Raw genomic sequence first — 144,179 nt, 5'->3', positions numbered from 1 at the left:
GTACAGTACTATCTACCTCAACTCATTTTACACCATTGTTTGAATGCATACAGCTTGCCTCCATAGTCTTTCTTTTCACAGTAACTTTCTGTGAGTCATCTCTCCCAGGGCTGAGGCATCCAGTAGGCTTTGTGCAGACAGGTCAAGTGGATCTCTGTGTTCTTGGAAAGTCATAAACAACAGAAAAACTGAATGCATATAATTAAGTTGAAAGATAAAGACTCATTATATCATTTCTGCAAAATAGTGAGAAGTTGCCAGCAATCAGATTGCTCAGGAGGCTGCAAAAGGAATTGCTCTGGACCTAAATTTGACTTAAGGATCTTTCTAAAAAATCTTTCCATGGAAGAATAAGAATAAAACAGTGTGCTGGGGTTTTCAGTCAGAGTCTCAATTACTGCAGTTGTAGTAGAATAATCATATAAAAAAGTCAGAAAAAAGCATCCTGCACATGCAGATATGAATGTGGCTACATCTTATTGTATACAAAAAAAGGAGTGTGCTTGTGCACATTTAGCATTCAAAATACAAAAGAAACAAAATGATTTATTTCAGCCAAAAAACAGCTGTAAAATTTAAAGGCATCAGGAATGAATGAGAGAGGAAGCCACCGGGAGGCACTATTGCCACTTAGCAAGTGCACGATCAAAGCCTCTCCTGCTGCAGCAGGTCTTTGACCATCAGCAAAACAGCCTTGTGTGCAGGTCAACTTATGAGCAAGGTACAGAAAATACAGGTATTTAGAGGTTGGTGCGTTTTTACCTACCTTGAATAGTGCTGAAAGTGTTTGCAGTAAGAGTGATGTGCGAGTTTTCCTAGTTACCAGAGACTGAGGTGGTTGTGGTTTGACTTTTTTATTTTGCTTTGTTTTATTATAAGGCATCATCTAACTTTATCCTGAGCAATCGTGGTGTAATAAACAAGAGGGCTATAATAAACAAACCAAAATTTTAATGGATTATGAAAGACCTTCGTAAATTAAAAATTAAGGAATGTCTACATAATGAATGCTTACATTTCAAAACTGCAAATTGTTATGAAAAAGAGAAAAGTGAAAGTGGTGATAATATGAATTTCATTGCAGTTGAAAAAACCCTTAATATTTTGTTTTATTAATCATCTACTCTATCAAGCCTTTTGATTATAATCTCACAAGAAAAAAACAAAGCTATGTGCAGCAGAGATGAAAAATGAGAAACCACAGAAGCCTGAGGCATCCTGTTCTTATACTGCCTCTCATCAGAATAAAAGTTCACAAAATGCAACTTCTTTTTTCTTCCAGGTGTAACTAAGTAAAACCTTATTTTCATGTAATTAATAATTCTTTGGCATTTAAAGAATATGGTATGTCTTTTTCAATTCTGCATTCCAGGATTCTGAAGGAACTTCATAAAAAGCTTTGACTTTCACTTATATGTATCACAGTCAGTGAAGGGTTTACTTAGTATTCTGGTCTTATGCATTTACCATATTTTTAAAAGTTGCCATAATCTGGAAAAATAAAACATTATTTAGGACTTTTCTTATTTTATAATGAAAATAGCATAGGGAAAATGCCTTTTAAAATGCTTTATGATCTCTCTTGATCCATATGGACAAGAGTTTAATTCCTGAAGCTGATTCCTTTTCTGCTGTTACACATAATATTTCATATGCAAGATATTTGCCCTTTTTCACTTGAAGATAGAAACACACACACCTTTAATTATTGACAAATGTGATATCATCTGCTTTGACTGCCCAACACTTAACCCAGAAAGATCTGCTTATAGCATAAAGTATAGAAATACTCACATGCAAAAACCCAAAGTGAACAATTTTAAGGCACAGTATATCTTGAATTATTGATTTCACCACACACAATACATTGACATGAACACAGTAGAGATCTCGTTTGAAACTCCTCCTTAGTGTAGAGGTTTAATGTTAAAGTGAGTCTAGCAGGTTAATCCATGGGAATATCAGATGTCAACTGGCATATCCGCCTGTGCCAAGAGCACATGCTCAGGCAGGTGGAAACATCTGGCTTAAGTTTGCTTCTACTCAAAGCTACGGAAAAGCAAATCAGTTCTAGGCTTGATAGCTGTGCTCCTGTGAGAGTGTGTCATCTGAGATGATGGTTGTGAGCAGAAACCAGGGTCAATGACACAAAATAGTTTTGGTTTCATACCTGGCTTGCCCTCTGCTGTGCACCAACGTTGCAGAGTTAGCCCAGGTCAGATCATGAAGGACACCAGAAGAAGGTGGTTTGCTGTGTGGGGTGCTGGCTGAAATCTAATTGCTGCTCTGCCATAGCTTATCTCTGGACAATTTTCTGTGCTTTGGATCTTCATCTCCGAAAGATTAATTCTCTAATTATCACCGTATTGTACAGATAATTCAATTTATGACTGCCATGGACTTCAATACTGTTGTAATGAGGCTCATATAAAACACTTTAGAGAGGTCCTTAGAGCTATCCTCTACAAAAATGCAGCAAGCTGGACAAGCAGAGATTACATGCCTCAGGCAAAAGACACCCAGAAGCTTCAGGAAGTATTTATTTACTTCTTATTGCTGGACAAAGGAAACAAACAGCAAACATTTAGTTCTCCTCTCTTCCTAGAGAGAGAGTTAAAAATGAAACGTGCAAAAATTTATTCACTGAAAGAGTGATCAGGCATGGGAACAGGCTTCCCAAGGAAATGGTGGAATAATCATCCCAGGAGGTGTTCAAAAAAACATGTAGACATGGCACCTGGGGACATGGTTTAGTAGCGGACCTGGCAGTGCTGGGTTAATGGTTGGACTCAATGATCTCAGAGGTCTTTTCCAACCTTCATAATTCTCTGATTCTATTATAAAAAGCACTTGTGAAATTATAAAATCAAGTTATTCAGACCCACTTGTCTTTATGGGAGATTTCAACTTCCCAGACATAACCAGGAATATCACAGTGCTGTGAAAAACAGGTCTTGAAAATTCTTGAAGTTTGTAGGAGATAACTTCTTGTCACAGGTACTCAGTGAGGCAATTAGGAAAGATGCCTCCTAGACTTGCTGTTTGTAAATAGAGGAGGATTCATGGGGGATGTGATGGGAGGTAGCTGTCTTGGCCACAGAGATCATAACATGGTTGTGTTTAAAATTTTCAGTGCAATGAGGAAAAAAGACAGCAAGCAGAGTTGCTACCCTGGGCTACAGGAGAGCAAACTTTAAGCTATTTAGGGAGCTATTTAGCAGACTACACTGGGAATCTGCTTTTGAGGCTTAGGAGTCCTCTAGTGCTAATTGTTATTCCAATCTACAAAAACAGTGTGAGGGAAGATCCAGGAAACTACAGACCTGTTTGTCTAACCTTAGTTCCTAGAAAAAATGTGGAGAAGATTATACTGGGTTCTGCTGAAAGGCATTTAACAGATAACTCAGTCCTCAGGCACTGTCAATGTGGGTTCACAGAAGGAAAGCTGTGTTTAACTAATTTGATACTCTTCTATTTTAGTGTCACCCTTCAAGTGGGTGAGGTGAAGGTGGTGGATGCAGTTTTTCTGGGTGTTAGTAAGGCTTTGGATACTGTTCCTCACAGCATCTTCTGGACAAGTGGTCCAACTGTGGGATGTGTGGGTACAGGGTGCACTGGGTGAAGAACTGGCTGAAGGGCAGAGCTCAAAGGGTTGTACTGAATCTGGCTGGTGATCGGTCACCAGCTGTGTTCTTCTGGGTTCAATCCTAGGGCCAGTCCTGCTCAATATATTTATCAACAATCTGGATGAAGGAGTTGGGTGCACCATTAGCCAGTTTGTTTATTGTACCAAAATGGGAAGTGTGGGTTTTTTGAGAGACAGGAGGCCTTTTTAGAGGGATCTAGACAGATTGGAGAATTGGGCTATGATTAATGGGATGAAATTTAAAAAAGCTCAAATGATGGATTCTGCACCGAGGACAGAGTAATGCCTGGTACAAGTCTAAACTGTGAAAGGAGGGGCTAGAGATCTGTCCTGCAGATGGGGAATTGGGGGTGCTCGTTGGGCAGCAGCTCACCAGGAGCCAGCACTGAGTGTGCTCTGGCAGCCCTGAGGATGAACACCATCCTGGGGTGCATCAAACACAGCACCATCATCCAGGAAAAAGAGGTGATTATCCCACTGTGTTCACTGTTGTTGTGGCCTCACAACAACAGTGATCCATCTGTGCAGTGCTGGGACCCACCAGCTAAGAGGGATGTGAAGGCCCTTGAATGCATCCCAAGGAGGAAAACAAAGCTGGTGGCAGGGCTGGAAGGCATGTTTTGGGAAGAACAGCTGAGGGATCTGGGTTTGTCTAATTTGAGGACATGTGGGAATGGTTCAAAACTATGCCTGGGAGGTTTAGGCCGGACATTAGGAAGCATTTCTTGTCACTGGGTATCTGTCGAAAGGTCTTGGTCCGAAGGGGGGAAGAAAGACACACAAGACACACTAGGACAGTGAGACAAAGAGATGTCTGCCTGCTCAGCGCAGCAGGCAGCTTTTTATTCAGTTCTCCCACTTCTACTTTCCCACACACACAACACAAACATATTCAATGCCACACCTGCACTTCAGGCACACAGCTCAAGGCTCTGTCCATGGGAACTCTCTAATTAGCTCCACTGCTCCCATGGAAAATGGCCCAACACTTTGTAACATTCCAAACCCCTCAAACTTCAGTTGTGGCGCTGTGACTTCACCCCACAATTTCTTTACCAAAAGGATGGTCAAACACTGAAACAGGCTTCCTAGTTGATGCCCCGAGCCTGTCAGTGTTTAAGAGGCATTTGGAAAATGCATTTAACAACACACTTTAACTCCTGGGCAGCCCTGAATTGGTCAGGCAGTTGGACTGGATGGTTGTTGTAGGTCCCTCCCAGCTGAAATATCAATTCAGTTTAGTTCTATTCCTGTGACTCACAGACGGTGATTACAAAGCAGCTCTGGCCCCACACTGCTGACTGTGCTGAGAGTCCCCAAGAGTCCACTTAGGAATCTGTGTGTGTTTTTTCATCACTGTGTTAATGAGAGTTAACAATATTATAGACAAAGTTCATTTTAAAAGTTGCCATTTCCAGCCTTGATGTCAGAAGTCACCTGTAGGTAGGAAATAGTTTCACTGGTTTTATTAAGCAACTTAGTTGTTCATTTAGCCTCAGCCTTCTGGGGTTACAGGCAACCAGAACAGGTTTCTTGAACCACTTGCACCCAGTACCTCATCAGAGAGCATTTAGTAGATTATATTTCCAATGTTGTTACTACAAATTAAGACATGCAGGGCAGACAGTTCCAGAAAATCTGAAATTCGACCAAATGAAACTCACTACCTTAATCATTTGGAAGATTAATTTGTACAGGACTGAAGTTTCTTTGTTCTGTGTTCTTTTTCTTTTTCCCTAAAGGGTAGTATTGTTTCTACAAGTTGATAGGAGTGGAAACCTATAAGTGACTCTTGATGGGTTGCAAACTGCAATCCTCTTGCAGATGAACAGAACAGTCATCCTAATTAAAAACTTAGTAACATTCTGTACAATGTCATGACCTGGCAGAATCTTTCATCTATAATTAATTCTACTCCTCATTTTTTATAGGCTTTTATTTTATTTTATTTTATTTAGAAAAAGGAATGACAGTATTTGCCCTGATCTATTTAACTGTCAGAGAGTGAAATTTTGAATTTTTGGATTTGATTCACAACAATGCAAACTAAATCAGATGCATAAGTCCTGAAAATTACCTTAAAACTAACTCAAGCTTTGTTTGCTTTTACCAAGGTAGAGAAATAGATTTTTTTTTTTAATATAAAAATAAGTTAAGAAAATATGCACTTACTTACCTTTATTATCTGGAAATTGCTGTCCCTTTTTTCTACTTTGATAATGTAGGAGCTGTAGAGCTAAAAGATAGGTTTGGAAGGCATTTGTTTTAAAATTTAGTCTTTGGAGAGTTACTGGATTTATACACTTTTTTATGGAAAAGGGCAAAACAAAAACCAAAAGCTACAATATATAAATAGACCATGCACCTAGTTATGTACTATAAATCATGCAGATGAGTATTTTTAACTGAGGAAGGAAGACACAATATAGCTGTTTCTAAGCCCTAAGGTGATGATATTCTGTTGTTCTGGAGACACTAGAAATGCACATAGACGTTGAGCTTACTTCTCAAAGGGAACTGATAAATGAGAGAAGGCATCCCAAGGGCTTCCCTTAGTTTAACAAAACCAAAAGTACTCTTCAATACATTGCTTTTTCCTCACGTCTTTCCTCAAATAAAATGAATTATGCACACAGATTGTTTCTTGTCAGTTTGGATGCTGTGGAATTTCTGTTGTAACAAACAGGGCTCTGAGGACTTCTCTGTAAATGCTTTTCCTGTTTATTTATGTGGGTTTTATCAATACACACGCTTATCTCAACACCAACATCTTATCTCCCCCTAAAAAGAACCCGAAACCCAAACATTATTAAGTTGGAGATGCTGAGATATGTTGTAAGTTGCTGCCTCTCTGCATCTTTCCATCTGCAGAGCAAATGGAATAGGAAAGTTTACATTCCTGCAGGATTGATTGTGAGATTTTTTTACATCCCTTATATACTTTGAAAATGGATTATCTGGCTATTCAAATTAATTTTATAACTAAATTAGCTGTAGGATTTAGGAATAGTCATGCACAATTAAAATGAAAACTGCATACAAAAAAACAACCTGAGGATGTTTTTTGTGGTAACTCCATTCTATACACGGATATGGCAATTTTTTTTTTTCAAACAGACATAATTCTGCCTTTTTCCCCTGATAACCCAAAAAATGAGCTGTGTCAGGATCCAGAAAATATGTAGAGCAATGGCTGACACACAGACACCCAGTCTGGAAGATGTTTTCTGAGAACAGTTGGGACATATATTCAAAAGGAGATATGATGCTAAAATACACTTGCAGCTTTTTTCTTTGTAAAAACCAAGCTGCAGCAGTATCTGGCATTCTATTATGCCAGTAGCTGCAATATTTACGCAGAAAATGTTGAGAACTAACTTGTATGCTTTGAGAAGATTTTCCTCTGTAGTCAGCAATCTGCTCTTTCACGTCCATTCTCTTCTTACCATATGAATCTTTCCTCCTTTTTTAACATAGGCAAATGCTTTGAATGTATCTACATGTTTTGCATTCAAGAGAGAATGGATTTAAACAAGAAATAATCTTGAGGGCAAGTCAAGACTTCAGGACTCTACGCTCCTAAGTCAAGCCATTAGGCACCAGTGACAAAGCATTTCTGATTAAGACTTAAACTCAGCAGGTTATTTTGCACAAAGAGGGCATCACAATGCTTTTAGCATAAGATTTTTTTCCATTTTTCAGGTTAGCCATCTTCCCTCATAAGTGGTTTTGACTCTCAACTCTGAGGAGTCCATGTAGCATCTCCTTTGCAGAACTGACTGTGGAGACTAAATTGCAGAGAGTGCACAAAAAATGGACTTCTCCCACTCTCAGAGTTTTCCACTGGAAACTGCTGAGGCACTAGCAGTGCCCTAGTGAATCTGAGGGTCTTTGGATTGTCTACCCAGGGGAACTTGTTCTCTCCACAGCATTGCAGAGAAAGCATATGGTAGGCTTTGGCTTCCGTTTCTTGGGACCAAACACTTAAAAAACAACCATTGTTAAAAATTCACTGCAGTCCTTTATCCATCTGTCTTCAGTGCTGGTGAGAGACAATTTTACTCCAAGTTGTTTGTACTGAAGGAGTCCTACTTAACTGAAGTACTGCCATAGAAAATAGCTGAGCAGATAAGCTCTTCTTGGAGCTCTTCTTGGAGGATACCTTTGCTCACTGAAGCAGATGATAGTACTCCACAGACTTACACAATCCTGAAAAAGCAGGAAGATGCAGAAGGTTCACTTCAGCTAAGGGTTCTGTGGCCCTCTGTTCCCATTATAATGTGCTCATTTAAGTCCATCATAAGAGGTCTCCACATATGTTTGAAGTTAAACACCTGCACAACCTTTGGCTCAATGAAGTCATAGCTATTACCAGTTATGTTGGTACTCATTTTCATCTGCTCTCACCCTAGTTTGTATTAAAGAGGTTACTTAAGCACTATAAAGTTATTAAATATTGTCAAGACATGAAAAGCTTGGTGAGGAGCTTCAATTCCTACTGAAAAAAAATATAGTTAAGCCACAGAGGAGCACGTATTTACGTTTTTACAATGTGTTTATAATCACTATCCTTACAAAGTAAATTTAGTCTGTGAAAACAAATCAGCTTATGATAGATTTCTTTGGGGTTAACATGAAGGAAACAGCATGTTGCCATTGGATACACCTCAATTATTTACAGAAGAATAAATTTGGTCTGAAGTCAATATATTTGAATCCTTAACCAGGATGAGAAATACCAGTCATTCCAAGCATTTTTGTCTGTAAAAAGTAGATGGTATCTTTCAGGAACTTTCCACAAGCTAGAAAGAAATCCTCCATGGATGGGGAAGGGTATAATTCAGTTGCCTAAGCACAAGTATCTAGTGCTACTAAGTTCTAAGGTGTATATACGTATATCTTAGGGAATACATATATATGAAATATATTGTACAGGAAGAGCTGTTACAGCACAAGATCTGTAGGTGGCCCACATCCATCTGCAGCAGTAGCTGGAGGCCAGGTGTGCTGTTCCAGGTTTGTCACGTCACATTAGACATGTTTGGTACCTGCCTCCCTCCCAGGTGAATACTGTATCACCTTTATAATGAATGAGAGCTCAGTCCTGAATCACTGCCCACCATTTCTGACAGACAACAATTTAAAAATTTAAATAAAGAAGCCAGAACCTCAGTTATTATTTTCAGCAACTCTAACTGAGAATTTCTAAAAAAAGTGTCACACAGTTCTGGTGACCCCATTTAAAACTACATCCTGCAGACAACAGAAAACAAAAGTTGTGTCATCCCACTGAATATTGAAATAATGTAATAAAAGTACTACTACTAAAAAAAAAAAAGGAAAAAGAAAAAACAAGAAAACACAAACAAACAAAAAAAAGCAAAAAACCAAAACCCACTGTCTTAACAGTGGGTTCAACAGATGATTTATTGCATGTTGCTTTCAGACCCATGATAGGAAATAATGAAACCCAAACCAAACTGTCCTACATTATGTTCATAAAAAGCATGTCTTCTTTGCAGAAAGAAACCAAAACACAGCCTCTAAACCCACCAGATAACTCAGACCAAATGTAGCCCAAACAAGGTTATGGACCCTTGTTCCACTCTAACTCTCTCTTGCTAGTGCCATGGTCTCTTTAACTATAAGATGCAGTTTTATCAAACACTACTAGCTCTTCATCCCCTTTTACTCAGTGTGTTAATAAAGTTTAGTCAGCAAAATAACAATTTGCAGTAGAACTACATTTCCCAGAGTGTTTTGCAAAGCAGTTATTTTTCAATATCTCTCAAGATCCATATAAGAGGGAAAACTTTCTCCCTGAACATTTGTCAGAGAATGGATTTCAAGACCCAATTGAATCAGCCACTACAGCTGGTATTGTAGCGTTGTTCTCAGTTCAGGATTTGGAGGTATTTGTAAACAAAGACAAAAGATTAGGTTTTTAAAGGGACCTTATCTTGTCTCAACTTACTCTACTGTTGTATCTGTATAATGTTTTATAGTATAACTAATTTCTTCATAACAAAATTCAAAAAATGAAAACAAAATTCCTAAGAATTTTCTTAGCCCAGGAAGTGTTAAATGACATGTGGCACAGGAAACATCTAGGGCCATATAGTGAGCTTCCATTCTGGGGGCCTTAAAAATGTTTAAAACCCACAAAGGATTTGTTTATATGAGATAATATGGTTTTTCATACTTTTAATGCATGTTAACTTCTATTTGTTTCAAAATTTCTAATATTGGAGCCAATCCCCTTTTTGGTGGGTTGGTTCTAAGACTCTGGAGGATCAGAAATGGATTCAGAATTCCAGGGCTGCTTTTTTCTCAACTTGGATAAAGAAACATGTTACAAATAGCACTAGCTGTGTGTGAGGCTTCAGGGTTTTGTGGTTTTTAAAGGTGGATGTTGATGGCTCTTTTTTAAATCAGGTTGGAAATTATTCTAGTAAAGACTCCCATTGTGTCAGCAGATTTGGATAAAAATTATCATTACAAAATGATGTGTGGGTTTCTTTTCTTTAATAAAAACCCCAAAACAAACCAAACAAAACCTCAAAAGAAAATGGAAGTTAAGAGCTCAATGTAAACAAGGAAAAGCATTCATGCTGCTGCCACGAATGAGTGGTCGAGGTTGCTTAAGGAATCACCAGCAAAAGCAGGTTTAATATAAATTTGCTACAGCACAACAAAGCTTGATGGCAAGGTTCACTCTACTACTTACTATATAGATAAAGCACGCAAAGGAAGAATGGTTAAAAAGTAACCTACAATGATTTTTGCTGAGACCAGGAACACAAAAGGGTGAGTAGGGAAAAAAGTAAGGGATGCAAAGGGACAACAGAGACACTCCCATTGATTCACAAAGTTCAGAGTGGACCCCCTTGCCAAACTTAGCCTCAGACTGGATCAGTGGTTTAGGTCTAAAGGATTTAGCAGACTTTAATCATAATACTACTACAGAAAATATTTCCCATATATAGTGAGAAGTAATATGGGGAGGGGGGTAAAATTAGGCTTTTATCATTTGTTTAATATAAGAAAGGGCTACCAGGCACTTCTATAGAGACTTAGATTTGAAAAACATCACATAGTTATTCACGTCCTATAGGCGTGGTGAGTATTAACAAATAAGATGCAGGATGCTTAAATTCAACCTCTATAACCTGAACAAGAGGGATAAACTTTATATAATGTTGTCTTCAGGCTTCAGGGAAAAAGCTCAAGTCCTACAGCGAGCTCTCTCCTGGTGCACTTGCATCCCATAATGCTTTACATCAAAGGAGATGTCTAAAGGTATAAGAAAAGGCCATTACTGGGGGCATTGTATCCAATTTTTGGCAAGACAGTTCAGCAGATATAAGTGTTCCTTGGATTCTTTCCTTAGGCAAACTGTTGGATTAGATGATCTTGTGGGGTCTGTTCCACTCTCCTTTTCTTTGGTTATGTATCACGCAGCTCACTGTAAGACTGTGCCATCCAGAAAAGAAAATCATGTTGATATTTTCCCTGCATGTAGAGGACAGCAGCATCTGCCAAAGCAATCTTTTATCAAGCTGCAGTTGACCACTGGCCTGTTGTGTTAAGGAAATTTGAATATTTGTATTTTCTTCCATATGAAAAACCAGCAAGACTTTAACGCTGCTGTAGCTAAATACCATAAATCTTGAAATGAAAGCAAATGTTTCTTTCACACATTCCCACTTTTATACTTTAATTTGTCCCAGCCTACCTGAAGTGTTTTTACTCAAATTAGATCTGTTTCTAGTAAAAAATTATAGCTGTTCTATTTATGTGCTATAAAAAAAAGAAACAGAAATGTATCTGGTTATACTTAGGATTGGATATTTTTAGGATTGCTTCCTAATCTTGCTATGGAAATCTAATGCAATATAGAATAGGAGATCATGTTATTATCCTTATAGCTATAATATAGGCAATCAGGAATTAAAAAAAAACCCAACACAATAATGGATATTAAAAATCTAATTATTTGTGTCATTTAGAACGTTGCATTTGTTTTATAATACAACCAAGAATATGGCACATTTGTGTAACACATTCTGTTTATTGAAAAACAAATCCGAAATGAGATAATTTTGACTGCATATTGTATCATGGGAACAAAAGATCTGTGGTAAAACACCAACAAGAAAAAATCATGGTAATGAATGAAAAAATCAGTAGCTGAGAAACTTGCAGTGCAGGATCCATTTGTTCTTTAGGATTGTTATGCTAATTTTCGGGACTTGCTGCAGCAGCAAAGGTGAGATTTTAGGATGAAGGCATCAATTACTAACTACTAATGCTATAAAGATATCATTAGCTTCTCAAGGTAATTTAAAACACCCATTCATATCCTACTTTTCAAGCACTGCACTTTTACTTGAACTCTATAAGAGGTAAAACTCTTCAAAAGTCAATAAAACTTAACAGTTTCCTTAACAAAACAAAAGTGGTTTCCTTGGGAAGTATTATGTTCTAATCCTCCACTAATTTAAAAAAAGATAATAAACTATCTAGAGGCCTTTAAATAAGTCCCAGAATTGAGATATTAGACTATTGATGTATTATTTTTAAGGAAGTATGTGCTTGGATACATTTTAAGCCTTACTAAGCACTTCTTACTTGAACTTCCATTCGTGGCTGTTCACTGCCAAAGTAAGGCTCTGCATGAATAAAATTCAAACTATTGATTTTTAGTAACTTATTTTTGACAAAAATATATCTCTCAATTTAAGTCACAGAACTATATTAAGTCAGTATCTCAAGTTATTAAGCAAAATGATTGGGTGAAGGAGGGACATTATATTTAATGAAAATCTTCTAGCAGTAAAGAAATATTTTTGCCATAACATTTCACTTTATACACTGATCTAAAATGAAACAGTCTTGCTATAATGACACAATCCTGTTTCTTACTTTCCCTCATTTTGCTAAAACTTAATACATGGACCAAAGTGCTGCAATACTTGTGAATGTATGGTCAGGAGTATTGTTCCCCCATTGAGTTCTAAATTAAAAATCTGAAATCAGACCAGTATCACTGCCTGAATTCTCAGGCATACCTTATAGAAATAGGTGGTTTTTTGATTTAGTTTTGTTTTGGTTTTTTTCCCAGTGACTCGTCTTTCTCTTCTCAGAATCACATTTCCTTTAACATCCCCTAAAGCAACAGTTCTCCCAACTCTTCTTACAGTGCTCTATTCTGCTGATCTCACATTTAGATTCTCATAAATCTGAGACAACCTCCAGAATTGCTCTTTAAGCCTCAAAAGCCAACCTCCTAATATAAGATGTCCATAACGTATTTCACTTTCCCTTGGGATTTATTAGTGCTCCATATGTAATATTTTTGTAGATTTTTTTCTTGTTACGCATACTCTTTGCAATTATAACCTGTCCTTCTGGGTTTGTTTGTTTGCTTGCTTTTTTAACAAGGTAGGTGAAAACTGATTTTCATCTCTTAAGGTGAAATTTTGAAATTATCTAACTTCTTTAAACCCTCTTAACACTGCAAGTAGTGGAGGATGCTGCAAGACAACCACCTTATAACTGCAAAACTAACATGAGGGGTTGTGACAACTGTTGTGATAACTCTTTCTCCCCTTATCTCCACATAATGCTCCCTAATGCTGTGAGCACTCAGCAAATAAACAATGCATGACAGGGAAGCAATTAATGGTAGCATGAATCCTGAGCAATAATTTTAATTGATACTTCCATCCAGACTTGTTTATCAGAATAAAGAAATAAATACATGGCTATGTATTTCATATAAGTTTTATAAAATATATAATTATTATGATTAACTCCAGATTACTGTTCTAATGCAATGCCATATTGTAGAGCAGGCACTTTAAATATCAGCTCATGTCTGATATAAAAGAAAACCTAAAAATAATATCAAGTGTTACTGACACGAAATTACCTCATCAGGTAATTTCTCATTGTGTTCATCAGGCACAACGATGACCACAAGGAGGTGATTGTCCTGCTCTGCTCTGCGCCAGTGCAGCCTCACCTCGAGTCCTGTGGGCAGTTTTCGAAGCCACAACATAAGAAAAATATTCCTGGAAGAGTTGGGAGCATGTATAAAATCCATATTCCATATACTCATTTGCCTTTGTGCTTTGAGCAGGAGTTGAGTCTTGCTGTCTTATATGGCAAGTTCCTCTTTCACAGAAGGAGGATGGTCCCATTCCTAAACAGAAGACTAATTCTTGAAAGTCATTTAAGATCATCATTACTTTTGTGTGCACTTTGGTGTCACCACAGTCTGCAAAGTTCTCATAAAGTATGTTCTGGCTTATCCTCCAGCATTTTAAACACAATATTTTTTTCCGAAAGAAAAATGGACATTTCACTGTTATCCTTCCTTCCTTTTAAGAGAAGTTTAAAAAATGCTTTTTATAAGACTGCTTCATTATTACTGTGTCTGAGTTAGCTCTGTTTAAAAGCAAATGCAATAAACCACCATCACCAAATGGCCTCTATTATATAATAACTTTAGTTTACTCTGACTCTCTGAGGACCTGAGCAGTCTGAACAATATTATTTTCTGATGTATTATCAAAGAAAAGAAACTAGAGTTTTCATGCAGAATAATGAAAGAAATGGGCCATGGGTAGATCAGAAAAGAAATACTGCAGAAAATAGTGGTATACAGAAGATATTAATGTAGCACATTTCTTTCAGGGTTGGAATAGATAATATTCTTCACCCTACACAGCCACTGGTTCCACTAGGTAACAAAGAAAAAGGTACATGTATTTTCAAAGCTCAGGTATCCAGTAAATTCATACAAGCAGTCAGGAAGACACAGATTATCATTTTGAATTGAGTTCTGTTTCTTTTTAAAGAAAACATCACCATACAAAGATAAATGTTGTGAGACATATCAAGGTCTTACTAAGACAACAGATAAGTTATGTCTGATGAAGCCTTGGTAGTTAGGAAAGAGAGTCTGTGAAAGATAAGCTTTTAATGGATTGAATATAAGAGAAAAAAATTAGTAACAAACAATTTCACACTGTAAAAAGCTGTCCTAAGAACAAAAGAGAACATTCATTAGCACACAACACAATGTGCTAAAAGAGGTGAAAGCAGGAAGAAGACAGGTATAACAAAGATAAGGACAAACTGGATTGGGCATCACCCACGTTCAGAGCAATAAAAGAAGTATGTGGGAGGACCAGATGCATCAAGGTTTGTAATACACGTTGATTGTCCCAGCACTATGGAAGACAGTCACAAAGTGCACAAAGCAAACCACTTTTATAAGCATACTACACAGGAAAATAGGAAATTAAAGAGCATACCATTTTGCAAAAGCTCCTAGCAGAGGAATTTAGCAATAGTACAACAATCTTTTATAGCTACAGTATAAGATCAATAAAGGAGTAGTAAAGAAGTATTTATATTCAAATATGACACAAGAGAAAAAGAATATCCAGAAAAAGCCTTTTTGTCATGATAATGTCAGTAACTTTTGCATCATTACAACCATAGGAAGTGAGCATTAGTAAGTATATAAGAGAAAATGACAAAATCTAGATTTTTAACAAATACTTGTACAAAGCCAATACTGGGACAGGAGGCTGTAAAATCATTGAACCTTATTTAAAACAAAATTAGAAAATACCCTTTTAATCTCATTAAATACTTCAGAGCAGAGAATATAAAGTTCATCGAGATGCCTACAGGCGCATCATATACCAAGGCATATATGTGTGCAGCCCCAGTAGTACATGCAGTCCTACAACTGACATTAGCAAAATGCCTAGAAAAAAAGAAAAAAGCCCTTTAGATCATGGCATACATGAATATAATGATAAAGATGGTGAGCTCACTGCAATGTATTGCCTCAATCACTACACTAGAAACTGGAGAGACTGATCTGATACAGTGTGTTTGCTTTTAAGACCTAAAAAGAACAATAAGGTGGAAAGATAAAATTTACCTGCTGCAGATGACGTAATGGTTTTGCTCTACAGGTCTCATACATTCTATGTACTGTGTTCTACCTGGATACCAGGAGCTCAGGCCAGGCACAGTGTTTCAGCTCTCTGAGAGATGGCAGTTCAAGAAGCTGTTTTTTATCACGACTACTGAGATTTTGAAGGAAAGTACAATGATACACTAGAAACTTTTTAGAATTAGCCAATATTGATACTATACTGAAACAACAACAACGGATTATGGCAAAATCCTAATGTCAGGATCAAAAGGTATAAGAAGGTGCAATCTAAATTCCACGTGATGGAAAACTGCTGTTAATCATTTTTGGTTCTGTCTAGGAATAGAGATGTTTCTAACTCTCCAGAGTTAGAGCTTAAAGTAAGTAAAAGTATTTTTTTGTTATGAGAGCTGAAGAACATAACTAAGATGATGACTATGACTGGCAGAAATTTAGAGCAACTGGGGAGGGAAGGATGAAAATGGTATTGGGATCACAGTCTGAATGATTTCACAGACATGTTTTCCATAACACAAAAGATTTAGTCATGTACTCGTTCTACTTTAGTATTTTAGCTCATTCAAGGAAACACACTGTAGACCCATACATAAAAAGGAGAAGTGAAGAGTAGCCCATCATTAATGTGAAATTATGGTTATCAGAATAGTAGGTGCTTGTGGATATCATACATCTTTTTTTTTTTTCCATCACAGATATGGGATCATCACAGGAACAACTGAAACTAAACTTAATCAGTTCAAATTCAACAAAAATCTTGATAAAATTTTGGCTCTTTCAGTATAGACTCTATATTACAATATAAAAAATGCAAATGTACAACTTGAATTAGGCACATAATCCTTAAATCACATTTTTCTTCACATGTTTTATACCATACCAAATCTTTGAGGTTGGACAGAAAGTCTGAAGGTCATCTGGTCCAACCCCCCTGCTCCAGCAGGACCACCTGTTATGGAGGATCATGTCCAGATGGTTTTTGAATATCTCCAGGGATTAGAGGCTACACAAACTCCCTGAGCAACCTGTGCCAGTGCTTAGTCATCCTTACAGCAAAAAAGTGTTTCCTGATGTTCAGAGGGAGCCCTCTGTATTTCAGTGTGTGCCCCATTGACTCTTGTTCTGTCACTGGGCACCATTATAAAGAGCCTGGCTCCATCTTCCTTGCACCCTCCTTTTAGATATTTATAGACATTAATAAGAGCTCTCTGAGCCTTCTCTTCTGGTTGAAAAGTCCCCTCTCTTTCTGCTTTCCTCTTCCTAACACAATATATTTGTGTCCTGCAATTTTTTTTTCTCTTAGAAAAAAGTGTAGAGAAAGAATGAACAAAATATTAAAACAATAAAACAAGTCTTTTAAAAGAAGCAACCTTAACTTAGCTGATAACAAGTTTGGTTACTTATGAAAAGAGCCTAAACTTTGAACTATAGGGCAAAAGGTATAAAAAGGAAAGCTGTAAATTTTTAGAAAACAGGTTCTGAAAACAGTTCATGATGGATGCCTTGATACGACAGTCTACTCTATCTATTTTTTCACACTTTAACACACATGCAAGTTAAAAAAAAAAAAGAAAAGGCCACAGGAATATTGCAGAAGGGAGTGCAACGGTAATTTCATTGTGCCTAATAGAAATTGGCAAGTGACACACTGGAATATTAAGGAAGCCAGCACCTACTTAGCAACATGCTAATCAGAACTGTGGTGAGTCACATCAAGGACATATTCACTAGATGTGGTATTTGTGACAAACTATTTCCCAAAATAGTCCCCGCTTCTATAGGTCTTCAGTTGGCTGCATTTTAATGAGTTGAAGTCTCAAACAAATAATGATTCTGTAACAGTCTGTTGTGGTCTAAGATTTAAATCAGGAACCCGGGGTTAATCAGAGGCAAGAACTACATTAGAGCCATGCAAAATCTACCACAGAATCATATAAGAAAGGTGGGAACAAACTTTCTAGCAGGACCTGTTGTAATAGGACAAGGAGTAATGGTTTTTAAGTAAAGGAGAGTAGACTCAGACTAGATATAAAGAACACATTCTTAATAATAGGGATAGTGAAACACTGGCATGGGTTGCCCGGAGAGGTTGTAGACGCCCCATCCCTGAAAACACTCAAGGTCAGGTTTGAAGGGGCTCTGAACGACCTGATCTGGTTGAAGATGTCCCTGCCCATTGCATGGAGAGAGTTGGACTAGACCTTTAAAGGTCCCTTGCAACCTAAGCCTTTAATTGATTCCATGGAAATGACAAATATTTAGCAAATACTAGGAACTAAGACTTAATGGTGAAATTACTTCTTGTTATGTTGGTCCAGCAAATAAAGAAAATGTAACTTCAGTAACTTGTGCAGAACACACACACCCGAGAGAGGGGATGCAGCTCAGTTTCAGCCTCTTTGCACACAGTCCCCTGATGTCCTGTTGGTACAAGAAGTAAGAAAGTGAATCTCACTCCTGAGAGTGAAGGTACCAACACATCCTAATGCTTCTATTACCTAGGAGTATTAATTTTGGCATCTACAATTTTTGCTCATAGACAGGCAGGCACACTGTCAGGTCAGACAACTGCTTCTTTATGAGAAGCAATGGATATTAGTCTCACATAGCTCCTGACTGATGTACACCTACCAAACTAACTTCCTGAGATTACCACATGCATTAAACAGCACAGGGGACGTGTAAGAATCCCTGTTTACTTTACTGTTGCAGAGTAAACACATTTACATCACGAGTTTTAGAAGTTTGGACTCATGGCTTTTCAATATTCATGAATACTAAAGCTAACATGTACGGGGCAGCTCCTTGAGTAAATTGCTTTTCCAGCTTTGTATAGATTTCAGTAGCAAGAAAGCAATCAATCCTTAAGAAGATGGTGTTTCCTGCCTTTCCTGTACAGTAAGAGCCATGCTCAGTAAGCTTTTCCCGGCCAACCACATCCTGGGCTTCTTTCTATGGCCCAAGGTTCATAACTTCCCATCCTTTCTGCCCTCCTCTTGTTTTATTGCATCCTACTGAATTTCACTGGAGGAAACAATATCCTACACTTGTTATGTGCAGGTTGGAGTTTGAACAATAGGGTACAATGTGGATAATTTTATAATTCCTATATTATTATAGACCCGGAGAGAAACAAGTCTTCAGACTTCCAGTAAGTCTTTCTCTATTGAAAGCCAGAGGGAACTGGTATAATTTGGGAAGAAATACTGTTGTTTCTTGAAACACCAAATGTTATTTAATCAGTTACCAGGGAGAACATGACTCTTTCCAAGAAAAGTACATTGTGTTTTACACAATTTCTAATAATATAGCTACCTTTCTATCTGAGGTCCTGCATGCTTTAGTGGGACTTTAAATACATTTAGGTTTTACTGGTAAAGATAGGGATTATTTTGCTCCAGGTCATTCAATAAAGACTACACTCCTACATATTGTTCTGTGTCAGAGTTGCATGTGCCTGCCTGTTTCACAACAGATGGCTGTACTTCAGTACTTTTATATAGAGGATGTATACGGAAGGTTGAAAAAAAAATCACATTCATTTTAATTCAGTTTCTTCCAGCTGCTTGTATGCTTTAGTTGTATCCGTCAAGCTTGATGTCATCCAACAGGATTTTTTTAAATAGAACTTTGCAAATTTGTTTCTGCTCATCCTGGGTCAAGATTTATTTGGAATGGTGGTAGAGAGAATGTAAATCAAAGTATATTTCATGCTGTAACATATCAGACATTGTTTTATGAGGTATTCCAGTCTGTGAAATACAACAAGGAATAAGACACCTTAAAATATGGTCCTTTTTTTTTGTTTGTTTTCAGGGTGAAAGAACACATGTAATCCTGAGCAGGGAGTCTTACTCTGCTTCAAAGCTTTGAGTGAGCATTTCTCATGATTTCTTACTTTTTCAGAGCTTTTTTTCCTCCCCATCTTGCAAGGATATCACTAAGATACACTGCAGATCTCTTTCTTGCATGAAACACAAAACTAAACGTGTGGTTATTCGATTCACAGATATAAGAGCATTTTCAGTGGTCTTTTAACTCTAGCTCATCACTTCAAGTTTCTTATCAGCTTTTCCAGCAAACGTTGATTTAAAATGCTACTTTCACATTATGGGTTTGGCTCCAGTGATTTAGTAATTTTCCTCTGCTCTGCCCTTGTGCTCTGTGACAAGAGAGGAGCTGGTCTGGCTTCCTTCGGGCTTTTGTCACCCGAAATTCATTGATGAAACACCTAAGGATTAATAAGGAAGCCAAGTAAAGCCTCAAAGCTAAAGATCAAAGTGAATAATGATCTAATACACCAAGTGTATCCACTGAAAAGAACCCAGGAAAATAGGCTTTAGCAAGTTCTTTTAAACTTTGCTTCTCTTTCCTGCTTTAAAACAGGCTGAATCACAAACCCCGTTCCAGAGGCACGTCGGTGAAATTCATCGGGAATGAGATTTTCTGGCTGGTGTTTGTGAAGTGTTTTGCGTTACTACAGGCATAAATACAACACGCCGCATAAAGAGAGAAAACCGCTATTTAAGAGAGGAAAAAAAAAAACAAAACAAGTTAAAATCGCCTTTTCGCTCCGCCTTTCAAGACAAATTTGTCTTTCTCGGTGACATCTGACATGGACCGGGGGGGACGCTGTCCCGACGCTCCGACCGCTCTCAGAGACCCTGCGGCCCCCGGGGAGCGGCCGGACGGGCGGGGGGTGTTCGGTGGCGGGTCGTTTGAGCGCATGGCGTGTGCTGGGTCCCTCAGGGAGAGGCCGCTGATGTGGGGCCTACGGCCTCTGTAAGAGTCATGTGCGCCCCGGGCGCTCTAAGTCTGCTCAGGATCGCAGTGCCCCATAAGCGCACACTCGTGTGAGTTACAGCCCGGAGCCTGCTCTGGGAGCGCTCTCCTCAGCCGCCGGCCCCAATTCACCGACGGGGTCTCGGGAGTGCGGGTGGAACAGCGCTACCGACCAATTTAAGCCGAGGCCGTTCTTGTGAACTGACGAGTCAAACATTATCAATAGAAGGTCGCCACATTTGAGCAAGAGGGTCGGTGGGGTGTTGGTGCTCAGTTGTAACCGCCCATTGGCGGCAGCCGGAAGGCGGGGCGTGCTGGGGCAGGCTTCGGACGGTAACGCGGGCCGTTGGCCTCATCGGGTATAATAAGCCTGAGGCGCAACGTTTCGCCCGTTCAGTTCGGCGCAGCGCCCGCCCGGAGTTTTGGTGTGTTGCTGCCGGTCTGTGCAACCGCGCCCGCCGCTTTTTGTGTTATTGTGTGCGGATGGGGGGGGGCCGATCCCGCCGGGGAGGTCAACCGCGCTCCCGGGTGCGTCTCTTCCCCCGTCACTCCCTGGTGCGCCTCCGCAAAGGGATTTGTCACTTGCCCGCGAGAGCAGGGCGTCCCCCGGCCCGCCGCCCGTTCCCTCCCCGCTTCCCGGCCGGCCGGCTCGCGGCGCTTCCTTCTGGATGCGTCCCCGCAGCCCCGGGCGGGAGGCGGCCAGGGGGAAGCGCTGCCTCCGAGGATTTACCGCCACCTGGGACTCAGACCTGCGCCTTCCCCGCGGCAGCTCCCGGCGCCCCGGCTCCGCTGCCGCTCCGGGCCGCCGCTACCATGGACGACAAGTACCTGGCCCTTAGCTGATGCGGATCGAAGGCTCGCTGTTACCCCGTCCTTCAGCCCACGCCACTGTCGGGGCTCAGTCAACCAACCGGTGAGGGCGGCGGGGCACGATCGTGGTTTTTTGGGGTCCCGCAGTGGGCACGGGCCGGGACCGAGCGGCGCCGCCGGGGCTGCTCAGCCGGGAGTTCGCCCTTCCCTCTGCCCCGCCTGGGGCGGTTTGTTGTGCTCGAGCTCCCGGTGAGATGCTCAGCGAAGGGCTCACCCTTCCCTTGCACCGCTTGGTGGGGTTTGTTTGTGTTCAGGCTGTCGGTGTTCCCCGCCCTCCGTCGGGCAGCGCATCCCTCCGAAGGCAGCGCACGCTGGATCCCTTCCCGCATTTCCCCTCTTCCACGCGGTTTTTATTCTGCGATCGCTCGCTTCTCGAGTTATAGGTTTTATTCCGAGTTGAGTGGTCGTGTTAGAACAGCTGGGTCTGCTGTGCTCTGCTCGGGCTGCGCGTCAGTTTAAAATCCCAAAAGGTTTTCTTCTTTTACCCTGTTTCTGAACAATAAATAGATTATTGCTTATATATACGTGAGCCTTCTCAAAAACGAGCCTACAACCGATGTGCTTTCCTAGGAACTTTTGGCTGCGTAGCTAAAATATTAAGCAACCAACAGTACATTTTAGTAAATGTTAAAAAAAAAAAACAAAGCATATTTTCTTGTGCAATTATATAACTCCAGATAATAAATGATCCCCACCTCTTTTGCATCTGACATGTCAGATGTGCTTTAAAGTGCTAGCTCTTTGTTTCAGTGATGCTACTCTGACTAGAAAAGTCGTTCTTTGTGAATTAGAATATGATTTAATGTATATTTGGAGATACTCTGTAATTGGCGGGTGACTTTCAAGTACAACTCTGGGGAGACAAGCGCTTGATACAGCGCTTTGGGATGTTTGTCTGAGATAAGTTGTGAACTGATCTTCTCATATACCTTAGTGACAGCCAAAATGATTCTGGCTTCAATTACAGTGATTGCAAAGCTGTGCTGGTGTACTTTACATCCTTTAATATGAAGAAGTTTAAATCAGTGGGGCTACTTTCAATGCCTTATTGGTTTTAATGGGCAACAGATGCAAATGCCAATCTCTGAATCAGAAGGAGAATCAACTACTGCCTGAAATACTCTGGAGTTAGGGGTAGCTGTCAGCAGTTTCAGCCGTGGAATGTATATACCCTGTGAGTTGTATCTGCATGTCCTTGAGTGGTTGGTATTTTGCATATTTTTCCTAACTTTGAATTTGTAAAAATGCCGCTGTTGATAGTGGGAAAAGGAGAATTATGTTAATAAACCAATATCTGTTGTGCTTGGTGTAAATAAAAAACTTGTTAAAATTTAGTTTGATGGCTGTGAATTAGTGAAGTTCCTCTCCAGATAGGGAAGAAAGAATCCTTTTCGCATATGTAAATTATTCTGAGGAGGTACAAAAGTTTGTGATTTACTACTTTGCAAATGATGTTTAAGAAAGTATATCTGACTTCATGGCTACTATCAAAATAGTGACTTTTTGGGTTTATGATACTTTTTGAGGTTCTCACTGAAATGAGAAATTAGAGGACTGAAACTTTTGCCTTTCATTATGGTATCTACATGTGAACATTCAGCTTCAAAAATAAATATTATAAGTGGAAAAAATGAACATAGACAGAAATCTGACCTCTTGTAATCTAGTGTGTCTCTTGATTTTTTGCTTACTTTTAAAGTAAAGTCTTGGATTAAATATGAAGTGTTTCATATTTTAAAGATAGATAAAAAAAGATAAGGAGGATGACTGTTAACTGGTTAACTGCACTTTGAAATGGAAATCTGTATGAATTCAATGTAAAATACATAGTTGTAGAATTGCCAAAGAACTAAATAAAATGAAATGACTATATAATACAGGTGAGAAATATGACTGCGGGAGAGGATGTTTTACAAACCCATCCTGCCATAACACTATCAGGGACTATTTTTTCTCAGTTGTTATAACTATGCACTTAAATTAATGAGAAGTATTAGTGGAAATGTACGTGTAATAGTTCTGGCATGGACTTTGCATGTCAGGTCCACTGAATATTTTCTGTGATAGTTCAGTGTGCAGGCAAATGAAATGGCTGATCTAATTTTTTAAACTAGGCTTGTTTAGGTTTTACATTTCAAATGAAACAGGTTTCCAAGTTTGACTTCTTTTGGGTATATGGGAGAATGTCTTAGCAAAGGTTTTAAGTGCTTTAAATAACCAGCTTAATTATGTAATAGCATTTTGATGTCTTAATGCTATTAAATTTACTATCTGTATTTACTTAAACCGAAATATTGTACATCAGCCAGCTTTCTTCAGAAAGTTGAGATTGATTTGTGAGAATTGTATGGCTGGATTAGTAAATCTGTCCGGGATGCTGAAGGAACTGAGGTGTATGTACTGCTTAGACAAAAGAGCCAAATTGCTAACAAATTTCTAATCATGTTGAAATTTGTTTCTAGGGAAAAGTCCTGTGTCTGGACTTCTGAAATTTGATAACTATAGTTTTCAGATGGAAGTCGAAATATTTGTATATTATGCTTATAATTCCGAATTATAATTGAGTACACACAAATTACATAATTCTATATGATATAGGAAAAAATTGGAGCTAGAGTTGCTTCAAGCTCCAGGGTAGCATTTCAGTTGAAAGAGAACAAAGTGGAGGTTAATAATACTGTCCACAAAAGCATTCTTGCAGTATCTTAGTTATCTGTCTTTCCGAATTAGCACAACAGCAATTTCTCTGCCTTAAAACCTGGTTTTAAGTGTTGTGAAAGCACTAAAATAAAATATCAGTATCCCTCAATGTTCCCGCATGGTACATGGAAGTGCTGATTTTTCTTGTTGAAAACTCTTGCTCGAGGATTTGATGCCTTGTCTCCTTGGGAGACCTATTGCTTAAATTTTGCTTTAAACAGTCATTGAAACATTCACCTACTGCTTAAATTTTAGAACAGTAGGAATCTTTTGCAGGAGACTAGACTTTATCCCTTGCTCTAATTAAGAAGATTTATTTGTATACTTGAACATTAAGCCATCCTAAAAAGGGGATTTTTTTGCCTGTAAGCCATTAAACATGTTACAGATTGGAAGTAGACTTACTTTGCATGTGTAGCAAAGTGACCATGCTAATAGGATTAATTTGCAGCTGTCCCAGACAATGGGAATTGGAACATTATGTCCAGTTATTAGCTTATAATAAGTTCTGTAATTGAAGGACCTTGGGAAAGATGAGGTTCTATGAAGAAGCAAGAGCTTAGTGCACTTGTATTTGTATTTTTCCTATTTGCAACTCTCAGGTGCTCATCTTTATGCAAAATCTGAAAAATATTTCTCTGTGTGGAAGTGATGCTAGTTATACAATCAGACCTTATTTTGAAGGCTGACTTTGCACTTGGGGTTGTATGTAAACATTGCTAAACGTGCAAGTGTAATGTTGATTGTCATAACTTGGATCAAGACTAACGCTCTAAAAATATTGAAAGATCTGTAAGAGAAAAGTTTCTTTATCATCTTTCACATCTACGTATACTATTGATTCATGACAAATATTTTGTGAATGTTGGATGGAATTTCTGAAACTGCAGATGGAAGAAGCTAAGTGTAAATAAAACATGTTGATACCAGACACATTTTGTAACAGGGGAGACATTAAGATGAGTACCTGGCAGTTGTTTGTAAAGTTAAATGGGTAGGTGAGGAGAATCCTGTCATCAAAGTTAGGGCTGCTGAAATCCTTATGTCAGAAGATTATGAGTCCTGGTGCCATTGCTGAAAGACAACTCTTCTGTGTAGACTGGACCTGTGGAATTCTTCCTTACAAGCTCATTTTAGCTGCTTTGAGACTTGAGATAATATCTGAAGTTGGCAAGGCTTCCTTCAAACTGTCAGTGAGATGATGCACAGGAATACCAAGCCTTCCTATCAGTAGATGGCTGTATGTGCCAGCTGTGTGCTGAATGGCTTCCCTGAGCCACATGTCTGGTAGTGATCTGCAGAGGCTTGCTGTGTCTTGTGTCAAATTTTGAGCAGGAACTCAAATAGAGCAGTACCTCCCTAAATATCAGGGAGAGTAGAGTGTGAGGAAGTGTACTCACCTTCTGCTTTCTGGGGGATATTAATGGTCTGATTTTTTTTTTTTTTTTTTTTTTTTTTAGCAGATAAGGGAGGGCTTTGTAAAAATGAGTGAAGTACGAGCTTAATAAATTAAGGTTCTGTGTATGTTACTGATTTTTGTTGTGGTTTAGCCCCATCTGGTAACTAGCTACTGTGCAGCCACTTGTTCCCTGTCCCCTCGTGGGATGTGGGCAGAATTGAAAAAGGGTAAAACTTGTGGGTTTAGTAATTGAAATACAGTAAAATATAATAATTGCAATGAAAAGGAAGAAAGAGAAATAAAACCCAAGAGAAGCAAGGGATAGACAATACGGTTGCTCCGCACCTGTGGAATGATGCTCAACCTGTCCCTGAGCAGTGATTGGTGGCTCACAGCCAAATCCCCCCGGTTTATGTACTGGGCATAATGTTCTGTGCTGTGGAATATCCCTTTGACCAGTTCAGGTCAGCTGTCCTGGCTGTGCTCCCTCTGGGCTTCTTGAGCACCTGCTCCCTGGCAGAGTGTGAGACACTGCGAAGTCCTTGATTTAGAGTAAGCACTACTTAGCAACAGCAAAAACATCAGTGTGTTATCAACATTGTCATACTGAATCCAAAGTACAGCTCTATACCAGCTACTAGGAAGAAAATTATCCTAGCTGAAACCAGGACAACTTTGAATAAATCAAAGTATGCAAGGGTGTCTAGCTTTTTCTTATAAAAAATAGTTGATTATGAGTAGTGACATACATATATTGTGATAAAAGTAATCAGTTTGCTACTGAAGCATCCACTTTTCTGTGTGGACGGGTGTTTCGTGGCATGTCACAGACACACATGGTGCTGCTCGTTCCCTGTCCCTAATGGTGTTACATGTACTCGATTGGTGTAACCTCAAACTCTCCTTTATTTCTCATTTCAGTATCAATCACAGGAACAATGCTTGTTTCAAGTGTCCTACTCTTTGAGGATTTCAGAACACTTCATAAAGGTCATAGTAGTTTCAAAAATGAGATATAGCTGTAGAAGGCTGAGGGGGTTTCAAAATTATTTGGAGCATCCTATTAGTTTCAATGATATAGTAAATTTTGTGCCCTTCAGATTTTTTTTCAGACAATGGGTCACTTTAAGTTGTCTTTCTCAGAGGTTAACTAGAAATAAACTCTTCTGGTCTGGTTACTAGAAGACAATCTAAAAAAATGTTGGTGGAATTGGGTATTTGCCAGGCAAAGCGTGATGAGAAATTTGAGTGACAGAAATGGGAATGGATGTGGTGTGATGTTGGCACCGTCAAACCAGGGAAGACTGACTTGGGTTCTATTTCTGTTTTCTTAAAGCAGCATCAAAAGTAGTAAGTCTTGGAGGGGAGAACGGATATTTCAGAGACTGTCCCCCATCTCAGCCATCCATATTTGGTAACACTTCAGAAGTTCACATTTTTGTCATGGTTGCTCTTTGCTTTTAATGTGGTGAAACTGTACTGGGACAGTCCTAGGGCCTATTAAAAATTAGATTTCAATCTTGGTCTCCAACAAGGCTGAGGAAGTGATTTATCAGATATTCCAGACATGTTAACAGGGCTTCTGTGAAATGCAGCTGAAGATAATCATACTTTCTTCAGCCCTGGGCTCATCTGCTCTGGAGCATGACTGAGCCTGCAGCCGCTCACCAGCGATCATAGTTAGTCCAAAGCCGACTTCTAATTCACTTGCACACTCACTTTGGCAGTCAATGAGAGAGATCGAATTTAAAGGTTTCAAATGCAGACTGACATGGTTTGTCACTTTCAATCCTTTTCGACACCAGCCATGCAAATTAAAACTGTAACCTTCTGAGTGCTTATTTACTGGAGGAATCAGAAAGAAGGTCACAGCACTGAGTGGCTGCTCTTCTGGCCTGTGGCTTGTTTCACTTTACTTGCAAGTACTTAAAAAATTTATCTATGTGACCTTTCTAGCCCCTGAGTTTTTTCCCCCTCTCTGACTTAAAGTATAATTAAGAAAGAAAAGAATTTAGGATGTGCTTTGATTTGATAGAATAAGGTATCAGAGTTCAGAGTTGAGTAGCCTCTGTAAAGTATTCAGTGTGATACTGCATGACTTTTTAATTAGTATTTAGCAGGTTCAGTAAAAAGCATGTTTAAATGGATTGACTGGTAACTGATGCACCTAATATTTTATGGTGAATTAACTGACTGTTCTTAGCTGAACTGTGCAGGAATCTTGCAAGCTTAATGTTTACATTATTAATACTGTTTTTCAAATAGAATTATGAAGGACAGGACTCTTTTACTGGGCAAGTGGAATATCTTGATAAAGTGGGGTTGTCTACCCCTGAGTCCTGGGAAGGCAAGTCTCACCCATGCAATGGGAGCTGTTGGCAGGGGTTGTAGTACTGGGAATTACTCGAGTCATGTGCTTCTAGCTGAGAGTGATTTTTCAAGTATAACACTAGCTAGAAAATTAATGTCTTTATGGCCCTAAGCTAAGGCCATAAGGGCACATGGACTCGGGAATTTCATTTTCCTGTGACATTCTAGGTACTGAAGTCCATATGTCTTAATCTTTGAGGAAATCATGGTTAAAATACAATGCTCTGCAAGCTTGAGAACGTCTGCAGGCCTCTTGCTGCTCTGATTCGTGTGTGAGAGTGGTCTTTGGCTTGTGGTTTGTGTGCCTGGCTGCCTTCAGAAGTAAATAAAGATGCTAAGAGGCCCTTTAAAATGATGGTGAAATGTCTGGCCAAAAAAGTACAGATGAAAACACACAGTGCTTTAGTAATGGATGATTAGTTCTTGAGCCAGATACAAGGGCTGGTGGATTTTGCGTGTCTTGACATCTTTGATTCTGAGTGAGGTGCATTTGTGGACATTTGATCTCAGCTAGATTGTGAAGTTCTTTGAACTGTCAGTGTTGGGTTGTACGGTACATATAGGCTGGTTGTTCGTGACAAGGAGCAAATTAAAGAGCAGCAACTGGAGAGATGGCATGAAGAAGCATTGTTAGGCTGAGTGATGTATTTTTGCGTCTCAATAGCTGAGCAGTGCATGTTTTATTCTTTGCATGCTTATCTTAAAATATTCCTTTGCTTGAACTCAATTTTGTCATATTTATCACTTATTGTTCTTTTATGTTGTCTTGTTGTTTTTCATTGTTTTACCTTATTGTCAAGGTAAAATTAATAAGAAACTAGGAAGTTAAATGGATTTCCTTCCTATTCTCCATCTCCAGTTGCTGTTTGCTGGCTGCCTTTCATTTCTTATTGTGATATGTTTATCAGACTTTTGGCTTCAGGTAGCAGCTCAACATCAACAAAGTTGCAAGGCAGAAAACAAATGTCAGTTTAATTCTTGTAGATGGTAAATCTTTTGCTTTTTTGGCTTATATAGGTGTTCTTTTATAGGACTTTATTTTCTAGGAAGAATTTCTTGACAAAGTAATTGGAAACCTAAAAGATTAGAAATCATTTCAGTAAACCTATTGTACTTGATCCAAAAGAAAATGTTATAACAACTGCTGCTGTGCTGATCTTAGTATAATATAGTGACAGTGAAAACCTGAAGTTGCAAATCCTCTGAGGATTTACTGATTTTCTTCAACTTTAATAATCCCTCTGGATTGTTCAAAGGAAATAGTCAGAGGAAGATGCCTTTTTATACACAAGACAAAGAATATTGGAAGAAGTCTGGAGTACTGTGTGTAGTTTTGAACACCATAATATAAGAAAGATATAAAGCTATTAGAGAATGCCCAAAGGGGGACAGCAAAGATAGTGATGGGTCTAGTGGGGAAGCTGTATGAGGAGCCCCTGAGGTCACTTGGTCTGTGAGACCAAGCCTGGAGGAGACTGAGGGGAGACCTCACTGCAGTTACAACTTCCTCGTGAGGGGAAGAGGAGGGGCAGGCACTGATCTCTTCTCTGTGGTGACCAGTGACAGAACTCAAGGGAATGGCCTGAAGTTGTGTCAGGGGAGGTTTAGATTGGATATTAGAAAAAGGTTCTTCACCCAGAGGGTGATTGGGCTCTGAAACAGGCTCCCCAGGGCAGTGGTCACAGCACCAAGCCTGACAGAGTTCTGAAGGGTTTGGATGATACTCTCAGGTTCATGGTGTGACTCATGGGCTAGTCTTGTGCAGGATCAGGAGTTGGCTTCTATGATCCTTGTGGGTCCCATCCTTGTGGGTAATATTCTCTGATTCTGTAAGTCAGAGCAGAAGCAATTTTGACATTGCAACTGCATTTGCTGAATGCTTGGATCGTAAATGTGTCTGTAACCTTTTACTGTCTCAGATCATTTGGTAGCAGTACTTTGAGAAGCAGATGTGTTTGAAAGCAAAAAGTTTTAGATTTTTTTCAGCCAATTTTCCTGCTGCTTTGTGGTAATGTTTTTAAAAGATGTAGAAATGGAAGGACTGCTTTTAATGTGGTCATTTTTCCTTTCATATTTCTCCTTTTCTGGTTGCTGATAATGGACAAAGGTTACTGGTTCCTTTTGATCTGTGTCCTAATTAACTAGAGGTGGTCAAGTACCAATCCTGATGTGTTTCTGGTCAGCAGCCCTGTTTCTGCTCCCTGAGATCAGATTCACAGTTTAAGAGGGCTGAGGAGCTTTTCGTTGTCTTTTTTCCGCTACGAAGCAGAAATGATGTGCTGCTCTCGATGCAGACTTCAGTGATACGGCTCCGTGGGGTAAACTAGTGAAGTAAAAAAATCCAAATCACCCTTTTCTCCTCCATCCACCTTCAGACTAATGCAAAATGATAAATTTCACTTTTGTGAAAGTTAAAGGCACTAAGATCCATTGTGTCAGTTTGGTTCTTTGGCTTTGTTATGCTTAACTATACTGCATATCCATTCCTGAGTTTTAAGGAAAACAGATTTTTCTCTGCTAGGATTGCCTTCACAAAGTTGGACTATGATGTTCTTGATCCATTCATTGAGTCATGGAAGTTCAGATACATTTTTTTACTTTACTAAATATCTGACTGCTTCATGACTACTTCAAACCTGCTTTTTTAGGATCAAGAAGTCCTAATTTTGAGGAAGCGTGGTCACAGATGACTCTTCTTCTGCCTCCCTTTAAGGGGTTCCCCAAAACTTCTGCAATAGTTGGAGGTGTTTCTCAGAGCAAAACAGTTTAATCCTAATGATTTGACTCAATTTCTCCATTTAAAGCCTAATGTCTGGAGAAGCTAAGCTGCTTCACTTTGTGCTTCACAGCAGATAGGCTGCAGTGATACCTTTAGCTCTAGTTAACACTTGCTGCTTGTCTAGAGTTATCCTAGTAATATCCTAGTCTGGTTTGCAAGGTGAAATGCAACACCTTAGTATTAGATCTCAAAGACTGGAAAGGACTACTGTGGTCCAATTTGTCTTGTGTAACACAAATTGGTCTTAAAGATTCTTTTCACTTATCATATACCCTTGACCTTTTTATTACACTATGCATCCATGGTCTGGAAAAATGATTAGGTTTTTATTGGCCTCCTGTATGAAAGCATACACCAGAAGATTTATCATGTTGTTAAGATTTACTCTATCTGTTCTTTAGACTTTTTTTTTTTCCTGCAGGCACCTGGATCTTCACAGAAACCTGTTTCTACCATGTGAAACAAATGTGTGGAATAAGTGTAGTCCTTTAAAGTGCTTGTGAGGGATGTGCTTGTTTTGGCTGGAGTGGAGTTAATTTTCTTTCCAGTAGCTGATTTGTGACTGTTTTGGATTTGTGATGAAAACAGGGTTGATAACACAGGGTTATTTTCATTACTACGGGGCAGTGCTTATGCAGTGTAAAGGTCTTTTCTGCTCCTCACCCCATCCTGCCAGTGAGGGGGCTGGGGATGCACAAGGAGTTTAGGAGGGGACACAGCTGTGACAGCTGATGATGACTGACCCAGAGAATATTCCAGACCACATGGTGTCACTCAGTATGTAAAGCTGGGGGGAAAAAAGAAGAGAGGAAGTTCAGAGTGATGCTGTTTGTCTTCCCATGTCACGGTTACATGTGATGTAGCCTGGCTTTCCTGGGAATGGCTGAACACCTGCTTGCCCATGGGAAGTGGTGAATGAATTCTTTGTGTTGCTTTGCTTGCCTGCATGGCTTTTGCTTTACCTATTAAACTGTCCTTATCTCCATGCACGAGTTTTCTCACTTTTCCCCCTCAAATTCTCCCCACCTTCCTGGGGGGAAGTCAGCACCTTGTGTAGGGCTCAGCTGCCAGCTGGGGTTAATCCATGACAGGGAGTTAATGACCTCTGAGGATTTTTTCAGCCTTGTTTCTTCTGTGAATTTGGGGATCTCGGGCAATCATGAACTATGATTCTGGGTGCACTTTGGAAAGGCAGAAGCCTTCCACAGTGGGTTTTCCAGTAGGATACTGATAGAACATTTTATACATAGTGATGCAGAAATCCTGACGATGTAGGTTGCGCAGGAAGGTTTTAGGATGCATCTGTGTCAGAGAACTCTGTATTATCAGTAGGGCCCTAGATATTAGAAAAGTCATTATGCATGTTCCATTTTGCGTGGAGTTGTTTCTGGAGGACTTTGGAAAGGCTTTGGCGTCACTTCGGGAGCGGTGCCGGGAGGGGGCGGCAGCGGCCCGGCCCTGCGGGGCTCCGGTAATCGGTGTGAGCCCTCTGGAGAGCCGGGATCGGGGCTCCCAGGAGCAGATGTGAGCCCCTCTGGAGAGCCAGGATCGGGGCGGTGGGATCGAGTGTGAGCCCCTCTGGAGAGCGGAGATCGGAGCGGTGGGGGATGCATGCGGATGCTGGGTGCCATCGGTGTTTGGGTGTCACATCAGCTCTCGCAGCCAGATGTGTTCTGTCTGTTCCACATCCTGAAGCGCAGGTGTGTCCCTGTCCTGACTTAACCCCAGCCGGCAGCTCAGCCAGCTCAGCCGCTCGCTTGTTCCACCGCAGTGGGATGGGGGAGAGAATCGGGAGGGTAAAAGGTGGAAGACCCCGGGTTAAGAGTTAGCTCTGTGTTAAGATAGGGCAGTTTGATAAGCAAGGCAAAAGCTTCACGCAGAAGCAGAGGGAAACACGGGATCCATTCACCCCTTCCCATGAGCAGGCAGATGTTCAGCCATCTCCAGGAAAGCTGGACTCCACCATGCTCAGGAAGACAAATGCCACCACTTTGAACATGCTCCCCTTCCTTCTTGTCCATACGTTAGATGTAAAAGATGACACCGTATCGTACAGGGGGGATGGTTTTGAGCTAAAAGAAGAGTGATTTAGATTAGATGTTAGGAAGAAATTCTTCACTGTGAGGGTGGTGAGGCACTGACACAGGTTGCCCAGAAAAGTTGTGGATGCTCTATCCCTGGGAATGCTCAAGGCCAGGTTGGATGATACTTCAAGAATAACCTGGTCTAGTGGAAGATGTCTCTGCCTATGGCAGGGGTGTTGGAACTAGATGACCCTCAAGGTCCCTTCCAACCCAAACCCTTCTATGATTCTGTGGATGGCAACTGAAATAACCTGGGCCTGTGGTGTTTTCTTCATGTATACTTGAACTAGTTAGACTGCTGTCAGTCTAGTTTCATAAGTGGTGAATGAAGTTTTAAAAGAAACTTTTCCAAACTTTTAAACTTCAAGCTCTTAGAATATCACTTTACCAGCTGATTAAATGGAGAGTGCAGGGAAACTATCATAATGTTATTTATACATGATTTACTTATAGATGCACTTATACAACTTGAGGACCTGAAGTAACAGGCTTTGTTTGGAACGCTAAGTAATAGTTCACATAGTTCAATGTAAGATTAAATAAAAATGCTGATGTACATTTCATTACCTCGTAAGTGGCAAGTGGCTGGCTGTGGGATCAGTTCTATGAAGAATTCTAGGCAAATTATCCTTTAAATTAATGCGTTGACAGTGGAAAATGGATGTGATTTGCTGTCTTGACCAGTAGATCATAGTTTCTTTAGACTGAAGTGGTACATTGAGCACTGTGCTAATATAACGTGTTTTCTGCCTCTGAGTAGATTGTAGGTTCTGAATGCGCCAGTCCCTTATCCATGTCCATGTGCTCAAAGCAATGACCAGAGCTTCAAATGACTGGTTACCTAGGATAGAAGGCTGCCTGCTATGATGGCTTACATGAAGTTGATGCTGAGTAGTTACTCTAGGCACTAAGTCAGGTTGCTGGATGGCCTCCTGCTTGGTCTTTCTGCTGGGGAAAGCAGCAAGCTGGGTAGGAAAAATTGAATCAAAAGTATTTTTCTTTCCTACTTGGTTGAAGTAAGTGTAAAGCTGTAGGTTTAATTCTCTACAATTCTTTCAGAATATTTTGTTAACTTAATATTATTCCACTGGAGTAATGCCTGACTAGAGCGCAAAACCTGTAGGTTGCATTTGAGTAAATTTTTCAGCAGTAACTGTTCCTTATTTCCAAGTCTGTGTGAATGGTGCTAATCACGTAGGTACGTCTTGTCAGCATTTGTATGAAGTGTTTTGGGGCACCTCATTTGGAACGTTTCTTTGTTTGCTTTCTGCATTCTCTGCACTCAGTCCTTTTCAGATGACTCCACAGAAAAGCTTCAAATCTCAGCTTTGATAACAGCATAGTTGCTTTATTCAGGTTTGGTACCTTAAACATGGCTGTACGTCTTGTCAGTAATGGATGTCAAGCTGTACTGTAATAAAACAAATGTTAGCATTATTTTTCTTTCATTGTATTTATGACTGATTAGCTGTTTGAGCTGTATCAACTATAGTCAACTTTTGGTAATAACCCTTTTCCCCTTTTCACCTTGCAGTATTTCATCCTCAGGACAGCCGTCCTTACATGGGAGACATTTTTACATGTACCTCACTGAAATCCTATCAGAATAGTGAATGCAATTCCAACTTAAGCCACAAAATGAAGAAATAAGAGCAGATGGCCCCTTCAGAAAAATAGATTAAAGATAATAGATGCTTCTGGCCAGCTACATAGTTAATCTCATGCTTCTTGTCAAGAGGTACTGCCAGTAGATAGTTATTATGCAAGGGTAAAGTAATAACTGTATGAATTTAGTGGTAAAAGCTTTTCCTCATTCCCAGCTCTTTCTGATAATTTAACATTATGTTCATAATTTTAAGGTAGTTATAGCAAATTTAAATAGTAACTTGTTAAGTTAGTTTTATGTTGCTTTAGAAAGGGATACTACAAAAAGAGCAATCCTGGGAATGTAGTTCCATTTATAGTCAACAAAGACTGTAAATGCATTTCTGGCATTTTCTGGCTCTGACACACTGAAGATTGTGTCTTTAAACCCACATGTCAAATTTGGTAGAGGTATCTGTAACGCATCCCTGCATTTCTCTGGATGGTGTGAGGAATAGCTTATCTTCCCTGTGGTTAAACGTTCTTTTCAGTTTTATTAGTAGACAGTCAAGTATTTTTCGGTTCAGTTAAGCACTTTTATTTCTTTGGTGTATGCAAAATAGCACATACCAGCCTTTTAGGTGGTTATTCTGTATATTACTGGATATGTCATTCCTGCACTTACTCTAAAATCAATGAATTGATAAGGGGAAGTGAGATATAAAATTTAGTAACATGAACCATTCTTTAGTGGGACTTCATTGGTCCACAAGTATCCACTGTGAGTGTTTGGGTTTTTTGTTCTTACCAAAGGCACCTTTTGCATTGTTCCTCTCTAGTAGCAAGGAGTAGTAGAACAATCTACCCCATTAAGTGGTTACTGTTGCTCAGCTGTCCTTCATCCTTGGGGCACCCAGACTCTGAATTTCTTAAGCAGCTGTATTTTTTAAAATGCATCCCCTTTGTCCTCTGCCACTTGTAGAAGTTAACTTCATTCTATAGTTTTGGAAAATGGAGCTTCAAAATTTTCTTTTCCATATAGAAGCAATTTGAGCATCACTGAACCAAGAAGTAACGGCGCCTCAGGTACTTGGCGTTGGTACTTTTCTTATTGTTTCTTGGCAGACAGAAGTGATGAAGGAGCAGAAACTTGGATATATGGGGTTATGAAGGCAGGTGGGGGACAGGCAGGGAAGGTGTCTGCTTAGTAGCAGCTTCTGCAGCTTCCCAGTGCTACTGTTACAGTTTTAGTTTAGGTTTTGCTGTCTCACCATAAATGTAGGTGAATTTCCCTGGCTGTGAGTTGTTCCACTGCACTTCAAGGTGTCAGTTGCCTTGTGCATGTGACATTTTGTAGTAGTTGATTTTCTGTGTATAATATGTAGAAATATGCTAAAATATACTATTTAAACTATTTAATATAGGAATTACATCCCTAAGGAAGTTCATAATACACACCCTTGCTCATCACAGGGAAAAAGATGTATTTGGTGAAAGTTGGGATTTTGAAATTAGCTGGATTAAAACTAAACCAATAACATGTCTAAAGGTAATCAATCATAATATTGCTATGTGACATAATGTGATTGCAGTAAAACTCGGGCATCACATTTTCCACTTCTATATTAGTGCTTGATTTTAAACTGTCTTCAAAACTGTAAGACAAATGAATTGTCAATATCTTGACTGCTGAGTAGTTGCACAGAACATGCAAGTATCCTGCTCCTTACAGGTATACCATAACCATGTTTGTTGGAAAGAAACTTGACCTTGGGCTTTTAAAAATGCCTTTTACCAAAGAAAGATACTTTTTTTTAATAAACAAATTTACTGACCTGAAATATAACTTACTCAGAAGGAACTGCTTAGTTTTATTTAGGGTAAACATGATGATGCTTTCTTTAGAGAAAGACTTCAGGTAAGAGCTGTTTCCTGTGGCAAGTAAAACCATAAAATAAACTGTATTGTATTTCAAGTGTATAACGTGTTTCAGCCAAAGCTTACTGGCATAAGTTGGTAGTTTCTTCAGATACTTATGCAGGTATAAAACTGTCTATTAAATTTTTTTCTTAGAAGTTGAGTAATGTTCTATTAGGTGAGTGCTAGGAATACTGGTTTAAGAAAAAGCTTTCTTTGACAGATGCCATGACAGTTGGAAGATTGCTTTCCTCAGTGAAGGTGCTACATGGACAAGCACATGCTCCTACAGAGACCAGGCTTATTGCAGTGGATGTGGCTGCTTTCCTGCAGAAACTGTTGAAAGATGTTTGTTACTTCTCTTTTGATTTTCAACTGGAATGAGTCCACAAGCTGGACTTTCAAGGTTTATCATGCTTTTATAGGGCAGTGTGATCTTTTTTAAAAATTCCATTCAACTAACTTTGAGAATAAGTTTGATAGAATAATAATTGGAAAAAGTAAAATGTGGTAGCAATATGCTGAATTCTCTGTAATATGTATCTTCATGCCGGACAATATGTTTGGATTCACCTGCTATTGAGCATGGAAAGGATAGTAATTAATGTTATTCCTCTGCTAGTTAAAAACTAACTTGGATGCTAAGTTTTTAACATCCAATTTATGTTAAGGCTAATACATAAAATCTCCACACAGATTTCTTTAAGCTGTGTTTTCCCATAGGACAGTAGATGTATGAGCTGCCTTTGTATGTTTGTCCTGCCAAGCTGTGTTACTGCAGCCAAGGACTGTAACGGGTGACAAATAATGAAAGTACTGCCTACAATAATTTTGACAAAGGTAGTGTTTTGCCTCTTTTATTTGCTGGCAGTGGGAGTAATGACCTTCTGAAGGAATCATAAAATGGTTTGGGTTGGAAGACTCTTAAAGGTCATCGAGTTCTAAGCCCCCTGCCATGGGCAGGAACACAACCCACCCTACCCAGCTTGCTCAGAGCCCATCCAACCTGGCTTTGAGGTTAGTATGTTAATGTAATCCAGGATGGTGTGTTGGAATTAGTCCTCTTTCTTTTATGTGTACCAACTAACCTCCATAGGTTTGTTTCATACACCTGTGGATCAGAATACACAAATGCTTTAGGATATTTGGATTGTTACCTTTTCCATAAATATTCTGTCAAAGCATTTTTCAAATTCATGATTTTTTTGTTTGTTTTGCGGATTAATATACAACCCATCTACAGTATGTCCCATGACATCCATCTGTGGTTGAGTTCTTTCTATACAAGCTTATCTTTGCACAGCTTACTTGCATATCAATAGTTTGTGCTTTAGTAAATAAGGTTGCAGATGCTGTGTCTCAGGAATCTGAGCAATTTACATTGGAAGACCAGGAAACTTGTGTTCAAATCAGCAAACTGAGAAAATTATGAACTGTAGGTTGAATCAGCAGATATACATAAAGGTTACTCCAGCATATACTGTTTTCAGTGGTTAATCTTTCCCAGGCTCCAAAGCAGTGGCTGCATTCACTTTTAGTTCACTTGACCAGTGCAATGTCACAGGATATATAGATGTTTTTATCAATTCTGTAGTAAGAATGAGGTTATGCTTGTTGGTAATGGTTAGTGTTGGATCACTGGGTATGAGTTTTCTGTGTCCTAACGGTGTCTGCTTAGTCTGAGCTTCACTGAATTCAGTATAAGAATTTAGAAACCTTATAGATACTTGTGATAGCCTCATCGCTGTTCATTTTCCTAACTCTGTGTGAAATATGAACGGTGACAAGTGTTTATTGGACAGAAAATGCACTTTAGACAATGTGATGTTCTGGGAAGCAGTGATAAGAGGTGTGTAACTTTGGAAGAATGTGTGCATTTTCAGCCATACAGAGTAGATTGATGGTGGAACTCTGGATAGGGTAAACAATGGACTGCTGTACCCTGGGTCTGTCCATATATTTCTCTTGACAGTTTGAGCATATATAATCCTATCATGCATGAATAACATTAATTTCTAGCATGCTTTCAGATAAGAAATCATGGCTTTCTGGGCTACAGTATTTCATGAGAAATCTTGGAGGGGGGGCAGAATTTTTATTAGAACTAGTATTTTTTAAAAGTACCAATGATGGAACAAATCTTTCCATCAAAAAATCGTTTCAAAACTCTCCAGTAAAACAGCAGAAGTCAAACAAGCAGCTTGCTTAAATGTGCTGAGTAGAGAAAAAGGATCACTACTTTGAGTGCTGGCAGTGCTGTGCTGGTGGCCTTTGCAAGAGCACCTTCCTGGCTGGTGTTCAGCTTGTTTGAACTTCAGGTCCTCTTCTGCCAAGCTGCCTTCTGGCTGTTGGGTTTCCAAGCTGTTCTCATGCACGGGGTTGTTCTTCCACAGGCACAAGAGTTTGCACTTCCCTTTGAACTTCATGAGACTGCTGTCAACCCATTCCTCCAGCCTTTCAAGGTACTTCTGTCATCACAGTACTGTTTTAATCAGTCCCATTTTTCTATCTGTAAACTTCATGAAACTGCATTCTGTGCCAGCAGATGTTAAACAGCATTGACCCACTAGTGTCCAGTCCTCATTTGGGCTGGTTGTGATGCCTCCAGCACAACCCTTTGAGCCAGGCAGGTTGGTTTTTGGTACATGTCTCTAGCCTGTACCCCATCAGTTCACATGAGGATGAGCCTGTACCCCATCAGTTCACATGAGGATGAGCCTGTACCCCATCAGTTCACATGAGGATGGTGTAGGAGATGGTATCAAAAGCCCTATTACAGATGGGATGGAGAAATCGGCTGCTTTTGTCTCATCTGTGGAGTGCTCAGGATGTGGATTGCTCTGTTGGGTTAGGAGTGACTTTGACTTCCCTGTCGTGAATTTGTGCAAACTACTCACACTCACCTCGTCCATCTATGCTTCAAAATGGTTTTCCAGGGTTGTTTATGTATCACCTTCTAAGGGATCCAAGGTGAGTTTTACCATTCTGTTGTGCCCAAGACTCTCCTCCCTGCTTTTGAAAATGGGACTGATACTTACTTTACTTCAGTCATCAACGGTGTTCCCTGATGGCCATAACCTTATGAAAACAGTGGCCTGTTGATGACATCAGCCAGCTCCCTCAGCATTTGTGGATGTTTCCCAAAAATTCTGGTTTAGTGATGATTTCAAGTAAACTGTGACTTAGAGAAGGTGTAAATTGTGTTTTATTGGGATTTATCAGTGGGATATGACGTGTTACTGAACTGAGGATTGCCAGAGTGTGAGGCTGTACCTTGGCCCTCTGTCAGTTGGGATGGAGGGGGCTGGCAAGGCTCTAGTTGCTCAAAATGATTTTTAGGGAAGTAGAGGAAAATAACACTATGTCTTGCTGATGGCTGCATAAATCTTGCAGAATGCTGGGTAAACATCCGTACACTTATTTGTGTAGCTATCAATTATACAAAATGTAGTGATGGAAAATCCCTGGTGAGGATGTGTTTTGGTAGCATAGCTGTCTTGCAGTATTAAATGTGGTTTGTTTCAGTCTGTTATCAGATTTTTAGACTACACTGTCTTTGCCAGTGCCCTAGAGCTTAAAGTGTGGTCTTTAATAGTGCTCAAGTCTGTCTGTTTTAAGGTTCAATAACTAGATGTGCTATAGCTACTGTTTCAACTTGGCAGTAGTTTAAAATGTGATATTTGCATATAAAGAGCTGCGGGTTGTACCCATTTTTCAAATGAGATCTGACTTAGGCTTTTTCTTGTGAAAGTTGTCAAAGGAGTCACAGAAAGTTTGAGCAGTGCTATGCACATAATAAGGAAAAAAGATTATAGACCCTTCTTGATGACTCACCAAAATGACAAGTTAAATCTCTGTAAGGGCTACCTGGCTGTGTTCATACATATAAATGAAAGAGATGGAACAGTTGCTTTTAAGGGCTCTTGATGCAAAATATTAACTTCACTTTGCCTAAGCCCTATGCACCAAGTATGTGTTCTGTATGTTGGATCCCCTTCTGAAATAAGTCATGGCTTGACATTTAAAATCTGCATCCACAGTAGCTTTGTATCTTTACTGCCTATTGTTGTGTTTGCACATGCTGCTTTTTTGAGGGAACCAGTTTAAGCTTGTACTTAAAACTTGATTAGAAATGTCTTCTAAATAGAAGGATCACTTAATGCTAACCCCATTTTGTTGCTACCATACCTTCTATACAGTTCAGAGGGCTTTCCAGAGCCTTTTGTTTGGGGTTTTGTGAGCTACTACACAGAATAACTTGTAATCATTGCAATTGGAAAAGATCTCAAAGGTTAATCCAGCACCACCATGTCCATCACTAAACTATGTCCCCAAGTGCCGCATCCACATGCCTTTTGAACACTTCTGGGAATGGTGTTTCCATCATTTCACTGAGCAGTGTTACTGTTACAATGCCTGGCCACGCCTTCAGTCAAGAAATTTTTCCTTATATGCAGTCTAAACCTTTCCTGGTGCAACTTGAGGCCATTTCCTCTTGTACTATGCCTTGTTACCTGGGAGAAGAGACTGACCCCGACCAGGCTACAACTTCCATTTTTGTGCTGTCATGTGGAAGCATGAAAATGTCCTTGCAGAAAGGGAATGGTTCTCCTACAGGCTCTTGTGCAGTAGATATGGTAGGTAAAACCAAGATAGGGTCCTTTTTCTGGCACTTCCTACCTACAGGAATGATCATAAGGTGCCAAAGGTTCTAAGAAACCTCTGAAGGTCCAGTGTCCTACTCCAAGCAGGACAAAAGCCAATATTCTTGCCAATATTTAGGCAGTAAGATTAGGTGTTTCTGAGGCAGGGAGGAACATGGTAGTCAAGTTCCTGTTCTTGACTTGTTCTGGATGTGGATGTAGGACATTGGGTACTGTGTTTCCACCTGTATGTTTGAGATTTTTTTTTTTTATTTTTAAGTTACAGAACAAATGAGTAGACTTTTTGTAGGTAGTGGATTTCTGACCTTGCTAATTTAAGAACATTCATGTTTAAAGACAGCTGTAGGTAGTAGGCAAATCATGCAGGTGATTTTAGAATTTTGTTATAAGTTATCTTTAGAATGAGAAATAATCTTCAGTGGAGTAGGGTGGGTATATGAGACTGATGCCTACGTCTGCATCTTGTTTTCTTCCTGAGCAAGACTGATTAAACATCTATTAATATCTTATATTTGATTTTGCCAGTTCCTACTGTGGTACTTTCTACCTTATTGCTAATATTAATCAGTCTAAATATATTTCAGTGGAGTCATTTTTGATGTGAAGGTAATAGGTGTTCAATTAGTTTTGAATTGCTGAAATAAAGAGGCCCATTCAAAATATTTGTCATATTGGTGACTGAAATATATTTTCAGATCAGTGCAGACAGGAGTACTTAGACTGTAAAATAGAACCTAAAATGCCTGTGAATGCAATTTAAATAAAGATTGGTTTGAGTCCTTCAACAGGGTTATTATTATTAACTTGAGGATTCTGAATGCTGTAGACATCATTCTAGCATGAACTGCTTATTTTATTGTAAATTCAAATTGGATTCATTGTCAGTTGCTTTTACAAAATTAAGGTGGCATATAAAAGACAATTATTCTGAATTCAACTATTGTAATAATGTGCATTAGTTGAAACAAATTCCTATGTTTTTTATGCACAGTTCATGTTCGTAATGTATTAGTTTCTATGCCAGTTCAGAATTAGGACCTATTACAGAGGCAAAATTTGTGATTTTTAAAAGGACTTTTTTTTCAGCATCAAAATGTTGGCAGAGGAGGGTTCATAAAGGAATGGGTGTGGGTGCAATAATAGAGCAGCAGCATTAAAAATTAAAAATTTCATTGCATTTTTTATGTCCTTTAGACTCATTCAGGATGGGTTTATATGTTGTCATTTCACATATATTTAGCTTCCTTATTTTAAAATTTTTGAGGCTATTTTTGTTTGCTTGATTACTTTAGTTCTCTAATTTGCCTTTTTTTATGAAGATACACTAATTAGTATTTACTTTGGAAATGTCTTGGGGTGGAAAAAGGGATATTTTTCTAAGCATTTACTTACATCAGGAAATGTTTGGTTTGTGCTCTTAATTGTGTGTTTTTTCTGGAGGATTAGGATGCTGCATACAGTCGAAATTGGGGAATTCTGCATCTTCTGTGAATATCTACGCAGAGAAACTGCTTTGAAGCAAACTAGACCATGCTAGACGTGGTTTAAGATGCTCAAAAGCAGGAGGCTAAGCTTGTCTCTGCTGTTTAGTGCAAAAATTGGGAGGGTGGTCCAGCTTCATGATGATCTAGGGAGAGTGAATAGCAGGTCTCTTAGAGGCTGTTGTAAGGAAATCTGTGGGGTTTTTTTCAACCAGCCTTTTGAAATGTATTAAAGCCTTAGTGTGATGATTCTAGTTCAAGTTCATGCTGTGCATGTTTTCAGCTTCAAAGACAAGAAATATTTGTTGGAGAGGTGTTTGTTTGAGGACTTTTAATCATCCCCTAGTGGGACAGGGAGTAAAGGAGTCCAGTGTGAGAGATGTATAATCAGAAGCACAGTCAAGACCATTTTACTGTGACAATAATGAGATTAAGCTCTCATCAGTATTGTCAAAATTAGAACTATAGTTGGGTTCACCATCCTGTGTTAATGAACTTGGGATTTACGAGAAGTCTTGGAAGGACTTTGGGCATTAAGTCAGCATCCAGCACAGCAGACTTCCTATGACTTGGATTCATTGTGGAAATTCAGACTTTGATTTTTATTTTTAAATGTGCCTTCTGAAATAAAGTATGGGGTTTGCCACAGTGGAAATTTTCAAATAAACAGTATAAAATGCTGACGAATTTATGCCATGGTATAAAAGTAGTGCTTTTATTGCAAAGTCTGTTTCAGAAGTGCTTACTGGTACTCTGAACTGGAAAGATTGTAGGAAATTTGAGGAAACTGGACTGGAATTGTCAGTTTTTCCTCCATTAAGAAAAAACTGATTTTTGTTATGAAATTCTGCTGCCTCCTTATCTCTGGGAACTTGTCTCTTACCAAAGCTTGTGTGTTCCTTAAAGGGTTTCTTCATAAAATGCGAATTAGTAAATAAATCAGTCTGGTTTTTGTAGTAACATCATTTTGATTTTTATTTCTAATGCGAAACCTTAAGGAGTCATGCTGTCAGAAGAGATGGCCATCTCGCTCAGTGTTGTATCTCCAGCAATGGTCAACAGTAGTGACTTTTCAAGAACTAGAACGACAGGGAAAGTATAGAAAGATACTTCCACAGCCTTCAGTTTGACTTAAGAGCTTTGTGAATTGAGGGTGGTGTGGTTTTTCTTAGTCAATTGTTAAGTCTTGATTTTAATGAGAAAGTCATGCTTCAATAGTTGTATAACACGCTTGGTTGACTCATCTAAATTTTGGTTCTTTTTCATAAATACAAGCTAATAAAATGGCCCAAATAAATCAATATAAATTGCTGCTATTGTATAATGTTAGTAATTCTCAAACCCACTTTATTTAGGAGTGTTTTTTTAAAGGATAATGTGATTCTTAAAATATTCCCACTGTCAAAAGGAATGTGGAAACTACTCCTAGTGCAATTGCACTGCAGTTCCGTCAGTGTCCTGTTCTCTGAAGCCATGATCACTTGGATGTCTTAGAATGAACCCTGGATTTTTCACTTCTTCTTCCATCTGAAGTAGGAAAAAATTAGTATGAAATTATTTGGATTTAATGGAGTGTTTGATAAGGCTTCTGAATCTAAGGAAAAATAGTAGACATTTTCTTAAGGATTTGCAGGCAAACTTACCTGCTTTCTGTTTCTCCTGATCTTGTGTTAAGGAAATACTGTTTTAAGGACAAATTCAGTATATATTTCTATTTACTTTGACATTTGATCATATATTTATTTTATTGATTTACTACAGACAAACAGGGCATCACTTTGCTCTTTATTAAACAGAAGTATTTATATTGGCTTAGCAGAGGGAGCTGGAATCCTGGCTTGTAGTTCTGCCCCAGGAAGATTAATTCTAACTGAAGATTAATGTGAAACAATTCTACTTTGTCATTATCTGATGTATCTAGCAATGTTATTTGTTGAATTAAATGAGGAATAATCATTGCTTAGATCTCTCTGCTATGATTAAATGTAAAGAAAAAAATCCATGCAGTTATTACTGCATCCAGTTAAATTCCTGTTGCATTAGCTGCATCCTTGGTCTGAGAATATGGGATTTTAATCTCTAGCATTATGGGAAGCTTTAATCACATGTTTATTTACTGTTTGTGATCTAGGAAATGTCATTGCTTCATATAGCTAAGCAGTACAGAATGTAATCTAAGGATTAAGAAAAGGCAAATCTTCCTATCCATTTGACCTTGAAAATCTGATTGGATTTCCTGTGTGATCTGTCATGATTTTTCCCTAATTATCTAAAGCTTGATGTATGTGAATGATATTCCATGAGCTGTGCAGATATGAGTAAAATTCTAATGGTTAACTGTATTTCATATTCATCTAAGATTTGAGTGCAAATAAATAAGAATTTGTATAGCTATGGCAATGGGATGTGACTGTTGTTAGAAGAGTCATTTGACTTTAAAATCAATGGGGAAAATTGTGATCCATTTTGCTGAGAGTTGATTTGCAGCCTCTTGTGTTTCAGTAGCTTCTATCAGCAAATGAAAAGTTGTTTAAACAGTGCAAGTAAAAGAATAAAGGAGTATTTCTTCTTAAAATGGTCAATAAAAAGTGTGTAGATATTTGAGGTAGGATTTTTGGAGTAATTAATGGATTTTTTGACTAACGAATGGATTTCTTTTCATATTTATTTCAGCTACTTCAAGCTCAGTGTTTACCAGGGCAAGAAGGGAATGATCTTTTATGACCTTAATTTTTTATTAACTAAATCAAAAAAGTTGACAAATCATGAGTGTATTTAGCATTATTCACATTGTTACAATCAAGTCCTTCAAATGCTGAATTCAAATAACTTACATAAGCTGAAATATTTTAGAAATACAAATAGAAGTGTGTTGTTCTCTTAAGGAATTTATGTACCTGGTTTGGCTGAAGAATGTTACTGAGATGGAACTCTGTACTTAACTCTTGAAATACATTTTAACCTTAATTCCATCTGAGATGTCTTACTGTTCCTGAAACGACTCACTTCTAGATGTAATACTGGCAATTTCTAAGAAGGTCCTTGTGATTTTCATTTTTGGGTGGGAAGGGGGGTTGCAGTGTATGCTGTGCTGTGCATTTGGGGACAGCATCATAGGACTCACCAAGAGAAAACAAATTTTTAGCTTTACCAGTTCATAAAAACAAGGTGGGCTTTAATATTAAAGGTACTTTTATTTTGTAAGTTTAGACTCTTCAGGAAAGTCCTTCACTGTAACAGTTGTTATAACGACTGACAACTTGTAAAGGTCTTGTATCAGCCTAGTATCAGCTGAGCTACCAGGAGGTTTCTATGCACTGATCTGTCACAAGAAAATACACCACAGTGCATTAATTGAATTTTTAATATTAAATTGAGTTGAATTGTACTTTTCTGCTGTTGAACAAATTCTGGTCCTAATATCAAAAGTCAATACTAAATGAAGTCATCAAAATTTCTGTAACTTCATTTGCTTCAGTCGTAACAAATGGATGAAGCTTTATTACAGTTTTAATATTCCATATCTCCTGGTGTAAAACATTGGTAAAGGAACAGCATACTTTGGTCAGATTTGAGTGTTTATACTAATAGTGTATACCAACAGCAGCCTTAAAAATTACTGTTGTTTTTACTTGTAAAACATAACCTTTTAGGTATCTGGTCTTGTTTTTCCAAGAGAAATCAAAGAGCTTTATCACTACTACCCTTGTTATATCAGGGAAGAGGGATGTTAGATGTAGTTTATTAATATTTGAAGGCTGTGATAGTACTATGGTTTTATGTCTCAATGTGATACTTGGAAACTTTGACTTCTAAATAAAACCAGTCACTGCTTTCTGAGTGGGAACATCACACCCTATAAAATTTTAGTCTTAATTTCACCTGGAAATGAGTTCCAGATTAAACAGATGTAACTTTACATCTGCTTAGTTGCCTATAATTCTCTAGGATATAAAGTGGCATCTCCAAAGGACATGTGAATTCCATTTTTGACTGATTTTGGCTGTTAAAATGTTCTTCATTTATTGTTGTTAGCCTGTGGAGGAAGGGTGTTGGAGGTTTTTTTTACTGAACATTCTGGAGCAAGGTTGCTTTGACAGGGCTCCTCCAGAATGTTTACATTGCTGGAATCCATATGAATCAAAAATTTCCTAGGGACTTGACAAGAAGATTTGAAAGTATAGCTGGGGAAGGCTTTTCTTTCAAAAAGCCTTCAGATAGTCTGAGGCTAGTTTGGTTCCTTAGTTCTTAAATCACTGAGCACTAACTTGGATAAATTGTATTTATTTCCTGTTCTGTGTTAGTGAGGTGGAAACTTGCATGGAAGACTGGACTTTGTTATTGGGAAAAATGTTGGCATCTTCATTTCTGTAGTAGTAAACGGGAAAGGACTGGTTTTCATTAAATAAAACTAATGATGCATGGATTTCTTCCATAGTAAGAAATGTGTTGGTTTATTCCGTTTTTCCCTGGATGTAATTTCAAATTAGATTGTATTTTAAAATGTACTAAAGGATGCTTTCTCCTGCATTTTTAATCAGTTTCTTTGCATTCAAGTTTTTATTACTGTCTCCCCTTGGCATAAGATCACATTTTCACTAAAGAAACTTCAAGGTCTTGATAAATGTCCTTAAATTCTGCTGGTCAAGTAGAGTAGAAGAGTGCTTCTTGTGAAAAATTAACAAGATACATGAAGATGAATGTGGAGGACAAATGCTAGATTCCAATAGAAGAAATTTTATGGCACTTTTGAGATTGATTGGATTTTGGAATGTGTTAACATGTTTAACTCTGCAACCCCAACGTGCTGGACCCAATTCAGCAAATACCTCAAGCAGTGCTTTACTTTCAGTCTCCTTGTGTGCTGCTCGTGATTCCTCACTAATGAAATGAAATCTGGGATTTTTTTCATTAGCATGCTAGAGAGTCAATATTTGGAGAGAATTATAATCAAGAGTCAGTTTTTTATGCGTGTCTGGAATGAACAGAGTCATCCAGCCTCGTTTGAACTTCTAAATCCCATTCCTAATAATGTCGTTGTTGGTATAACACTAATCTCAGATTTTTGGGTATGATCTACATGCCTCAATTACATTCCTGAAATTCTGAAAGATTAACTTGACATTTGCTCCTAAGTGAACTGTAGCCAGCCATCATTAAACCTGCATACTTTGTTTATAGAAGAGGAATACAATTGTTGAGTATTAAACTATATTGTATGTTTTGGAATTTAAACACGCACAAAGGTATCTGAGAACAGTTTTTACAACTTGAACCATATGAAAAAGTACAGCCAAAGTGTTAAGTTAAAAGCTAGTACAATGTTTGCAATGCTATTCAAGGTGCTGATATAAACATGAATATAAAAAAAGCCTGAAAAGACAAAACATGCTTTACCCTATTGACTTTGTATAGCCAGTTATATGTATTAATTACACACTATGTCATATGTGTTATACCATACAGTGCTAGCTTTGAAATTTATTTATACTGACTGAAGATTCTCAGCTTTTAGATTGTTGTATTAAACTGATAAAATAACTTTTTTTTTAACAGAAATTGAAAAATTCCAAAAAGGGGAAGGAAAGGAGGAGGAAAAGTATATTGATGTAGTCATCAATAAGAATATGAAGCTGGGACAAAAAGTTCTGATTCCAGTAAAACAATTCCCTAAGGTAAGCCCAATTTTATGCTTGATAAATTTAGATGCTTGTAAAAGATATTTCACTGGTATCTTATCTGTATTTTTTAACTGTTACATTTAAAACTATAAATCACTACTCTTGCTGTTCTGCAATCTTTTCTGTAGGGGCTCTAAGGTAGAAATGGTTCTTCTTGGAATAAATATGAAGGAAAATGGTGCTGGTCACACAAACTAGTATTTTGAGAGCAAATAAATGAGTCATATTTTTGGGATAGCAGGATCTTCCTGTTCAGATTATCAACAGGAAAAAGAATATTGAAATTGACTGTGATACCAGGCTTCAAAACTTCTTTATTGTAGCTAGAAGTGCAGCTTAAAATGCACCATTAAGGAAGTAATTGTGTAAATTTTCTTCTCATCCTCTTAAATTTCAGCCATGGTTGGTCATGAATGAGTTATAGCTACACTACTAAATTATACAGTCTACTCTGGAGGGGTAGGGACTGTTTTGTTAATATCTTTGACCACCATGAATTCTTAATACTTTTTTACTGCTAAGTATTATCCTGCACTAAAATATTGCTGCCTGGAAGCATTTATTCAACATGCAGTAGGCTGTGGAACTTTATTATTTTGGTCCCATTTAAAATTCCAAAGTTAATGTTATGACAATCAGATTAGCATTTTTTCATTTGTTTGTAATTGCTTTTTTCTTCCTATTAGAAGTTTCAAGACTTTCTGCTCATGGAGGAAAATTCCTTCTTTGCTTCTTCCGTATGTTTAGGAAGACTTTTTCTAATTGTTTTTTTCCCCACAACATCAGATTTGGGTTTTTTTCTCAAAGGCCTATGCTGAGTAACTTGCAGGGATTGCTCTGCTGCTGTTGAAAGGTTCATGAAATAGTGCTGTAGTGAGTACAAGAGTGCAGATCATGTGGGCACCTCTTTGGAACTCTGAAATAAGTCATCTCTGGCTAGGTAGAACTATATACAAACATACAGAAACATAGAGGTGGGAAGAAGGTAAAAGATAGGGACAGCTCACTTACCTGGTTGGTGTTTGTAAACAGGACATTTTTGTCATAAATGTTGAGATGTAGATACTTGAGCTCAAGGGGAAGAAAGGCAAAATGGCTATTAGAAAGGGAAACACTGCCTTCTGAAACATACTTCTGCTTCTTTAGTCCTGTAAGGAAGGTTGACACTAAACACTGAAATCATTCAGAATAGCTGGTAGGAAAGCCCTTGCCATCTTTCAAGTGGGTAGATATTCTCTGCTGTGTGATCAGTAGTTCTGGCCCATAGAGACAGTCTTTGACTGTCTGAGCTGGAATAAAGCCTGGTGGTGCCATGGCAAGAAACCTGAATTTATGTCCAGACAGAGCTTTGTAATCCTGTATGTCTGTTTAGACCACCAGGATCTGGGGACACACAGAGCAGTACAACTGCTGTACAGAGTAGACATGCTATGTGAGTTCCTGTGTCTCCACTGGGACTTGCTCCACAGAAAGCCAAATACTGGTATCTCTACTTAAACAAATCTCCCTTCTGCCAGAGTGAATAAAATCCTAGGTATCTTATATTTAAGAATATTTTTACCCCAATATAAAGGAGCTCAACTTTTCTTAATTTCCATTTTTTTTACATAAAAATGGATATTTATATTAGAGATTATTCATTAAACATTCTGTATAGTCAAAATGAACTAAAATTCCTCTCTGTATAGGAGTAGTCTGAGGGGTGAGTATCAATTCAGACTTATGACAGGTACTCTTGATATTCTCTGGAAAGTACCTACCCTAAACCACAAGCAGTGACTACAGTTTGTTGTCACTTGTTTACTAGAACCAGGCTTGTTGTTTTATTTGAGATCTAATAATTTATGATGCATAGTATGAATTCGATAGCTTCAATATGGCAAACTAAGAACCTTATCCTGGCATACTGTAGTCTGCAGTGAGTGACATGAGTTTTTAATGCCTGTACACAGGGGAACAAAATCTCTGTGTCCTAACTTTTTCTCTAAATGCTAATCCTATTCATATTTCTTGTTGAGAGGAAGGCTCAAAAGTTAAGGATGCTTTTTCAAGGCTTGTGGGGTAGATGTTGGTTTGCTCCAGTCATCTTGGTTCCATTGAGCTCTCTGTAGAGGGCATGTGTTGTATATTTGACCATGTCTGATCGGTGACAGCCAACACAGCTCCACTAAGGGCAAGTTATGCTTTACAGAACTGGTGGCCCCCTAGGATGAGATTAAAGTGTTGGTGGATAAGGGAAGAGCAACTGATGTTGTCTGCCTGGACTTGTGCAAAGCATTTGACATCATCCCATGTGACGCTCTTGTCTCTGAAGTGGAGAGGCGTGGACTTGATGGGTGGACCACTTGGTGCACAAGGAATTGGCTGGAGGGTCACATTCAGAGCTGTGGTCAAAAGCTCCCTGTCCTAGTGGAGAGCAATGATGAGGGGTATTCCTTGGGGGTGGGTACTGGGACCACTGCTGTTTAACATCTTTGTTGGTGACAGTGGGATTGAGTGCACCCTTGGCAGGGTCACTGATGACACCAAGCTGTGTGGTGCAGTCACACACTGGAGGGAAGGGATGGCATCCAGTGGGAAGTGGACAGGTTTGAGAGGTGAGCCTGTGAGAACCTTGTGAACTTAAGCAAGGCCAAGTGCAAGGTCCTCCATGTGGGTTGAGGCAATGCCAAGCACAGATACAGACTGGGCAGAGAATAGATCAAGAGTAGCCCTGAGGCTTGCTTAGGTTGTTGGTTCAGAGGAAGCTCAGTATAAGCTGACAGTGATTGGAGAACTGGGGATGACTTTAATTTGAAAGAGGAGAGATTTGGATCAGACAGTAGGAAGAAATTCTTCACTATGAGAGCAGAGAGACATCTGGCACAGGTTACCCAGAGAAGTTATGGCTGTTCCATCCCTGGAAGTGTTCAAGTCCAGGTTGGGTGGCACTTTGAGCAACCTGGTCTAGTAGAAGGTGTCCCTGCCCATGGCAAGGAGGTTGGTACTGGATGATCCTTAAGATCCCTTCCATCCTATACCTTTCTGTCATTCTCTTCTGTGGAACTTACCAGAAAGTATTGGGGTGCTCATGAAAACCTGAAATGGTCTTTGACATAAATGTCTTATGCCTCTGTGCTGCTGTTCTCTGTGCATGTGTGCCATTTTCTAGACCATTTTGCATATGATAGGTGTTGGTATTGGTATGAATGTGTTGTTGGTAGAACGTACCAAGGGATAGTTCCTGAGAAAAATAGTTAGAAGATGTTTCTAATTTTTGAGCAGTTTTCTTTCCTAGTGGTCAGTATTGCTGACAAATGCTTCAGAAGAATGAAATTTAAGACTTAAATATGGATGAAACTTGCGTGAAAAGATGTTTTGCATGTTTATATAGAATTTAGAGTTCTAGCAAACTGGTGTGTTTGCCTGCAGTCCATACTAATGCTGTTACCTATTGTGCAAGATCCTGACCAAAGATACTTCCATTTTTTCAGAAGTACTCTTTATGATGTTAGTGACCTGAGAATCTGCTGGTCAAAGCTGACCAAATCATTATAATAATTGATTAATCTGTCAAACAAGCATTTGGTTACCAGTTTGGGTTTAATCTGACTAATTTGGGTATCCAGAAAGTGGTGAGAAAAACTAAGTTTGTTTTGACTCCATTAATAGAAAAGTCCTTCCCTAACTAAATGATACTGCTTTTAAACTGCATCAAAAGAACCCCAAATTCAGTCCTTAACAGGGTTAAATATCTGAAAACGAAACTAACAACAAATAAGTGATTGTCATGGGTTGAGATTGGCCCCCCCTGAGAGCAGGATATATTTCCCCCTATAGAAGCCTCTTACCTGAAAGTTTTCTCTTCGGTGTTGAGATAAATTATGGAAAGGGGCAGGGGAAGCCTGAAAATTGGATTTTGGATTTCTAATGTGGCTCAAACTGCCACAGTGATTTTACCAGCAGAAACTATTCCTTTATTTATATTTCCTAATGATGGTTCTGGGAAGGAAAGATGCCTCTGATGTTTAGGTATATTGACATTTTATTAATCCTGTCTTAATTTCTTATTATAATAAGGTCTGTGGACCAAAACAGCCCATCAGTGCCCTGCCCCCATTAAAACAGTATGCTAGACCTGACATATTTCATTGCCCTTTCCCTCTTTAAAACTTTTTCCTAACTGTGACTCCTTGAATAAATCATAACGACCTTAACATAGGTCAGGGAGCCGAGGCTCTGATCTGATCAGCCTGGCATGGCAATGCTTGCTCACATTACCTGTCCTGTCAGATACATTCTCATGAGATCATGGCTGGGTCCTGTGCAATTACCTCTGACAGCTCTGGGAGATGACAGGTTAACTGCAGCAGAAAGTTATTCAGCTGAAGTGCAGAGCAGCAGGATTTCTGTTGAGGAATCTGGTAGACCTCACATTCAAAAGTGCATATTGCACTTTTTTGGGCATCTTTGCTCACCCTGAAAAAAACCTAATGAGTTTCTGGTCTTCTGCTTAGTGCACAAATAGTTGAATGTCTCTGTACTTAACTGGCCTCCTACCTACAGCTCTTGATTCCTTCTCAGGTACTATATAATTATATCCTTTAACAGGGAACTTTTGTCTTGCTCAACCCTTTGGAGTGTTAACAGGCCTAATATCTTGTTATAGAGCTAGTTGGTTTAATTTTATTTTTTTTTTTTTTTTCATTTCTGGACCTTGATAGAAGGTGATAGAATAACCAAGATAAATTATTTCATAGCACAGACAACATTCAGGTTAAGATGGTTAGTCCTAAGAGTTATGTTCACTTTCTCCTTGTGGCTGACTGTGCATTTGGATAAATTTCTTTGTGTTCTTTAGACTCTGGTACACATTAAAAAAAGAACCTGAATTAATGTCTTCATATGGTGACAAAATAGTCTTGGTAAGACAATGTTGTAGAAACTCTTATATAGATTGCAGGTCCAGACACATCTTTTCAAAGTCTGATTATACACAGTCTTATGATTTTTCAGTTTAGTCCAGCTCTACAGATTTCTCTAAGAGGTCTGAATTGCTGTGATGGGGAAATTAATCTCAGGTATTTAGGTGAGGCTTGAATAAGCTTTGGTAATGCTGTCTGAAGTCCTGTTGTAACTGGGACATGTACTACAAGCAAGGATTAGAGAGGTAAGGGCTTTTATGCAACCTTATAGGAAAAAGGCCAACTTCTTGAGGTAGGATTCAGCTCTAAATCTAGTTACGTATAGATATGGGTCCATGTGGATGCTGAATGTCTAAACTACAGTTAGTGGAATGAGATCTTGTCAGTTTAGGACACTGAGGTCAGGGTGACTTACCTTGCTGTTTGATCAGCTGAATACCTTAAATGACTTTAGGTCTTGTGTAAAAATGTGACCTTTAAACCTGTATTTCTGTTGCATTTCATGCTTGAAAATAATCTTCAAACTCACACGGACTTTAAGGTAGAATAGGTGAGGTGGCCACTCAAGGAAGGTCATGATGTGGTTGTCTTAGTGAAGGGACTCTCTGGATCTATCCTAGCACTGCTGTGAAATGCCAGAATGCGTGAAAGATGTTTCAAAGCTTCAGTATGTACAAGTGAGGCAAGAGGGTGTTACCCCCTTCCCACACATTTAATGAATACTTATTATGAAGTAGTTTACTGTCAGAAATCTGACTTTGCTTTGACGGTTTTCTGAACATGGGTGTTCTGAATTAGGAGGAAAAAATAGCTTCTGTGGATGATAAATGGAATGATGGTGGTTTTCCATGAGATGGATCAAAACTATGGGAACAATTACTTCCATTTTGACAGGTTACCATTTTAAAAATTGCTCTCAGATCTACACTTAAATACTGGGTAAATCTCAGAAGTCAGGAAGAAATGGTCTGTGTTGTTCCCTGAAGTGATACTTTAAATATATTTTCTCAAAAGTTACTGAGTTGTGGAACTGGTATCTATTTAAACCTTTTAGCTCAACTTTTAAAATGAAAATATCTGTTTTAAAATGTCATTGTCATATACAATATATATGCAATTGTTACATAAAGTCATGGAGAGATTAATAGTTTAATCACATGACTAGTTAGAAAGCAATTTTTTGTAATAGATTAGTTCTAAGGATTTCTTAGTAGGGATGAGAAAATGTGGTTGCATAACCAGAAGTGATGTGGAGGGACAAGCATCAACTGTAATACCAGGGATAGCTTTTGAGCAACTTTATAGTAATTCATCAAGCTTTCTGTTGTGAATAAATGTTTAAAGACCTATTGCTATGTTACGTGAAGGAGAAGAGCTTGTGATATGATGTAGATGCTGGGAATATGTACCTTTCTACAGAAACCTTATCTTTTTTACATGAATGGGAAAAACCTTGAAGTTTTCCTTGGTTCAGGTCATTGTAAGGGAAAGCCCTCTGAATCTTAAATTAACTTTTTTTTTTCTAGTGACCTTGTCACAGAGGAACCATTGCAGAAAACTAATATGTCAAGAAAGCTTTCTATGGCTTTAATGACAATGGAGTGCTCAGAGCTTTACAGGGAAGCATTTGGTCAAGCATTTATACTTTCACTAAGTATTTTAAGCTGGATGAACCATTCTCAGCAGACTTGCCTTGGTGGGGATAAACAAGGATTACTTCTTCCATTATATCCCCTTTTCTGTAATATATACATTTTAAAATGCTGTAGCAGTGGTATTAATTCTTTTTTTTTTTTCTGAAATAGTAGATCAAGTGTTTGTGAAGAGAATATCTCCCTTGTATGTGAGATATCACTTATTAGTCCAGAAGTGTTTTTGGGGAGTAGTTTCAAGCAGTGATGTAGCAAGGAAACAAATCTCTAGATAACTGTTCAAGTCATGTTTTGATTTGGTGATTCTGAAGAATTGTGTACTAAGCAGTGATGTCCATAATCTCACTGTACAATATCTTCAAAAATGCCTATTAAAATGAGGATTTATGAATAGCTAAGGAAGGACATAATTTTCAAGCAAAAACCTTATTATCAATTTTTTTCCTGTTTCTATTGGAAAAGGTCTTTTCTATTAAAAATATATTCTAAATTGGAGATTTTCTTAGTTATACAACACTTTAAGGTAATCTGTAAAAGGGAAAAAAATACATGCTTTTGCTATAATTAACAAGTACTTGTGGGCTAATGGACACCACGGTCAAGAGATGTCAAACCCCATGTCTCAGGAGTTTGAGAAGGAGCTGTTGCACTGCATGGTGTATCTTTACCCACAAAGTAAACCAGAGGTGTAGAGACAGGTAGATGTGCTTTCAGTAATGACAGATTTTAGGAATAGGAACATCCCTTAAATCTTGCATCATTTTGCTCAAACTAATATATATCTGGTGACATTTTGTAATGATGTAATGGTACAGAGGGTACCATTTACCAATAGTGGAGTAGTGTTTGGCTTGAAGTTTAGCTGAGGTGGTAATTTTCGCCATTTTATCCACTTGTCTCCTTCCAGGTCTGTTAATCTGCATCTTGATACTGTTTTTGCAAAGATGCCTGAAGCTTTGCTGTAATTTTGTTTGAGATACTATTTTTGCCATATCCTTTAGACCTGGTCTAGAAGCAGCTTTAATTTGGGGACTTTATCTTCTGTTTTATATGCCATCATCCATAATATTCTGATACCTAATACATTAGAACCTGTGTTAATGCAGAGACAATCCTTGATTTAACACAGGTGATCCAGTGTAGAGTAACATTCATGGTTGGACTGCTTCAATACACTGTTAAGCTGATGCTAGTGAACTCAAGGGCAATTTGGGGTATTTACAGCAGTCTGAAGATGATTGTGCTGTACTTGAGGTGGGTGAGTAAAGAAGGGAGTCTGTCATGTCTCATTCTGAGCCAGAGTTAGTGATTGTGACTGATCTGACTTGAACAGAGCTGCTCAGATGTCTTGTTACTATCCAGTGCATCTAATTCAGAGATAGTTTATAAGGCAGAGTTGAATACTAGACTTGAATTTGTTTGTTTTTTCTTGTGCTCTTGGGACAAATAAACTCTAAATGTGGAGCATGGGAAGCAGCTATGAAACTTGTACATCTGCCAGGTTTATTTGCTTCTGTTTCACCAGCAGACAGGCTGGATTTGCTAGTTTTGAAATTAAAATTTGTCTTACCGAGTGGTGGTTTTGTACGTTTAGGTTTGAGTCCTTCTACTCCTTGATTGCTGGGGATAAAGCAGTGTATAAATAATGCTAGTAACTTAGTGACTGATAGTTTTTGTTTCTATATCTATGAAATATTTCGAAGTAAATCTTTGATGTTTCCAATTTGATGTAAAAGGGAGATAAACCAATAGTTTTAACAAAATGCAGTACCTGTCCAAAGTAAATAATCTGTTTTCTTCTGAAAGGATTCTTTCAATATCATAAATGAGTTTTATTTACAGAATAATCAACTGAAATGTTCCATAGCTTTTTAGCTTTGTGGGAATAAAAATACTTTGACTGTGTTGTAAGCCATTTTTTACTAACCTTTAATGTTTGTGTTTTTAAGCTGCACCTGGAGGTACTGTGCTTTCAAATCAGCAGAATTTCAGACTTACAACACAAGTTTCTTATGCTTCAGACTTGTCAAATCCAATATTTGAAGCCCTGGTGCACAGGAAAGAATAGTTCTGTGGATCTCAGAATGCATTTTTATGTTCATTAAATGTCTAGGACATGTCATCTGTGCAGCTCTTTGTATAGCTGCTGTTATGTCTGGCCTTGGCTCTAGAGATTTCATGGTTTTGATAAGTTGACAACTTTTGGAGGTATTAAAGTTTTAGATTTCCATGGGTCAGGTTTTAGATTTCTGCAACATTAAACTATTTGGCTTTAAAAGAACTAATACAACTGGAATAAAAAGTGTTTATTTTTCTTCTCAATAACTTATAAGGATATTTTAAAGTAAACATAAGTGATCCTAAGTAATGCTTGAAAAACTGAGGTGGTGTTCCACTACTTAAAAGCTTTCATTTGAGCTTAACTGAGGTTCCTTTAATTTAAGGAATTGCCAAGGACTTATTGACTTCTGGAAGTTCAGACTTGTTACAAATAGTTTAAATTCATTTACTTTCCTTAGTTTTATACCTTCAGAAATAATAAAATCAGAAGTCCAAGTTGGAAGGGATGTCTAGAAAACATCTGGACCAACCTTCTGTTGAAATAATGATTGTAAATTAGATTACACAGCACATCATCACTGGCCCTGAGTCCTCAATATCCTCAGCAGTGGAGATTTCTACTTTTGTCCTGGGCAATCTTTCTGATGAATATTTTCCTTGACTGTATCTTAAGAGCTATATGGAAAAAAAAGGGAATATATCTAATAAAAAAGGAAATTAAGGAAATTGCCTGAGAATTTCTTTGTTGCCTGATAATTTCAGAAGACTAATTCATGCAAAGCCTTAAATTTAGTAGGTTCTGTGGACTATAATCATGCATAACCCATTTGCTCAATTGTATCTTGTTCCTACCTCATATCCCCATTGGGAATTGAACATGAAACTGCTAAGAGGAATAAAGTTTTGTCATATTTAGTTGACTTTTAATGCTTGCTTTCCTTTTTTGTCTGAAGCTGAAGGAAATGAATCGGAGCTGTAGACTTTCTGCATCGTAGGGTGAATGCAGCTGGGCCTTTTTTCCATCAGCACTTCAGAGTAGCAATTAAGGATTTTGGGCTACTACTGCCTGAAAGTCTTATCAAGTCTTTTCAAATTACTCTAGATGAATAGGCAGGTCAAAGTAGTCCATACTGGCTCTTAGAGGGACAACTAAAGAACTTACAAACTGTTTCATAAATTGAGACCACAAAGCTTAAGCCTGTTTGCTCTTTAGTTGTAGATACAAGTATAGTGATGTCTTTTTGATATGATTGTGTCACATCAGTTTGAGAACTCAGCCTTCTAATCCATTGTTACCACTTTTCTATCATTGTTTGTCATGGGGTAACACCTTCTTTGACCTTCGTTTTCTGATTAACATACCTGTACAAGCCTTTTCCGTTACTTTGTGTTCCTTGCCAGGTTCAGTTTCAGCTTAGCCTTGGCCTTTCTCACCCCACCCCTACAAAACTAGACTTCTCTACACTCTTCCCAGGTACCCTGTCCTGGTTTCCACTGTCTGTGCATTTGCTTCTTGGCCTTTAGTTTGACCAGCAGGTCCCTACTGAGCTGTGATGGTCCCTTGCCTTCCATGCCCAATTTTTTGCTCCTGGGAATTGCTGGCTCTTGCATTCTCTGCAAGTCTTTCTTAAGAATCTGCCAGCTCTGTTCCACTCCCTTGTCCTCAAGGGTGATCTCCCAGGGGATCCCAGTGACTAGCTCCCTGGAGAGCTGGAAGATGCTTTCCTAAAGTTCAGGGGCCCATCTTTATTCCTTACATGATCCATGTCCTACAGGACTGCAAATCCCACCAATGCATGATCCCTGCAGCCTGGGCTGCCTCCAGTTTTGGTGTCCCCAGGTATCTCACTCACACTGGTGACCATCAGATCCAGTATCACATCTCCTCTGGTAGGGCTGTCTACTGACTCGAGTTAGGAGGTTATCCCCCATCCATTCCAGGAGTCTCCTGGATTGCCTACAGGTCATCATGCTGCTTTCCCAGCAGGTGTCAAGGTGGTTGAAGTCTCCCAGCAGGACAAGAGCCTGTAGGTGCAATGCCTCCTCTACCTGGAGGAGAAAGGCTTGGCCAACAGGTTCCCCTGGATCTGGCAGTCTGTAGTAGACACCAGGTTATCTTTGAGTTCAGGTGCTTCTGTGTTTCTCTGATGGAGCCACTGACATTCCTTTAACTGTACTACATGATTGTACTTTAATGTCTTGATTTATCATCTAAGTGTTGTTTACACCTGTTGTTTTAGCACAGTATTCCATTTTGCATATTAATTTATGATTAAAAATCTAATGAGCTTAATGTTTTTGCTTTCTTACAGTTCAACTTTGTGGGAAAACTTTTGGGCCCCCGTGGTAATTCTCTAAAGCGTTTACAGGAAGAAACGCTGACAAAAATGTCTATTTTGGGAAAAGGTTCTATGAGGGACAAGACAAAGGTAAGAGCTCAGTACATCAGTGGAATTTTGTAGCTTAAATTTTTGAGGAGGGGAACAAACCCTGTAACAAAAATTGGAACAAATGAAAAGTATGGGAGATCCTAGTATTGTTTATATGTAGATGAAACCTGTTTCCTGAGGAGTCTGTTCTCACTGAGTATTTTAAAGCTACCATGAGTTGTATTTAGGCCCCCCAAACTGTGGGCTTTGAGGATATAAGTGGGGCTTTCCCTGTAGCATGTTCTGCATTGGTCTCATACAACTGATAATGAGCAATGCCCAAGTGAACATGGCAGTGTTCTCACTTTGGAGGGAACCTGGCTTCTAAACAGATTTTTAACAAACATTTTCAGATAAAATAACACTTAACCTTTAAATTTAGTAACATTTAATAGCATTTCTAAACAAAAATAAAATAACTGATGAAAGCAGCTAAAATACAACTGGAAAAATTCACAGCTCTGGAGATGACTTATGCATTTTAAGCAGCTGACAACTTGCAACTGTTTCTATGGGAATATTCTATTTGGTTGTAGTGGAGCCAAAGTAAACAGCAGAACAGAAATCTTCAGCTTATAGGTGTTTGTAGTAATAGCTTTCACTCTTTACTTAAATCTCTGGCTAAATTTGTAGCAGGTAAGTGTCCATCAGTAAGGAGATGTCACATGTCTAGTAAACTGCGTTGTTTAATTGGAACATCCCTGATGATAGCAATAAAAACACTGAACATATTTCTTGCCTCCAGCATGTCATGTTTTATAGGCTTCGAGTGAAATACCTATGTGGTTATGTAATTTGAAACTTAAAAATACTGTGTGATATGAAGACTGATAATGGCATTCATGTAGAGAGGGACTTAGAGGACTGGCTACTGAATTGCTTAAACTATATAATTTTTAGCACATTTCTCCATCAGCAAAATAAAAATGTTATGTGATCTATAGAGTATTTATCAAGAAGTTAATCAGAGTCCATAAATTACTCTGTTCTGTAAAACTTGGGCTATCTCTTCCTTTTAATTACTTCTTAAATATTTTTATTAAATATAAATGAGCTAAATATAGTTTGTGTATATAAATACATTCTTCTACAGTAAAGGCTAGAAAATCTAGGGATACAGCTAATGCAACTTCAAGTGTTTCACAATTAGTTATTGAAAACTATATTGCTACTACCTTTAAGAAGAAATTAGACAGTTCATGGAATCTCCTACAAAGGTCCAAGCTTTGACTGAACACCAGCTTGCCAACTAAGCCATAGCAGCAAGTGCCATCCATCTCCAGTCATTTCTTGAACACTTCCAGGGATGGTACTCTACCACTTCCTTGGGCAGCCTGTTCCGATGCTTAACCACCCTTTCAGTTCAGCCAGAGAAAGATGTAAACTAAACTTGCTCTAAGTATGACAAACTAAGTATTCAGATTCTGGTTTAAGTGACAGCTTGTAAACTTTCTCACTCCTTGTGGACTGTGTCAAACTGACGTTCTGTTGCTGCATTACGTGTTTCTATACCAAAATGCGATGTCATGTGGAGTAGAAAAGCCTCTGAGTGTTTTTTAATGGTTCTGCAACATAAAGTTTCTTTTGAATAAAAGCAGAAGCTCAAATTGAAAAGTTCAGATCCTAACTTGGGCCTCAGAATCCTGGAGAAGAGTCTTAAATGTTTCTATCATTTGAGCTTCTCTTGTATCCTTTGGTAATGAAGAAATTGTCCAAATTTTTGACTTTCTCGTGATTGTGATGCCAGTTAAAACTGCTTAAGTAATTTTTTTTCAAATTAAGTGGCTAATAAGGGCACTGAGTCACATCTTTATAAATTTCCGAACATGTACTATTATAACTGCTACGTGACCAGTTTTAGATGACTAGTGATTATTACCTCTTTCCTGAGGGAAGGTGGCAGTGAGCTTCATAGACTTCTCTAAGCTAAATTTCTGAATGCTACCTTTGTAAGGTTTTTTAAATTGTAAAAGAACCTCAAAGGCTTATGGAAGAAAGAAAATTTATGTGAAAGGTTGATACAATGTAGCAAAGATCACTACCTTTTGCAAGTTGTCTAGGAAAAAAATAGGTAAACCAGAAAAACAGATATAGATAAGCCAATCTGAGGACCATCTCACATATCTATTTGTGATATACAGTGTCTGAATTCAGTAATTCTTCTCTTCTATGCTGGCAGTTCTTCGTTAGCTTTTCTTTAGTCAGTGCTGAGACACCTTCTCTTTGGCACCACAGGCATTCATATGCCTATAGGAGAGTGAAAAAGTCTGACTCACTTCTGAATTTCTTTATTCCCTTATAAGATTGCTTTTATGTTGTAACTCTGCAGGAATAACTTAAACTCTCCACCCCAATTGGTTATTCAAGTGTTACCAATAGTTTGAGACTGGTGTAGGCCTTTCAACAACTTGTGTATTCTGAATGGTTTATAAAATCTGACAGAAGCCATGTTTAAGGTAACATTAAAAATAGATATCAGGCAGTACCTATAGAAATTTAAAACCTAAGTCAAAGACAGTCTAGTGAAGATAAAGGACAGTACTATGATCATACTTTGATAAATGCTGCTACTCAACTTCTGGTTCTTGATGGCTTGTCAAGGAGAGTGAAAAGCAAGAGAGTCTGTAGGTACAGTAAAATAGTGCTAGTACTCTGCTTTGTTCTGGACCATGAAGATATACCAAGAAATACAGGAGCACAAGGTACAAAGCAAATAGGGTAAGATTGCTGTGGGGTAAGCTTTCTCATAGGACTCCTAGAGTGCAATACTGCAGAGATGTGTCTGTACTGAAACTTGAAGTTAAATCAGATTGAGCTCTTTGGTGTGATAAATTTGGTGCAAGAAAATGGAGATTTAAAGGACAGATTATAAAAAGGGAGGTGGTGGTCTTGTTGTCTTTTATCTCCCTTTTTCCATATCTGGTTCTTTCATCCTTTCAGCAGCTCTCAAATGCCCATGGCAGTAGAATTAAAATAATACCTGTCTTGACCAGCCAAGCAACATCCACAGGCAGTGGGCAAACCAAGCCAATGCAGGTACTGCCAAGTGATGGCAGGCAGAGGATTTTGTGGGAGCTAAAAATGCTGTCAGAGGGGGATACTGGAGTGGGAACAAGTTGTGGCTTTTTTGTTGGTCATCATGGGAAATAAAAAAAAACCCCTGAAGTACTTAATGTGTCCTCAAGGTTAGGAAATGTAAGCCGATGAGTGAACTCACTCTCATTTGTGTGCTGTTAAGAGCTGTGGAGAGTAGTGTGCTCATAGAATCACAGGATATCCTGAGTTAGAAGGTACATGGATCATCAAAGTCCAACCTCTGGCCTTGCAAGTAATTGAGGAAGTAATGGAAGTGTTACCAAGTTATGCTACAGAACTAAAAAAAAAATACATTAATCAAAGGGAACTTTGCAAAAAAAGGATAAAATTACTTTAAAAGTTTGCTTATGGGCATGATTTCAGAAAAACCTGCATTGAAATTTCTTATGTTTTGTCAGAGTTGCTGACTTAAATGTTTTTGTTACCACAGGAAATTGTAACTTTTCTATTGCTTATTGCTGTTATCGGGCAAGTTGATTGATAAGCACAGGAGGGAAGTTTCTTAGCACTGTTTTCTGCACAAACTGCACAGTAATTTTTTGGGGTTTTTTTTTGCCTTTAGGAAAAAGGAACAGGGAAGGCTTGATGCAGGTCTATGCAAAAAAAAAAGTATGTAGGGAACTCAACTGATGAAAACATCTAGCTTCCAGTGCTAGAAATGCCTCATGTTTTGAGTAACTGTGCTTAAATTATTTGAGAAACAGTTCCCATTGAAACTAAATATGTGAGCTGTGATGTTTATATTAGGTTATTTCCTGTTTTTAAGATCTGTTACTTGTATTGACAAAATAATGGTTTTGCTGATAGTCTAATCCTGCAGAGTGACCTCTTAATATTCTTGCTGTGGGTGCTTTAACCGCAAACTAGACTTTTTTTAAATATCCTCATAGTTAAAGATGAATCATGATGACAGGAACATTGTTTATGAGAAGCAGAAATGAAATCACATGTAAACCTCAACCCATAATTAAGGGGTGTGCAGGGGAAGAGATTTCAACTATTGCTGTAGCTATAATATTAGCAATCTAAAGGGTGAAGTGCTTACCTAGTGCTTGCTAAAGACAGTGAGCTGTAGGGGAGCTTCAGTTTTTTAGACAGTGGAACTGGTAAGTATTTGATGTAATGCTATCTGGTAAAGCAATGAAATTATTTCTAATGGTGGTTTTATCTCTTGGACTTATCAGATACACAGGGGCAGCCCAGAGACTAGCTAATTATGTCCTTTCGGTCTGTGAGCATTTTGCATTTGTATTTGAGAACTGAGCTCTGCTCCACTACATTGAACTCAGAGCTTCTCAGTCATTGAAGTGGGTTGGGTGAAACAGGATAAAAGAAATAAGCTCTCTTCTGAAATAGCCAGTGAACTCTTCTTGCTAGTGTCCTCTTCCCTTGTCTCATATGCTGTTAGTTTTATATCCAAGTAGCACAGTTCTGTGCTCTCATGGGATAGAAATTTCAGTGAGAACAGAAAATAAGTATCAGAGCAGTGTAGTAATACCAAGATTGAAATAATTTTGGTAAAAGAATCTTAATTTTATGGAATATCAGGTCAAACCTTTTTCTGGAGACTTTACTTTTAAGAAAAGAGGCTTCAAGTTGACTTATGTTTTTCAGTGTCTTCTATGTGAAACTGGTGCACTTGAGAAAACACCTGAGAGCATTCTCCCTTGTGATACAGTTTCTTTATGTGAACAGAAGTTGAGTCTTATTTCATGTTACTTTTTTATTTGTAGACATCTGAACATGGTGAATAGTGTCTGCAAATTCCTCTGAACAGCTTTAATACTTGCATTACTATGTTTTAAAATAAGAAGGTATAAAACCAACCTTTTTTCTTATCTTCTAGGAGGAGGAGTTGAGAAAAAGTGGAGAGGCAAAGTATTTCCACCTAAATGATGACCTGCATGTTTTAATTGAAGTATTTGCTCCCCCTGCTGAAGCATATGCCAGAATGGGACATGCACTGGAAGAAATCAAGAAGTTCCTCATTCCTGTTAGTATTTTATTTTTTTTATGAGAATTCTGGTAGTCTTGAGTGAGAAATGTTATCTCTAAAACTGAGCAAGCTGGTCTAGTGGGGTGAGGTGGTGGGGGGGTTGGAACTAGTTAATCTCAAGGTCCCTTCCAACCCAAACCATTCTATGAACAGTGCACAGTATTGATCAGGTCATGTTACTTAATTTCCTTCATTTATGAAAGAAATGGTGATGTTTACAAATAGTTTTCATTTTGATATAGACAGTTAAAGGGTGAATCTGTAACATGAGTGTCCACACACTCATCTCATGATATGACCTGTAGTAAGAAAGCAACTCATTCTTGCTTAACTGGTCATGTGCAAAATATCTAAATCTAAAAATAATTGTGAGAACATGCAAAATGTGAGGCTTTTCTATGTTCTTGGCACATGGGAAGCGTCAGCATAGGGTTCTATTACACTAAGAGTGAATGAATTTGAAGTTGTAGTGCTTCTCACTCGTGATCCTGGTTTAGTGTTCAGTGATGAGAATCAATACAATTTTATCTTGTATCTTTATTTTTATTACAAAGCTAGTGATATTGGAGTTATACTTGTCTTCTGGTGTATACTTCAGCCATGTATGGATGTACAAAATGAGATCCAATTTCCAGTACAAGTTTGTACTCCAGGTTTGGGATATATCTAGGTGATTGGTTTCTAGCGTCTTTCTGCAGAAGAAACTTTACTTGCTTCTCATGTAAGGATCAGCTTCACTGCTTTGCAGTATTAAACTACTTGGATCAATCCAACCTGTCTTAGGAAGCTGGGACACTTGAGGTGATGTTACTCTGTGAAGTTCCTAACTATTAGCTCTTCAGTGCACATTCTTCAGTCTTTATTGGTGATTAAAGGAATGAATATAGAAAGCAAAGCTTTCTCAAGGTACATCAGCTTTTGTTTATTTTTACTGCTGGAAATGTTATCCAAGTGTCTTGATTTGTGTCACATCTTGCAAGTGTGGGAGACCTGGCTAAGGAAACTTTACTAAGGCATATATCAGTATATAAATGTTTGAGTGGAATCAGTGCACGTGTATTGGATACTGTTGGGGATGTCTGTTGTACAGCCACTGCAGCCTGTTGGATAGAAGTGATAGCTGTATTCTAGGGTGGAGCAGTTGGTGCTGATGACCCAACAGTGCTCCTGTGTGCATTTTGAGGATGGTAGTTTGTACCTAACCTAGTTTAGATCCATGTAACCACACCGAATGTTTAGGCACTGGAATAGGCTTCCCAGAGAAGTGATCACAGCACCAAGCCTGACGGTTCAAGGAGCATTTGGACAATTGCTCTCAGGCACGTGGTGCGATTCTTGGGGTTGTCCTGTGCGAGGCCAGGAGTTGAACTTAGAGATCCCTGTGGGTCCCTTCCAACTCAAGATATTCTATGAAACTAAGTCCCCAGGTGACTGGATTTGTGGGCTCCTGGAGTGTTTCTTCTGACCTGTTTTTGTCTGTATGAAAGATAGTTCATATGCCCCAATACTATGCCATGGCATGATCCAAAGAAGTGATGATCATCAGGAGGTTCATTAGGAATACATCCTGGTTAGAATTAACAGTAATGTAGATGCACCTTGAGACAATCCAAAACCAAAGAGATGTCCTGGGCATTATGTTCTCATTTATAAAGAATCAAGCACCACATTGTAACTTAGTCTGCAGGTTCCAAACACCTTTTTTTGTGATGTGTATGACAAGATGTAAATAAGCACACTATTATTCAGACATCCTAACTGATTAGATAGGGGATACTTGACAGAGTATTTGTAGGAATGCTGGGCTGTCAAAGGTTGCTAGTGTCAAAGGTTACTGTATTTACATGATTCATGGTTTAATGGTGTGAAGAAATAAGGGAGATTTAAGTTCTTGGTTATTCTAGTGAGCAAACGACTACTTTCTTTTTAGGTGGAAATATGCTCAGTTTGATAAGTGCTTTTGCATGTGCTGGAAGTAAGGATATGTCTGATCCCCCTGCCCCCTTTCATCAGAGATCTTATTTTTCTTCATTGGGCTTGACCTCCCTAATGTTGTCATAAATGAAGTAAGCTTATCAAAACCTGGTTGTTACTGTGCTAAGCCAGGAGAATTACAGACTGATAATGAGCAATTCCATTTGCTGGGTGTGCACTTTTCCATCTCCATTTTTGATCATTGCCACTTTATTGTACTGAGCTGAATTGATGCTGTGTAATCTTTTCTGAACTATGGGATCAAGCCAACACTGTCTTAATTTCCCTTTGGCTTTTCAAATGTAATCTTATCAGAATGGCTCTAAATGCCTTAATCTCTTCTGCCTGGACCCCCCTGCGGCAGCCACTGAAGGAAGCAATAAGGAGCAGCTTTTTCCTTTCTAGAACTACTGTCTGATTTAGTGATGAATTCAACTTGATTTTATTTTCTATGAGGTCTGTAGTAGTTTTCTTAAGAAATTATTTGGTTTAGTTCAGACAAGTCCTGCTAGGAGTACATATGATTATGATCCTAATTGGTATTCTCCTTACAATGTAAGCTAACTATGCCTTCCTACAGTTTTAAATGCTGGCCGTACTTCATGAATATGGTTATTGTTCTGTTTACAGATCAGTCCTGAAGATAAAATCACATTTGGTGCTAGAATGCAGGACACAAAATATCCTTGTGGTAGATGATTATAGCAAAAATGCTTCAGCTGCTCTTACTGGATCTTTGGATGCATAGTTAAGCACCTTTGCATTGAAGTTCAGCCTCAAGCAGCTGCAGTGGTTTAATTTCCTTTAAACTATTGACATAACTCAAACCAAAACACTGGAGTTTTTTGGCCGTACTTATGTTGCCTTGACTCTCACCAGTCCTCTGCAGGTAGAATTGTGGCTTCTGACTTCAAGTATATTATTTGTCTTCCTTTAAATTAGCCAATCCCTTTGTTATGGCCATACCCTCTGGTCAGCACCCTGTTTCACTATTATATTAGTGAGTGTTCTACTTGATATTAATTATCTCAGAATTACTTCTGTCAGGACAAAAAGCCAGGTGCTTTCAACCTCACCTCCCCCTGGTTCCTGAATTATACCATGATTTCAAGGCCAGGTTGAGTGGAACCCTGAGCAACCTGGTCTAATGGAAGATGTCCCTGTCCATGTCAAGGAGGTTGGAACTAGATGACCTTTAAGGTCCTCTCCTTCCCAAACCATTTTGTGATTCTATGATTACTGCAGTTGTGGGCATTAGAACTTGCCTTAGTCTATTTTGTGGTTTGTTTTATTATTTTAGACTATTGCTTGATTTTTGAGTAGTGGTTGCCATTTCTTTTGACAGCTGCAGCACTAATTTTCTTTTTCCATTAGCTGCCAGAATTATTTTCCTTGTCTTTAAAGCAAAGTATAGAAGATATGTCTTTGAGAGAACAATATTTAGCAGTTACAATGACAAATCACAAGTTTTTCCAGTTGTCTGTTTACCTTCTGCATATTGGGTTTGTATGATGTGATGATGAAATATCATTTAATGGCATTTGGATGAGCTTGGTGACCTTTGGGAACTCTCAGACTTTTCCTTAAGCAACCTGGCAAATAACTGCAAGGTGTAAAAAAAAAAAAAAAAAAGTAGCTGGAAACTTGGTAACAGTTGATTGCTCACTGCCAGGGTAAAGATCTACTTGAGGGTTTTGCAAAGCTGCAAAGGGTTTTGTAGGGATCTGTCCTAACATTATATAAAAACAATGGGTTTGCTAATAGTTTGAGTGATAGATCAAAATAAGGTCTTAGGTTAGTGATCCCAAGGAGAGCAGCTACCAATGTGTTGATCTGTCTGGATAAAAATTGTAGATAAAACTTAAAAGAATGTTGTTTAGTTGGATCATGTAAGTAATTCTGTCTGGGATGAAAATCTCTTACATGTGTCTTGATGTAGCCATTCATACACCCTCCACATTTGTGGAAGACTGTATTTAGTCAGAATGGCAATGTGTTCATAAAATGAGAATACATCTGTTCAATTGAAATTCAGCAGCAGCATTAGACTGAAATTCAAGTGCTGCCACTGCTGAAACTGTACAGAGGAGGAGTGCAGTCTGAAGAGTTTCCATGTCCATCTTCTAGGTGAGAGAAAGATTGTCTCCTTAATTTGACTTGAGTTGTACTGTTTTCCAGCAGAGAGTATTCATAAATTGACCATCTGTTACTTTTAATTGAAGAATCCATTTCAGAGTCTAATGGTTTAACATTGCTGCTTATCGTGGCTTCCTCGTACTGCCCCTTCGCTCCATATCCTCCTGCTGCCTCTGGCATGTGTGATAAGGACCATATTTTCTGTTCTGTGCTTTGCACAGTGGAGCCCTTGTCTGTGACCTAAGGCTGCTGTGCTAGTAATGTGCTGCAGGAAAATGAGAGCATCAGGGAGAAAAGCAGAAAAAGGACCCAACATGCACAGTGGCAACCCAGGCACATCTTTGCTAAGGAATTAAATGAAATTAATATAAAACGATCGAAGGTATTTTTCCAGGAGTCCAATTCTGAAGAGGACATTTTGTGGAGAAGTTATAAAGAGCATCTCTGATACAGACTGCCAGAACTTGGGTACCTGTATGTTGGTGGTACACTTCCTTGGCATTTTTTGTCAAGATCAAAGTTTTGTTCCATACATTAAATAGAATTTTGCATTTGTAGACAGTTCTAATCCAGCAACAAATATAAAATGGGTTTCTGCACACTAGTTGGCCAGAAGAGTGTTCAGCTTCCTGTTTCTAATCTACTCTCTTCAATGAATTGGTTGGGTATTGGGTCCCAGCTGTTTAATAATGGAATTGGTTTCTCAAAAGCTTCAGTTATGCCATTTGAAACAGTTAATTCAGTCTTTGAGACCTTTTTCTTCATATTTGCTAGTTGATTTCTGCTGCTAAATAGGAGATAATCTCAGGTGGGCAATTGAAGTTAAATTTCAGAAGCTGTTCAAGACAGCTTGGACAAAATGCTATTAAAGTGCCACTTTTAACGCTAGTAACTACCTTCAGCAATGACATTGGAAGGAGAACTTTCTTATTTTTGTTTGTAGAAATCTAGGAGAAGAAGAATGTTTCAATGAGATATTTGAATTCATGGAAGTTTTAATCTCCTTTCAATTCAGGATTATTACTTCCTGACAGTCTTTTGGTACCTGTGTAGTGAATAAATGTAATAAACTCAGATTTGTATTTAGATGCAGATTCTTTGTTTTGCAATTGAATTGAAAAATGGGTAGTATTAGAGCAAACCTTCTTTCTTGAGATGGGAGGATTTGCAGAAGGTAAGGGCTTTGTATCAGAAGTATCACTCCATTCCTATGGGAGGACCTATTAATATTTTGATAGTTTATATGTATGTACATTCAGTAAGATATTTATTTGATTCACCTTTATGGGTACTTTTTTTTGGCTCACTTGAAGCAGAGGATAAATGATAGAAAAATGTGTAGCTCAAGTGTTCAGTGCTGCATCTGTTTTATTCCTGTGGGATGTACTTGTCTTGGAGGTTGGCTCAAGGTCCCTGAAAGCTGCGTGTTTGACAAGTACCACATTAATTCCATGTATAAAAACTTGAACTTTCTTTTTTCTAGACCTTTAGAATAGAGGTTTTGTGCAGACAAATAAGATATATGTCCTCAGCTTCTTTACTGTTGCATATTATAGAATTTAATTTTTGAGCTCTTTTGTAGATAATGTTGCATGTGTGTATTGACTGAATGTCCTTGTTTGTTCTTTAACTCCTGATTTTAAAGGTGTGGATATTTAATCTATTCCTTCATTTTCATGGGCTACTCTCAACAGTGTACTTATTCTTTATTACTTTGCATCACCAGGCACTGGGATTTTTCCTGCTCTTAACACACAGTCATTCTACAGCTGGAACTACAAACGGGATCTCAGTTCAGAATATCAGACCTTGATTTTTTTTTGTTGTTTCATCCTATCTCTGCAGTATTCTAACATTAGCATTTTAATTGGTAAAGCTATATAGAAATAATATACAAAAGGAAAGAAACACATACCTGAGCAAAAATGGCAATTAAAATGTAGAATTTTTAAGTTTTGTGACTGAGTAATATTCCTATCTTATTGTGCATGTTAAACTTTTTCAGTGGGATGTTCAACTTTTTAAGAGGAAACTTTCAGGAGCAGTGTTTGCTGGGAGTGGTGGGTGAACAGTTTGGTTTTTTTCTCACTCTCTCCCCCCTGTTTTAGGACTACAATGATGAAATCAGACAGGCACAGCTTCAAGAATTGACATATTTAAATGGTGGTTCAGAAACTGCAGAAGTTCCAGTCGTTCGTGGAAAAGCATCTATTCGAGCAAGAGGAGTGCCAGTTCCTGCTTTGTCCAGGTAAATGGAATTTCATTGGTATGCACATATGTTAGGCTTCTCCCTTGAAACACAATTTCCCCCAGAGTACAGCAGTAAAATACAGGAAGGACTCCCAAAAGAAGAGTTTAAAAAAATCAGGGAAACAACCTTACTTTATTTAATGAGTATGGACTAAATTAACAGTGGTTTTGGGTTTTGTCTTGACATTGGAATGCTGCCTTTGTTAAACAATGTACATCATCCAAGGTGTTCAACCTTACTGTGAGCATCTTGACTTGCAACCTTGAGTTACTCCTTAGGTGCATGTGGGGTCTGTCTTTGGGCCCTGTGGAGTTCACTGCTTTGAAAAACCGGTAAATCTCTCTTGATTGACATATGAATTTCATACAATATCTCTAACAGAATATATGTATTCCATTTTTACTGTATTGCTAAGTTTTCACAGTCATGATGAAATGATAGAGAAGTGCTCTGGAGTCTGAGTGGCACTTACTTTTGTGAAAAGTGGCGCTTGTTTGATTCAGGAATAGGCCAAGTCTGCTGCTTTTGCTTTGTTTTTCTTTGTCACAGGAAATGTTTTACTCTTACTCCAGCATCCCCTTTCTTCCTTGCAGTACTGAGATGACAGTTTCAACTCCTTCGAGTCCTGAAATGTGAAAACAAAAACTAAATAAAGTTCATAACTGTTCGTGTTACAGTACAGAATTTGTGGTTGCAGCAGCTAAGTGTGACTGTTTCCTATAGCAAACTATTTTCTTCAGTTGTGGCTACAGTTTCTGTTATTGCAACTTGAAACTCGCATTTCAGCTTCTAAAATAATTAAAATATAATACTCTGAAGTGTTTTACCTCATGATAAAAGCATGTTAGAAGAACCAGCACTAAGGAATTACTCCATTTATACAGTTCTGCCTAGTTACGTGTATCCTGGTAATGATTGCAAATGCATTGCCGAGTGAATCTTAATTCCAAGAATTTATATGTGCTGTAGGTCATGTCCTGTGAGAAAAAATTTCTCTCAATCAACAAACTTTTGTTCTTGTATTAAGTAATACTGTGTAATGTATATATTCTGCTTTTCTTGATTTTGATGTTCTGAGTAGTGGTAATTACATACCAAGTTTCACCTCTTTATCGCTGTAATCAGCTAAAAGTACAAAAGTACTTTCAAATTAGAGACCTCATTTGATTTTTGGAGATTTTTTTTTTTTTTGCAAATTTTATTTCAGTTCTTAACTGTTTGTAACTTGGCCGTAGATGCCTGTAATGGCTCTGCTACAGGTACATTTGCAGTACTATTTCAAGTTTGTTTTATTTTTCATGTCCTTCAGCTATTTCTGCGATACCGAAATTGTTTGGTCTGATCTTATTGCTAAAGCTTGATATAACTAATTTCCTGCTAGTACTTAGTATGTGCAAATGTAAATAACTTTTTATAGTACTGCATTTCTAACATGGCTAGTTCTATCCTCTGGATTTTGGGAAATTATCTTTCCAAATCTGCATTTTTAAGTAAGAGGTACATACTGTTACATAGTTCACAGTATGCCTCGTATTTGACCTACAATAATTATCTTCAGGGTAAATTTAAGTGTTATTAGTCTTTGGTTTGGATATGACAGTAAAAGGTTGTGGTTTTGTCATTGCCATTTCTCATATATGTTCTAAAGAAAAGGGAAAGGATATAGGTTTGTTTGACTTGTCCTTGCTTCAAGGCTTGTCTTAAACTCCTAGACTTTCTGCCCTAAAATTGAAGCTGTTATCATATTCCTGAAATGAAATTCAGTGCTGTTGCTACTCAGATTCTACAGCCATTGAGCTGAAGATCTCAAACTCAGTTATAATGCTCTGATTCTTTTTTAACAGAAATGGATTTCAGTGAGTAATACTTTTGTTGAAGCAAAGCTTTAAAGGCTTTGTCTCAGTGTTGGATAGAACAGTTTCAATAGAAAACATCTCTGAGATATCCAGGAGAGGCTGAAGCAAAGCCCTCAGAAAACTAGTAAAATGAAGTCTAAAACCTTGATCCTAACCTTTCTTTGTAATCCAGGGAATGGTTCTAAGATACCAACCTTGATATGTGAAACATCCTGTTGAGGATGCAATATGAGTGTTTAAGTTCACACATTTTAAGCCTTTATTACTCCTGAATAGTTTCACTTAAAAAAAATACTAAGCCATGCTTTTTTTCCTCCTTGTCAGACATGTTGAAACTGGAGATAATGCATCTTATCAAATCTGTTTTTAGCTGCATGACAAAATTTTATTTTGTGGGAAACAATACGTTTTTGCTTGCATACAAAAATTTAAACTTATGCACGGATATTCCTGTATGGGGTAAATAATTTATTTCCTAATGACTGTGGTTTGGTAACTCTTTATACTTTCTCTGGCTTGTTCCAGATTTTCTTGACTAAATTTTTATGACTCCAGGGCCAAGTAAGGTTTTGAGTGTGAGTCAATTGAATTTGTTCTAGAAGGGCTGTGTGTGTGTTTATGAGCTTTGCCTTTAGCAATGTTCTTTTCTCATAATTGATCTTGGATCTTCTTCCTTCTCCCCTGCCTTGCCCCACAGTTTTTGTCCCTAATGCTGATAAAGATGACGTTCAGATGTAATCAAACACTTCTGTTTTCTGTAGTGTTTATGCTGAGCACTTAACCTATTTTAGCATACCTGTTTCTTCTGTACAAGAAGAGGGGAAAGTGGGGAAAGTCTGGGTTTCATTCCTTTGTGTTTATTATAAACTGACGATGTTCTTAAATTTTTGTTGCTTTTTGGGGCAACTATTTTAAATGATCATACTGGCTGCTTTTTAATTTATTATGGTAGCAAACTTAGAGGATCCATGGTGTTTAATGTGGTGCTGTTATGGTGAGAAGCTAGAAAATGTAACTCTTTCAGAGTCAGTGTTTCTTTAATGCATTTTTATTCTCATCCTGAATCAGTGCAAAATAAATAACACAACCAAAATGTAATTTGAGACTTCTGATTAAGTAAAGACTCAAAATAGACATATGTTATCATAGTGGAAGATGTCTCTGCTCATGGCAATTGGGTTGAAACTAAATGCTCTTTAAGGTCCATTCCAACACAAACCCTTCTCTGATTCTATACATGATAATGTACACCTCTAAGGACGTTTTGCAACAAAAGTAACATTTCCTTTCAGAAAAGTCCCGTTTGTATTTTAAGAACAAAAATAAGACTTAAGGATCCCTCAATTGTGACTCCGTCCAAGATGTCTTAGAAAAGTGAAATTCTAGAGGATAATAGTAAGTCTAAGAATGTGGCTAAAGGTTCCTTGATACATTGGGGTGGCATATGGGGAACCAATTCATGTCACTCTACACCTAGAAATCACTGCTAGAATCACACAGTGGTTTAGATTAGAAGGGACCTTAAGGATCATCTAATTTCAGCCTCCCAGTCATGGGCAGGGACACCTTCCACTAGACCAGGTTGCTCAAAGCCCCTTCCAACCTGGCCTTGAAAACTTGCCGGGATGGGGCATCCAAAACTTCTGTGGGCAGCCTGTGCCAGTGCCTCACCATCCTCATCATAAATTTGTCTAATCTAAACCTGCCCTCTTTAAATTTAAAGCCATTGTCCCTTGTCCTATCACTATGGACCCTGATAAAACATCTCAATCTTTCTTCTAAGCAGCCCCCCTTCGGTATTGAAAGACCGCAATGAGGGAGAGCTGCCTGACTTCACAGATTGAGAGGAATTGTATTTGAAAACAACTATTTTCGTTTCACTGTGGTGAGGGGAGAAGAAAGTAATTTGTCTTAAAGCAAACATCTAGGAATAGTTTCATTAAAGAAATGGTGAATTTCTGGTTTATGCTCTCATGAGAGTGTGGAGGTTTTTTACTTTTCCCATTTATTCTTAATCATATCTCAGTATATGCATGGCTGGGATCCTGGTGGTTGAATGACTGTCACTTGGTCTGGGGAAAAATAACTTAAAGGAGGTGTAAGTTAGAACTTGTCTTACATGTTAGAAGTAAGATGAGCTGATGTGGATCACTGCTGCGGTGTGTTCACAAATTCCAGCTGTTCCCCTGCCATGTGTCTGGAATCAACTAGTTTCTTTTTTTGAACAAAACCTTTTGGCGTATAATATGTAAGTAGTGAAATGCAAAAGGTCTGTAGCACAAAAGAAATATTTGACAAAGCCAGTTCAGGATCTAGGCCAAAGGCAGGTATTAATGTTCACTGTGTTTTGTTTTAATTTTGTGATCTCTCATCTTCCACAAAATTGAAACATAAACAAATATATGTTTTCAAATAGAAGTATGAAATAAAGCTTTCATGGTGACTCATTTAAAAAAAAAAGTAAGGCAGAAATACAAGTTCTGAGTTGTATCCAGGTATCAGTGTTTAATATTTTAAATTGTCATCACCAAAATAACAGGTCTGTTACTTTTCAGATGTCTAATATAAAACCTAAACAAAAATATTTGCTGTTTAGGGAACATTAAATGTAGCTGACTGTGCTCAAAGGAAGAAAATGTATCAACATCTGGTAACCAAGTTTGTTTATTGAACACTCTAAATCCCTGCAGATGTTATAGAACTGTGAATGCTAAAATTAAAGAATTCCAAGTGTTTCCTCATTGAATAATATAGTGTTAGGGAACTTCTAAATTTTACAAGTATTTTTATTTTAAAGCTGTTTTTCCATTTACTACTTCTGGGAGGAGATATTGAAAAGCATCTTCATAAATTTTTGTTTGACTGAAATGAAGTGAAGGAAAGCTGCAAACTGACTCCAGCTGTGATTTTATGATCGGAGTAATTTTACTAACTTAAATATCCAGTGAAAGGTGAAACTTGAAATAAAAATCAGTATGATTTTAGAGCGAAGAAAGTGATATATGAAAAGATAAAGCAGTTGTTGCTGAGGGCAACAACTGGAGAGTAGTATCGGTGGGATGCTTTACCTGCTACTGTGGTCAAGGGCAGTAACTTAGTTTGCTGGAAACAAATCCTAGAAACTTCGTGCGGCAGGAAAGCTGTGACATAGTCGCCATTGTGGAAACGTGATGGGATGACTCTCACGACTGGAGCGCTGCCATGGGTGGCTACAAGCTCTTCAGAAGGGACAGGCAAGGTAGGAGAGGTGGAGGGGTGACTCTACATGTTAGAGAGTCTCTTTACTGTAGAACTCAAGGTCAGTAACGATAAGGTTGAGTGCCTGTGGAGCAGAATCAGAGGGAAGGCCAACAAGGCTGACATCCTGGTGGGAGTCTGCTACAGACCACCCAACCAGGGTGATGAGGGTGATGAATTATTCTACAAGCAGCTGGTGGATGTCTCAGTCACCAGCCCTTGTTCTCGTGGGTGACTTCAACCTGCCAGATGTCTGCTGGGAACTCCACACAGCGGAGAAGAGGCAGTCTAGGAGAGCCCTAGAGGTATAATTTCCTGCTCCAGCTGATAAACGAGCCTACCAGGGGTGGGACCCTGCTAGACTTTCTGTTCACAGAGAGGGGCTGGTGGGAGATGCAGGGGTCGGAGGCCATCTGGGGCACAGTGACCATAAAATAATAGAGTTTTCAATACTCAGGGGTGAAAGGAGGGCCATCAATAAAACCTCTACGCTGGACTTCTGCAGGGCAGATTTCGGCCTATTCAGAAGAATGGTTCAGAGTGTACCCTGGGAAACAACCCTTGAAAACAAAGGAGTCCAGGAGGGATAGACATGCTTCAAGAAGGAAGTCTTGAAAGCACAGGAGCAGGCTGTCCCAGTGTGCTGAAAGCCAAGCTGACGGGGAAGACAACCAGTCTGGCTGAACAGGGAGATTTTGAAAGGAAATTAGGGTAAAAAAGAGAGCTTACCAATTATGGAAAAAAAACTTTAGGAATGTAATTAGGTCATGTAGAAAGAAAATTAGAGAGACAAAGGCACAGTTTGAACTCAATCTTGCCACTTGTGTTAAGGATAACAAAAAGTCTTTCTACAGATACATCAATAGCAAAAGGAGGGGCAAGGAAAACCTCCATTCTTTATTGGATATGGGGGAGAACATAGTTATCAAAGATGAGGAAAAGGCTGAGGTATTTAACACCTTCTTTACCTCGGTTTTCAAGAGTAAGACAGGTTGTCCTGAGGACAGCTGGCTTCTGGAGCTTGTAGACAGAGAGAAGAAGCTGGATAGCCCCCTTGTAATCCAGGAGGAAAAAGTTAATGACCTGCTGAGCCACTTGGATCCTCACAAGTCTATGGAACCAGATGGGATCCATCCTAGGGTGATGAGGGAGCTGGTGGAAGAGCTCACCAAGCCTCTCTCCATCATTTACCAACAGTCCTGGCTCACTGGGGAGGTCCCAGATGATTGGACATTGGCAAATGTCACGCCAATCCACAAAAAGGGCCAGAAGGAGGACCCAGGAAACTACAGGCCCATCAGCCTGACCTCAGTGCCTGGCAAGGTTATGGAGCAGATCATCCTAAGTGCAATCACACAGCACCTCTACAGGATGGACAGGGGATCAGACCCAGCCAGCACGTGTTTAGGAAGGGCAGGTCCTTTCTGACCAGCCTGATCTACTTTTATGACAAGGTGACCCACCTGGTGGATGAGGGGAAGGCTGTGGATGTGTCTACCTGGACTTCAGCAAAACCTTTGACACTGTCTCCCACAGCACACTCCTGAAAAAGCTGCAGCCCATGGCTTGGACAGGGGCACTCTGTGCTGGGTTAGGAACTGTCTGGAGGGTGGACCCAGAGAGTGGTGGTGAACGGGGCTGCATCCAGTTGGCAGCCGGTCACTAGTGGTGACCCCCAGGGATCAGTGTTGGGCCCAGTCCTGTTTAATGTCTTTATTGATGACTTAGATAAGGGGATTGAGTCCACCATTAGCTAATTTGCAGATGACACCAAACTGGGGGGGAGTGTTGATCAGCTGGAAGGCAGGAGGGCTTTGCAGAGGGACCTGGATAGGTTGGAGAGTTGGGCTGATTCCAACGGGATGAGGTTCAACAAGACCAAGTGCCGGGTCCTGCACTTTGACCACAACAACCCCCTGCAGTGCTACAGGCTGAGGACAGAGTGGCTGGAGAGCAGCCAGGCAGAAAGGGACCTGGGAGTTTGGATTGACAGGAAGCTGAACATGAGCCAGCAGTGTACCCAGGTGGCCAAGAAGGCCAATGACATCCTGGCCTGGGTCAGGAACAGTGTGGCCAGCAGGACTAGGGAAGAGATTCTTCCCCTGTACTCAGTGCTGGTGAGACCACCCCTGGAGTACTGTGTCCAGTTCTGGGCCCCTCAGTTCAGGAAGGATATTGAGGTGCTGGAGCAGGTCCAGAGGAGGGCAACTAGGCTGGTGAAGGGACTTGAGCACAAGTCCTATGAGGAGAGGCTGAGGGAGCTGGAGTTCTTCAGCCTGGAGAAGAGGAGGCTCAGGGGAGACCTCATCACTCTCCACAACTCCCTGCAAGGAGGTTGTAGCCAGGTGGGGGTTGGTCTCTTCTCCCGGGCAACTATCAGTAAGACAAGAGGGCATGGTCTTAAGCTCTGCTGGGGAAGTTTAGGTTGGATATTAGGAATAAATTCTTTACAGAGAGGGTAATCAGATTGGAATGGGCTGCCCAGGAAAGTGGTAGATTTTCTGTCCCTGGAGATTTTTAAGATGAGACTGGATGTGACACTTAGTACCATGATCTGGTAACCACGGCGGTGTTGGATCAAAGGTTGATGATCTCAGTGGTCTTTTCCAACCCAGCTGATTCTGTGATTCTGTGAAACACTATGGGACTACTATAAAGTAGAAATGTCAATTATTATTGCTAATAAAGGCCAAATAGGAAGTGTTTAAATTGTATGAATTGGTAAAATGCTATTTTAATGGGAATCAACAATTAGATTAGTACATTTGAATTACTTCCAGACACTCATGAATCTTTTGAGTCTAACGCAGTATAAAGTAATTCTAAATGGTATTAGATTTTCTTGAGAATATTTTTCCACATATTAAACTCTTGTTTCAAACAATATGTTAATCACAAAATACAAGACTTAACTAATACTTTAACTGGGCACAGTAAAGGTATACTTTCCAGGTTTATAGACATATACCATTTTCTATCATTACTAGTGTTTACAAATCACTTTAGCACAACCTGAGACTTTTGTTATAAGCTTTTTCTCGCCTCCTCTAATGTATGTTTGATAGCTTTATAGATATTGTGCTTCACTTATTCTTTTTATTTTTCTCGTATACTAAAGTGCAAGTATAAGTGATGAAATAACATAATGGAAGAAGTCAGGTTCAAACAAAAATAGTTTTCATGACATCTTCAAGGGATGATGTGACATGTGGGAGTTAATTTAGACTATTCCTCCCATTTTGTAGTGAATTACTAAATAAGTTATATAATATTAAATAGTAAATGAGTTACTGGGATTTACTTTATTTAGTCTAGTCCATGGTACCCAGATGTAAGAAATAACTTCTTTAATGCAGAGTCAACAAGTTAGTTACCCAGCATTGGGAGTAAAATTATTCAGAATTAAGCTATCTAAATTTTCTGTATGTTTAATGGGGAAGGGTTAATTTCCTTCACTGGATTCACCACTGCTGGATGAATAAATTCAGGAAAATCAAAGCCCAAGTGTTGATAAAGATGAAACAAATATTTCAAATTCTCTCAAAGCCATAATAAGCAGTAAAATGTTTCTTTGAGGGCAGGGCACAATGGTCTCAAGTGCATAGATGGTCATTTTGTTGCTAAAGCGTGTCTGGAAGTGACAATAACAGCACCTGGCTAGAAGGTAGGATTTGCTGAGTGTTTAATGTCTACTTAACTATTAGTGTGTGTTTAATAGAAATTACAGTTAATAGGTACTTAAAAATGTAGCAAAAAGACAATCAAACAGTGTCCCCTGTGATGCTTCAGTACTTGTGTATTTGCAGTATCATACATCAGAGGGATTACTGGCAAGGACCTTTTTATTTCATGCGTCCTTGTCATGGTTTGAGATAGCCCCAAAATCCAATTCCCTAGTCTAAGCCCCCTCCCACATCTCATCCTAATGTGAGATGGTTTTTTTCCAGACAAAACACACCAGACTCCAAATGGGGGAAAGGGAATATATTACAATGACTGTACAAATAAATATTATAATACATTATACACACGATCACAACTATCTCTACCATGACATAAGTATTTACAATGGATCAGATCTCTTCTCCCCTCCAAATAAAAGTCCAGGGGGGAAAGAAGGACAGATCCCTTCCAGTCTCAAAGCAGGAGTCTCTTCTAAGGCAGCAGTCTTCTGTCTTCTCCACATGCAGCAACTGATAGCTGGATTTCTGCCAGCACTCACGAGGGAGGCCTCCAAGCTCCCTCGGCCCCTTGACGCAGGTAGAGGGGTCTTCCGTGGGCTTCGTAACCCCAGACAAGGTCATTCCACCACGGTCTTATCACGAAGACACAGGGGGTCTTCATGACGGTCTGGTATCTCCAGAAGATTCAAGCTCCTTGCAGGGCCTCTGTGCCCTGTCTCTCAGGCTGCCACCTTGGCAGCAGTGCAAGGGGGGAACCAAGGTCACCCCCTCTGCATTCCTCTCGGAGCTCTCTAGCTCCTTTCTGCAGTGCATGTCACACTTCAAGGCTCTTTCAGGCAAGAGTCCATCATCTTCCTCCTTCCAGGAGGTCTCAAAGGAGTTTGGGGGGTGTGGTATCAGTTCTTACCCCCAGAACTCTGTCTCTCTGCTGCTCGCTCTCTTCTGCCGGCTTTCTATCTCAACTCGAGCAACTCTGAGTCTTCCTTGGCTGCATGCTGTTTCTGCTGCTTCTCCGGTTCAATTCGTATCTCTCCTGGCTCTCTGCCACCGTTTCTCTGGTCAGTGCTGGCTGCTGAAACATCTCCAGGTCCAGTTACAGACACTTAGTCCAGCTGTTCCAAGTCTCTGCAGTTTCCCCCCAGCCAGGGGCTGGGAGGGCCCAGAGGCTCCAAGGGGCTCAGAGCCCCTTCCTCGTGGCTCTACAACATGGCCACCTCCCCTCCAACAACCAAACTACAACTCTTCTCTTCCGGTCTGGTTGTGCTATGTTTACATCTCGCAGGAGCGCCCATTGGGCAGAACTTCAAAACTTCCAGGGGTTTCCACCCCTTGGGGTCTACTACTTTTTCAGCCTCTGGGGGAAAACAAGATTCAAACCACTACAGTCCTGAAAATAGAACACTTTAACTCTGTTTCAAAGCTGAAAATACTCAAAGTTTGGAGACAGATATGTGGGAGGTTCAGTGCTCATTTGTGCACACCATTATCCTGGGTATATTGGCAGTCTCAACACCAAAAGATGTTCTTATGGGTACTGGGTTATAGAGGACATTCAAAAGACTTCTGAAAGGTACAGAGGTGACAGCATGGTAGTGAGGAGGGAAAATAAAGACAAAAAGACCTTTCTTGTGTTTCAGAATATGAACAGGTAGTCAAGGCTGACATGGACTGACAGATGACTGTTTTGATAACTTGCAACTTGTTGTAAAGTTTTTATAAAGAAAATAAAACTAGTTAGTAGGCTCTTAGCCAAGACCTGGCAGCTGATGGCAGCTGAACTCTGGGTTGCAGAATGATGTCCTTGGGCAAAGAAGCAAGCATTGAAAGGGGTCTAGGAGCCGTGATGTTTGATTTGATGGTAAGGTATCTTGGTGAATGTGATAAAACAGAGCCGAAATGTCCTGATTTGGCTGAAATATGTAGAAGAATTAATTAAATTTTAGTAGTTGCACCAAGGTTTTTTAATTCATAGGTGAGACAGTTGTAGAAGAGAAAGCATAGAAAACAGACCCTCTGTGCAGTTTATTCAGAGGCCTAAGAAGCAGGTGATTACTCCTCAAAAATAATTGATTAGGTGATGGAAAGGCCAAGAAAGTGAAAGAACAAAATTTCAAAATCAGCTTTATTCAATTTTATTCTGTCCTGTCACTAGTCACCAGAGAGATCAACAACTCCTGCTCCACTGCTGCTCTTGAGGAAGACAAGGGCACCCCTCAGCCTTCTCCATTCCTTTGTTTCTATTGGATCCATCAGATAAGCCTCAGCTGTCATTTCTAGTATGAAGTGCCTTATCTACTTAATTGTTCCTGATCTGTAAGCTGTTCTAGACTGCATCATCTTTGACATAATTTCTGTACTTCCAGTTATTTTGGTTTTCTTCAAAATGAGGAAACAAGACTGCGAATATACACAGTTGACTAATGAAGTTGTATGCACTCTTCTTTTTTTTCTAATCTTATATTTTCTAATATTTTCTATGTTCTACATATTCCAATATTTCTATTTTTTTTTAATATTCTAATATGTATAATTTAACATCCTGACCTCTGGGCCAATCTTATTTCTAGATGTTCTGTATTTAGTCATACAGCAGAACCTAGTACTTCATATAACGTTGGGATGTTTAAATTTATATATGCATATGTATTAGCTCCCAAGTGTCCCCTTTTATAATCTGGGGTTTTTTTGCTATTTTCCTTTCTGAAACATTCAGATTGGGATTCAGCTACAGATTAAAGAGTAGGCATCTGAACCCTGTTGCAATTTATAGAAGAACAGTGCACTTTTATTTGTTTCTTTTGTTCTGTAATTTGTCTCTAGAACATTGGCAGCACTATCCAGTGGATTACTGTAAGAACAGCTCTTCAGTGAGAACATTGTCTAGTCTTTTTTATTGTGCAACAAAATCCTCATGTATACATACATGTATACGTTCATAGATACACATTGCACTGGTGATCTAGGCTCACTCTGGGAGATTCCTGATTCTGGAAAGTTTGAAGGACTTTGGTTATCTCTGACCTGCTTTTATCAGGATTTTTTTTTTTTAATTAACATTTTTCCTTTGAGGTTAGAGTTGGGTTCAGCCCTTCAAGCGATACCTCCTTAAAACCTGTTCTAGCCTTACTGAGCCCCTTTTGCCCTTTCTCGAGCTTTTCTTTTTTGACAATTTTGTGTTTGCTCTGACTTCCCATAGAATTTGTCTTCCCATATGATGTATATACATCTTACTCATTTAAGCAGTTTTAAACATAATTCATGTAGCTGCTCTTTTCAATTTAAGCAACACTTGAGTTGATCTGTTGTTTTTGTAAAGGTATGCAAAGGTTCCTGTTCAAGTGGTTCCTCAATATTTTGAGTTTCTGTTCACTGTTAATGTCAATCAAGCTTTAGTTCCCTGATAACTTCCTGAAGGAACAACAATTTACAGTTTCTAAAAATTTGCTCTTAGCATCATTCCCTGACATGACTCCAATCTTTGTGGTGATGATTGAACTCTCCTGTCACTGGGTTACCTTTCTTGATGCCTTTTTAGTCTCTTCCAGTCTGGTGCAGTAGCCATCTGAGTGATGTAATACACTCTCAGATTATTCATTCCTCCTACAGTAACTCCTAGAGTTATAAGTTAAAATCATAAATGATCTCATAAGAGAAATATTATTTCCCACCCATCACCATTCCAATCCTATTAACTGTATTTAGAAATGCAGAAAAGACCTCATCACATGGATCTGGTGTGCTAATTACTCCAAGAATAAATCTACGCTAGCTTGAAAAACTGTACTTTTTTTCTTCCCTCAAATGCTTTTCCATGTTTTTCAGCATGTCCTATTTCCTGCTTTCACTTGCACCCTGTCTGAAGGATGCTACGATTATGCCTAGTGATTCTTGAATCTTTAATGCCTTTTTTTGACTTGGTACTGACTACTGTCTATGCCAATAGGTTCATTTCCCTTTCTTCAGCTTCACTTGGAAAGTATCACATTTGCTATTTCTTTATATTACTTCAGCAGGCTGTGTCTGGGAACTTCACTGCTCACCCCTGCCCCCACTACAATGAAGTCAAATAAGCAGCTGGTACCCTGTCCTGAGGAGGCATTCTACAGATTAGCCAAAACCAAGTAATAAGAACAGTTTTAAATCACTTACTCTCTAGGCTTGTTTAAAATACTTTGTGACTGTGTTTTGATCAGTAATTAGAATTAATAAAATCAATCCTGATGGTCTCTTTACATTTTTGCATTCCTCATTCAGTGATGCAGTTTTTGAAATACTGGTTATTTGTGATAAAACGATTGCCTTGTTTTCTGATTACTTCACCAATGTGAAGTTATATGAAATGGGATAGGAAATCTTAAGGCCTAATCTGGACCTTTATAATATTGTTTAAGTTGGAAATTTCTACTGAAATCAGGACAGTATTATCACTCAATTACTACTCTTGAGATTAATTAGATAATGGTTTGATAGATAGAAAGGTAGTGTAGAACTTGTGCTTTGTTTCCTTCTATGTATCTGTTAGAGTATACAGTGAGGGTCTGATTTCCTTGGAACAAGTCTATATGCCCACAGCAGTCATTTAGACTCAATTGTAGTCCATGGGGTAAAATTATCTCCTTTAAAAAGGAGATGTCTATTAGCAATGTTTAAAAGAGAATAAATTGTGCCAGTTTCTCACAGATTGTACCTCTAAGTATCTGCCTTTACTACAGGGAGGCAGGAGGAGAGGCCATCTCTAAAAAGATCAAATGTTTTTGAAAACTGGTTTAACTGAAGTCTCATATTTTTCATCCATATGTTAAGTGACCAGAGTAATGGGATGCAAGTTAATGTTTATCACACTTTCAGAATTTTTAAAACAAATATACTGTTATTTCCTGTTTTTAAATGCATATAGAACATCAGGTTATATCCTATAATCACCCTGCACATTTATTACATGTTTGGATGTTTACTGCAACATCTAGAAGTCTCTTCAGAACCAGAAAAAGTGTAATTTTTGTGACCCAGTCAGTATCTCACATGCAGTGTGATTTTTGGATTGTGTTTAGGAGCTTGCATGGAATCAGAAAAGAGTTGCAACTGATTCCTCTGTGCAGGGTTTGAGTATGATATAGCCTGACACCTTCAAATTAATCTGTTATTCCATGATTGAGATTTCATGTGCTAGAAGTTAAAGTCTAGTGAAGTTGTCTGATTCCAGCATATTGTTTTGGGTGTGTCTGTGTATGTGAGAATGGCTCAAGCCAGTGCAAATTTCATCACTGAATCCTGTGTCTAGTGTGTATTCTTTGCATAATGTGCGTAGTTGGATTTAAACATACAGAAAAATGACAAACTCTAAATCTCTTTTAGACTTTTTCTGGCTGTAGCAAAGCAAAATTGCCATGGTGTGCAGGAGGGAGGTGTTGGAAGGGAGGCCCAGTGTCTGATGTTTAATGGTAAGTGATCCATGTGTTCACAGGGGCCGTGGAGGGGTGCCTCCACCACCAGCAGGAGTACCCAGAGGGGCACCAGCACCCAGGGGAGTGCCTCCCAGCAGAGGACCAGTCAGTCGTAGCCGGGGACTTCTGGCACCCAGGGCAAGAGGAGTCCCCCCTCCTGCAGGATACCGGCCCCTCCCGCCGCCCCCGGCACAGGAGACCTACGGGGAATATGTAAGTGGAGCAGTGACATACTGTGTGTAGTGTGGAACTGAGGAGAGATGAGCCTATCCCTTCAGAACTCTGTAGATTCTCTTTAATTAGTACCTAATTAAGTCTTGCATCTGTAGCAGACGTGGTCATCTCTCTTCACTTTTTCAGACTTGAGCTGTTTCTTATTAAAAAAAACGCTTCAGGTTATGTATATACACTACCATAAAGACATTGTGCATTTGGCAAAATAGTTATGTACCTCTTAAATGTACCTCTTATATTAGGTTTCTGCTTTACAAAAATCTGAAAAATCACGATGCTGTAGACTTTTAATTCTCAGCTAAAACAAAATAATATTCTTCTTAAACCTATCTTTGGGATCATAAAGCTGTTCAATGATTAAACAAATAAAATATTTTTATGAAAGCTTCAGAACTAATCCTAAAATTTTTACAAGGTACAGTGTACCTCAATAAGCCATACATATTTATCTTTATTTTATTAAACATTAAAATCATGTCAAAATGTTTTTTATATTGTACATGACAAAATGATGTGGTTATGAATTGTTAAGGTAAACTTAAACTGGACTTACAGAGCAGTAAGATAAAGAAAAAAGATCATTAAATCAAAATTATAGTCATGAAAATGGACTTACAAAAATAATATCTTCAAGGAGAATGTTTTTAATGTTTTTTATTTATTGAAGCTTTGTGTGCCCTCTTTACAGCCAAGTGTGTCTGGACTTTGTTATTTAGACTAGATAAAAAGGAGTTCCTGAGTTCCAGAAAATGGTTTTGCTATTTAGACATTTTTTGTTTCTCTCAACCTTTCTTTCACCTGCTTGCTCCCTCTCTTCTTTCACTGGCCCCTGCCAAAACCCTCTACATAAATCTCGGCCTTTGTCCTTTCAAACAGAAACTCAGTTTTCTATATAGCACTTACAGCTTTATGCAGAAAAGTTTAATGTCATTGGTATAAACATTTATGCATATAACTGAACAATTCTGAAGAAGTTAATGTAGTTCATTAATTTTGAGGAAGAATACTTGAACAACATGTCTAAATTTCCCCTGGCTATACTTGACTAGTCAAAGTGGGTGCTGCAAATGAGTGATTCTGTCACAATGCTTTTAAAGGAATCAGTCCTCATTAAACAGCCTGTTTCCAGGACACACACTCTAGAACATATGGAGATATGATAGAATATAAACCTATTTGAGTAAATTCATATTTATATATAATCTGCTATTTATAGCAGGTATTTATAGAAGTGGCATGGAAATAACAGCTTTTTGAGTCATTCTCTGAGAAGTAAAGCATAGATCAGGATACTAAGTAGAAAATAGCACAGTAAAGAAAAACAGTGCTATGCTAAGTGACTTCTAAAAGGAATGTTCTCTAGAACTGGATCACTTATCTTCCAAACAAGATACCTTAAATAGGATAGATATACTTAAAGCTGTAATTGATAAAGCAGTGCTAGATGGTCCACTTTAAAATTACTCTATTTCTTTTCTCCTTTGATAAAATGAGGTTTCTTCAGAAGGAAGTTTAGCTAGGACACAAACCATTGGTGTATTGTGTGTTCAGTGTTAAATTTAACGCAGGGCATTTTACCTGTCCGTTCACAGTACATTATCAAAGTGCTTTAACTGTATCTTCTACAGGTTAAGGTAGCATGGTAGGAGTCACTAGTAGTATTTCTGCCCTTTCCCTATTAATTCCTCTTTAGCTATATCTAATATTAAAACACTACTTTGCCAGGCTGAGCAGAGTAAGGTCTCACTGGTTGAGAAGTGTCTGTAGGATAAGAACATCAGTAAGACCAGGGGTATCATAAGAAGATATTTTAAGCAGCATCAAAGCTTTGGAGACTGGAATATCCAGAGATTATAGAGAAGCCTTTACAAAAGTATAGGGTTTGTATGGCCAGGTTTTGATAAGTGGGTGGGGTACAGAGGTGGCTTCTGTGAGAAGCTTCTGGAAACTTCCCTACGTCCAACAGAGGCAATGCCAGCCAGCTCCAAGGTGGACCTCCTGCTGGCCAAGCCCATCAGCAATGGTGGTAGTACCTCTGGGATAATGTATTTAAGAAGGAGGAAAAACCTAAGCTAGAGAAGTCTATTCCTAAAGGGCTTCACCCAATGGAAGAGTCCCACGCTGGAGCAGTTCATGAAGAACTGCTGTCCAAGGGAAGGGCTCACACTGGAGAAGTTTGTGTTGGACTGTCTCACATGGGAGGGAACCCACACTGGAATAGGGGAAGAGTGTGAGGAGTCCTGTCCCTGAGGAGGAAGGAGCAGCAGGGACAACATGTGATGAACTGACTACAGCCCTCATTCCCTGTCCTCCTGCACTGCTGAAGGGGAGGAGGTAGAGAATTTGAGTGGTTGAGTCTGGGAAAAAGGGAGGAGTGGGGGGAAGGTGCTGTAAGGTTTAGTTTGTATTTCTCTTTTTCCTACTCTGATTTCATTGGTAAGAAACTCATTTCCCCCAGTTGGGTCTGTTTTGCCTGTGACAGTAACTGGTGAGTGATCTCTCCCTGCCCTTGTCTCAAGCCGTGAGCTTTTTGTTAAATTTTCTCTTTACAGCTGAGGGAAGGGACTGACAGAGTGGCTTTGGTGTGGGCACCTGGTGTCCAGTCAGGGTCAACCCACCACAAGGAGGCTTTCCATTGAGGATTGGAAAGTCTGTAAGGATTCATGAAGCTTTTCATTCCCTTAGGCTTATAAACCCCTGCTTTGTACTCATTAAAATAATGTGAAAGTGTGCAAGTTCAGGAGGAAGCAAATTGCTGATGGAAGCCTTGAACCACTCACTTCTGTAACTCTGCAAATATCTCAAAAGGTGATTCAGGGCTTTCAGTGTGTAAAGTCCTTGCTCGTTTCTTTTGTAGAGTGCTATTAAGTGTGTCTTGTGACAGACAATGAATCACAAGGAGCCTCCCTTTTCCTTCACTCGCTCCCTTTGCTAACTTTTTCTGTAGTCCTTGAAACCAATGAATTTATAACATCTATGAGTAATTTACTCAGTTCTGTTTCTTGCCTATTGTGATCTCTCCTTCCTCTTCTTGATTAAGTAGTTTTCTAAAAGACAATAACAAAGTGGGAAGGGTATTACTTATTTCATTCTGACAAGTTGAGTTAATTTTGGAGGCAGTATCTCACATGGGGAAAATTATGTCACAGGCAAAAAGTCATTAATTTGAGTGTAGATGTGTTTTAATGTGGGCTCAAGATCAAGAAAATTGGGTGACCATTGCTGTCCTGTGTTTAGAACTCATAGGTGAGTTTTCCAGATGTTACCCATTATAGAAAGTTCTGCTCAGATATAGGCTGCCTCTGTCATCTGTCAGCTTTCTGGGGTCTCTGTAATGCTGGCTCTTGAATGCTTTGGGTTTCTCTGCAGAATTCACATAACCTTATCAGACCAGCAACAACACTTGCACATTTTTCCAGCTCAATGTAACTAGTTTTCCCATTCCACTGTTGCCAGTCTTACTTATGTATGTCTCTCAGCCCCAGTACCCATTCCTCCTGAGACATCACCATATTGTTAGTACCATGATGAAGGTTTTGAAGCCACTAAATGACAGTTCCTTATCGTTTTCTCTGAAAATGTCTCTCTAATAGCTGTAGCATCAGCTTAGATAGCAAATATTCAGGCCTCTACAGCCAGCCAGCTTTATAATAGCTCTGTTTGCTGTGATAAACTTTCTCTGAAAACTAACACGTCTCCTATTTTTATTTCCTCAACTGCTCAGGTCAGGAGAAAACCTAATATGACATGGGAAGCATGGTCAGAATTATTTTTATAATACTTGGATAAGGGAAACCATACTAGGTGGATGCTTCATTTATTGAAGCACAGATGGTTTCAGGGACATCTTTCCTCTTAATTTTATTCAAATTGTTCTCATTGAATTATACTGTGTAATAGATAAAAATATTTTTATGTATTGTCAAGTTGACAGTTTATTCCGTTAAGATAAGAAATAGAAGCTGTATTTAAATAGTAGCTGAAAATGTTAAGCTTTTCCATAATTTTTCAATAAGCAGAAAATCAGTAACAGTGTGCTAGCAATTCACTGCTCTTTAATAAGGTCAATTCCTTAGTGAATGTTCAGACAACATGGGTTAGAACAGAACTGCTCAGTCTGTTACTGTCTCTTAACAGTTGCTGCTCTTTGCCTCTTCCTATTGTCCTCCTCTTAACAGCTTCAGACCTCTCAGACTTTTTTTCCTAATTAGTAGCACAGCAGTGGGACTGAAGCTTTTTAAGAGTAGGCTTTTATTTGCTGCTGTTTTTATTTTACAAAGGTAAATGTTTTGTAAATATTCTGTCAATATTTCACTTCTGTACTTTGCATGAATATATTTGTTATGCTGTGTCAAGTCCTGCTTTGGCTGCTTAAATGTGTTAAATGCAAAGTGAGATTTATCAGAGTTCCTAATCAACTTTTTAGGCATTAAAAATTAGACTTTAAGTGGCAGTGTGGAATGTCTGTACTGAAAAGCAAAACTCATCAGTCTAGCATGTTATGGCCAAGATTCACTTCAACACTATGTTAGAAAGCAATCAGATCTAAATATTCCTCCCAGTTCTAGGGTAAGTTTGTGGCAGAGCTTTAGTTCTGTTTGTGGCAATTTCATTAATGTTTTTTTGGGTTCAGACAAGGGCTACCTCAGTGGCAGATCTTTCTAATGCACTGACCACATGTGTAATTTCTAGCAGTTAATGCTTCAATTAGAATGCTCTAATGACATTGCTTTGTGTAATAAGAATTGAAATTAAGATGAAATGTCCACTAGTAAGAGACCGAGGGAACCTAATGAATGTTAAGTAACTTGTAACTTGAAAAAGAACTTTATGAACTATCTCCAATTACATGCCAAGATTATTTTAGCTTAAAGACACAGGCTGCTCAGAAGGATGTATAGAACAGTTGGATGCAAAAAAGTTACATGATAAACTTCTAAAACTACTCTTTAAAATCTGTGTTTAGTTATTTGCTGATTCTGCAAGACCCTAAAGCTTAGGTATTATTGTTTTTAAAGCTTTATAGTTCCTGAAGTAAGTAGGACTTAGGGGAAGTTGGTTCACAAATAACATTTGGCTGGATGGCTAAGAAATTAATTTCATGATCCAGTGATTATTATAAAATATGAATGTAAGTATCCATTAGTGAAAAGAATGATTGCAAAGTCTAACTATTTACAGGGGAGTACCCATTCAGCTGAAAAACCTATAGCCTATTATTTAGTTCACTTTCTTTAGAAAGCTACTGCAAATTCTGCTTTAATCTGCAGCCTTGAGCTTGAATTCCCTGTCTCCTTTTTGAGATCATAATTACTTGAGATTCTGAAAAACTGAAAATTAGGATTAATGTGGAAGCAGTTTCTTGGAGCTATTAATACACTGCTGAATTTGCATGGTGAACTGTTTTTAACGTAAATTTTTCTCATTAACGTTCACTTGCTGTTTGTGGTTGAAGAAGGAAAGATTGATAGGAAAAAAGAACAAAAATTCTATATACCATATTAAAAAACCCCAATTTTTTAATTTAGAAATAAATGCTTCTTTAAGTTGAGGTGGCAGAATATTACCCAAAGTAAGGGCTAGTCTAGATGATATAAGACTTTGAAAAGAATGTAGATTCTTGAATGGAGATCAAGTATAACTTCAATGTTGCTTTGCAACAGTTACACCATGTTTTAATTTACCTTTGTCTTCTGAATGTTGTTAACTTCCTAATGACAGTCAGCATTTTAAATCAGTGGTTTTGTTTGCTTAGTTGTTTTGAATGTGAAGCTTTTTGTTTGGGTTTCTGGAAGCTACTGAAGTAGCTTCAGTTTCTGAGAACTGGAGAAATTCTTTTGTCCATGGTGTTTCTGTTCCCCTCTGTGGATAATGTGGTTTGCACTTAGGTATTACACACTTTTTTAAGCAGTGTGTTTGCTGAGTTCTGGCTTTTCAGAAGTGCTAAGACTATTCCTAAAGTCAGGGTGAATTTGAGTAAGACTTTTGGAAAGAAAGTGCATAACATGAAAACATTATTTCTTGTCTTCCCCCCCCCTCATTATAATGTTCTTTTTCATGCTAAATAGGACAAGCAAGAAGAGATAAATGTACATGTTTCAGATTTTAAACCCGCCCTTCAATTGTTTTGTTTTACTTTACATCTTTGACCTTGTCTGGGATTTTCAGGATGAGATGGAGTAAGAGAGAATGGAAAATATTTCCATTTTCCCAGGAACTCAGGTGACATAGGCTGTGGAAACAGAAGAATATTCTGGAGAAAAGGTTGAAAAGCTTTTCCACTTGCCTATCTCAAAGTTCACCTATCAAGTTCATATAAAAATCTTTTCAAAGTATTTTAGTTTAAGCTGCTCATCTAAAACTTGGTGTTACTGAATGAGTTGTCCTTCTGATTCCGACACTGCTTCCTGCTGTTGTGCATAGAAAACAGACTTGTTTTGGTCTGGCAGTAATTTGCTTTAAATGTTACTGTCTAAAGTCATTACCAACTCCTCGGGGGTTTTTTGAGGTGCATGAAAAACAATCCTCTAGCACATCTCTCATTCCAGGAATACCTTATTTGTTCTGGTTGAATATGTACTAGGCTTCTTCTAGATGAAAACAGATGAAAATTTCCAAAATAAGAGCTTACAGTCTGTGCATGTTTGCTGCTAATGTCCTTAATGAGAGCACTCAGACTTTAGATGGTAGTAGCTACCCATATTTGATTTGATTGCACCATATTCCCTGTTGATTAAATGATGGGAGTGATGTTACTTCCACGTAACAAAATGGCTGTTCTTTCCCTTTGCAATTCTAATTTAAAAAAAAAAAAATTCTTCATTGCACTGCACTGATGTTGTTTTGTGTTTTCTCCTTCAAGTTAATCTCTGCACATTTTTTTTTAAATTTGATAATTTTTATCTGAAAGGAATACATTCCTCCAGTATTCTGGGATAAAGTACCTGGGGTAAGTATTAGTTTCAGAGAATGATGAGGGAAAGAAACAACCACCTTTATCACCTAGTGGTAGAGGCCCTAATTTTTTCCCTTGGATGGATTTCCTTAGATGGGAACAGCTGGAAAATTGATTTCTTATTGAATTCACAATTTTTTTTTCTAGCACTGAAAATTACTTTTTTGTTAAAAACTGTTTTTACCCTCTTCTTTCTTCCACTGTTGTTCTTTGAAATATTGTTCGATTTCCCTAAAAAGGGTCCAAACACTAGTCTGTCAGTGTCGCTGCCATCAGATTTTAACTTAAAGCCACCATTTCCTATTCCCCACCAACATGGATGTGTTTAGAGTACTGTTATAATTAGAAAGAAGCACTGATGAGCAAGACTTAGCATGATTTATAATGTTTTGGGTACTACAGATGCTTTGGCAAGGATTGCTTTTATAATTTTTTGACCTGTGATAGTAACTTAATGTATTTGAAGGGTGCTTATTTACCCATTGCCTTTGATTCTGTTCGTGAAAAGTGTCTGCAGTTCACAGGGAGAAATTCCAGTTACCAGTGCTGCTCTTTGGATTTATCTCAACTGTGGGCACTATCATTGAGACCACTGCAGATAGAACCTCTCTTTAAGAAGAAATGCTTATAGGTTGCCTTAATAAGGGAGCTTATTACTAAGATTTGAGATTTTACAGAATAGTTTCATACTCTTTTCAAATGATCTGTCTTGATTCCGTTTATAGAGTGAAGATACGATCTTGTTTGGCCTTTTGGTTTTTGGACTGGAATAGGAAATATGGCTTTGCCACTAAGCTTTCTAATATCTGAGTGTCTTTAGGAATAGCTCTTTTATGATTTGTGTAATATGAATAGAGAGAGAAGGCCATTGTATTGCATTTGGTAGGTAGTAGAAATGTAGACACTGTCATCCATGTGAAGAATAATGGCTTTAGATATAAAAATGAGTGCTTTCGTAAGTACCTGAAAGATGCCAAAAAATCAGCGGGAAAAATGCAATGAAAGATTCTTATGGAGGTGTAGTTCTTCCTGTATTATAGAAATCTATATAGCAATGCTTGTACTCAGTAGAATGTACTTAGTACAGTGGTGTACTTTAGTACAGGATATCTGTGCATATAAGTTCTGTCCTGTCCATTTTCATTATATATGTGTAAAAATGAGTTATTTTCATTTAAGTTAGCGTGTTATTTTATAGTAATGAAACATGCCAGATGGCCAAGGATATTTCACCTAAATACTAAATGAAGTCAAAGAAAACATTTACTGAAACCACAAGAGGTCTGATTCAGAAAGAAAGTACTCAAGTAGTGTGGATCTAATTTAAAATGTAAAACATTCTGCATTGGCTGACCCTATTTGTAACCTCCTGAAAGAGCAAGTTTTCAAATAGTGTATGACTAAGAGCAAATACTGTCAGACCTAATTCAGGGAAAGCTCTGAAACATACTTCAGCTGCCCCTGCCTAATTGCTACTTCAAGGGAACTGTGCACAGTAAACACATTTTGGAATTTGAATATCTTATCTCTTAACAGAACAAGCCATTGAAAGCAAAACCATTCTATTTTTGGAACATGTTGCACATGTTTATCTCTGTTTCAGTGTAAACTTTGGAGTTTATAACTGCAAATATTAGGGGAAAAGTCTTTACTGTGAGGGTGGTGAGGCACTGAAACAGGTTTCCCAGAGAGATTGTGCATGGCCCATCCCTGGAAGTGTTTAAGGCCAGGTTGGATGGGGCTCTGAGCAGCCTAGTCTAGTGGAAGGTGTCCCTGCCCATGTCACACAGCTTGATCTTTAAGGTCTTTTCCAACCCAAACCATTCCCTAATTCTGTGAAATATGGAAATAAAAAGGAATTGATCTATTTAAGCAGATTATAGTAATCACAACAGCACATTTTGATAGCTTTAATTCTGAGTGACTGGAGTCCCGTGTATAAACTACAAACCAGATATCTTTCCATTCAAGGCTTACAAGAGCCACCTTCAACAATATTATAATGCAGGGTCTAATTTCAGCAGTGCTGAACTTTTAAGTAGCTCACAAAGTGGTGAACAGTAGTGAGTCCTGGGAAAAAGTTCTCTGGAAGAGGAATGCGAATACTAGAAACACTTCAGTCTCATATAGCATGGACTTCCTCAAATTTTCCTTTTGTTATGCTGGACATTTTGGGAAGGATCTCCTTATTTCAAAACTACTTTGTTCCTTTGTCTTCAAGAAGTCAGTTACACCATAATTTCAAAGTAGTCTGTTATCCCCTTTCCTTCATGATCAAAATAGTTTACACAGATGTGAATAATGGGAATGATTGCTTAAGAATTCTCCAATGATTCCTTAGTGGCAAAGCTTTCCTGACATGTTAGAAGATTAATTTCAGTCCTCTGCTTTCATTTGTTGCCACTGCTGGATACGCACAGCCTGAAGTTTGGAAGCTCGTCTTAGGGATGGCTCATTCACAGTTGGGAGATTCTATGAGAGGAGACCAAATGTCATGTAAATGTTCTGGAAAAGAGCAAATAAGTTGGCTCAGGCAGATTCAACTGTTGATCAAGGTCTGTATTGTTAACAGATGTCTGTATATTGCATCAATAAGTAATAAGGTGCTTGTTTGGAGTAACTGCCAGGAGGCAGTGGTTTGGGGGATTGGTCTGTGGCTTATCAAGAGAAACTCGTATTTGATAAGCAAGAAAACACTAAGACTTCTAATTTTTAGTTTCAGGACAGTGAATTACTGAAAGAGAAAACGCATTTCCTTTTCAAGTGGGACACTACTTATCCATGGATCTCTGTGCAGCAGACAATTGGAAGAATTCTAGTTTCTTCTTCCCAGCCAATGAATAGAGTCACTCATTTGTGCTGGCCAGTATTCACAGACAGCCTTCTCCTAATCACTGCTGGGAAACAATTATTTGCACTGATCTAGCAGTGGTGAAGCTACATTGATGGACAGATTGCCTGTTTTCCATATAAACTTGCTAAAAGCTCTCAGGAATTTTATTTTCCTATCAGTTATTTTGAGGATGTCACTGGCTTCTGCTGTGGAAAGCTTTTCTTACCATGCCTAGAAAGCTGTCAGATTCCCATCACTGGAGATGTTTTCAACTAGAGTTGGACAATCCATCATTTATCATTCCTATCTAATTGCTACTACTGGCCAGTTTTGTTTTCTGTCATTGCTGAAAGATTCTTAAAGGTTCCTTTTCCTGGAAATGTTGGTTCTTTATGAAACTTGATCCTTACATTGCCAGGGTTTGATACACACTTACTCAGAAAATACTGTATATATATAATATTTATATGATGAGGATGCCTGATTTTAATTTTTCTGGTCCCTCAGTCTTCAAAGTGTCTTCTCATTAGGTCAGACTCATCTTGCAAAAGCTGGAGAAGATACCCCTAAATATCCATTAAGGTCTTTGGATATTTGGATAGGATTTGAATATTAGGATTTACTATGAATCAATACAAAGGATATGCCATTTCTACTTTTCCTTTGTTTAGCTCAGGTATATTATTAGACAAAACAGTAAATTGATGACAGTTCCTTGGATTTCTATAGTTGATCCTTCTCTGGGAAAACACAGCATAATTGTCACTTGTTTTTATCTTCAGCTACAAACCATACAGAAGTTTGAGTTAGTGCTTTGTTCAAATGGTGTTTAAATCCAGTGCTGTTTTGGGAGGAGTGTTACAGTGTATACTTACATAGTGTGAATAATGTGGAGAGGAGTAAGAAATCCTTTACTTCTAGTTTCTTAATGGCTGCTAAACTCCCACAAGTTGAAGAGCATACACAGGGCATTCAAAGTAGCAAAACCATCCTTCTTTCTAGTCTTATTTCTGGGAAACTTCTTTCCTATCTGTAATCTACATAGAAAATTGAATTTATTATCCAGAAATAAGTCAGCTACCTAAGTCAGGTACATAATATTTATTCAGATGTTTTGATTCCTGAGATGCGTCCCAGAGCTTTCCTGAAGATTGGTAGTTCACTCAAATTCAAGACCATGAGGGTATGAAATGTTTGTACTGCCTCTGCACAAGCCAGGTTAAATGAAGAAAAATCTTTTAAAGCATATTGCCAATAGTTCAAAATACCCTTTAAGAAATTATGTTCCTAGATTTGTAGATGGAAGTAGTCTCTATTAGTATTAAAATTTTGCCACTTCATGATGTACATATGCCATACATACATTTCAGGAGAAATTGTCTTTCATAGGTGGAACTCAGTTACTACTTTGTTTCTGGAGTGTGCTTGTGGTTAATATTACATTTCTTTTACATCATTTCAGGAGTATGATGATGGCTATGGAGCTGCTTATGATGAACAAAGCTATGATTCTTATGATAACAGCTATAGCACTCAAGCACAAAGGTAAGCCTCCAAATCAACTGTAACTACTTTTGAAAAATTCTGTGGTTAGCCAGTTAGTTTTACTTAAAGGTTTTCAAAACAACAAAAATTTTGAGAGGCTTTTTAGAAATAACTACCTGTGTTAGTTGTTTTTAGTATCACATAAGTATAAAAGTTAAGTTTCTCAGTGTCTGAAAAAAAAAACAAACCAGAACTGATAACTTGAAACAGTTTTAGTGATGCCAAATCATAAATCAGAAAGTTTTCAAAAGTTCAGGAAATTCAAGAAAACTTAATTCAGATTCATTTTAGGAGGGAGGAGTAAGCAAGGAGGGGAGAGGAGGAAAAGAAACTTAAAAAAGGTATTAAATCTCCCGAAACATGAAACTGATTGCATTTCCTTACTACTTTTAACAAGGTTATATTCCAGTATTTTACCTTTATTTGACTGTAATAACAGTACACCCTTGTGTGTGTTTTACTTCTCTGTGGAATTCCTTGTGACAAATTTGAATTGCTTGTCACTTGTTTCCTTCCCCCACTTCATTCTCAGCAGTATTTTTAAGCACTTCTTATTTATTTATTTAAAATTTTACTTTCTTCAAAGGAGTCACTATTTGGCAATTCCATGAATTACAAAAAATACTAATGTGTCCCAGCGTTGGGAAAAATACTATGAAGTAAATATATGCTTCCTATAGGTAGAACTTAATGGCAAAAATCACATAACAGACATAGCAGCTTGGTTGATCATTCCTGCTGTTGGGTACTTCCAATGTGCCTGTCTCAAAAAGGAACTTCTGTACACCTTTTACTGAATTGTAATTTATTTTCACTATTTTCTCTTGGACCAAGCTTTTGTAATTTGCTCAGTAGTAGATTTTGTAATGTCTTTGAGAATGTTTTGAAACTTTTATGGCAGTGTTATGACATGTCTCTGAGGCAGGGTAACTGAGGTTCCTGTTAATAAATACTTTGGGGTGAATTAGAGTAAAATGACACTGAATGGCAGGTGTATATGAGGCCAGATGTATTTTAAAACAATTTAATTGCAGCAGAATTAGGTAGCCATTTTGTTTTTTTCTATAAAAGTATCAGGAAGTAATACATAAGGAAAAGAGAGAGAAGGAAAGGATAATAGTAGATTGTGGAGAGGAAAGATAACAGTAGATTGTGGATCCAGTGATGAGACTTAATTGTTGTGATTTTGATTGTCCATGATCTGTGATGGTCTCAGTCTTGATCTGTTGGGAATGGGGCCCTGCCAAGCAAAAGGTTCCTCGTTATATACATTAAAATTAACCTGAGCCCCTCCTCAGGGAGGGAGTTCTTTGCTGTAACACTGAGGCACATGCAGTCTGCAGATGGAGAGTTTTCAAAAGAGTTGGGGGGTCACTTTGTAGTCCTTGTTGGTTTCAGTCCCCCTCTATTGGTCTTGCCTGTTCCTTGACCCCACTTCTGTACTTTCATTGTATATTGTGTGGTCACCATGGACCTGAGCAGGAAAATTGGCTCCAGTCAGGTGCTGCCCTACCTTTGCATGGTCCCCCTTTCCAGGCACATCCTGTTCTAACTTGCTCACTTGAATGGTCATCAGTGTTTGAGGCACAGCAATGCATTAACTCCTTACTGTCCAGGCTTCTGCAAGCAAAAAAAACCCTTAAAATTGTTGAAACAATAGTGTTCAGAAAATTATAAAATAAAATACTATAGATTTACATTACTGCTTTAGTTATTTTGGCTGATTAGAGCATCAAACTTTGCCCACTGCAAAGATGGCAATAGAAGAGGAAGATGAGATGTTGATAAATAGATGGTTCTTGGCCTGTTTTATGTTCTGCTACATATGTAAGGTTTACAATGGAGCTTTATCTGAAATAGTACAGAACTGTTCACAGCAAAGTTGAGAATAAAGCTCTTTACACCTGGCATCTGCTTTTCTGTACTGTTGTCACAACCAACTCCAATTTTGTTGTGTAAATGAATATTTTTCTGTGCTCAACAACTTAGTGTGAAAAAACACAGTGGAAAGTACCAGTGTAGTTATTGTTGAGAACTAAAATAATGAAATTACCTTTGTCTGATACTTGGCTGCTACAGCTTCTAAGCTACTGAAAATTGATAAAAATAATATGACTTAAGAAACCAGCAGTGTAGTCTCAAAAATATGAGATTCTGTAGTGTTACATTTCGAGAGCAGCTGTTGGTAATGGATTTTTTTTTTTTTCCCCAAAAGAAAATTGCCAAAGTAGTCCTCAACTTTTATGTTGGTAATTCTGTTCTGGTTTACTGCTCCTAGTGTTGGTAAATGGGTTTATTGCATGCAAACATTTGGACTTCATTACAGAGTCATTTGCCCGAGCCAAAACTAAACATTACTTGGATTTGATTTTTTTTTTCATGGTAAGAAAGTTTTCACTGGCATTTTCTTCCTTTGAACTAAAATTAGGAAAGAAACCAATTTCCCAAGGAATGAAATTGCTGTTGTAAAGGATTAATACATAAGAATGTATAATACTCTTGGATATATGTGCACATGCTTAATTGTCTAGAAGGAGATACTTCATAAAATGATTGCTGTACTTTGTATTTTACCTGTAGTTTCACAATACATATATTGTTAGATTTTCATGAAATTGTTGTCTTTGGAATGATTACTTGACTTTTTTTCCCCCCTAATTTTATCAAGTGTTCTGTGGTAAAAGAAAACATGAAATTATTCACTGGCACGTTTCTCACACGATATCAGTTCTCATTTTCTTGCATATTTTCTGGCTTGCAAAAAGATTTTTGAGATAGTATTGGCAGGCAAAAAAGTAATAACTATAAACAGCCATCTGAGCTACCTAGACCTGCATTCCTGTCTTTAATCAGAATATTGAGTAGTAGCCCACATTGCAAAATGTCATTGTGTAACCATTATGAGATACTTATCATATTTAGGTTCATTACAATGCCCTTACTATGAAGGAAATTAAGGGAAAGTGCATTGTTTTGATAGCTTAGCCTTATATCATTCTTGATATTTTGCCCTCATAAAACATGGAAGGAAACTGCATTTGCACATGGAGGGCATTCACGTGTTTAAAATGCATCATTTAGTGACCAGCATGTGGAAACAACTTACTCTCTTTCCATTTCTAAGTTGAAAATACTGATCTTGAAGTATTTCTGTATGCCTTCTGCTACTGATTTTTCTAGAAATATTGTAATATTAATGATATTGTGTATTAAAGGGGAAATTTGAGAAACAGCTATTAAACTGAAAATGAGTTGGCTCGTTAAATTACTTGCAATAGTTTTTAGTATATAACCAAGTTTGCGTGCAGGAACAGGGTTTAATGTTCACAAATGTACACATTGTGTGATATGTTGGAGGCAGTGGAAATACTCTTTTCTGTTTTAAAGCTTTTGCTTATGTAGTGATTCCTCTGTTAAAGATGGACACTTGAATAGAATCTGAAATATCTCTAGGAATTTTGGAGATCTGTAAGATGTTGTACAACAGCACATCTTTTGCTGTAAGTGAACAGGAGTACCTTCTCCAAATCTGACCATTCAGTACAACAGTGTGACTCCCCTTGATTGCTTTTATTTTGATGTTTCAAATGTATTTGCCAGAAATGGCCAAATCTGAGATGGACTGGGATGAGTGATGTGTTCAGATATGAAGAATTGGATACTGTGTATTTCTGTGTGCATTGAGGTGGATGAGACTTTGCTTACTCTTCAAAAAAATTCTTCCCATTTTTATACTAAGTGCTTGCTGATAACAAATTGCAAGTAGTTAGAAGTTTAGTGGCATTTTATTTGACATTGTGAGAGACTGTATCCTTGCTTGTGCGTGGCATTCTGAACATTCAGTTAAAACCTGCCACAGCACTAATAAGGAGAGAAACATTAGAGTTTTCTGAGTTCTCATCTATCTTAATACCCTGTAATCCTATAAAAAAGTTGTTTTCCTTTAGAACAATTTATTATCGACAGTTGTTTGTTCATGCAACAAAGCCCCAAATAGTGCTTCAGGATGTCCTTTAATGGAATTGTTTTTATGGTCAAAAAGACATATCCCTTGGAGCTGTACTGAGCTTGACTAGTTATCTGAACTGATTTTTAGAAGAGATGTGACTAAATTATATTTATAGTTTTTTGCAGACGGATTGTTTAATGCTATTTTCATCGGTATAATCTGGGATGGTTAATCAACTGTTCTTCTTAGTCTTGTTATAAAAAACCGAAAACAACCTCAGAATAGCTTAAAATATTTCTCAATTTCTGAAAATCAAAAGCTACTAAACATAGAATCATAGAATGGTTTGGGCTGGAAGGGACCTTAAAGACCATCTAGTTCCAACCTTCCTGCCACAGGAAGGGACACCTTCCACTAGACCAGGTTGCTCCAAACACCATCCAACCTGGCCTTGAGCATCCAGGGATGGGGCATCCACAGCTTCTCTGGCCAATGTATTCCAGTGCCTCACCACCCTCACAGTCAAGAGTTTCTTCCTAATATCTAATCTTAAATATCTTCTCCTTCAGTTTAAAACCATCCCCTCATTCTATCACTACATACCCCTGATATGCAGTCAGGCTTTAAGGTTGTATGTTATGCAGTCAGGAGTTCCTTCATAAAATTTGTTTTCTATATACACATGGAGTAATTTAACATGTGCAGTTGTATGCCAAAAACCTTTCCATGATCTTAAGGAAAAATGAATTGTGAGTGTGAAAGCCAAACTCGTGACTCCTGGTACTGATATTTTCCTGTGTCAGTGTCCCTCCCCAGCACATGTGCATTCTTCCACAACTTATCTCACTCTTAAAAGACTTCCCAAACCTGTGTAGAATTTTAATTCTTTTCTTGGATTTATTGCAGAAAGTAGTGGGTATTTTAATGGTCTGATGTTAATGCTAGACCAAGTTTATTATGAAAATTCACATAATAGTGTTATGGAGGGAGCAGGAGCATTTAATTGTGTCTTCATTTAAAATTGTAGCTCAGTTTAAACATTTGCAGCATGAGGAAAAAGCCCTGGTTATTTTAAATCTCTGAAATACGTTTTGAATTGAGCCACAGTGCTTTTGTCCCTTAGTGACTCCATACATGATCCGCACAAGTGTTTGCAAAGACAATAATATGGCAAAGGGAAATGGATGCTAATAAATCAACTGTCACTGTCAGCTCACTGTTTAATGTTCTCTAGAATACATAAGATTTATCACTGAGGAATTGTAGAATAATGGTAGTGTATGGAAACAAAGTCCACCAGGGAGATGTACTACATCATTTGGATTTAGCGCTGCCATCTGCTTAATAGCATTGAGATGACTACAGAGGTACTTATGATCAACCATTCATAGCAGTGACAGATGCTGTAGAGAGTTAACATGCCAGGGAATGAGGTTTGTTACTGAAATTCAGATTATGTGACAAGGTTGCTGAGAAAGGGGGCTGGGTTTGTTACCTCTCCAACAGCATTAGAGGTTTACTGTGTGCTTTTAAGTTTACTATTGAGAGAGAATGGCTAACACAGTTACTCTAGTGCAAAAAGAAGTATGGAGAAACCCCATCTGCCTGGTTCATGCACTCAGAAGTTTCAAAGAACTTCCTTAGGCTTGTGTGCTAACATTTAAAACACAATACTTTTCCTAGGTAAAAAAAAATAGCTTTTGACTAGCTTAATTTTTTTAATCTGCAACAGAGATCAGCAGCCTCAACTACAAGAGGAACAGTTTGTTTAACTGTATGCCTGTGTCTACTGAGGAACAAGAATGGGTCATTCATGTAGTAATGCCATTTTGTGTTTAATTATAATTTATAATTTTAAAACTGTTTCAGATCTTCAGTCAGGGTGATCTCACCTTCACTCTGTTGCAGAATTTAATCTAAACAGGGTTATAAAATGGGAAATATTAGGACTTGGGGAAATGACTGGCTTTGTTTACAGTTTTCTGCAATGCTTTTGGGTTTCCACATTTATCTATTAGTGCTATAGATTTCTCTTGGCAACAAACATTGTGCCACTGGCTTAAATAGTGTTTCTCAGTTGCTCTTTGTGTATATCTAACAACAATTGCTATCACTTCAAATGAAACCAAAATGTGATAAATTCAAATCACTGCAAGTTGCCTGTGAGCCTTGGAGCCACCCAGTTAACCTAATCTTAGCTGAGGGAATTGGCAAATTCTCTTTAGTGTACCTATGTTTATTCAGTGCCTCTAAATCATCCTGTGTTTATTGTTAATGTGTTGGGAAATGAGAAATACATGCTGCAACTTTATGTTAAATCATTTACTTCAATGCATAAAAAGATAACTGCCCATATGGTAATTCCTAGGCGTGTTAAAAACATGGTATTCTGAATCATATAACTGTTCAGGTTGGAAAAGATCTCTAAGATCAAATCCAACTGCTAATTCAGCACCACCAGGTTCACCACTAAACCATGTCCCTCAGTGCCACATCCACACAGTTTTTTTGAAGACTTTCAGGATGGTGGTTCCTGGGCAGCCTGTTCCAGTACCTGACCACCCTTTCAGTGAAGAAATTTTTTCCCAACATCCCCTATTTCTCACATGGGAGAAGAGACCAACACCCACCTTGCCACACCCTCCTTTCAGGTATTTGTAAGGAGCGATAAGGCCCCCCCAGAGCCTCCTTTTCTCCAGGCTGAGCCCCCCCGGCCCCAACTCCCTCAGAGGTGAGACCATGTTCTTTACTGTTCATTTCAACAGTGGCTGATTCAAGATAGAAAATTTCTTCATCAGGGAGACTGTGTACAAAGACCCAGTGGTTTGAAAGGTTTGAGGAATTTTGTGTTTGTTAGCTTGTGGTAGTTACTTAGGAACTAAGTAATCGGATTTTGGGTTGAAAAGGACTTAAACTCACCTTGAAATCTGGCAGTGGCCATTGTTCATTTGATGCCTGAAGAATACAACTAAATTGGTTTGCCAAAATCCTTCAAATCTCTCTAAGTACCTGATTTTATGTCATTCCAGAGGTGCTTTAGTTACAAGAGAAGCTGATTCCTAGTATGTGGTTCTTGGCAATACCCTCATTTTCCACTAAGCTCAAATTTTCAGGTGGTTTTTGGAACTGCTTAGTAGTCATACAAAAGACAATGGCATTCCTGTTTAAAAGAAGGATTTTCATAAAAAGCTGAGCGTATGGATTTGAAACTGGCTTATGGAGATGTTGCTATTGGTATTTGAAAGTTAATTGCTAACAGTTTGTTTGTGATGCTCAGTGTTTTAAATTTACATTGTTGAGGTTGTCAGCAATCATGCATTTCCAGGATGTATAAATATGCATTACATGCAAAATGGTGTCTGTTACTGTAGTTTTTCAAGATGTAGTTCTCTCCATTTTAATGCTTGTAGGTGTTTGTATTTCATTCTCTGACTTATAAATCAAATCAATCCACAGGATTTTGATTTCTAGGGGTAGTGCAAATCCGCTGGCATTTTGTATTGCTGTTGCTTGTGAACACCTGGTATGTATGACTTTATTGGAGGGTATAATTCTGTAAAATAAAGTCTCAAAAGCATTAGCATAAACAAGCTAATGTAGCTTTTAACTGAAAACCCCTGCCATGTGGTTTCTTGCTCAATTTTTGTGCTCACATTATTGGAGGAGATTATTTTCTGCAGTTTCTCAAATCTCATTTTTAGGTTTAGATACGTGTTTTCTTTTTCAATTACCTGTTAAAATGTGACAAGGTAAAATATTCAGAAGTGCCTCTAGCACAGATAGTTTTAATTTTGGGTCTAACATACATTTGAATTTTTTAAAACTGGTTTACAGAAATCTGGCCTGAAATGTCAGTAAACAGAAATAAGACTAAGGCAATTAGAGTGTAATTATGGGAAAAAAACTTGGGCAACTTAGCACAAGCATATCTCGTGGTGCACTCACTGCAAAATATTTTTAGAATCTTCATCATATTGATGTTAGTAGATTGCTGCACTATTTAAGAAATTGATTACTTTTCATTTATACTAATTAGACTTGTTTTTAGATACAAAAAATTATTTTGGTTCGCTTCATGACTTTGATATTAAACTTAATTATGACAGTGCCTCAATGTTTAGAATACAAATAAAAATGCATTTAAAAATAAATGGAGATCTGTTGGAAAAAAGTAACAGAGGTGTGTTAGTAGTATTAAAATTAGTAACATGAAATTATAAATATTTGAGGAATCCAAATAATTATTTCATAAAAATAGTGTTTATTTTGCACAATTGGTTTAATTTTACTTAGATGATTGTACAGCATCTTAAACTGGGTGGTTGAATTACCACAGTGTATTTAAAGAGGATTAGTATTTGGTAGTATTTTGGATTTTTTTTTTTCTTGACTGATTACACAAGGGTAGGTAAAAAAAGGATCTCCTAGCAAGTACTAAATAGGAGGAAAAATTCATTAAAAGTGAATATTTTTTTTTAAATATTGAAATGCTATTTTACAGTTACTAATGGTAACTTGTGGAATTAATCATAGTTTAGAAATAATTATATGAGGGTTTCAAACTAATTGCAGTATGTTTAAAAGATACTTCAAGGTTGGATGATGAGGGTAACAGTGGAAGGAGAATATCCAGATGCTTGGCCTCAGCAGATGCTGTATGTATGGGCTTTGGGACAAAACATGGATAGTCAGGCTTCCAAATTAAAGTTATCAATTTAGAAATAACTTCTAAAATGTCTTGCATAATAATTAACTTTCTACCAGTTTGACTGAGATACCAAGATAGGGAAGAGACTACACAGACTCTCCAAACTAGAGAAAGGACATCATAAATTCACACTTGCCAGTAGATAGTGGAGAGTATATATAGGGAAGGCTTATTTTCCCTGGTGTGGAGTAGAGAAGGAACTTCACTGGAAACTCACACTTTGAAGCCAGTGTCTGTTAGTTGAATGAAAATCAGGCTGCATCAGTTCAGAACAGATTTTTTGTCAGACAACATGTTTTTGTAGATGAAGATTTGACACTCTTGCTGGTTGACAGTCAATATAGTGTGTCTGCTCACTGGCAGTAACTGAAAGTTGCAGTTTTCTCTCTGATTACTCTGTTGTATTCAGTTTTCTTTCAAGGGAAGAAAAGTCTTGCTTTCTATTGGTAAGGAAATACCTATTTAATTGGGCAACTTTAGAAATGGGAGATGGATGCAGGGACACTTTATAATGGTCTTAATTGTTTGTCTTTGTGTTTTATTTCAGTAGAAATACTGAGAGTTGTAAATTGTACTTTTAAGCAGAATTTTTATATAATTCAGATGACAATGAAAAGCAGGATATTAGTAACCTCAGAAGTTAGTAACCATCATAACCAGGTTCATCTTGGTGTAATTGCGTTATGAGAGCTGTGCATAAAGCACCTGAAATGCACGTATTGATAGAAGTAGTGGAGCTCACATGAGTTCCAGGAAACATTTGCAATTAAGTGGATTGAATTGTCCTGAAGAGGAAGAGGTCTACCTTCCTGTACTTGGAGAGGCAAGGTTCGTTCCCTGCTGTGTAAGGGAAGCAGTGGCAAGATCTTGAACATGGCAGTGCATTGCTGTTAAGATCTGTCAGATGCTTATGATTATGCAGCCCTGAAAACAATTGAATCCAGTCTTTCTTTAATCAAATGTATTCCTTGATGGCGCTTTTATTATTTTTTAATTCTAATCATATAAATTGATGATGGAATGATAGCTTTTCTCTCAAATATTCTTCAATTCTAACTGATGAGTAAGGCCCCAGATTTATAGAAAACTGTTGAAAGTTGTACTGTTCCTTCAGTAAATTAAAAAGATAACTTTTGATGTGCATCCTCTGGAGCAGTATTTTTAATAGTGGAGTGGTGACATAACATCTGTGCAGTTTTTGGGGATGACTGTGTATTAGAGGCAGTGTGGTCTTGTACTCCAGTCTGTGACAAGTAATCTGATTTTGGATCTCTAAAAACATTTATGCAAGACTTGAGGGATAACCAAGAATTAGATGGAATAACACCCACAATTCTTTCCAGTATTGCGATGAATAGTTTAAAGATTCTTTGACTGATACCTCTCAGATCTTCACTGTTCTCTGCTGCTTCCACTGTCCTAAATAGTCTTGTCTGTTGAGAAAGGGAAGAAAACACATCTTTTCCTGATGTTAACATTGATGTTGGTTCATGTCTTTATTCTCCGTTTAGGAGTTGGAACATGTTTGGTACACACCTGGATAGTTTAAGACTTCCAGTTTAGTTTTGTCTGACACCAGTTCACTGCTTTGCAAACCAGACAGACATGGTGTAGAATGGCTGGGACTTGGTTCTAATTCACAGGCCAAACCAAAATGCTGGCTCTATGCAACCTGAATTTTTAGTTTTTCTGCCGATGCTTTCTTATTTATGTAGAGAATATTTGACATTAACATGTTTAGCATTTCTCATATTCTGGAATATATTGTTGCTTCATTCTATTCAGAGTTTCAAGGTAAAGCTGTAGCTCCTGCTGCTGTTCTTAAGAAGCCTTATTTGTGCCATATGTGTCACTTACTACTTCTACTTGCCATTTTCCTTTCCTCTTTGGAGAGAGGGACATGAGAATGTAGTGGGGATGAGGTGGGAAGACTAATTGAGTTCAGACAGTGACAAGTGGACACTTCAGATGGTGAAACTGCTTTAGGTAACTGTGTAGAGTTTACTGGAAATATGTAGATAGACATAGTTCTGTGCCTGGCAGATAGCACCAGAATGCAGACGCCTCTGAGGGCATTTCACTGATCAGAAGTCAAATTTCTCACAATTTCTATCATAAAAAGTAATTTCTAAATAGTGATAGCTGAGGGAATCCTTGAGAGGGCACTCTGGTCATCTTTTATGATTAAAGGTAATAGATTTGCTGTTTGTATTACCTGTATGAGAGTACAAAGAGATACAATTTAAGGAAGATTGCATATTTTTTCTGTATTTTAAAAAGCTCTCACATACAGGTCTCAGTTGCTTTCTGAGATGATTATCTGTTATACAGACTGAGATGCAGGGATGAGAGTATGTACCAAAGAAACTTCTAAGAAGTAGCAGAACTGGGCATTAAATAAAAATGTATATACAAAATGCAAGAAAAGATATGGATCTCCTCTTGACATCCTAGATTTCTACTGTCCTGTAAACTGAGTTACAGAACATGGTGTTCTAGTGAATCCACAGAAGCATTGAGAGCAGATGCTCAGTGTTCAAGACAGTTATGGAGTTGGGAGCTTCACTGCAGTTATTTTTGCCTGGACACACTTCCTGTTTACTGTTGACAGAATGCTTTTTGTTATCAGGAGCAACTGAGCATGATGATCTGATAGGAATGACAGAAAGAGGCTTGTCTTTGTGGAGGAATTCTCTTCAGATGTGATCATATCGGTCAGGGTATATCATATCGGTCAGGGTCTATCATATAAGAACTATTGTTAGAGAGATCCTCATTTGTTCTTTCTACTTTGCTGCTGTTCTGTGCAACGCTGTGTAGAAGGACAAATCTGATCTTGGGGAGCTGCTCATGGCACAAAAGAAAACCTTAGTGTTTGTAAGGATTTTATTGCCACTTTCTGAAACTGCCCTGGCTTATACCTGAAGGGATCAGTCCCAAAATTACTTGATCCTAGGAATAAATCCTTTGTGCAAAGGAATAAACAAATTTTGGTCATTTTTTCCCTAATGAGCATTACATGAAGTTGAACTGGTTGCTAAAGCTGTTTTTTTTATCACTGAAGTTGGAGAAGGTTTCTGATCACTCAGTGTTTAAACCTGAGAGCCAGGCTTGTCAGTGCTTAAGTCTGGGATTTTCCAGTAAGCTAAAAGCTTTCAATCAGAGACCTTTTAATCTCCCCTTAGCAACCAGGCTCCATGCCACACTGCTTCTGTTTCAAACACAGAAATGGCATAATGACCACTCTATATTTGTTACAGACATCTTTTAAAGAGCTGTGGCAATCACATGAATTAATCACAATATGTTTTTACTTCCTTTGTGCGTTTTTGGAAGTACACTTGCACTGTGTGGTTGACCTACCTGTTTTGGGTTTATCCCAAAAATAGCCTAGTGACCTCTTCAGATATGGAATCATAGAATCATTAAGGTTGGAGAAGACCTCTGAGTCAAGTCCAACATTTGACTGAACAGCAGGATGTCAACTAAACCATAGCACTAAGTGTCACATCCAGACGTTTCTTGAACACTTCCAGGGGTGGTGACTCCGCCCCCTTCCTGGCAGCCCACTCTGATACCTCACCACCCTTTCAGTGAAGAAATTCTTCCTGATATCTGACCTGAATCATCCTGGCACAGCTTGAGACCATTTCCTCTCATCCTGTCAGTTGTTACCTGAGAGAGGAGACTGACACCCACCTCACTACATGCAACCTCTGTTCTCATGGTTGTAGGGAGCAGTAAGTTCCCCTCTGAGCCTCCTTTTCTCCAGACTAAACACCTCCAGCTCTCTCAGCCACTCCTCATGATTTACGCTCCAGACCCTCCTCCAACTCTATTGCCCTTCTCTGGATTCACTCCAGCACCTCAATATCTGTCTTGTATTGAGTGACCCATGAGAGTTAGGCTGAAACTACCATTCTGTTGATATCTGTCCCAAGAGAATATTCTCTACAAAGAATAAGCTAATCGTTTATATAGTATAAAAGGTAGAAGTTCCTTGAGGCTTAACCATCATGTCAAGAGCAGTTACTCCTATTTGTTGTTTTTTTTTTTTTCATAAATATTTGTGCTATTATGGTTCACCAAGATATTTTCAGAAAAAAATGAGCTTTGCAGAAAAGCCTGAGAAATTCAGGTCATATTCTGCAGGACCTTTGAAGGCTTATGTTGAATACTTCTAAACTGAACTATTTCAAGGCACTTCTCCAGCCCAGTGATTCTAGAAAAATGGCAGAAAGCTTCCCAGTCCTCTGTTTCACTGGGTAAAGCCCTTGGGAAGCATTTCTACTTCACCAGTGATGCAGGGCTAAAATCTGAACTTGCTCCTCTCTGTCTCAGGCTGTTTCTCTAACAGAGAAAACAGGTACTTCCCCCTGACCATACTTAACTACTGAAACCTCTCTTCATACTTTCTCCAAGCATTGTAGGATTACTGCCCAGCCCTCAGCAATTAGAAACAACATACTTAAGTTTATTGTTACTTGCTAATCCTTCCATAGCATTAAGTAGTTCTGAGTTTTTATGGTGATGGGGAAAATCAAAGCATTTTTTCTTTACCACCTCTGTCTTCTCTCTTGACAGTCCAAAGCCATTGTGCTGGAATGAGAATACAAAAGAAGTTAAATATGAGGGGTTATAAGCAAAAGCTCTTTATGTACAAAAGATCTGAGTCACAGCTGATATTCCAGTGTTGGTTGCACTTCTGCTTTTTTCCTTCATGGTTACAAAGATGCCTGAAAACTCAGCTGGCTATGCCATGTAATCCAATTATTCATCTAAAAGAGTAGATGCTTAGAGAAGTAAGGAAAAGTTAAGAAAATGGCCTCAAAGAGACATTTCACATCTGAAAACAAAACCTTCAAGCACAAATGTTCCATGTTTAGTCTTACTGGGTTAAAAAGGAAAGGATCCATGTCATTTTTTTCCTTTTTCTGAAAGGAGGGAGTCACACAAGGTTAAAGAAAATATACTGGTTTTGTGAATTTGTTCTCCTTCCTGTGAGACAAAATGAAAGGAAGAGGAGCAACCTGAGCTGCCTCATCTAGTCTTCCTATCTGTGACAGGGAGTTGGAATTAGGTGAACTTTAAGGTCCCTTCCAACCCAAGCCTTCCTATGATTCTATGAAAAGGGCTTTCCTCGCAGAATTTCTAGGGAAATAGTTTAAATTATCTTCAGTCAGAATGCTAAGATGTCAAAGAACATATATAAAAATGATATAAAAAAAGAATCTAAATGTCAAGGATGCTTTTAAAACAAAAGTTTGTAACATACCTACTGTCCACAGGAAGAATTGTTTAATATAGCTACTTAAATCCTCACAGCAGAATTGACCTCAACTATCTCAGTTAATGAGTTAAAATTTACAATTTAGAAGTTTGGTATTGCAGGTTGCTTTGATTGGGTTTCCTTTTAGCAGGTGGTTTGCTTTAAAAAAGAAAAATATATAAGCTGTAACTTCATATACAGCACTAAAAAAAAACCAAACCCACCCCCAGTTACCTTTGGTCTTGGTTGTGAACTCCATGGGCTATTCAGACTCTTGCAGATTAAACAAAAAATGCTCTTTTAATTTTTTTTTTTTTTTTGCACATAGAATTTCTTGCAACATCTGTATGTACCCTTTTCTTCGGGTCTTAGTCTTTAAGTTGTCTCATGTGAAGCTTTGGGTTTGTTTAACATGCAGTTGAATGGAGGGGGTTGTCATTGCTCGTAGAGCACACATGAAGTAGAGCAGAGAACACTGAATTGCACTGGGCAGCTTTACCTCCCATTATAACTTGTACCTTTTGGACAGGTTATTAATTTTGAGGGGCTTCTCTGTTAATAAAGATGGGTTATGATGTGCTTTCAGTATAAGTAAAAGGTTTCTTCCTTTCTGATGCTTATTTGTTTTGCAGTTTATGTGCGGTAAAGTGAGTCTTTTGTTTAATAGATATATCAGATCTATGAAATGAGACACTGCAAAGTCATTCTGACAGGATTGACAGACACAGGAAGAGGGCTCAGCTGCTGTTGGCTTCTAAACTCAATAACAGCCTTAAAATAAATAATCAAGTACTATGTGGAAAGACAGTGAATGTCACTTTTAAGTTGGTTGTCAGAATAAATACTGTTTGATCACTGGCTGCTGCAGGACCCTTGTTATTCTGGGGTCCTCATCACGTGGACTGAGAAACCATAGATAACATTTAGGTTGTATAGGTTTTATGGGTCTCCAGAGTGCATTCTGTTAAAAGTTTTTGTTTAGGAAGTGTTATACCAGCAATAAAAAATACTCACCCAGACTTTTTTTATATATGCATTTGCACACACCACAACTGTATTTTTCCTGTCCTGGTTGCTTTGTGAGATGTAAAACTTTTAAGTTAAAAAAAAAAAAAAACAAACCCAAACTAAACCACAAACAACCCAAAACCAACAAATTGTCTTCTGTCAGTTTAGAAGTGATTGTGATGTTTATTTTCTGTAAATGCTTTACCTGCTAATTCACGTTAAGGGTATAAAATTGGGGGGTTTTCTCTCTGGTGTTTACTTTGTTAGCAATCAATCTCTTGTTAGAAACATTTTGTCAATATTAGTAAATACTTGCTAGTGATCATATATTAGTGATTTCCTTCTCACTCAAGAGGTAATGACTTGGTAGCTAAAGTTTATAGAGTATTTTCTGAATACCATCAGCCCTGAGTCTGGCTGTGGTTAGAAAGAAAAGGGAAGAAACAATTAAGGCACTTGCTGTTGATGTCCTGTGAACTGTGTAAAACACTACCCCTAGCCAGACTTACATGAAATATGAAAGCATAATGGAATAGTGCATAATCAGGATTATTCTTCAGTTTCCATTCAGAGATCTTATTAAAAACTTAAATGCCGTTATGAAATGTAAGACTGGTTTAGGCCATGGTTATGGTATTCATACATACTTTTGAATCTTAAAAACTCTGTATTTCTGCTTCTAATGTAGTTCCTATTTTCATTTCCTGCCTGAGAGTTAAAATTATAGCATTTATATTTGTGCACATCCGTTGTTTTGAAGACATTGGAACTTGTACAGGTATAGCAGCTATATAACCCTCTAGTCAGCAAGTTTCTTGTCCTTTATTACATTTCTATCAGTGAATTCAAAGATCCAGAGGCAAAATACTAGGCAACAGAAGATAATGAAGAGGAGTTTATATGACAAATTGGTTCAGTACCTACACCTCTGATTCTTTCACTGATGCTTATAAGGTCTTCAGCCTTCCATACTATAGGTATAATTTTAAATACAAAATTCCCACATCCACATTTACAATGTGAATGAGGAACTCAGTGATGAAAAAAATCCTAAATGAAAGTCAATATGGTTGTAAGTAATGAACAAGTAGAACCTCAGTTGTCACTGTCACATGGATGCTTGTCTATATCCTTCAAGCTTTCTTCTTTTCAAAGGTGGAATGTGTAATAAGCATTACTGCTCATAACTGGTTTATTTCTTGTTTTTTTCCACTTTCCTCTTCCCCCCACAGTGGAGCAGATTACTATGACTATGGTCACGGCCTGAGTGAAGAAACATATGACTCTTATGGTGAGTGGCTTTATGAGCTGAATGACTACAGTAGTAGACTCTTGAAAAAAATATAATCAAAGAACAATTTCCATAAGGAAAGTCTCAGTTCTGCAGTGGATAACAGCTGCTCAGGGATTCCTGTGCTGTCACAGAGCTCCTTGTGTGCTTATTGAGAAAAATACTGAAAGGAGTCTCTGAGGTCTCTTAGATAATGTAGTTGTGTGAAACTAAAATCAAAGAAATAGAAAAAAAATCAAATCTAAATCGTGCTGCAAGCACCCATTTCATGTCACATTTAATGAGATTTAAAGAGAAAAATAGGAGTGTAGGACATTTTTCCAGAACTTTTGGCTACCAAAAGCAAATGCCTCTAGTGTGATGTAGCTGGCATTGAGACTTGGTACAAGGTAAAGATATGCTGAAGCTTCCAGCTGAATCAGGGCCTAATTGAGTGTGTTTTAGTCTTGTATGGTCTTTTTGTATTAGTTCATTTTCATGCATCAGTCTTGGGAAATCAAGCAGGGAGTCATTATGTAAAGGTTAGGGAAGTACTTTGGGTAGCTAATAGTCATGAGGGCAATGGGTTACTGTATATTATATAGAGACAAAACAATGCATAATGAAGCAAAAAACATATGCTGGTGGTAAAGATCACATTTATTTTTAATACAGAAGTGGGGTAGTGACAGGTTTAATTAAAGAAATCTGTTATAAAGAAGCATAAAGCATGTTAAAAGGCACCTTTGCTTAAGAGATAAACGTTAAATCTCTGGCTAGAGATTAGAGAAATATAATCTAGGCTTCTCAAATCTCAAACATTTGAGGGTTGTTAGTAACTAATGCAAAAATTGTGATTCTGGGTAATGAATGCTTCAATGATTTTAGAGCTCTACTAAGTTTTCCATGGTCTATTTCTCTAACTCCATTTGGGTGCTTCCTGCTGAAAACTAAAATGACCTCAACTAAGTTGTGATAAATGCACCTAATCCAGTAGTTTGCCCAACATTATCTGCTTAAACTAATTATTTTGCTTAAGGAGAAAGTCAGTTTATCAAAAGAAGGTCATTTGGAATTCCTCAGTCCCCCAGCACTTTCAGTTGGTGCTGATAGATATATAGCTTAAATCTTTATTTCAGCATTAAAATAAACTGTTTGCCATTATAAGCCTGATATTTCTAAGACTAGTTCATTAATGCAAAATTGATGGGGGTGAAAATGTATAAAACTGCTTAATGTAGATAGACTGATGGGGAAAAATATGGATTGTGGTATTCAAGGTTGAAAATATGGATTTTTCATTGCTTTTGCATTTAAAGTTGGTTTTCTATTTATCAAAGCACAGCCACTCAGAATATTAAGTGATGTATTTACTCAAGTTGAGAGGAAGACTATAAATACCTTGAAGAATGATTATATGGGTTGCAACCACTGAAGTTTTTGCACATAAACACTTATACATTTTATTTCTTAACTAACTGATGTTCAAGTATATCCTTTAAATGCAGAGTTACAGACTAATAATCTGTATATAAAGAACATTAGGTACCTCAAACTAAAAGTCCTAAGACTGCATAATGAACAGATGATTGGCTCGTGCTGGCCAGGAGGGAACTCAGATTCCCAGGAGGTACCTGAACTTCGTCCTCTGAGAAACTCAGGTGACAATCCAGGGAATATAGGACGAATATCAATCTTTTTAAGATTTGGAGCCCTAAACAGCACCAAAATGAAAACTGATAAACAGTAAGGTAACTCTTTACCCTACTGATTTGACCAGTTGCTCTAAAAGGAGCCAAATATACCCCTTAAAGCCAAGACAGCTTTTTACATTTGAACAGTGCCTTACAGTGGTGTTTAAGAGCTAGGATATTAATTCTTCCCCTCAGTCAGCTGCCCTTACTATTAGGCTCAGGTTCTTTCTGTTTTTTAATACAAACCTTGCAGTCTGTGCAATGAGGAAGCACAAGAGGTTGATTCTCGTGTGTGTTATTTTGTTATCAGATTCCCGTGGAACTTGCCTGAGGTGCAAGTTTAATTCTTTCAGCCTTACACCAAATTTGAACTTGTTCCTTTTACCTCCTAGGCAAATGTCCTGACCACCTCGGTATGATTTATAACCTGGACTCTGCAGGCAACCACCTACATTATTAAAAAGTAGCTAGGATGAGGCTTCTGTGAGGAGATGATGAAACTTAACCCTCGAAATATGGGATTCTTGTCACCTAATTTCAGATACTTCCTGTTGGAGCAAATTTCCTTAGCATTCAAGGGGTTCTTTGATTTCATTCTTTTTGACTACAAAGCAAAGTGATGCCTCCATTTTAGTCTACCATAGGTTTGGATTCCACCCTTAGTTTCTGAATTGCATTTTAGGGCAGGGCAATTCTAGTAGCTATGGAAACACATACGCTATTTTAAGGTCTATTTGCTTTTAGGGTTGAGGTTTTTTTGTGTCTTTTTTTTTTTTTTCTTGCAGGGGTGATATAAACAGTTATACATTTTATTTTTTAACTACCCGACTAGTCTGATTTGTTTACTTGATTAAATGTGCCTACGTACTGTTTCATTATACTATGTGTTTGGTCCTGTGTTTTCCCTCTTGTGAATGCTTGGCACAGTAGGTCTGACTCTCATTTAAGATAATAATTTTGCTACCTTTTTTAGTATTTATTACCATTAAAAGGTGGTAGGATTATAAAGCATTAAATATATAGCACATTTTTTACAAACTTATTTTATAGTCAAAATACTCCTTGTCCTTTTAATTTCTTTTATAATGTGCCTTCCTGTTTCTTGCATTTTAGACAAGATGTGTGTTTACTGTGAAATGGAATATTGGCCTTAGGATGTTAGAAGCCACAGGTGTTTGTAGTGATACTTGAGGCTTGGGTTGCATATTTTGAATTAGCTCTAAACTGGTACTGACGCAAAGAAACTTATTTCTGAGGGCATCTTATTTTCTTATACATAATTCATACTCTCCATTCATTTAATCCCAGTGTAATTATTGATAGGTCTGCTACTGGAGCCAACACTTCTGTGCATTTGCAACAAGCAGGTCCAGCTGAATGCCAGAGCACTAAATATCTTTGCCATTAGCTTATCACATTCTCTGCTCTTATGTGCTGAGAAATCATTATGGGGTGGCTGAGAAATCATTATATAGATGTGTTATACCCAGATTTTTTGGTTCAAGTGTTAGACGTCACTTTGTACACTCTGGTTTTGGTAAACAGAACGTGGTTATCTAATTAACAGTTAAGGGAAAAATAAGTACAGCATCTGAGAACACTGGAAGGGGTCTAACCATGTTTTCCTTTCTTGTAGGGCAAGAAGAATGGACCAACTCACGACACAAGGCACCTTCTGCAAGGACAACAAAAGGAGTCTACAGAGACCAGCCATATGCCAGATACTGATTGTACTGTCTGATGTTGTGAAATATCCAATCTCCACCAGTCCTGTATACTGTTCAAAGTAATTTTTTCTATGAACAATCCCTTTTTATTAACTCAAAGTGCATAAAAAATCTGAATGGATGGACTGAACTTTAAAATATTTTGTTGAAAGAACAACCTGGACAGAAAGATATGTAAAACAAGGAACTTTGTTATTTCCAAACTGTATTTGAAAAAATAGGTGATCAAAAAAATAACCTTTGATTAACTAGTGTTAAACAAAAAATAGGTTTACTAAATACGTTAGTCCATTCTTTATAACATAAGCGTAACCTTTTATTTTAAAGGTTTTCAACAATTTAGTTTTTAGTTTTCATTTTCAGCCATTTGCTAGATTTTCTCTTTGCAAACATGCATAAAAAGGAAAGCAAACTACAAATGCGAATAATGTGGTATTTTGTAACTCAAGTCTTGAAATGTTCTGTAGTGTTAAGCAAAGTTTTACCCTTGCTTGATACTAAATAAACTTTTGAAAGAAAAATCAGTGTGTGTGAGATTAATTTTATGCTTTATCTTATAATAAAACTTCATAAATAGTAGTAAACAGGGAGAAATGTTTAACAGTGATCAGCATAAAAGGCTCATATTAAACACTGCGCAACTTCTTTTAAAACAAAATGGTTTAAACCTAAATGTATCTCTCTATATACTCACAGTAGATATAAATGCTGTTTAAAGTATCCAAATGGTATGGATCTGCTTGAGTGCCACATTAAATCAAAATACTTTTGTTAAAAAAATGGTTTAAAATAGCTAATGAATTTTCTGGAAAAGATGTGACTAGTTTTCATCTTGTTGAGCATTTTTTCACTAGTGCAACTTTGGAATTTTTATGAGAATTTTGATACGTTAATGACCACCTCGCTCCGTGCTGGAAGCAATAAACACAAAGCTTTTAAAGACTTTCTGACTTGACTAATTGAGGTCGCTTTCGTCAGAGGCAGAGGATGTGTAACCCTTAAAACGGTCTTCATTTGCCAAGGTAAATAAATCAAATTAGATTTTAATCTCACTTAAGTTATCTCAGTATAACCAATAAAAACAGGGAGGCTACAACTTAGAAAGTTTCCTTTTAGAATGTAGGAAAGGCTTTGAGGACACCTAAATTCTCATTTTAAAACGTTTAATTTGTATCAGTAATCTAAAAAGCCTTAGTTTAGCTAGTTAAATTTGGACAAACTATTCCCTATTAAACAACTGTAAAACCTCATAACCAGTAGTTTGTAATATATTATTTTTCCATAAATTCTAGTAACTTAAACATTACAAATGCTTTTTGTTAAGCATTAAGTTTCTATTAATTATAGTTTGATTTACATTGTTTTCTTTAGTTTTTATTTGAAATTCTTTGAACTTTAGTAAAATTACCTCTTTTTTCCTCTCTTGTCAGGAAACCCACCTCTTTGGACAGCCAAGAGAACAAAAACCCTAATCTTCTGATGCTTTGGTAGGTATCTTTACTCATCTGGGAAATTATTAAATAAATAATGAAGGTCCTTAATTCTTAATTCTGCACAAGACTTTAAGTATCATTGGCTCTGTTGAATTCTGGTGGGAAAAGTAATAGTTTTAAGCTACCCTTAATGAGGACATGAGACTGTCACAGTGTGTGGACACTCCTCTGGCTGTGTATTGAAAGGTATACATAGTTATGACAACATTTCAACCAATTAAGTATTTCATTGCACAGAGGAAGCTGAAGAAAATGTATGTAATTTGATGCTAGTACTGTTAAAATGGGAGTTTAAAACTCTAATCTGGTCAGCAAACATGCCTAAAACTTGAAAAACACATTTTGTAGACTGATTTTCCAAGTCATGCATTTCTGCACAAGTTAGCAGACTGATTTTTGGCACAAATTGAAGGAGAACAAATCCATTGAGAAACATTAGCTGAAGAATAGCTGGCTCTACTGTTTAACTGTATTTATGCTCAGGTGGTGTATATTTTAAATAGAAATAGGGTTTTTTTTTTCTATTTGGAATGGTAATTCTCCCTGCTAATGTCATGATCTCAGTGCCTTTAGTTGACAAGGCTCAGATAAATAGAGCTCTGTACTGTGAAATACTGCATACATTGCACTGCCTCTGTATACCACAGTAAATTTAAGAGGCTGCTGTCACATCCTGAAGGAACCTTTTGTGCATACAAAATGGCTTTAGAACAATTTTGAGTGTTTTAAGGGTTTAAATCAAAGGACTCTTTAAGGATAGGAGAGCTTGGAGAAGATTTCTGCCCTTTGGGGCTCAAGGGGCAAAGATTTAATAACAGCTGCTAGAACTGCTATGGCAAAACTGAATATATAAATATCTTTTAAAAATATTTATAGTAGAATTGGCAAAATCTCTGTTCACATCTTAAATCACGTAGTATGATGAGTTACATAGGAAGCGTTCATCTGCAAATATTAAGTGTTATATTAAACATATACATTGAAACTTGAAGGGTTGAAACTAAAGTATCTAGTGGCAGGGATGACTAGTAGATAAATAAGTGAATTCAGAAGTGAGTTCACTGTTCTATATTGTCAACCCAACTCTTTTTTTTTTTTTTTTTTGGCATCTTTTCTTGGTTCCTCAAGTAGGGAGGATGAATGTATCAGCAAGCATGTGTGCCACTTCTCTGCTACTCTGCCTTGAAGTCCAGAAACTTAAATTGGTTTAAGTTGCTTTTGGCAGGGGAAAAGTGTGTTTCCCTGATAGCAGAGGCTGTTTGGGTGCATCATTGAATGATTACCATATGGTTTCACGATATAAACTAAGTCTTCCTGCTTCCAAAGCTCCATGTTGATAACTCTTAAAATCTTTCTTTCTCCTAAGAAAATGTGTTTTCATGCCTCTTAAAAAACAAAAGGTATCAATTATCATGTCCTGTAGAGGTGTGCACTCTATAAACTGCATCAGTTCAAACAGTTGATATTAGATACTCTTCAAAACTATGTATTTGTAGTGCAAAACTTCTCTTGACAGTTCCTAAAATAACATACACTAGCAGTCTGCTATTGCATTTTCCTGTTAGTTTTTGTTTCTATAATCTCTGAAGTGAAATCCATTAGATTTTGAACAGAGAGGAAAAATAATCAGAGAAGGTCTCTAAATTAAAAAAATAAATCAATGTAGGGGGCAGCCTTTCTTCCACTGTAACAAATTAACCTAGAAGTGTGTTTTCATTCTAGTAGAGTTTCGTACTCTGACACTGGTCTGTTATTGTATGTTACCAGTCAAGCAAGTAATGTCAATGGTTATAATTAATCATATCATTAATTTGCCTTTATTGAACCTTTTAATAACATTTGCACTGAATTTCAATGATAGTTTCTGCAGTGGTTTCCATAAATCTACATACGTTAATTATATGCATAATTGCCTGATTCCACTGCTTATAATCTTAACAGTCTTCAGAGAATTCATGGTCACCAGTCTTAGGATATATACAATTAAATTGTATTTTGCTCTCTTTCAGGAACTTCTGCCATGTTAATTATGGACTGCTTAGAGCATTGTACTTATCCGTGTGCCCAGACATCAGCGAGAGGCTACGGAGTGTGAAAATCCTGTTCAGTATTTCTTGTATTAAAGCCTTAAAGTGTATAACAGTATACACTTTTTAAAATAATTGTATATTTAAACTCTTAATTGTATAGTGATGCAACAATGTTTTATTTGGAGCTCAATAAAAAATTTTCATCTAAGTTCCTGTTACAAGCAATAACGCAACCTCCCGTTCCTTCTGCTCCTTTAGTGACTGTTTTTAGCCTTATGCAGCAAGTGTAAGAGAGTGTGTGAAGTCTCATGACTAGAATTTAAATGCTTTTGGAAATAGCTTGTCTAACGTATGAACAACATGGATGAGTTAAAATGAAGATTGGTGGTTTATGCTGAGGCTTTTCCTAATAGCTGATTGTAAACAAGTCTGCTTAAAACAAGACTCTTGGGTAGAAATGATGCTCCAACTTCCGTTACCTTCAAAAGCATGAAGGTGTTTAATCCCTGTCAATTATACTATGCTGCTTATTCTCTTTCACTTGGTGTTTGATGCATAGAAATGTTTTCTCTAATACACAGTCACAGGTTTTCTAGTAGTAGAGTCTTGGATGTGGTTTTTACACCTTGATAAATCTTATATCCAACAGTCATGTTTCCTCAGTGCTTTCTGTTTTATATTAATTGTGATTGTGATAATTTGCAACAGAAATAAAACTCTGATAGTTTAGTTTGTGGTCTTTTTCCTAAATACTGCTTGCAAAGCACGTGTGTTCCGTTCCTCTGCTATGGTTCCGTCTGATGCGTTTTTCTTCACTGAATCTCAAATTCATCCTAACAAAAGTATGATTTGGTTCTTTGTTCTGTTTTGAAAATAAACAATATCAGATGATAATTTCACACCAAAATGCCACCTCTTTAGCAGGTTTTCATAACTTCTAATTCCATATACTGACTATTGAAAAATGGGTTTGACATTATGGGGATATGGCTAAAATTAGGATTTCCTATTAACCTTGTCATCAGTCAAAGAGTCTTGAGTAAGAGATAATTTTTAATACCTGGAATAAACTGACCATAAAAAAAAAATCTATATTTTTAAACTTCAAATATTTAAGGTGATTTTATTAGCTGATCTCTGAATTTGGAGAAGTTTTCCCTGCTGTCATTTTTTACTGTGCTAAAACTGCATTTTTAAAGTGTTTCCCACAGCAAGCAATAGTAATTATTTAAATAAATGAAAAGCAGAATAAAAAAAAACCTTTGAATAAGCACAGGAGATATATAGTAATCATTCCCTTCAGACTGACAGGCATGAGCCTCTGGAGTGGAACAGCACCTACCATTTTAAATGCAGGCCAAATATAAAAACTGTATATAGATACTGTGTGGGGAATTTAGATAAGCAGAATGCAATTTCACTTGCTGTAATTTGGACTGGACACCAGGATTACCAATACAAGCTCATTTAGGGAGTGCTATGAACAGTTCAAGGAGTGAAATATCAAGCCTTCCACTCTGCAGTTGTGAACAACAGAGCTCCTTAATGGCAATACTGAAATATTTTGCTAGTATGACTTAGCTTTGATAGTCACATATTAAAATATTTCACAAATGTGATAGTTTTTCTGAAGTCTTATTTCATTACACAGTGGCCTAACACAGGAACCACTGGGTTCCAGTTGAGGTGGGCTGACTGCAGACCATCCAGCTGTTTGTGTTACAAGTACTTTGCTTCATTTCACTGCAAACTTAAGCACTGATTGTCTCCAGCCTGGACTTCAGGCCCTTTCAACCCAAGCCGTTCTCTGATTCTATGACTCCATTTCTGGTGGGTTTTATTATCACTAGATAAAAAATTATGTCCTGTGATTGTGTTTTGAGTGAAATCTGGGTCTCACTGGAGTAGCTCTGTCATTCACTTCAAGAGCATACGTAGACATTCATCCTACCTGTGCTGCAGTGACTTTACAGTGGGACTGTCCTGATGACAGTTCCATGATACCAGTTCTCCATGACATCACCTTACTTAAAAGGTTTTGGGCAAGGACATGAGCCTGCCTTTGAATGAATTGTCCAGTCTGCATCACGGCATTTCCAATAGTGTCTTTGCTGTCTTGGGGATGTCCCCACATTTAAATACGTAATAAATGGCATGAAATAATGTCCCCTGACTGTTTGAATTAGAACAACTTTGAGGTCGTACATCTTTCTAAGTGATGCTGCAGAACGTGCATTTCAAATTGGAATTTCATCCTTCTGGGCAAAGGAACTAGAAGTTTAAAGCTCAAAATGCAATAGAAATTTGAAATGTCTGTGTAATGATTGGGGATAAATAGAATCATATCTGTTCTTAAGAGTGGTTCTGCTTCCATTTCCCCATCCAGAACTTTGCAATTTTTTTTTTAAACTATTTTAGCATTATAATTAGATTTTTGTAGTAAGTTCACAAATGTGTGCTAAAAGACCAAAGTTGTAGCAGGGTTTCCAGGTTACCAATGTCCAAGAACACCAGTGCTGTTGCAGCTAAAGTAAATGCACAGCAAGAATCAGAATATCTTTGTCTTTTTAATTTTATGAGAAAGACTAATTGGCTGAAGGGGCTGAGAACTATTTTTACAAGCTCAGCAGTTTTGCCCAAGACAGCTGCATTTGTTTAATGGGGAGAAAATCCCCTTTGGTAATGGAAATTATTGAAGGTATTTAGTATTAAAGCAGATATTGCAAAGATAAATGTTTGTGCAGCCTCAGGTACTTCATTGTGCATTGACCCTTGTCTTCAGGCAGGTTTTCGTACATGATTGCAAGTCAAGAGAACGTCTCTGGCAAACTTGGATTTTGAAGATGCTTAAGCTGTAGCCAAGGGCTGAAATAAAGCTACTCTGCTGTGTGGTTTTTTTTTTAGGTTCATCATTGGGAAAGTATTAAAAAAATATGAAATGTCGACACTTCTAAAAATAGCAAATCAGGGAACAGGCTTAAAGGAAAATTTCACTTTTCAGTCAAAGATGTACTTGAAATTGTGAAATTAAAATAATTTATGTTTAATAAAGATTTATGACAAGATTTATCAGGAATCTATATATCCAGTAATCAAAATAGCTTATGCTCTTTCAAGATAGAAAGCTACTGAGATAGAATTCCTGACTAAACAAGATTCTGATCTTACTACCCAGAGTAAAATTAAATATAAATCAATCCTTGCAGTTGAGTTCCTGCTTTTGCAAAGCTAAATACTAAACCAGTTTTTTATGCCTGGAACCATTTGATGTAAAATAGCTTAAATGGTCTTATCTTTTACTGAAATTTAGAATCAAGAAAGAGTTTTCACCTGAAGGGAAATTTTGGCACCTTTCTGAAGATAATGGAAAGTTGTAGGGGTTTTTTTCTGACCTCCATAGACTGATTTTTTTTTCTCCCTCTTACGCAAAGCATAGTGAACTGCTCCAAATGCTTACTCAAGCAGTAACCTGTGAACTCAATAGTTTGTTGGCTTCTATGGCAAAAGAGTAAGTGATAATTTGCTCTCTTGCTGTTGATCTGGTTGTGAAAGATCCTTATGCCTGAAACATCTCATGAAGATGAAACACTTTTTATTCATTTGGTTATTTACTTTGTTTTTCCACTCTTCTGTTAAGAGTTGGGGTTTCTTAGTGTGGAGGTTTTTTTGTCTTTCTTACTGAGAGAAAATATGTAGACTCCATCTCACATAGCTTCTTATTAAGGCTATATTAAAAAAGAAAATAAATACTTTTATCTCTTAAGTTCTTTCTTCTGATAATGCAATTACCAATTCAAAAATCCATGGGTAAAGCTGGTCTTGCTTCAAATAGTGAGATTGCTACAAAATTACACTGCTAAACATTCATTCATGACTTTGGGCTTTTGCTAAATCATTTTGAAATGTTTATATTACAATATAAATATTTACAGTTTAAAGAATTGAATTGCCCTTTCAGGGTAGTTAATTACAGCTTGAAATCAAATAAGATTACTAAATATCTAAAGTATGGTGAATGCTGTCTGCATGCATATTGGAAATCATCTGACTGATGTTGATTATCAGAATTACCCACCTGTGAAAATTGACCTTATTCTGTTTAGCGAAAGTTTCACTTTTTATAGCATTTGAGACTCTAAATTGAAATGGTTTAAACAGAAAATTCTCTAAGATATTTAAAATATTCCAGGGATGATTTTCTAATACAGAATATTCATAAGAAAGTATGTGTGGTTTTTCATTATTCACTTGAAGACTGTATTTTTTTTACATCAGAAACAAGGTCCCTCTAAGACTGACAGAATTAAGGAAGTATAAATCAAGAAAGCAGAGATGATCCTCAGGCAGTTACTTCTCTTGAAAGAACTGTGGCATGAATGCATTAGGGATTGTGGAGAAACATTGTGGTATGTTTTGAGGTGATGACCATGAATTGCATTTACTTTATTACACTAATTAGAGGTTTGAGGAAATGAACATTGAAAAAGTAATGTAAGCAGATTGCACAACAGGAAACTGGGTGAGCAGTGGGGAAGATAGGTTTTTAAAAGCAGGCCAAATACTAAAAGGTGTCTTGGATTTCAAATTCTGCAATAGAAGAGAAAGGCCTCCACATCTCAGAACATACCTTCCCTGAGCTTGCTTGGGAAGCCATGCAATAGCTGCTATTCATTAAGTTGGCTATTTCTTTTAGAGTATTCCAGTTTTTATTCCCTGGAATTAACTCTTGATTTAAACATATTTGATGGTAGGAAGTTGAAGTGATGCATCCTAGCTCCCTGCAGTAACTAACATTTTTTTTTCCTACTTTTATGTGGTCTGGCATTGGAATTCCTCACATAGTAGGAATATCTTCATTAATTTTTGGTGATATACTTCAAAGATATAAGCACATAACTTGTAAATGCCACGATCAATACCCCTTTGAAAGGTCACTTTGTGTACTTCTGAATAATATTTATATGCGTGTGTACATAATTTAACATATTTGGTAAGGGCTCTTCAGAAGAATAATTCAAAGGACAGAAGATGATATCTCGCTGTGAGAGACTTAAAAAGCTTGATTATGGTTTATAATCACTCACACTGGGAGAAAATAACAAGTACTAAATGACTCTAATCTAGTAGTGAAAAAAAATAAGAACTAACACTGAGTAAAAACTCTGCAGTCTTAAATGAGAAATTAGGCTCAAATGAGAGTGATTAACCACAGCAGCAGGCTACATGCAAAAGAATCGGCTTCTGTTGGTTTTCCTACATAGCAGTGAGATTGAATGATCTAATAACTGTGTCTGAACTTGAAAGTCATGGGTCAGTGATTGTTGTATAATAATTCTAATCGTCACAAGAAAGCACTTTTTTTTGACTGATTTTCAGGCTAGTGATCTGTGAGAGTTAAGATGATCAAAATTCCTTTTATCAGCAAGGATGAATACTCCATTTTGTGTATATGTTATTGTGCATGTCTTACTGCCTTTACAAGCTGAAAGCAATGTAAGTTGGTATTTGCTGATGGTGACATACCAACACAACTCTTGTTCCTCATGCAAGCTACATTTAGAAATTTTGTATATTGCTGTGGTTACCTTACAAATTATACTTTTTGAATAAACAGCATCCACTTATTAATTTAATAGAAGGATCTAAATTTTGTTAAAGAAACCGTCTGGAATTATCCGTTCTGATTTATATATCTACCACAGATGACAAATTCTTGACTGTTTGCCCAGGCTCTGCTTATCATCAACCAAGAGAAACAAGCTCAAAGGACAAATCAACTTTTTGAGAGAGAAATACATTGAGCTCAAGGCACTGACTCACCCTCTGAAAGTACCTGCTTCTTCCCCCTTGACTCACGTTGGTGATTAAACTTATTTGGATATTTAAACCTTAGATGTCTGAAGTGAAGAATGCTGAATCCCACTGATATTTCTGTTCCAAAACCAGCTTTGTTGATACCTTGAAAACAGCAGCAATTGATAATGTCTGGGAACAAACAGATACCCAGAGAAAATCACTGGAGACAACTCTCATAGCAATGGGTGTAGAAGACATGGTTTGCCCCACAATATGGAATCACAGAATCATTAAGGTTTGAAAAGCCCTCTGAGATCATCAAGTCCAACTGTTAATCCAGCACTGACAAGTCCACCACTAAACCTTGTTTCTAAGCAGCATACCTGCATGTTTATAAACACTTCAGTGATTCTTCCGCTGCCCTGGGCAGCCTGTTCCAATGCTTCACCACCCTTTCAGTGAAGAAATACGTCTTAATATCCAATCTAAACCTCCCCTGATGCAACTTAAGGCTGTTGCCTTTTGTCCTATCATTTGTTAACAGGGAGAAAACTGCCCCTCTCCTGGCTACATCCTTTCAGATAACTATAGGGAGCACTGAGGTCCCCCAAATAGAGGGGACTGTTCCAAATAGGAGTAGGTGAGAGGTGTACATAACCATGTTTCTTACCTGCTGTCTGTTTGTCCTTCTCTCCGTCCATCCTTCCTTAGGCAAAAGCTTTATGCTCTGCTTGTAAGCAGAAAATACAGACTCTCTTTTGATGGCTTCTGCTCCAAGCATTTCTCTGACAACCTTCTCAGCATATGCATTTATTAGGACGTTTTCATACTCAGTGTTTGTTTCCACAGCCTTCTGTTAAACATGGCCACATGTTTTTATTTGTAGGCATCTTAAATCTCAAGATTTGCTGGAATATTGGCTGAGAGGACTTGTATATGAAGGAAATTCTCTTCCAACTCAGGATATTCAGTGGTTCTATGGTTATGCTATAAATGTTAGTTGCTGCTTAAAGAAAAGTTTTAAATTCTGAAGGAAAGTCTAAAAACTAGAAAAATCAGGTGAATTTCTGTGCATAAATACTCAGAACAATGGGAAGTAAAAGCTTTCCTCTTTTGGTCTATTTTCTGAAATATTAGTATCCACCCCCACTAATAACCACTAAAGGTTTCACAGAAGGAAAATAAAAACCTCCCGTGTGCTTATCCAGTTATCCAGAGCTGTTTAAATAACCTTATCTATCCTTTGGAATATGTGCAGGAAATCTTTTAACTAGAAAACAGAAAATATGCAGCACTTCTGCTAATGAAAATGTAAGGCTTTATACCTCTGTGGCTCATAACATTTAAGGAATTCACTAACTTTCAAATGCTGTTCTGTTAAAGAAGTAGTGATGCAGGTAGATAATTTTGCATGATCATTTTGCACTATACAGAAGAACAGCCAAAACAAGCCTGAAGTTTGTCATTGGTGCAATATTGGTGCAATATTCCTCAGAAACTGAAATTTTCCTAGGATAATTTGGTTTGTAGAAAAATGTGTATTGGGAATAAAATTACTATTTCATTTAAAACCAAATTCTTTTAAAACTTATTTTCAAAAAATGTACATTTTTAAAGGATGACTTTCTTTCGGGGCAGTGTACTAGTCACCATTTACCCAGCTCCCGAATGAAGGTAGCTGGGAGGAACCTAAGCCTCTACAGGTCCTTTCTCCTTTTCCTTCTTTAAAAAAAAGCGTAGAAAGCAGGTAAAAAATACTCCACATGCTTTCTTCTTGTTACTTTTTCTTCTCAAGTCCATTGTGGTAAAAGAAAGATTGTGCACATCTTTATTTCTCCCTCGGCCAACAGGCTTTAGGACCATTCCAAGTCCTGTTCAACACAATCTTGAAACATCTGCACAGTGTCAGTGTGTATTGAGGCTTCTGTGTTTCGGGGGTTTTGGGTGCAGGTAAGGCCTGTGGTTGTTCTAGGTTCCTTTATAGGCAACTGTGGTAGAAAGCCACTGAAGAGAGGGACAGAGCAGTGTGCAAACTATGATTTGTCTCTCCTGAGAAACATCAGGGCACTCCCTTCCTGCACTAGGAGCCTCATTTGGTTGCCTGTTGTTACCTCACACCTCCTTCCTGACCCACATGAATGACTTTTGAAATAATTGCAGTTGTTAATATAGTAATAGAATTAATTTAGTAATGGATAAACACACTAAAGATGAAGTCTGTGCTCCCTCCTCTGTCTTCTCTCCTGTGCAAACACAGACTGTAAGTGAGCTGATTAGAAGTAAATTCCCAATGATCAACCTACATCAGCAGGAAAGTGTTGACTTCCTTATGCTTCTCCAGCACCAGACCTATTATTGTCCTTCACTGCTGAACCCCTGTTCTGCTAATTCCAGTGAAGGACTCTGTAAGTGGAAATGCTGTTAATCACAGTGCTTGAGGAACAGTGCTACTGATTAATCATCCCTGCACATCTTTTGTTCTACTACAGGTACATCTAGAGAGCAGGCAACAGTTTCAATTACATGCAGGCATTTATTTTTCAAGGAGTTTCTTAGTATTTAAAAAACACACCAGAAAAAACAGCAAATTGCAGATTAGTATCTATTTTCATTTGACCACCTGCAGCATTTTAGGTCAGTGGGCAGTCATCCATCTATATCTTTAAAAAAACACAACAGTAAGAATTTTAAGTCCCTGACCATAATATAGTTTGGTTAGAATGGAACAAGTCTTAAAAGATTTACAGCTTTGATTTAGACTACTCACCCAAGTAAAAGTCATAGAATCAGAATCACAGAATCATAGAGTCAGAATCAGCTGGGTTGGAAGGAACCTCCGAGATCATCAAGTCCAACCCTTGATCCAACACTGCTGTGGTTACCAGACCATGGCACTAACTGCCACATCCAGTCTCATCTTAAAAACCTCCAGGGATGGAGAATCCACCACTTCCCTGGCAGCCCGTTCCAATGTCTGATTACCCTTTCTGTAAAGAATTTCTTCCTAATATCTAACCTAAACCTCCCCCAGCACAGCTTAAGACCATGTCCTCTTGTCTTACTGAGAGCTGCCTGGGAGAAGAGACCAACCCCCACCTGGCTACAACCTCCTTGCAGGGAGTTGTGGAGAGTGATGAGGTCTCCCCTGAGCCTCCTCTTCTCCAGGCTGAACAACTCCAGCTCCCTCAACCTCTCCTCATAGAACTTGTGCTCAAGTCCCTTCACCAGCCTCGTTGTTCTCCTCTGGACCTGCTCCAGCACCTCAATATCCTTCCTGAACTGGGGGGCCCAGAACTGGACACAGTACTCCAGGTGTGGCCTCACCAGTGCTGAGTACAGGGGAAGAATCACTTCCCTGGACCTGTTGGCCACACTGTTCCTGATCCAGGCCAGGATGCCATTGGCCTTCTTGGCCACCTGGGCACACTGCTGGCTCCTGTTCAGCTTCCTGTCAATCCAAACTCCCAGGTCCCTTTCTGTTTGGCTGCTCTCCAGCCACTGTGCCCAGTCTGTAGCACTGCATGGGGTTGTTGTGGCCAAAGTCAGTAGTCTTTAAGCAAATAGAGTTCAAAATTGTGTCATTTGAGTCGTACAACTTCCTTGTGGATGAAGAGGAAGGGCAGGCACTGATCTCTTCTCTGTGTTGACCAGTGACAGAACCCAAGGGAATGACCTAAAGTTGTGTCAGGGGAGTTTTCGGTTGGATGTTAGAAAGAGATTCTTGACCCAGAGAGTTGTTGTGCACTGGAACAGGCTCCCCAGGGAACTGGTCACAGCACCAAGCCTGACAGAGTTCAAGAAACATTTGGGCAACACTGTCAGGCACATGGTGTAATTCCTTGGGATGGTTCTGTGCAGGGCGAATGGCTGGACTTGATGATCCTTGTGGGTCCCTTCCAAGCTGGCATATTCTGTGATTCTGTGATATTTGCAAATCGGGGCTGCTATGGTTATTAAAAAAAAAAATAAATGTGTCTCAAGCTCATGGGTCAGGATAAAGATGGGGAGATGACTGGGGTGGGTTGGCCTTGGCCCACAAAGCTGCACTATCAGCCCCCTCTCCAACTGGCAAGGGGGAGAAAACATGACAAAGGCATATGGGTGGAGATGTGGAGAGGGAAACATCACTCAGCAATTACCATCACGGTATGGACTGAGATAGCTAAGCACTGCTTACCACACAAAGCTCAAGATCAGTTTGAATGTCTCAGTACTTAGGGCTGATGGACCCTGGGTCAATACACAGTGAATAGGAGGAGCAGGACTGACTCACAAATTCTTGGAGATGGTGGTTTTGTTGTTGGTATAGATCAGGCCCCCAGTGGAACTCAACAGCGTCTGTTCACCCGTGTCTACATCCTTTACTTAAGCTTGAATAGGATATTAGAAAAAATTTCTTCACTGAAGGGGTGGTCAAGCGTTGGAACAGACTGCCGAGGGGAGCAGTGGAATCACAATCCCTGGAAGCGTTCAGAAAACGTAGATTTGTGCTTAGAGACATGATTTACTGCTGGACCTGTCAGTGCTGAGTTAACAGTTGAACTTGATGAACTTGGAGGTCTTTTCCAACCTTTATGATCCAAAGATTCTTACTTTACTGAAGAGGCCTGGAGGTTAGTGACAGGGTGAGACACCGTTGCCACCCAGGCAGGTCAGGCAAAACCTAGCTGTGCTTTTAAAACAGGTATTTCTGAGGACTGAAAACCTAGGGAAAGTACTAACAGATCACGTGTTCTCCTCCTGGTTTGAGCAGCAATTTGGGAGCCTCACAGGGACTGCTTCAATGTTCCTTTTTGGATGCCTTTTACATTTACCAATGCTTTAATTAGGTGTAGCAAAATTCCTTTATGGGCAAATCCATCCCCACCTCCTAAGCCTCTGGTGAAGCTCATTATCTGTCTCCTAGATTTCCACCAACTGTGTTAATTTTCACCCTGCACTTCCTCCTTTAAGAAGCAAGTAAACCATATTGCTGAGCCTGCTAATGTTCATCCAGAGCCAGGTATTTATCATCTCATTTCTCATTGACTCTGTGGGTTGTGCAGCTTTTGATTCATATTTAGATTGCTGCCTTTCCTGTTTTCAGGAGTTTTTCTTTTTTTTTTTTCCCTTTTTTCTTTCCCCCTTCTTGTAAGCAGCCCAAGTTATTCACACCAGCAAACTCCATCTGTAACCAGATATTGCTCATGAATGAACATGTATCCGCCGTTATGACACCAGAACAGCACCCGCAGCAGCAGCGCTGAAGCAAAAGGCCTTGTGAGCTGGTGGTTGCCAGGCTTCAAATAAGATATCAAGCTTCAGGCTTTGCCACAGAGGAGTATTTAAACGCCCTGTGGTACAGGAAGCCTAATTTCCATCTCTGTCCCGATAATCTGAAAGGGTAATGACTGCACAGTTTGTCTAGCAAAGTTCCTGGTGCTGCTGTGCTTTCACGTGCAATTTTTCCTTTCCTGTCAAGTTCCTATGTGGCATCACTATGTGTTATTACACAGCTGCTTCTCTTTACCCCAGAGAGAGCTGCATTTCAGCAGAAGACAAAGCAATTGCTGTTCTTCAAGCATGTGAAATTCCCTGGGAGTAAAGAACTCCTAATCTTCTGCCTTATTTGACTTTAAAATCTTTTTCAGACATCTGCAGATTTAAGATCCGCGGTTTGGATATTGGTAGGGATGAATCCTTAAATTATTATATCCTTGCAGATGACTAGTTCTTTTCACCTCCCCCTACCCAGAAAAATATTTTACTTATCTCTTCTAGAAGAGACAGACCTTCAGGCTTACTAAATCAGACTAAATGTTTGCAATTAAATTTCAGTGTCCTAGAGGTCATTTGTGTCTGAAATTGAAAAAAAGATGGCCTTGTGATCATACCAGATGTGCTCCTTCTGTCTGTTCTTGAGATGAGTTATATTTGATCTGACTTTGTGGTTATTCCTAGTGTAGTTTTTCAGATTACTTCCTCAATTTATACCAAAAAATCTGACCTAAGTGTTTTGGCAAAATTAGATAATAAGTAAACAATCTATGATGCAAATAAGATGTTAAAAAAAAACCAAAACCAAAAAACAAAACACCCCAGAACACATTCATACACCAAATATCTATTTTTTCAGGAAGGAAGATGTATCATCCTGGCAATTTCACATAACACAGAATGAGGACAATGAAGAAGTGACCCTGATGCAGATAGCTCTTTCAGATTAGCCACATGTGGTGTGCAAGTTTGCTCCTTCCTGTCGCAGAGAAAAGTCCAGTCATGAGCTGTTTCTGGTTTTCAGTATTAGCCAAGCCAAGCTTCAAAAATGCTCTTGCAAATTTCAGGGATGATAATTTCCCAGACCCTCAGGATTGGTCTTTTTGTACCTTAAAAAAAGAGTTTCAAGTTTCACACAAAGGTTCTCTGTGCATGTATGAAATTCTCTTTCCTGCTGTGCAATCTCCATAACCCCCCCTCATTTCAGCAACCTTACCTTTTTTAAAGTAGAGGGTTGACAGTATGTGTACAGTGTAGAATAGGTATTTGACAGGATAGAAGGGTCGTGTCTTGTAAACAAGACAAGACATGGTCACCACTGGCTTGGAGGATAAGTTGCAGTGCTTCCCTAAATGATGGACATCAAACGATGACTTCAAATGAAGCAAAGACATCAATTGAAATAGGTTAATTAAAAATCATATAAATATGAGATTCTCTGATTCATGGAATCATAGAATCACAGAATGGTATGAGTTGGAAGGTACCTTAAAAATCATCTATTTACAACCCTCCTGCCATGAGCAGGGACACCTTCCACTAGACAAGATTGCTCCAAACCTCATCCAGCCTGGCCTTGAACACTGCCAGGGATGGGGCAGCCACAAATTCTCTGGGCAAAAGAGCTGAATGGGCTGCAAGAAGTGGTGAAAGGAGGCATGACTTGTGCAGGTGTCTAACAAAGTTTCTTTTAGTTCTGGTTTGCAATAGTTGATTCCACAAACCTCAGTTCCGTATCTGGAAATCAGCTAGTAAAACTCTATGATATAAATGGTGCCTAGTTTTGGCACTAAGCTGGATTGGAGGTGAGAGTATTTTAGCTATGAATATTTCACCAAATATGACAACCAAAACCAACTGCTTTTAACCCTCAGCACTTCTATTTCCCACCTCTCATATTTGAGTATCTTGGTATGGGACATGCTAGTTGATGTATATTTCTGAAGTGCATTCACCTGTGTATAGACATACACTGAGATTATTTTCATTTTCTTTGTTATAAAAGTTTAAAAGGTCATTCAAGCTCTCATTGGAACCAACACTAATTGCGGTTTACTCATTACTAACTGTTACAGTCAAACTGGAAAGCAAGGGCCACACAAGGTTCCATGGACACAAACCAGTGGAGCACAGTAGAAATGCTCTTCTTCTTCAAGTTTTATATATGAAATAAATAAGAATGGAATAACTAACTAACTAACTAATAGTGGAATCCTTCTGGATGTTATAGGTGTTAAACTGATAACATTAACTTGTAGTGCAAGAAATTATTAAGCCTTAGCTAAATTACTGTGTTATGAACACACTGAGTGTAAGAAATCCCATTGCTGCTACTATTGTTTGCAGACATTCAGAAGAGGCTCATATGTCCTTTCCCCCTAAAAAAATACAAATCCAGCAATTCTTTCCAAAGCTGGATAAAGGGATCTCAAACCTCATTTAAAAGGCCGCAGGAGACAGTGCCTGCCCTTCCTTTCCTTGTGTAAGCATTGAGCTTGTGCCAGCCCTTAGCAGTACTATTTCTAGGAAATCCTCACTAATTTTAAGGCTGAATTTTGCAATCTGCAGCTTCCAGCTCTTGTTACCAATGTCAAAATAAATTTTAGGGTGTTTGCGTGCAAGCCTATGGAGTGCAAGCCCAGACATGTTACCAAGTATTTTTATTTTGTACTAGAACAGCATAGGTGATGAGAATATTACATTCTATTTGACTAGTAGATGCAAGTCTAGAAGGTGTCACAGTGATATCTTTCCTAAAATTCCAGAGCATGTCACTTACACAGCAGAGAAAGCTTTTCTGAGTAAGACAGGTAGAATCTGGTCCTAACAACATGAATACCACAGGGAGAATAGCTGTTAGGAGAATACACTGTTGGGATAATACATAGGAAGGCTTCAGGGATTAAAAAAAAAAAAGAACAACAACCAAAAAAAACCCCAAAACAAAACAAAAAACAAAACAAAACAAAACAAAAAACCAACCAAACAAACAAAACAAAAACAAAACAAAAAAACCACACACACACACAAAAAAAACAACAAAAAACCCCCCCCAAAAAAACCAACAAACCAAAACACAAAACCAAACTATCAAAAACCAAAGGGTGATATTCAGATTAAAAGATGTCTTGGAATGTAGAATTCCCTGCCTTGATGATTAACCAGAACAGTCACAGAGCTGCCTGTGCAGACAGATACAAATACTGTGCTCCATCACAGAAAACAGCGCAGGGGAAGAGGGAGCAGCTTCACTGCTCTGGTGGGACTGAGAGCTGTGCTTAGCAAAGCCAGAGCTTTTGGTCCTTTTAATAAAATGACAGTAATTTGACAGTAATAAACATTAGGCTGTCACTGTAATGCAGCAGTTTGCAAATAATGTTGACATTATCTTATGCTTCATGTCAGAATGTGGGGCTGCTTTATCAGCTGATTAATGGGGAAATTGGATGAAATTCTTTAAATCTGACAAAAAGGAGCTTGGATTGCACTGGGAAAAACTTTTGTTTTCACCTGTTCTTTTTAAGCCCTGGTAATGCTTTTTCATCTTTTTGTTGCTTTTTTTCTCATTTTGAGCATTTGTGCAAAGCTGTGACAAGTTCTACATAAATAGTAACGTTTTCTAAACTGCTGAAAGTGCCATTTAAAGAGGTCCTGGAGTGTTTTTCCTAGAAATACACAGTTCTGAAATAGTGAAGATTTGCTTTTTGTAGTGTTTTGGGAGGTGTTTTGGGAGGGTTTTTTTGTTCGTGTTTTTTGTTTGTTTGTTTGTTTTGGTGGTGGTGGTGGTAGTGGTGGGGTATCTTTTCTGGGTTGGTCTGGGTTTTTTTGTGATTGGGGTTTTTTTTAAGTGCCTTCATCATTAACTTCTGTCTCCCTGCTGTCACAGATTGTGGGTGCATAGTAATGATCTAATACAAATGATGATTAGCCTTCCAGAATTCATTTTAGAACTGAGGAAATTATGGACACAGAAATTTGCCAGTGCCTTGCCAGGGATTTCCTTTCTCATTGCAGCCCACTGTTGTGAGCTAGGCAGTCTGTCACACCACAGGTCTCCCAACCACATCTTTCTAAATCTTATACTTGTCTTTCTCTCAGCATTTCTTAGAAATGCATCTAACTAGCAGGAACTGGGAAGATTTGAACTTTGCATGTGTTTCGTAACTGTGTACAGTTCAAATGCCACTGAAGAGGAGAGTCAGGAGCAGGATACTGGACATGTATGTAAATGCCAGAAAAAAATATCAACTGTCTTCTTTTCAGAAGGCAAAGTATCACCATCTAGTATTCAGAGGTGTTGGAGGAAGCTGCTGGAAGCACATCTGACTCATAGTGATTGCTGTGTGTGCTGAATGTGGAGAATAATGGATATTCCCGTCTGTCCGTTCTCCCAGATGGCTCACACAAAGGGAGTATCCAGCACCAATGTACCCATTTCATGTGGTCAACATGCATTCAGGTTAAATGGGAACTCAGGAGATCTCTATTCCAACCTCATTCTCAAAACAAGGCCAGCTATGGGATCCTATGACATTACTCAGTTTTATCCATTTGGGTCTTGAAAAACTCTAAAGATGAGAAGGCACAATGTATCTAGGCAACCTGCTCCACTGCCTGGATGTCCTCCTAGGAATAAAAAACTCCTTCTATCCAGTCTGAGACTCCCTGACCTTGTTGTGTCTCATCCTTTCACCAGGTGCCTCTGTGAAAAGCCTGGCTCCATCTTCTTGATGACCTTTCCACAGGGGCTGCTGTAAGTTCCCCCAAAGCCAACCTCTTCTCCATGCTGAACACTGCTCATCCCTTAGCCTCTTCTCCAGGTCATTCCAGCCCTGATCACCTCAGTGGCCTCCATGGAACTTGTTCTAGTTCGTTGATGTATTTTCTGTTTTGATCTATTTAACTCTTATTTAAGTCAGCTGAAATATGATATGAGTAAATCACTTAAACCCCTGTGCTCAGACCTCTTCTATGAAGGATAATAATCTTCCCTTTCTACCTCTGAATCCCATGGGCATGAGGACAGGATTATCTTGCTTTTAGGATGAGAGACGCAAACCGATTACCCAACTTGGACAGAGGTGGCCTAGCTATTCAGTGGCAGAGTCAGGATTATTAACTAGATCCTTAATCCTTTTCCAACTTTGCTGGACTGGACCTCAAAAAATCCATCTGATTTTGCTGGCATGGAGTGACAATGATAATTGAATTGGGAATGAGTGTCCGTAAGTACTCCCGAGAGGCACTTGACCCTCTCTACAGGAAAATCAGCAGGCAGTATTAAAAATCAATTAGCATTTTCACAACACAACCTTTGCCATACAATGCACAATGACCTTTACAGGCCTGAGAAGAGTCAGTTTAATGTACTATATAATGCCAGATGGTAATGTCTTTCCTCACTTAGGTGGCTCATGATTAAACTCAATTATCTCAGCCACCAATTGACCTTTATCCATCTCCCACAATTCAGCGAATGGAAGTTGGTAAAAGCTAACAGGATGGATGCATAATGATATGACAACTCCTTATAACAAGATACAAGTGGGAGTGAGGCACATCTGAGATGCAATTGTTTCAAGCAAAATTTGTATTCTTCCAGATAAAGGAGAACTTATTGAGACGCAACCAAGTTACTTTTGTGTCCATCATGTCCTACGTGTACATTCTGCATTCCTTTTTTCACTGCCATACTGTGTTGGAGGTGTTCAGTAGATAAATATTTTCCATTTAACAAGAGTTGGATGAAACATTTGACATACACAGCTGGTGGTCCAGTAAACAAGGAGAGAATTTACCCTCCTTGTTCATCTCTGGAGTGTTTATTCAAAGTACATCCAGTAGTTGATACTATGCAGAGCCATAGTGCAAGAAATGCCCTTTGCAGTAGTTGTTAACCCCTTTGTTCATTCAGTAGCTTCCCATGATCGAGATGTTTTCTAGCCCTAGAGGTCTGACAAAAATTTTTCTAAGGTCAGCAGTAAAATAAAGTGTTACAATACAATCTCCTCTCACGATCCAGTGCATGTGATACCCCAAATAGTAGTGGCAAGAAGGTTACTTAATCTCATTTATCTCATTTTTAAATCCATGCCAGGGATTGACATTTCTTTCTAAAGCACATATATATATATATATATATATATATATATATTTGTTCAACCTCTTCAGTTCAATCTGAGGACGGATTTATCGTTTACAATTGCATTTTCACTGGGAAAGTTTGAATTTTACATGGCTTCAACAGGTATGTGGCACATTTGCTCTTCCTGATAAGAGTTCTTAACAAAGCATTTCTGTTTCTTGTAAATGTTCCTCGCGATAACTGTGTCCAGGATAACAGATTTTGAAATCTGGTTTAAATGAAGGCTGATTTGAGCTCTCCCCATGGAACAGGCTGTAGTTAACTCTGTAGTCCAGTAGTGCAAACACAGCATTTATAGAGTATTTTTTAAAATGAAACGGCACATCTTTGTAAGTAACTGAGTATTTTGCTTCTTCAGTTCTTCACTATATTTCCGTTCTATTGAAATACTCTGGAGGAAAGTAAGGGAAGGGCTGTTTTATCACGCCCCATTCCTGTGGGCTCATCTTTTCTTTCACTATCTTCACTCTGCTTGCAGTTTCACAATGCCAGAAATTTCTTCCCCATTACAATTGTCATCTGGAGCTCTCCTTTGGCAAAGCCTTCCTTAAGATGGTTTAATTTTCTCTCCAGACCCCAAAGATGCCAGCATATGGCAGTGAAACACTGCCACTGAGTTACTGTCTCTTTTCATGGTAATTAGTTTAGACTTTTGGACTACATCTATCCTTGTTAATTGAATGGCACCAGGGAGTGTTCCCAGGGATGGGAAGTTGATAGACTGTTCTGTTAAATGATTCCTGCTATGATTTTGGCCCCAGACAGCTGGCGCTCTCCCAAATGCATCCTGGACACAGTTGGGGAATCAGCACAGACCCGGGATTGTTCCCAGTTAGCAGTTTGGATGTGCCCACCATGTTTCCCAGGCTGGGAATGTTTAACAGTACAGATATAGGCAAATCTGTTCCAAATAATGATCCCAGACACATGTAGCATAGCTATCTAACCATAGAGTAACCAAAAGGAGTTTTGAGTTCTCTCTTTCCCTAAAAAGAATCATGATTACTGACCTTAACAAAACTTACATGTTTTTTAACATGTATAACACATAACTTGGGAATCACTAGAACTATCATTTTCTGTGACAGCTGAATTGGTGATGTTCATAAATATCTTTTACCTCCCAGACACTGATTATACAATTACATGCAGATATTGCATGCATGTATTGGACCTGCTCCACAAAGGAATCAGGACTGAGCAGTGAAAGTGCTCCACTGCTCAAGCTAATTGCTGGTTGCAGCAAATAGGAAGTATATGATGAATAAGAGAATATGAGGAGGAGAGGGAGGATTTCTTGCCTATCATGGTTGAATACTGAACTGAAGAACTAGATATTATCCCTCCACCCAGTGCAGAGCTCCCAAGACATGGTCCATAAGAGGCTCACAGCCAGTTAAACCTAAGGTGGAAATTATTATGACGTCTCAGAAAAATACCCATTGTATCTGCAGGTTGCAGACAAATTCAGACCGAGCTACCAAGAGGCAACCATGACTCATTCTCTTCCTTAGAAAGGTGTGGAGGAGAAAGAGACAGAAACTATGTCTTTGTGAAACAATCTAGATTGACTTTTTGAGTATTCAAGTAGTTCCTGTGGGATTTTCTGTCTAATCAGATGGAAGATGTTTTCATGCTGAGATCTTCCCTTCTCTCAGAAGACCTAGAGAGCAGCTCCCTTCCCATGCTTACATCTCCAGATACTGCTTTTCTAGGTGACCACATATTCACCCTCGAATAGTGATTGCTGGTAGTGTGCACCAACCATACACTCCTACAGATGTTGTGACCTTGACACCAAAAAAATATGTTGGCTTACCATGTTCTTAATCTGATTGCAAACTATCCTGGTTTCAGTGGCCTGGCAGGAAATTTGCAGCAATACCTAGAATTTCAGTTCAAAATTAGAAAGATCCTGCAAATAATTCAATTTTTGTGGAATGCATAGTTCTGGATTTAAAGTTCAATTACATCAAGTGAGGAGAAATTTTTCTTTCATTAAAAACAGAACAAAATTTGTAGTTCAACCAGCTATTAATATTAAAACATTTTTAAAGTAACCCTGTGCTCCACAGACATACAATTAAATGTCCCCAGAATGTAATATCAAGGAGAGCAAGTATTATTGATTAATTTCATTATACATGTTACAGTATTCACTTTGGAGAATCACTCAATACTAGTTATCAAAATATATGCAGAGGACAGGTAAAGGTTACGAAACTCTCTGGAGAACACAGCTAACAAAGTGAACTCTCAGTTATGAGTTCTGTGCATGACAGTATTTCTAATAATGTAAATATGTGCATATTAGAAGCCCTGTTGATCATCAAGAGCTAGATTTCAGGTCAGAAATAACAAAGGCAGTAAGACAAAACCAGAAAATAATAGCCCATTAATCTGGGTAACAGAATTGAACTGCAAAGCTTGGTGTCCATTTGAAAGTCACTGGTAGAACAGAGTTTTATTCTACCCATGTAGTAGCTACAGAGTGGAGGAGAAGAAAAAAGTAGCATCTTTCTCACATGTCTGAGATTGGTACTGCAACAGGTACCACTGCAACCCACATATTTACTATTTAACTGTATTATTATTTTTCCCAGTGTCCTTAACATCTTACACATATATGTTTGTTTTCACCAATGTACAGTAACTTCTACTACAAGCAATTCACTGGTTGGAAGGCAAATATAAGGATTATCTCTCTGAAACAAAGATGGTCTAAAACCATAGGCCATTTAATTAAACCTTCTCTGCTTCTGTTTTTCCTCTTACCACCTTTCCTTTTCATTACAAAAATGGCTACTTACCTCATCTTGTTCCAACTGATTTTCCCACTACAATTGCAAACTCTAATGCCTTATAACAATACAAATGAATAATAACCCTTACACACCAACTAAGAATTTAATGCTAACTTCCATATTGGTAAAAACTCCTCCCTTAACAACAAACAAATAAACAAACAAACAAAAAACATCCCTCCCCCAAAAATTTTTACATCGGTACTTAATTTTTAAAGTTTCATATTTATGAAACTGCACAGAGAAATGAGACTATCTGGAAACTGTTTTATACATGATAAAACCTTTTTTTACATGATAACTTTAGTCTATAGTATAGCAATTCCACTGAATTTACATGGCCATTTGCAGTTGTTTGAGGTGACTGGGACAGTGAGGGAAGTGGACCGTGTCACCCACGTGATGAACGTGGTGGACATTCAAGTTTCCTCTTACCAGATGAAATGAGAATCCCCTTTTCCCCCCATGTGAACGTGATCAGCCAGCCACTGCAACTGTGGGCTGTTACACTTGTCCAATCACACCGACTTGCTTTGCCCGTGGAGAATTAGAATTCCTTTATTTATTGCTAAAGAGGAAAGGTAAGGAAACACGGCCCATGAAATGGAAATGAGCACACTGAGCTCTGTCGCTGTGGTGACCACCTGTGTCTGGCAGGCTTGCAGATTCATTTAGCTGGTGGAAACATATGATGCCCTGGATTACAGGAGGGGAGAAGATGGAAACTTAAACCTGCCTGAATCCTGTAAAATTACTTTTCTTCATGATGTGACAGCTTTGTCATCTTTTACAGTGACTTACAGGTGATAACAAACACCCTCTACGGGGAGGCTGGTCTAACTCTCCTATTGATTTTTCCCAGTCTTATGTGCTTGTTTAAAAAGAAAAATGTTGCTCAAAACTGAGAGTGATAATCTTAAATATGTTATTTACTTTTTGAAAGGTGAGCTGGATTATGATTAATATGGTAAATAGCTCAAACATAATAGAATCAATGTTTCTTTGTATCTCACAGTGGTCCAGTCCTGGTGCAGAGAAGAAAGTAACAGTCAAGCCTGAATTAAGCACTCTCAGCTTTTATGTTTGTGCAAGGGATTTTGATTTATTTACTTATATCTATGGGTAGGCCCCCATTCAATCACAGGAGCTAATGCCATCCAGCTGCATAGATGGGGATGAAAAACTCAGCTATCTGCCAGGTACAACCTCCTTTCCCATTTCCCCTGCCCCTTTCTGGGGTCAGTCTTAGCACTGGCTTCCTCAAACACCCTTCCATTTTAGTGATCAGATGGGAAACATGGTATGTGTTTTAATATGAGTGTATCAGACACACTTTTTGCAGTCCAGTGCTGGAAAACCATGAAGTTCCTCTGTTGTTTCCACTGGAGGCTGTGACATGCAGGGACCTCATGGCAACAGCCTAGCCCAGGAGGAAGGGTACAGGTGAACCATTGCCACCCTATACCAATCCCTGAACCTCTCTCCTCTTCATTCCTTCTTCTTTCCCTTTTTAATCAAAGTCACACCCCACCAGTGCGCCAAGACCCTCAGCAACTCCCTCAGGAGTCACCTTAGGACACTAGATACCCATCAGATAGCTCTTACCTCCCTCCACTGAGAGTAGGGGATCATTCATCATGAACCTGCAGAAGATGCAGCTTCTCCTTGGTGGGTGAGGCAAGATCCCAACCTGTCAGTCCTGCCCTTCTTTGCTGGCTCTCAGAAGGGTCTCCAAGGCCCCCATGAACTATGAACCTGTTGTAGGTTGGAGGTTTGTGTGGTGTCTTCCCTGTAGAATTTACAAGAACAAAAGTTCTTCTTGTTATTGATCAGCAACAGCTCAATACAAAAGTGTTTTAGGCAGCAGAGTTTTACTGGAACCACAGTTGCTCCTGGTGCTGCTGACTCCCAAAGACAGAGCACTGCTCATTACACTCTTCCTGAGCTCATCTTCCTTTCTCCTAAGATCACAGTGTACATTTGTCATGTTGTGCAGGAGCCTACAAACACCAGGGCTTGCTTTGATTTTCCTCTTGGCATCCCAGCTGGGCAGTGATATGTTTTCTTGTCATGCTGAACTACCACTTTGTTTTGATATTTTTTTACAGAGTGATGCAACATCTTACCTGAAATTGGAGCTGGGCCTAAATGGGTGCAAAAAAACATTGTTAAAAATTTCTTGTTAAAATGGAAAAGTAAATGAAAATAAAAAATTACATTGAATAAACCGTTATATGTTAGTTCTCATAAGGGAATTTATTTACAATGTGGTTTGGTTTTAAGTTACAATTTTAAACTAGTGGTAACTTTTTACACTGTCAAAATATAAAGAGTTACCTACCAAAGTTATTTTAATAAACCATCTATCCAGAATGGTAACATTTTTACCATGTTCAGAATAGGATTGGAAAGAGAACTCAGTCAATCTAAAAGACCATTCAGTATTATTTTTTCTTACTGATGCTGGCAGGAAATTCTGGAGTGTTTTGTGAATTTGTACCAGAAATGTTTGACTCTTCAGTCAGAACTCATTCTGAGGAAGGAAGCAAGCACAATTAAGTTAGTAAGACACCAGTGACACTGTGATGAAGTCATGAAGAATAATGAAAATCCAAAATAACTCATGATTACTGGTCAACCTTCCAGACAACTGTTATTAAAAACAACAGTTGCAGTGGGTTTTTCTGTTTGTTTCAGTTATTTCACTTTTTTACTTTAAAAGGAATAAAATATACATCAAAAAGGTACCAATTAAAAAATGGAATTGAGGAATATTTTAAGTAATTGAGTATTTGTTTAGTAAGTGTTTCTATGGATGGAGAATCCATACCATCCCCCTTCCATATGGATTATATGGTGCTTAAATTTTAGTTGAGGTTCACCATTCCTTGGGGATGACACTAACTTGGGTCTTTCTTTACGTATTTCAACAAAACATAAAGAAATTTGGTAGTTTAAATTTATCTTCCTTCCACCAATCTGAGAGTAGAGGAATTTCATCCACTTCCCTATTCTGTCTTTTCTTGCACAGTGAGTCTCCCATCTTGCAAGCATTTACCTTCTGACCTATCTACTCTTTTATCTCACACATCTTCAAAGAAAAAAAGGAAAAAGGAAAATAAAATATAAACAAACCTGAAAAAGCCCTATTTGCCTTTTTAACTTCTTCCCCTTGTCCCCCTCCTCCTCTTATTAACTGCCTACAATTATTGTCTTAAATTATTTGCTACAGAAAATCCCACTGTTCTATTGGGTTTTCAGTTCCTAAACTATGTTCAAATTTAAGTCTTCCTCTTTCCCACATTAAAGGCTTTTGCAGACTTTCTGACATTCCTGCCCAGGTTTTGATCAGCTTTTGTTTTCATGGGCAAGATACGTTGCTGTCACCCCGTCATGTACAAGCTGGCCCTCCTCGTCTCAGTGTAAGTCGCTGCTGTCAGGAGTGATCTCCCAGGCTGCTGCTTTGACCACATCATCCCACCATGACGTCTTTCTGCACTTCCCTGAGGATTCTCCTTTCTTATTACAAGAAAGCCAAAACAAAGCACCTATTTGCCTTAACTGAACCAACTGAACTGAACTGAACTGTCTACCCAGCCTCATTCAATCAATATCACAATGTCAGCTCCTGCCTCTGCTCCACCCACGATCTGCCAGCTTCCACTACTTGCCCTCTCCTTTTCTGCCATGTATTTCCCATAATAAATTGCAAAATTCATGGCCTCATTCTCCTAAAATACCCCTAAAGTCTATCCTCATCGTGAACCCTACAAAAAACATTATGCAGACATTCCCTCTGCAACCTGAACTTTTGCCTTTGTTTTCTTGGTTTTCCTACTTTTACCCAGATGTTCAGTGTCAGCTCCACTGGGGGCAGTTTTGGGATAGAGCCTACATTTGCCACCTTGTTGGAAAGCCTACATTTTTGAAATTCTCAGAGTGTGAGAATTTTTTTCCCCAAGTGTCCCAAGTGTAACTTGATATGGTTTTGCAGTTTATATTTTAAGATATTTTGTTGCATGGTTTTAAACTCAGAACACTTCATTTCAAACTTGATAGACTATAAAAACCCGCAGTGACCCCGAAGACTGTTCTAGATGTCTAATAGAACAAGCCCCACATGTGTGTTTCTCTTGGACTCTTCTTGAAGCTCAGTGGTGCTTTCCCTGCCGTGGCTCCTACCTTTGTGAGAAACCTCCATATCAAAACTCACAAGTCTTTTTCTTTTGATCTTCATTGTCTCCATTATCAGATCCCATTCAGCCAGTGCCTTTTCTTCTTATCCCTTCCTTGTTTACCTGAGTGACTCATCTGTTGTATCCCTTCTGGCATTTAGCTTTGGAGTTGTCTGGGCAGGGACTCTGTTGTTGTGATTTAGCTTTATAGCATCTGGTCCTAAGGGACTCAGATCCCCAGTGATGATCTTTCAGCATTCCTGCTTTCCCAGTGATTCTCTCTCATATAACAGGCAGCTCAGGAAGTACCTGAAAATGTATTAAGCATGCAGCAAAATGACATATTCCAAAAGAACCCAATTTAAGACCAAATCTTTGTTTTTATTGTATAAGTTTTTGTTGAACAGGTTAAGTTAAGGACAAAGTGTCAACCTAAATTTACCATCTTTGGTTATCTTATGTCACAGTATTCATCTTCTTTTTATGCCACCTACTTAGACATGTAACAAATAATTTCGTTCTTCTTAGAAGAATTTTTATTGCTTTATTTTTAAGAATGACCTTATTGCTAATGAAGAGACAGATAGACAGGCAGTTCAGGAGTCTGGAATACTTTGTTCCAGAGTTTATCA

The 144,179-nt window shown here is 38.2% G+C and overlaps 1 protein-coding gene across 2 annotated transcripts; it reads left to right on the top strand.

Moving 5' to 3' along the window:
• Positions 1-47,816: 47,816 nt before the first annotated feature.
• On the top strand, positions 47,817-120,100 carry KHDRBS3 (KH RNA binding domain containing, signal transduction associated 3). 2 transcript variants are annotated; one of them, XR_001921107.2, is made up of 10 exons: positions 47,817-47,931; positions 58,867-58,983; positions 63,926-64,072; positions 70,294-70,433; positions 84,677-84,869; positions 96,141-96,223; positions 112,390-112,448; positions 115,758-115,907; positions 117,279-117,335; positions 119,351-120,100. XR_001921107.2 is itself a non-coding variant. In XM_018076244.1 (8 exons), the coding sequence occupies exons 1-8, from the start codon at positions 47,884-47,886 to the stop codon at positions 115,847-115,849; spliced, it is 879 nt and encodes a 292-aa protein (XP_017931733.1). In that variant the 5' UTR covers positions 47,817-47,883; the 3' UTR covers positions 115,850-116,369. The 2 variants fall into 2 exon arrangements, 1 of the variants encoding a protein (XP_017931733.1); XM_018076244.1 differs by lacking the exons at positions 117,279-117,335; positions 119,351-120,100 and having other exon boundaries at positions 115,758-116,369.
• The last annotated feature ends 24,079 nt before the right edge of the window (positions 120,101-144,179 follow it).

The sequence above is a fragment of the Manacus vitellinus genome, unplaced genomic scaffold, assembly GCF_001715985.3.
Source record: "Manacus vitellinus isolate BGI_N305 unplaced genomic scaffold, ASM171598v3 scaffold_1_pilon, whole genome shotgun sequence".
Lineage (NCBI taxonomy): Eukaryota > Metazoa > Chordata > Aves > Passeriformes > Pipridae > Manacus > Manacus vitellinus.
The sequence above is the reverse complement of the archived record's forward strand: the minus strand, read 5'-3'. Positions and strand labels throughout refer to the sequence as shown.

Bases quoted from the DNA above. Each gene is read 5' to 3' on its own strand.
- KHDRBS3 (XM_018076244.1), top strand. From the start codon at position 47,884: ATGAAGCTGGGACAAAAAGTTCTGATTCCAGTAAAACAATTCCCTAAG. The intron at 47,932-58,866 runs GTAAGCCCAATT...GCTTTCTTACAG, and splicing joins CAGTAAAACAATTCCCTAAG to TTCAACTTTGTGGGAAAACT. The intron at 112,449-115,757 runs GTGAGTGGCTTT...CCTTTCTTGTAG, and splicing joins AGAAACATATGACTCTTATG to GGCAAGAAGAATGGACCAAC.